At 30.0% G+C, this 144,179-nt stretch overlaps 9 protein-coding genes across 17 annotated transcripts in view; 3 read left to right on the top strand and 6 right to left on the bottom strand.

Annotated features, from left to right (window-relative positions):
- LOC113376958 (homeodomain-interacting protein kinase 2-like) overlaps positions 1-5,220 on the bottom strand; it is an 11,907-nt gene extending 6,687 nt beyond the window's left edge. For 2 of the 6 annotated variants that reach the window (XM_026617097.1, XM_026617095.1), the window contains exons 1-10: positions 4,828-5,220; positions 3,683-3,836; positions 2,694-3,048; positions 2,427-2,632; positions 1,953-2,171; positions 1,732-1,886; positions 1,518-1,666; positions 1,167-1,450; positions 693-1,001; positions 1-59 (exon numbers count right to left, since the gene is read on the bottom strand). The exon at positions 1-59 is cut by the window's left edge and continues 52 nt beyond it. In XM_026617097.1, coding sequence (XP_026472882.1) covers positions 1-59; positions 693-1,001; positions 1,167-1,450; positions 1,518-1,666; positions 1,732-1,886; positions 1,953-2,171; positions 2,427-2,632; positions 2,694-2,745 — 1,433 coding nt within the window. In that variant the 5' untranslated portion in view covers positions 2,746-3,048; positions 3,683-3,836; positions 4,828-5,220. The remainder of the gene's footprint in view (positions 60-692; positions 1,002-1,166; positions 1,451-1,517; positions 1,667-1,731; positions 1,887-1,952; positions 2,172-2,426; positions 2,633-2,693; positions 3,049-3,682; positions 3,837-4,827) is intronic. The other 4 variants (XM_026617093.1, XM_026617091.1, XM_026617094.1 and 1 more) reach the window with 3 other exon arrangements.
- Positions 5,221-35,278: 30,058 nt separating this feature from the next.
- LOC113376238 lies at positions 35,279-37,773 on the top strand. Its single transcript, XM_026616147.1, has 8 exons — positions 35,279-35,423; positions 35,573-35,811; positions 35,885-35,973; positions 36,048-36,365; positions 36,430-36,623; positions 36,692-36,938; positions 37,360-37,504; positions 37,597-37,773. Exons 1-8 carry the CDS (start codon positions 35,279-35,281, stop codon positions 37,771-37,773), a joined length of 1,554 nt encoding a protein of 517 aa, XP_026471932.1.
- A 9,913-nt stretch (positions 37,774-47,686) lies between these two features.
- On the bottom strand, positions 47,687-53,483 carry LOC113376237 (TBC1 domain family member 30-like). Its single transcript, XM_026616146.1, has 12 exons — positions 53,426-53,483; positions 52,007-52,131; positions 51,819-51,944; positions 51,627-51,746; positions 51,496-51,561; positions 51,155-51,317; positions 50,928-51,099; positions 50,676-50,862; positions 50,329-50,602; positions 49,179-50,222; positions 48,331-49,127; positions 47,687-48,028 (listed from the first exon to the last, which is right to left on the bottom strand). The coding sequence occupies exons 1-12, from the start codon at positions 53,481-53,483 to the stop codon at positions 47,687-47,689; spliced, it is 3,474 nt and encodes a 1,157-aa protein (XP_026471931.1).
- Positions 53,484-64,246: 10,763 nt separating this feature from the next.
- On the bottom strand, positions 64,247-69,979 carry LOC113376638 (uncharacterized protein CG10915). The gene is made up of 10 exons (XM_026616634.1): positions 69,836-69,979; positions 69,478-69,579; positions 68,992-69,246; positions 68,616-68,720; positions 68,362-68,541; positions 68,126-68,286; positions 67,822-68,006; positions 67,519-67,635; positions 67,346-67,449; positions 64,247-67,121 (listed from the first exon to the last, which is right to left on the bottom strand). Exons 1-10 carry the CDS (start codon positions 69,866-69,868, stop codon positions 66,825-66,827), a joined length of 1,539 nt encoding a protein of 512 aa, XP_026472419.1. The 5' UTR covers positions 69,869-69,979; the 3' UTR covers positions 64,247-66,824.
- Positions 69,980-71,050: 1,071 nt separating this feature from the next.
- Positions 71,051-95,618, bottom strand: LOC113376700 (lysine-specific demethylase 5A). Of its 2 annotated transcripts, XM_026616714.1 has the most exons (19): positions 95,239-95,618; positions 94,966-95,043; positions 78,358-78,496; positions 78,122-78,276; positions 77,862-78,053; positions 77,666-77,779; positions 77,371-77,589; positions 77,005-77,283; positions 76,648-76,896; positions 76,143-76,514; positions 75,806-76,000; positions 74,867-75,742; positions 74,168-74,789; positions 73,619-74,090; positions 72,977-73,217; positions 72,602-72,637; positions 72,277-72,436; positions 72,085-72,210; positions 71,051-71,997 (listed from the first exon to the last, which is right to left on the bottom strand). In XM_026616714.1, exons 1-19 carry the CDS (start codon positions 95,425-95,427, stop codon positions 71,243-71,245), a joined length of 5,469 nt encoding a protein of 1,822 aa, XP_026472499.1. In that variant the 5' UTR covers positions 95,428-95,618; the 3' UTR covers positions 71,051-71,242. The 2 variants fall into 2 exon arrangements, with proteins under 2 accessions (XP_026472499.1, XP_026472501.1); XM_026616716.1 differs by lacking the exon at positions 72,602-72,637 and having other exon boundaries at positions 71,228-71,997.
- Positions 95,619-95,790: 172 nt separating this feature from the next.
- Positions 95,791-97,537, top strand: LOC113377400 (ras-related protein Rab-30-like). Of its 2 annotated transcripts, XM_026617712.1 has the most exons (5): positions 95,791-96,126; positions 96,248-96,456; positions 96,529-96,712; positions 97,213-97,364; positions 97,433-97,537. In XM_026617712.1, exons 2-5 carry the CDS (start codon positions 96,286-96,288, stop codon positions 97,535-97,537), a joined length of 612 nt encoding a protein of 203 aa, XP_026473497.1. In that variant the 5' UTR covers positions 95,791-96,126; positions 96,248-96,285. The 2 variants fall into 2 exon arrangements, with proteins under 2 accessions (XP_026473497.1, XP_026473498.1); XM_026617713.1 differs by lacking the exon at positions 95,791-96,126 and having other exon boundaries at positions 96,155-96,456.
- Positions 97,538-108,277: 10,740 nt separating this feature from the next.
- Positions 108,278-109,735, bottom strand: LOC113377021 (Na(+)/H(+) exchange regulatory cofactor NHE-RF2). The gene is made up of 2 exons (XM_026617180.1): positions 109,177-109,735; positions 108,278-109,096 (listed from the first exon to the last, which is right to left on the bottom strand). The coding sequence occupies exons 1-2, from the start codon at positions 109,489-109,491 to the stop codon at positions 108,920-108,922; spliced, it is 492 nt and encodes a 163-aa protein (XP_026472965.1). The 5' UTR covers positions 109,492-109,735; the 3' UTR covers positions 108,278-108,919.
- Positions 109,736-129,078: 19,343 nt separating this feature from the next.
- LOC113377074 (epidermal growth factor receptor kinase substrate 8-like) lies at positions 129,079-139,086 on the top strand. 2 transcript variants are annotated; one of them, XM_026617254.1, is made up of 9 exons: positions 129,079-129,585; positions 130,367-130,679; positions 130,766-130,924; positions 130,997-132,100; positions 132,167-132,286; positions 132,365-132,458; positions 135,042-135,155; positions 137,160-137,491; positions 138,960-139,086. In XM_026617254.1, the coding sequence occupies exons 2-9, from the start codon at positions 130,404-130,406 to the stop codon at positions 139,038-139,040; spliced, it is 2,280 nt and encodes a 759-aa protein (XP_026473039.1). In that variant the 5' UTR covers positions 129,079-129,585; positions 130,367-130,403; the 3' UTR covers positions 139,041-139,086. The 2 variants fall into 2 exon arrangements, with proteins under 2 accessions (XP_026473039.1, XP_026473040.1); XM_026617255.1 differs by lacking the exon at positions 129,079-129,585 and adding an exon at positions 130,236-130,285.
- A 2,199-nt stretch (positions 139,087-141,285) lies between these two features.
- The window catches only part of LOC113376236 (dihydropyrimidinase-like), an 18,685-nt gene continuing 15,791 nt past the window's right edge, over positions 141,286-144,179 (bottom strand). The window contains exon 5 of the mRNA XM_026616145.1: positions 141,286-142,242. Coding sequence (XP_026471930.1) covers positions 142,163-142,242 — 80 coding nt within the window. The 3' untranslated portion in view covers positions 141,286-142,162. The remainder of the gene's footprint in view (positions 142,243-144,179) is intronic.

Below are 144,179 nucleotides of genomic sequence, written 5' to 3'. Positions count from 1 at the left end.
TCTGTACGGGAGGAACCTGCATACTGCCGACCCACAGTCCGGCTGCCATATAACTGGTACTGCAAAAAAATTCTCATAAGCATCATAATACTTGAAAAGCGTAAGAGAATTTTCTGAATTTCATAAAAGACAGGAAAACACAAGACAACAAAGACAGTGATAGGATAACTAAATAAACTACAATATAATATAAAAGGAATGAAGGAAGGAATAGATAATTGAAACTACAACATCACCTATAACATAACTGGCTCCAAAATAAAATTTTCATGCTTAAAAAGTGTAAGAATTTTCTGGATTACGAAAATTGATGGAAAACAGGAAAATACAGGAAAACAGGAACAAAAATAGGATAACTATAATAAGGCCCATGAGGAATCGAGAATGAGATATATATCCTAGAAGTGAACAGAGTAAAATATCAAACAGTGAGGATGATGAGAGGAACTTGAATAATTACAACTACAATGTCACTGACAAATACACCAAAAAAATACAGTGAATAATATTAGATTATATAACTATGAAAATATGAAAAAAAAATATTAAGAGATAAGATAAAATGAATTTTCATGTTTGAGATAGTGAAGTGAGAAAAGTTGTAAAACTCAGAGAAAGTTAAAATTAGAGGTGTATTTGTCGCATGGAATATAATCAAGATTAAGATTAATCATTAAATACAATGAACATACCAAGTTGTCATAAGATGGCCGCTCTCTAACTAATCTTTGTACTTGATTCGTAAGTTGATTATTTATAGTGAATGTAACATTGCCATTACTATTTGGAACAAAGTTAGTTACCAATGTGGTTGGTTGGGAAGCTTGGTGGTGATTGACATTAATGTTGTAATCAGGGTTTCTTCGACACACTTCCATCATCTGAACACTAGCTTTAACATTATTACAATGTGCATAGTCCACCAGATGAGCAAGATTTACAAAGGCATGATTCAATGCTTCACCAGGCGTTATGCGGCGTTCCTGAAATTTCACCAGATTCTACTTGAATGCATTATAGTCAATTGAAAATTTAGTAAATACAGCACAAAACTTGATTTATCAATATAGTTTGTTAAGTGCAAATGCAATAAGAAAACTTATCACTTTTAATTACATCACTCAATCAGCTCAAATTAAACAAAACTTTTATGTATTAAAAAATACCTGGTCCATGGTCAGCATTCTTTTAAGCAAATCAACAAATTCTCGACGGTCTGCTTTCTCAGCCAGTAATTGTCCACCCTCAAGGTCAGTAGGCACATTAACTTGTCCAATATCATCTAAACAGTTGAAAATATATTTTCGTGCTTCTTTTGATTTTATGCCAGTTTCAGCCTCATACTCTTCTGGAGTTTTTAACCTCCAGAAGGGATAAGTACTATCCATGTCCCGATAGAAAAACTTGGTTGTCTTAGAGGCATTGTTTAGCATGTGCTCAGTTGGTAATCCTACAATAAGTATGTATAAAAAGAGAAACATGGCATATTTTAATAATAACTTAATAGTAATATTTACCTTGAGTTTGACTAATATTACGGATTTGATCATATTCAGAAGAACCTGGATATAGAGGCCACCCCAAAAATAATTCGGCTACAACACATCCCAGTGACCACATATCGATAGCTTCGCAGAATGGTAAACCCAAAATTATCTCTGGAGCTCTAAAAATCATTTAAGTATTATAGAATAAACAAATTTTAAAAACAAAAAAAAAAAATTAATTTACCTATAATATCGAGATTGCAAGTATGTGTTGCACACAGCTTTACTGACATGTGATGCACTGCCGAAATCTATTACTTTCACTCTATATGGTTGCCTAACAGGATCTACTAACATGATATTTTCAGGCTTCAAATCAGCATGTATTAATCCCAATTGCTAAATCATTAAAGAAGATATTATCAACCATTTATAATCAATAAAATTAATGCACAAAAAAATTACCTTAAGCTTGAGCATAGCAGTGAGAACTTGCTGAAGAATAGGTCTTATAAACTTCAAAGGCAGAGGCGAAAATTTGTTCTGCTTTAAAAAATCATACAAGTTTTGCTCAAGCATCTCAAAAACCAAACATGTATGATTTTTATGTTGGAAACATTCAAATGCACGAACAAAATTAAACTCATCGGCATTTTCCTGACTCAGACGTGATAATATTGACACCTGAAACAATTAATTTTCATGATCAAAAGAGAAATATGAATCAATTATTACATTAACTATGCATTAAAAACATTATGCTGTTACATTGTCTTGTTAAAGGGCATTCAGAATCATCTAGGTCATTCATGCGAAACAAAAAGCAATAAACAAATTTTAAACAAACATTTGTTTATTGCTCACAACTTAAAAAAAAGCATTCATTAGCATCAGATAAACTACATCAACAAAATTGTACTAAATAATATAATAACATACTTCTATTTGGCCTTGGCGAGCGTATGATGGATGGTTCTTCAATATTTTGATTGCCACTATTTCGTTAGTGCCTTTCTTCCAGCACTTAACAACTTGCCCAAAAGTTCCTCGACCCAAAAATTCAAGTACCTCGTATTGATTAGCCATGGAGTATAAAACTTCATGCTGAACTAGTTGGTAATCACCATCAGCTCCACTTGAGGAACCTGTTCACGAATATTTTCATAAAAAACGAGATTTCAAAAATAATTGAAAATAGAAGCTTACCTTGAGGCGGAGGATTAGTCCCACCCGGAGCAAGTTTACTGTGCGATGTCATGTTGATGTATATTTATTTTTATCAATTCACTAGTATATATCCTTCTGAACTAATTTCAGACATATACGTTTTCAATGGATTTCTTAATATTTATTAACACAATTCTTACATTAATTGAACTTTTTAGCACTGAGCAAATAAAATTTGTACAATAATAAACTACTTCACAAAAAAATTGCCAATTACTGTGACTAATGACTAGATTATTATGTATGCAGTATTTTAATAAAACTAAATAAAGCAACTGGAGACAAAGAAAGAAATGTTTCAGGACTCCGTATCTGCAAGGCACATACTCAGTATCTATAAAAACAAATTAATATAAGAAAATGGCGCAGTGATTATATATTTCATACATACAGATGAATACAGTACTACTTTTTATAAGTTTTGCAACTGTGGAGTAATAATTACCCCAGAAACCATAGAGAGATCATATTAAAGATCTGATGATTTATAACCCTGCTATATGTGCATAATATATAATCTAATAATAATATTTGAAAAAATTAAAACATAGGTGTTGGGCAACACAGATAAAGTATAAAATCAACGGTAAAAAAATTACACGAAAACCAGTCGCAAACATAAAAAAAATTGAATAGATGCTGCTATAGGATATTTAAAATAAATAGGATTGAAACTAAAAAAGCAAACTAAAAAAACCTAGACACTAATGGGAATGAAAATATGTATTTGTTAATATGAGCTTGTTTACAAATAATTCTTAATAATCATTGATAATAACCAAATAAACTGTCAATTAAAGAACTGGTAGATTTTTTCTTAAAATAGTGGATAAAAATTGATTTAATTAAAAATATCAAATACATGTTCAATGAACAAAAAGCAATTTAAATAGTTAGACCAATAATTCAAAAGATTTTTAAAAAGTAATAACCATAATCATCTGATATTATTATAATCAAGCACTTACCACATTTTCATTAAATGCTCTGTCGAAACTTGATAAAAATTTTGTATGTTAATTCAGGTAGTAGTTTTTCAAAAGATAGCCCTTAATTCATTGTATATTTACACTTTCTTATGCCTTGCACTTAATTGATTACAATAAAAATTAACTACCAAATCTGTAAATAGAATTTGTAGGTGTAAACATGGCAGAAAAATATTTACTTGATAAAGTAGTTAATCAAATACATATATATATATATATATATATATAAAATTTTGTGATATGAGTGGAACTAATATTAAATGTTAAATATGAACAATACAACACTCAGATTTTTAACACACACTTTATTTGGTAATTACAGACGTTTCGAGACCATGGTATGCCTCATCTTCAGTATAATTTCAAAACAGTTACTTATATACTACACATTACTAAAACATGTGAAACATACAGAAGTATTTTAAACAAATCTTAAGTATCGAGATGAAGAGAGGGTATTATTATAATGTAAACAAATGAAGTGCACTATCAACAAGTTAATTTTTTGGAGAGAATAAGATAAATGAAAAAAAATTATAAATTATTGTTGATGTTTAAGATAAGAGTCGTCTAAAACATTTGTGTCGGTTCACAGAGTTGGTGTTTTTTGTATTTTCAAAAATTAAATATAATTTAAATAAAATATTAAAGAATGTGTAGTATAAAGTGTGTGTTAAAAATCTGAGTGTTGTGTTGTTCATATTTAACATTATATATATATATATATATATATATATATATAATTGAAATATAAAAACATCGTTGATTAGGATGAAAAGGATCGACTTACAAAAACCAGAACCAACTTGATTTTGATAGTATTCATTGAAAATAGAGATCTGGTTTTGATGTTTACATTGTGTACATACCAGGCCAGCTTTTAGACATTGAAAATGGGTTGACATATTTTATCATATGCTCAAAATTATATAGCGTAAAATATAAATTTCTCATTTCATATGAAAATGACGCGAATTACGTCGTTGTTGCGAATCAACACGTAGACTTGACGAGGTCGCCGCATACATACACAACGATAAATATAGTTACGCGCACATAATGTATATTGAATATCATATTACTTCAATAGTAATCAAAATGAGAATTTAAGATTTCAATTCTACCTTGTGCATTTAAAGGTGACGACAATACTCCTTGTGTCCTTCACTGAAGAATTTGACGGACAAGCAAGGAATGTAGTAGTCACAGCCATCTTGGTACAAAAGTGGACTACGACATTAGCTTCGCCATTAAAATTTGCATCTGTCACGACATTTTCATTATCCATGAATAAATAAAAGCTTAGAAATTTTCCATTGAACATATATATTAATTCCAAACACTGTTAAATGAATATTTGAACTCATTTAGAACAAATCCATTTGCACTCCACCAAGCACATCAAAAACACATCTCTTCACTCTCGGACGTCATTCGTTCAATTTCCGATGCTGAGAACGAATCCGAAGCGAACGAACCGACGAACGTAGGCGCTGCCAGCCGCAGCCATAGATAAGGATAGCGTGTGCGCTCTGTAGTGGTGTGCAGTAGTGTAGTCACGGTGTAGTGGTGTTGGTGTGCTGGTGTGTCGGTGTTGTGTGTACAAACAACATTGGTGTTGCCGTATGACGCCAACGCTCTGGGAAAACGGTTCGCTAACTTATTGTTTGAGTAGAAGAGTTAATAAATAACTAGCTGTAAGTGGAATTCTGTCTTAAGGCAATTAGGGCATCGTGCCTTAAGGCAAATTGCTGGAACTTCCCGTACCAAAAATTATTATTTTTTCAAAAACGAATAACATTTTTGAAAAAAATTTACTTCGAAAAAAATAGATTTTTGAGAAACTATAAATTTGACAAAAAAATACTTTTTTTAAAAAAAAAAAATTTTATTTGAAAAAAAAAATTTTTTTTGAGAAAAAAAAATTTTTTTTTAAAACAATAAAATTTTTTGAAAAAAAATGTTTTTTTCATTTTGACATATTTTGGAAATTCTGAACTTTTTTTCAAAGCAATCACACTACTTGAACTGCATAGAGACGAAATGTCAAAGCTCGCAAGTGCCGCGCCGCCGTCTAACGCATAAGCATTGGTACGGAACCCATAGAAATGTAAAAAAAAATTATACTTATTGTTAAAATCTCTATAAAATATCTGATAATTTGATGTGCATATGTCTAATGATCATTTTTAACCGCCGAATGGCATTTTTTTTTACTTTTTTCATTAGATCTCCGAAACCACTAGACCTGCCTTCATGAAAATTTGATCAAATCTACATCTTGTCAATACAAGTAAAATATTTTTTGAATTTTTCAAATCGGACGCTCCGTTCTCTTAAAAACCGAGTTACCGTTTTCGGCACTTTTTGCCCCGTATCTTCGGAACGGCTAGACCTGCCTTCGCCAAAAACTAATCAGCACGTCTCCTTATCAATACGAATCGAATGTTTTTTGAATTATTCAGATCGGTTAATCGGTGTTCCCGAAATCGTCGACGAAAATTTGTATCCGCACATACATACACACACGTACATACATACGCCAAAATGTTCAGAAACCTCTGAAACGTAAAGATATATAAAAATTTTCATTTTCGATTTTTTTGCGATTACTATAACTTGCCCTACGGGAAGTTAAACAAAATGTTGCAATGCCCTGTTTCGGAATAACATATTTTAAGACTCTACCCTTACGATTCTACCCATGTTAATAAAATTGCTGGAACTTCCGAAAATGATTTTTTTTTGAAAAACTCAACATTTTTTTTGAGAACTTTGAAAAAATTAGATACTTTTGAAAATTTTGAAATTTTTCCAAAAAATTTGACTTCTATGCAATGCCCTGTTTCGGAATAACAAATTTTAAGTCCCTATCCTTAAGATTCTACCCATTTTAATAAAATTGCTGGAACTTCCCTACCGAAAATGAATCTTTTTGAACTCAATTTTTTTTCTTTTTAAATTAGATACTTTTGAAAATTTTGAAATTTTTCAAAAAATTTGATCTCTTTGCAATGCTCTGTTTCGGAATAACAAATTTTAAGACTCTACCCTTACGATTCTACCCATTTTAATAAAATTGCTGGAACTTCCCGTACCGAAAATGTTTTTTTTTGAAAAACCTAATTTTTTGAGAACTTTGAAAAAATTAGATACTTTTGAAAATTTTGAAATTTTTCAAAAATTTTGACTTCTTTGCAATGCCCTGTTTCGGAATAACAAATTTCAAGACCCTATCCTTACGATTCTACCTATTTTAATAAAATTGCTGGAACTTCCCGTACCAAAAATGAATTTTTTTGAAAAACTTAATTTTTTTTGCAAACTTTGAAAAAATTAGATACTTTTGAAAATTTTGAAATTTTTCAAAAAATTGACTTCTTAGCAATGCCCTGTTTTGGAATAACAAATTTTTACCCTTACGCTTCTACCCATTTTAATAAAATTGCTGGAATTTCCCGTACCGAGAATGATTTTTTTTTTTTGAAAAACTTAATTTTTTTTGCAAACTTTGAAAAAATTAGATACTTTTGAAAATTTTGAAATTTTTCAAAAAATTGACTTTTTAGCAATGCCCTGTTTTGGAATAACAAATTTTTACCCTTACGCTTCTACCCATTTTAATAAAATTGCTTGAACTTCCCGTACCAAAAATGATTTTTTTTGAAAAACTCAAATTTTTTTTTGAGAACTTTGAAAAAATTAGATACTTTTGAAAATTTTGAAATTTTTCATAAAATTTGACTTCTATGCAATGCTCTGTTTCGGAATAACAAATTTTAAGACTCTACCCTTACGCTTCTACCCATTTTAATAAAATTGCTGAAATTTCCGATACCGAGAATGATTTTTTTTTTTGAAAAACTCAATTTTTTTTTGAGAACTTTGAAAAATTAGATACTTTTGAAAATTTTGAAATTTTTCAAAAAAAATTGAATTCTTTGCAATGCCCAATTTTAAGACTCTACCCTTACGGCCCAATTTAAAATAAAGGACGTTATCATTAATATTTATAAGAATCATATAAACTGAATTAAGGAGTTAAAATTATTTATTTGAAGTATATTAGTGAGTTTATACCTTTAAGCATATTCGATTTATTTTCGATATTCAAAAAACATTTTTTTTTTGGAAATTATAAAAAAATCCCAAAAGCAATCATTTCGTCAACACAAGCAGAAAGTTTTTTGAATCATTCAAATCGGATACTAAGTTCTCTCAAAAACTGCTATTTTTTGCACCCTTAGCTCGGTATCTCCGAAACGGCTGGACCTGCTTTCGCCAAAAACTAATCACCACTTTTTCCCGTCATTGCGAATCGAATGTTTTACAAATTATTCAAATCGGATGCTCCGTTCTCTCAAAAACTCGATTTCTAGTTTCTGCAGTCTTTGCTCCGTATCTCCGAAACGGCTGGACCAGCCTTTGCCAAAAACTAATCAGCAAATCTCCCTATCAATAGGGATCGAACAATTCAAATCGGTTGATCCGTGCGCCCGAAAACGTGGACAAAAAATTGTATCCATACATACATACACATTAGAGATGGGTAACTCACTCCGGAGTTATCACTCCGATACAAGTCTTCTCTCGGAGTGAATACGAGTGGAGTTGTCTCACAGGATTTGTCATATCCGACTTTCCTAAACTGGTACTAAATCTGTTAACATGTGCAGATATTTGCTTGAGATTTTTTACTAATACAAAGATTTGGGTCGAAAGAAGTGTTTTTTTTCTAGTCTCACAGGCAGTTTTAGGACTTTCCAGACATTATAATGTCTCAAAATATATGCTATTTTGTATTCTATATTCTGTATACGATAATGTTTGTTCTTTCCATCCATCTTTCAATGGTATACAATCAGCTAAAAAATATTTAGTATTATAACTTTTACACAATTATGATTTTATAATTGTGTAAAAGTAATAGTATGCTAATCAAACTACCTGATGTATAATTAATTCTCGAAAAGGAAATAAAAAAATGTGAGGTATTATTATTTTGTTAAAAATATTATACTCAAAGATTTGTTCTTATTTCATATATAAGGTTCACTGCATTTTTTTCGTATAAAAATAAACATATTAAAAGATATTGAAATGCATAAAAGTTTCAATAAATCCTTAGATATGTTAACAACACACTAGAGAACACATTTGTGTCAAGTATTATGTTTCAAAGTTGTCGGAGTTGTGGAATTATTAAGGGAATATAACTCCTATCTGAAGCGGAGTCAAATCCTAACCGATCCAGCTTTGGATATGATAAGCCCATTTCTAATACACATGCACACACATCAATTTTTTCTAAAGTATGGCAAAATGTTCAGAAACCTTCAAAACGTGAAAAAATGTAAAAATGTTCAATTTCGATTTTTGGACGATTCAAATAACTTACCCTACGGGAAGATAAAAACTGTTCGAAAGTTATTGGTTAGTAATCGTGTTGATTAGTTTTTGGTAAAGATCGGCCGGGCCGTTCCTTTGTAATTGAATGTTGATGATTTTCATGAAACTTTGTACAACGATATATTAACTTCCCGTAGGGTAAGTTATTGTAATGGGCCGAAAATCGGAATTGAAAATTTTTACATTTCTCGACGTTTTGAAGGTTTCTGAACGTTTTGGCATACCTCAGAAAAAATGGATGTGTGTGTGTGTGTGTGTGTGTGTGTTTGTATGTGTGGATACAAATTTCCAGTCACGTTTTAGGGCGCACGGATCAACCGATTTGAATGGTTCAAAAAACATTCGATTCCTATTGATTGGGAAAAGAGCTGATTAGTTTTTGGCAAAGGCAGGTCCAGCCGTTTCGGAGATACGGAGCAAAGAGTGCAGAAATAGAAATCGAATTTTTGAGCGAACGGAGTATCCGATTTGAATGATCTAAAAAACATTCAATTAGTAATGATTGGGAGAAGTGTTTATTAGTTTTTGGCAAAGGCAGGCCCAGCCGTTTCGAAGATACGGAGCTAAATATGTAAAAAAATGGCAGTTTTTGAGAGAACTAAGCGTCCGATTTAAATGATTCAAAGAACTTTCTGCTTGTCTTAACAAAATAATGATTTTGAAAAAAAAATTTGTTCCATTTTTTTTTTTTTTTTTTTTTTTTTTAGTATTTGTATATCGAAAATATTTCAGATTTTATTTTTAATTCTGACTATAGTTCTAATATACTTTAGAAATAATTTCAACTCTGCAATTCGGTTTATATAATTCTTATAAATATTACACAATGTTACAATATTTATAATAATCTATTTGAAAACATTCAGTATTCCTCGAACATTTCGTTACGGTGCGGGAAGTTCCAGCAATTTGCCTTAAGGCACGATGCCATAATTGCCTCAAGATAGAATTCCACTTACAGCTAGTTTTGTATATATCTCTATACGATGTATATGTTTATACAAATGTGTGTGTATTATTTTCTATGTGCTCTACATTTTCATCGAAACAATGGCGAAGACAGAAATATTGATGTATTCCACTTTCTTATTGTTTGATCGATGCGGTCGCCCCATCGATTGTAGCCATTCCGGCGTTACAGGTGCATTACACACTAAAATAGTACATGCAGGCAGCTTTTCCTGAACTCTACGCAGTTCAGTTCATAGGTCACGCTACACAGGACGGACGCACGCTTCGCATCACTAATGAAACTTTTTGTGAAATAATAAAACTCAAACTCAAAAGTGATAAACACAAACAAAACAAACATTGTAGTGATTTATATTAATATTTAAAATTATCCTTTCCTAGAATACACGATTGATCGCAACGAGTGACAAAATATAAACAATACCTAACTGATTTCTTATTCATCTGATTACCAAACTTTCCTTTTTCAACTACACATTCAGTTTCCTCATTATCCTTTACCACCATGGTGAGTTGATGTGCAACATGTACAGTGCAATTAGTATTTTTAAGATTTTATTAACTAGTTTCAAATGAAAGATCATTGATGTGATCAACTAGCGTGAAAACTGTAATGAATTGATAATGAAGAAATCATCGAAAATTAAAAATTTGTGCGCGAAAAAACAATGTTCCTTTTCGTAGCGATAGTGGGCGCACTTTTGCTCTGCAGTGCACGTGCTGATCCGGTCAAGCTTCGAATAAGACGAGGTAATAATAATAGATAAATAAATAAATAATTTAATATATATATATATATATATATATATAATATATATATGAGTGAGTTCTTGAGGGCGATACGGCATTCAATTTAATGCCATCATCAGTGGATATTAACGTTGGTAGGTTACATCTAAAGATGTGTACACAACACTAGAAATTAGCACTAACATTTATACATCTAACTTGTCAACACCATGAATTCATTTGTCATTTTTGATGATAGTTTTATTTGACAAAAATGTGAGTAAAGTTAAGTAATTTCTGCCACGACTTGTGTTCTTTGCACCCTCCGAGGCTTATGGCATATATTTCAACATCAAAAATAACAACTAAATCATATATATATATATATATATATATATATATATATATTAGGGTGGTCCTTAAAATGGTCATTTTCGAATTTCCTTGCTCCCAGGGGCTCAAATAGTTCCAAATAGATAAAAAACAATTCTCTGAAAGTTTTAGCTCTTAATATTAACATTTAGATAAAGCGCAATTCAATCAAAGTTTTGTATGGAAATACCATGGAAAAATTTTCAAAAATTTTAAAAATGTTTTTTAGATGTAACTTAGCAAACAAATAAATTAATAAAACTCATTCATTTGTCGCTAAGTTACACCTAAAACATGTTTTTTTAATTTTCAAATTTTTTTCCATGCTCTTTCCATACAAACTTTGATTGAATTGCGCTCTATCTAAACGTTAATATTAAGAGCTAAAACTTTCAGAGAATTGTTTTTTATCTATTTGGAACCATTTGAGCCCCTGGGAGCAAGGAAATTCGAAAATGACCATTTTAAGGACCACCCTAATATATATATATATATATATATATATATATATATATATATATGTTGGAACCACCGATGACACCAAAATATGTAGAGATCCCACCGATGGTACCAAATAAATGTTGGACTCACCGATGACACCACAATATGTAGAGATCCCACCGATAACCACACATAATTTCATTTAATTATCTCATATAATCCCAGAATTTTACCTGAAAAAGACAATGAATTGTTTTACAGGTAAGATAATAACTTTCACTGATTATTGATAGTAAGTATACTCAATTGAGACCACATGGCGCTGATGAAAGTTGACAATATAATATATTGTATATATATATTGAATATATATATATATATTATATTATATATATATATATATATATATATATATATATATATATATATATATATATATATACGTTGTCCTGTACCCGCGTTTACAATTTAAAAGTTCCAAATTTTTCAATATCCTATGCTATACTTTTTTTTTATCCTTTTTCAATATCCTATTTGATGTCCTGCATTTGTGATTCATTTATGGTCTTATTTATAGATGATTTATATTCTGATTCATTATGGTCTTATCATAAGCAGTATAAGAAATTCAGAAAAAAAGTGATATAGTATCTGCGGTAAAAAACAATATCAAACTTGATTTTACCACACAATATAATCGCTTCAATAATTTAGTCTATAATTTTCATAATCTCGTACCATATATTAGTTGCTTTTTGGCAATTATAATTTCTAAAGTACATTTTCCTTACTAATAATTCAATAAACATTATTGTTTATGTTCAAATTTTAGGTGCATTAATTTGTAAAATCTAGTTCATATGAGCACTCTTCAATCCAAGATCAACTTGCTAAATATTCCATATCCAATGCCAAACAAATGAATTTATGATCATGAAACAAAATTCTAAATCATTTTTTTAATAAGTAGAAATATTTTTTTGTATTGTTAAATAATTTAGTAAAGTAAACCAAAATGCAACATGCATAAGCTTAAAAAAATAATGTATATGCAATTTTGGACTTATAGCGTTATTTATTAAACTGAATTATATAATTTCATCTGCCAAATATATACTGTTGACTGTATCTTATATTATTTTAATTTCTGGCACATCTCAGCTGCTTTTCGGCAATAATAATGTAGACATTACATTTTTCTTGTGTATTATATTCTAATATTATCTAGGCTCATAATTTCAGCTAAATTCAAATTTCAAGTGAATTGATATTTCTAGCAGATGACAGTTCAAATATTTTCAATGTCAAACAATGATAAGTGTTTTTTTTTGTAATTTTTGCCATTTATTTCTACAATATTACTATAGTTTTATCGTTCAATAAATCTTAAAAATTTCCTTTGACAAACTCTGAAAAGAATTATCAAAATACGAATAACCGTTTATAAGTATCAAATCATACACCCGTACAGAAGAATTTTATATATTAGACATATATATATATATTCCAAAGTAATAATTGCTTATATCAAACTCTAATTATGGAATGTTAGGTTTTTATCAATTTGGAACCATTTTATTTGAGGTCATACTTATACATACTGTATGTATGTATGTATGTATGTATGTATATATGTATGTATGTATGTAACATACATATAATCTTAAGTAGGAATTTGATATTATACTGCTTGATATCGAGCTAGCCGAGGTTGGGATTGAACCCAGGATTGGTTTGTACTAGATCATGTTCTTAGGGGGCGTCTATTAATCACGTGATCAATTTGTTAAGGATTTTTAGATCTCCTCTCCCTCTTGGTGATATGTGGTGATATTTAAAACTACCCTCCTCTCTCCCACCAAACATTACGTGTATTTTTAGTTACTAGAAAAAATTGTAATTTTATTTGAAAATGTTTGAATTTTTTTAAATTTCAGGTAAAAAATAAATACACGTGATATCTTACTATACCCCTCTCTCCCCCACGTAATATTTCGTGATTTTTTTGTCTAACCCCCCCTTCCCCTAAAAACCTCATGTGATTAATGGACGCATTCTTAAGGGGCACAACTAGTGTGAAATTTTCAAAAAAACGAATTTTTAATTTTTCCATATTTCTATAGGTCATACCTTTAAAAATACCAATATCTTAAATAGTTTTTGAGTCACACCCATTTAAAGAGTATATGTAGTATATAGTATAACGATCATTTAATTTCTAAACGCGTTTTTCTCGAAACAGCATTTTCCGAATTTGCTGCAGTGATTTCTCAAAAACAAATGATCCGATCACTATCAAATTTTTTTACATGTTCTATATATAATTCTCCATAAAATGAACTATCGATTTTTTGATCGATCAAAAATCGAATTTTGGCAGTCCAAAAACGACCAAAATTTTGGATAAAATTCGACTTTTTTTTAAAAAACGTCGTCATTTTGTCAATTTTTGTTTTTTTTCTTTATCGTAGTTCATTTTACAATATTATCTAGTTTAACGAGAATTTTTTTTTAATTTCATCTCTTCATTCAGAAGGGCCTTTTTTTGTCGCGCCGTTGGAGATCGACGATAACTTAAAATATATTTAATTTTTTTCTTCAAAAATTTTACTATGTATTCTTAAAACATGTATGAATATATTCCTAAAATTTTGAAATGATTGATAAAGTAGTATACCACGACGAGTTTTATCAGTACTTCAACAATCAATTTTGTCAATTTGATCCGCAAAATTAATGCAAACTTGCTACAGTTCAGCAAAATAAATTTTAAATCTGATAATATGTATCATCAATATGTATTATTGCTATAATTTGTCACTTGTCTCTTGACTGTACTATTTATTTAAACAAATGAATAAAAACTCGTAGAGAGACGATTTGACGTGAATGGTTGCAAAATGTCAACAATTGGACATTTATTGCACAAGCAACAAGCAACAATCAACAAGCAAAAAGCAACAATGTCATGTCTACTTTGACCTTATTTTTCGCTGGAGTGTGTTTCCGGCTTGTATTTCTGTCGACTCTTTTGTTCAGCGTTTTATATACTGGGTTTGTCTAAAATAAGAATACTTTAGTATTAAATTTCATTTAACATATGTCGGCTTAGAACGATTTCACCTGGACTTTATAATATTATTTAGAATATTGTGATAGATAATAATAACTAGTGGTGTATGGCATCGTGCCTTAAGGCAAATTGCTGGAACTTCCCGTACCGTAACGAAATGTTCGAGGAATATTAAATGTTTGAAAATAAAATATTATAAATACTGTAACATTGCCTAATATTTATAAGAATTATATTAAACTGAATTGCAAAGTTAAAATTATTTATTTAAATTATATAAGTGTGCTTTAGAACTTTAGCAGGAATTAAAATTAAAATCTGAACTATTTTCGATATATAAAAAAAATTTGGAGAAAAATAATAATATTTTTCCCCCAAAAGCAATTGTTTTGCCAACACAAGCAGAAAGTTTTTTGAATAATTCAAATCGGATGCTTAGTTCTCTCAAAAACTGCAATTTTCTGTACGTAGCTCTAGTTACGTAGCTCCGTAACTTCGAAACGGCTGGACCTGCCTTTGCCAAAAACTAATCACCACTTTTCCCCATCATTACGAATTGAATGTTTTTGTATCATTCAAATCGGACACTCCGTTCTCTCAAAAACTCGATTTTTATTTTCTGCACTTTTTGCTCCGTATCTTCGTAACGACTGAACCTGCCTTTGCCAGATATTAATCAGCGCATCTCTCTATCAATAGGAATCGAATGTTTTTTGAACCACTCAAATCGGTTGATCCGTGCGCCCGAAAACGTGGAAAAAAATGCGGACATACAAAACATACACACACATCCATTTTTTCTGAAGTATGCCAAAATGTTCAGAAACCTTCAAAACGTGAAGATATGCAAAAACTTTCATTTTCAATTTTTGGCCCATTACTATAACTACCCTACGGGAAGTTAATTAAATAAAATTCTTTTATGATGTATTGCCCTGAGAGTTTTGATTCACTCATTTCAACTTTAAAATTATTATGAAGAACTTAACATACAAACGTATATCATATGTATATACGTACCTATAATACCTATATTTTTTTTAATAATTTATGTTGTCCAATGAAGAAGAGTCACATTGAGACTCGAAACGTATGGAAGTTTGTTATTATTTATTTTTAATTTAAATTAATTAAAATATATTTTTATATATCAATTAGTTGTATTTTTAATAACTAGATGGATTCCTAAGCATCTAAACATTTACCCTGGCAAAGGTGTAAACAATAAAAAATAGTTAATAAAAAGTATATTGAGTTAAAAAAAACAATTTTACCAGTGATAAATTAAATAAATAGTTATTCAAACTCTGATGGTGAATATTTCTGACGAAATACCAGTTCAAGGTTATATACAGTGTAATCTGTGTAAAAAATGTACCCATAAAATTTATATTTTGCTTTGGATGAATAATGTAGCTATTATTTCGCAAAATCCCTTCAAAATTAAAAATAAGATATTGAACTTGTTTGCCCCGCCTATGGGGAAAAAGGACCAGGTGACAAATTAAAAAAAAAACAGCAAAAAACACATTTCAAAAATGATGAATTAGCCGGAAGTTTACCTGAACATAGTCAGATAGTTGTTTGTTTGGTATGTGTTATTTGTTGTGATATAATTGATTTGGTTTTTACAATATAATTACTCAAAGTATAATTGCACTATTGTGCCCCGTCGTACCCTATACTAATGATATGTAATAAAGTTATTATTTGTATATAATTACCACTATATATAATAAAATGCTATTGTAATATAATTTTATGTATTAAAATCATCATAAAAGCATTTCAAAAGCAATGTAAGTATGTGTTATAAAAAACTCATATATGCGACCACTACTACTACTGGGTACTACTTCATTAGAATCGTTAATATATAACAATGAGTTTGCAATCAATAAATTGTTTGTAAATAAATTGTACATTTAGAATCTATATCATTGTTATTATCGCAAGTATTTTCAGAAATATTTGAAAAATTTTATATATGTATTTCAAAATCCATATTCAAATACCTTGACTTCTATGTTTGTACAATTTTTTAATTTTTAAGTATGCACCATGAAAATTAAAAAAAACATTTTTTTTATTTGCTTAATTTTAATGTTCTAGGAACTAATGTAACATAAAACAATTCATGTGTAATGTATATTATTCATAATATATTTATAAACCGTCAATTATCTCGTGCATGCGAGTCATTTAAATATCGATCGAGCCGAAAGAATAGAAAGTGTTGTATACAAGTTCATTTTTTGCCGTAATAATGTAACTACATTTACAAGTATATAGTTGTCGAAACCAAAGCGGTGTAAAATAATATTTACGCAATTTTATAGGTGTAACGGTAATATTTTGGATTTCCGGGGTTGCCGTCACCCGAAAAAACTGGCATACCTCAGAAAAAATGGATGTATGTCTGTGCGGATACAAAGAGAATATAATTTATTATTGTTTACACCCTTTAGCCGTCACCCGATTTAGTTGATCCTTTTTACCCCGCCTGAAACATGTAAGCTTTTTTAGAGGCAATATAAAAAAAACTGTTGAATCTAAAATTAACAATACATCTTACAAAAAATTTAAATAACCTATACCTAAAAATTAAATATCAGGTATAATGAACTAATTGCAAGAGCTCAAAGCCAAAAACACTTCTAAAGAAACAAATACTTTTGGTATGAATATAGATATAGTTCTGTTAATCTCCTGGTGGCGATTCGTATGAATTAAGGTGATGGTTGGTTACACATCTTTTGCCTTCTACTTTAAATAAGTATCAGTAAAAATAATATACTTTTCTTGTTTTTGAGATAGTGATCGTGGACATTTTAATTTGATTTTTGACAAAATTTGATTTTTACCCGCGGACCATTAAGACACGCCAACCCTAAATCATGAAATAAAATTACTTAATTAAATAAATAAATCTGCTGTGCTCTATTTTATTCATAGCTTTGTACTAAAAATGTCAATTTCAACCCTTTTTATTTTGATATTTTGTCAATGTTTTCAAAAAGTAGTCTTGATTGTGGACAATTTTCCTACTTGTATATTGATTATCCCGTTGAATGATAATCATCAATGTCCCTTCCACGTTTCAGTGCTTCAGTAACATGCAAACAAAATACTCTATTTTTCGTGCTTGCCAGTGCCATTTGAAATGCGATTTATTGCCTAAATTTGTCATGGAAAAGTCTATAAAGCATTATATAGGCAGATCGAAGAGGACTGTGTTAATGCCATAAGTAGACAAAATACCTCCTCAAGGTTATATACAATGAAATCTTTGTTCCCATAATATTTGTGTTTCACATTGGTTAAAGAATACAGTTATCATCCCTTTAAAATTAAAAAAATGAAGGATCTGTTTGCCCTGGCTGTTTCTTCTCACCCCGCTTATGGGGTAAAAAGGGTAAAAACGACAGATGACAAATTTTAGAAGAATAGTAAAAAAACAAATCTTTATAATTAGGAATTAACTGGCAATTTTACTGAACATAGTCCAAAGTGTTGGTATGAAACTGGTTATGTGTTGTCTTGTAGTTAATTTAGTTTTTAAAGATTTTTGGACCCCCCTTTCTCCTGATACGTGGTGATATTCAAAATCCCCCCCTCCCCTACCAAACATCACGTGTATTTTTATTTACGAGAAAAAACTGTAATGTTTTAAATGTTTGAATTAAAAAAAAAAATCAGATAAAAAATAAATACACGTGATATCTTGCTATACCCTCCCTCTCCCACGTGATATTTCGTGATTTTTGTCAAACCCCCCCTCCCTCCTCACTTGATTAATGGACGCCCCCTTAAAGTCAAGTTAGACCTTTGAAGTTCTCGATATCAAGCAGAAGTGACATCGGTTTTCCCTTGAAAATATAGAGATCAATTGGTTCCCAAATGAAAATAGCCTTTATCCAGCAATTGCAACACCCAATAACAAACCATTGGACATTGGATAGGACAACCATTGATTTGCCATCTATAAATCCACGTCATTAAGAAGTCATCACAATAGCTCATAGGCTTCGTTCTATTTTCATTCTGATTGCTTCTAATATCATAATAAAAAATGTATATAATTTATGTATTTCAACTATGAGAGCTTGGAATGAAACGATTCGAACAAAAATGAAAACAATACACCATTACATATAGTGAAAACAATATTCCAATACGCATATTAAAACATTCTCGCAATATTTTATCGCCAAGTGTAATGCAAAACCGAATCGAAATATAAGCTGAGATTTCTGAATTTTTTACTGCATGCCTTTGATTAATTACAACCATTGTTGAAATATTTTTCTCAAAAATGACTTAAATGAATAGGCTATCATCAGCTAGAGATCTTTTATAAATAACTTTTATTGCATCATTAGTGAGACATAAAAGTGGAGTGTAGGTAACAAATTCAGTCTTCAGAATAATTTGGATCTAGCAGCAAAAATTAGAATCGAGACTGTTTTATTACTAATTTAGTAAACAACAATAACAAAGAACAATTTGTTCTATTTGATAGATAAATATAAATAATAAAATATAATAATATCTGGTTCATTATGAATTCAAAATGCTAATTTGTATTTTCATTATATTTCATAATTTTTGATGACTGATATAACGCTTAGATTTCATAGCAATAACTAAAACGTAAAAAATATTATAAATTTTTGAAGTAAAACTTCTTTAGGCGCTTTTGAAGTAAACTTTCTTTAGACTAGGGTGTAAATCTGTACAATTGCAACGGAAATTGCGTTACGCCCGAACTGTACGTCACTCGCTCTCGATGAAATCATTTCAATACGGGTCGATTGTGATTAGTCGTCGTGTATGTGAATAAACATCTATCGTTGTATGCGTACCGGCATCAACGTTGTATGCGTATCGATACCAACAAGAAAATCGGCATAGATAAATGCTTTTTTTATGATCATTTTTGTCTGCCAAATGGCATTTTTTTAATTGGGTCTCCGGAACTGCTACACCTGTATTCCCAAAAATTTTATTAGTTCTTCATTTCGTCAATACAAATAAAACGTTTTTTTGAATCATTCAAATCGGACGCTCCGTTCTCTCAAAAATTGAATTACCATTATTGGCACTTTTTGCCTCGTACCTTCGGACTGGCTAGACCTGCCTTTGCAAAAAACTAATCAGCACGTCTTCATATCAAAAGAAATCCAATACTTTTTGAATCATTGAAATTGGTTGATCCGTGTTCCCGAAATCGTCGACGAAACTTTGTATCCGCACATACATACACACACGCGCGCACATACACACACATATACATCCATTTTTTGTAAGGTACGCCAAAATGTTCAGAAACTTTTCAAACGTAAAGATATATAAAAATTTTTATTTTCGATTTTTTTGTGATTACTATAACTCTATCTTCCGAACGGCTAAACCTGCCTTTGCCAAAAACTAATCAGCACGTCTCCTTATCAGTAGGAATCGCATGTTCTTTTGAATCATTTAAATCGGCTGAACCGTGTTCCCGAAATTTTTGACGAAAATTTGTATCCGCACATACATACAGACACACACGCACACACACACATACATTCATTTTTTCTAAAGGGTGCCAAAATGTTCAGAAACCTTTGAAACGTAAAAATATATAAAAAAGCTTACCCTAAGGAAAGTTAATAATTATAAATAATTAAAGTGATATATGTTTGTATATCTTTTACCCTCTATTTTCAAATATTGTTGTCAAAAAAAATCCTAATGTTACATGTTTTTAAAATATTGATGTTGAACCTTTTTATTTCCAAAACCAATAAAAATTCTCAATGTACGAATTAAAATCGACATGTACCTGAAAACAAAAATAGTTTTTTTTTAACCTATATATTAAGATTTTTCACTACTGTTGCCTAAAACACATCGATGACTTTGGGAGTCCATCAGGGCAAATCAATAAAGCGATATAAATGAACTGAAAGTCATTCAAAGATCATATAAATCAAATTAAATTTAAAACACTCCGTGCTAACGTGAACATAAGAAAGGTTACCCATTATTATTTGTATATTATTACAATATTTTCATAATAATTTTCATCCATAGTACATTTGATTGTCGATTGTGTAAGACGGTACCAATCGCCGATGTCATATTCGACAGAATCATGTGATAATTTGATAGTGTGTGCGTGCTCGACTGGTCTTATATTAGTGAAAGGAATACATTATCGATTGATGTAATTCATAAGTTACCTATTCTTTGTTCTGACATATTTATATTGAAAGTTGATAAGTACGAATACTTTATAAAATTAGAACGAACGGACGACGACCAATCGCGTGAAAACTCTTTTATGTTTGCTAAAAGAAATAGAACATTGCGATTTACACGACGAGATAGGGAACGTGGCCAGTGGAGCCCATCCCTGGCTATTAATTAGAAAATGTGTTAAGGTGGTGTCACATCATAAATGGTAAAATATTTAGATCAACGGCAGAAAAAACTAGTGCTGTATGGCATCGTGCCTTAAGGCAAATTGCTGGAAATTTTCGTACCCAAAATTATTTTTTTGTAAAAAAAAGATCAAATATGTTTTAAATTTTGAAAAAATTAGATTTTTGAAAAATTTTAAGTTTTTGAAAAAAAAAATTACTCTTTATATAAAAAAAAGTTTTGAAAAAAAAATGTTTTTTTTTTTAGTTTGAAATATTTTGGAATTTTTTAACTTTTTTTCAAAGCAATCGCACTGCTTTAGCTGCATAGAGGCGCAATATCGGAGCGCGTAAGCGCCGAGTTGCGACCTAACTGACACACTATGTTACGAAACCCATAGAAACAAAATTGATACACATTATTAAAATCTTCATAAAATATCTGATAATTTGATGTGCATATGTCTAATGATCATTTTTGGCCTCAAAATGACTTTTTTACTAGATCTCCGAAACCGCTAGACCTGCCTTCCCAAAAATTTAATCTGTTCTTCATGCTGTCAATACAAGTAAAATGGTTATTGAATTATTAAAATTGGACGCTCCGTTCCCTTAAAAACTGAGATACCGTTTTTGGCACTTTTTGCCCCGTATCTTCGAAACGGCTAGACCTGCCTATGCCAAAAACAAATCTTAATAGGAATGTTTTTTGAATAATTGAAATATTTCTCGTAGGGCAAGTTATAGTAATTGCAAAAAAATCAACAATTCAAATTTTTATATATCTTTACGTTTTAAAAGTTTCTGAACATTTTGATATACCTTAAAAAAAATTGATGTATGTGTGTGCGTGTGTGCGGATACAAATTTTCGTCGACGATTTAAGATAATGGAGTGTCGAATTTGAATGATTCAAAAAACATTTTTTGTATTTGTATTGACAAAATGAAGAATTGATTGTTTTTGAGAAAGCAGGTCCAGCGGTTTTGGAGATCCAATAAAACATCAAATTATCAAACATTTTATAGACATTTTAATAATAAGAATAAATTTTGTTTACATTTCTGTAGGTTCTACGCAGCTATTCGCAGCGCGATTGTAAAAGGCAATTTATTTTAAAAATTCTCAAAAATTCAATTGTTCAAAATTTTCAAAATATTTTAAAGTATTTTTAAAAATTGTAATTTTAGATGCGGAAAATTCCAGCAATTTGCCTGGACCATCTAGCTATATTCTCAACAGTTATAAGAATTTAACCCTTTCCACTCGCGAATTCCGGAATTTGATATGTATTTTGCTATATTGATTAATGCGTTTAATTTTCGCATTAATCAATAATATACATATTTTTATACATATAACCTAAATATTACATAATAACAATCAGAGTGGCTTTATACATGACAACCTAAACGATTGGTAAATTGGATGCAGCAATGCTTTCAAAGGCTATTTTCACGTAGAAACATTCTGCTATCTATATTTTCAAGTAAAAATCGATGTCACTACAGCTTGACATCAAGCTGTCCGAAGTGGGTATCGAACATGTAACTTCTAATTAGCCTCGGGAAAGCCCTATGACCAAATAGAAACAATAATTGAGTCAATATATTCCTGGAGATTACATTTTTTATACAAAACATTTTACACCTGTTCTAAAAGGACACCAAGTAAAATTATAAGAATAAAAAATGGCTTAAAGAATATAAAATATTCTAACCATTGTCAGAGATTTTGAAAATATATGAATTGATCAAAATCTTCCATTCTTATTTTATTTGATGCGATTTTTAATTTATTATTGTATATCCGTATGAAATTCTTTAGTTCTGTAGTTATATCTTATATATAAAAATGGAGCTCTCTTTCAAATGTCCGAATAAAACTCGAAAACGGCTGAATCGATTTGGCGAGTCTTAGTCTTGAAAAATTCGTGCCAATCCAGAGAATGTCCAAAAGGTGAGAAATTATTTCAAATCCGCGTAGAAACTTTACATTTATAATTTGAAAATTTTTGTAGAAGCGTAATTTAAATAAAACAATGGACGGTGGCAATTTCGTGAAATGTCAAACGCTTTTGACAGATGATGTTCAATTACGTTTAATAGGATGTTTTACGCGAATATTATTTATTTGTGATAAATTTGTAGTAAGTAGTTTTGTTTGTAGTTTTATTTATATACAAAAACGTTAGTAAACGGGCCCCAAGTGTTACTAGAGACTCAAAATATAAACTTTTTCCATATGTTAATATGAAAATGCATTTTGGCATATTTTTCTCAAACACGGTGCTCTGACAGATCTTATTTGTATAATTATATGCTCATTGGTATTTATAAAACATTTTCTAGGTTGTTATATTATTTTTTATTTATGTTATTTAAATTCAGAACCTAAACTTGGTATCGATCAAATGGACCTTTTGTCGAATAACATTTTTCCAGTTATAATTTTCCAGAATTTATCGCAGAATAGATAGTAATATATGATGGTCCGGGGTTAAAAAGGCCAACCACCGATTTGTCAAAAATCAGTAAAGTTAAGCATTGTTTAACAACAATATTTGAAAGTACAGGAAAAAAGATTTATAGCCAGCTACAAGCTTGATTTGAAAACGGTAATCTTTGAAATGGGGGAGATAAACGGTAATCTTTGAGAATCCATAATAAAAGTATTTTCTTCCCTTGGTAGTTTTTAAGCATTAGTTAAAAATGTAATTATTTTGTAAAATACCTTTAAAACTATAATAAGGCTTTAAATCTTTTTGCCACCTGCCCGTTTCAAGTTTGCCGGGTATATATATATATATATATATATATATATATATATATTATGTTAAATGTTAAATATGAACAATACAACACTCCGGATTTTAACACACACTTTATTCGGTTATAGAACATATAGGAGTTCTGATGCTGTTCAAAAAATAAAAAAAAATTATCCGGAATTCGGATTATCCGGACTTTCGATTATCCGGAATTCGGATTATCCGGAATTCGGATTATCCGGAATTCGGATTATCCGGAATTCGGATTATCCGGAATTCCGATTATCCGGAATTCGGATTATCCGGAATTCGGATTATCCGGAATTCGGATTATCCGGAATTCCGATTATCCGGAATTCGGATTATCCGGAATTCGGATTATCCGGAATTCGGATTATCCGGAATTCGGATTATCCGGAATTCCGATTATCCGGAATTCCGATTATCCGGAATTCCGATTATCCGGAATTCCGATTATCCGGAATTCCGATTATCCGGAATTCGGATTATCCGGAATTCCGATTATCCGGAATTCCGATTATCCGGAATTCGGATTATCCGGAATTCCGATTATCCGGAATTCCGATTATCCGGAATTCCGATTATCCGGAATTCCGATTATCCGGAATTCCGATTATCCGAAATTCCGATTATCCGGAATTCCGATTATCCGGAATTCCGATTATCCGGAATTCGGATTATCCGGAATTCGGATTATCCGGAATTCGGATTATCCGGAATTCCGATTATCCGGAATTCCGATTATCCGGAATTCGGATTATCCGGAATTCGGATTATCCGGAATTCCGATTATCCGGAATTCCGATTATCCGGAATTCGGATTATCCGGAATTCCGATTATCCGGAATTCCGATTATCCGGAATTCGGATTATCCGGAATTCCGATTATCCGGAATTCCGATTATCCGGAATTCGGATTATCCGGAATTCGGATTATCCGGAATTCGGATTATCCGGAATTCGGATTATCGGGAATTCGGATTATCCGGAATTCCGATTATCCGGAATTCGGATTATCCGGAATTCGGATTATCCGGAATTCGGATTATCCGGAATTCGGATTATCCGGAATTCGGATTATCCGGAATTCCGATTATCCGGAATTCCGATTATCCGGAATTCGGATTATCCGGAATTCGGATTATCCGGAATTCGGATTATCCGGAATTCCGATTATCCGGAATTCGGATTATCCGGAATTCGGATTATCCGGAATTCCGATTATCCGGAATTCGGATTATCCAGAATTCCGATTATCCGGAATTCCGATTATCCGGAATTTCGATTATCCGGAATTCCGATTATCCGGAATTCCGATTATCCGGAATTCCGATTATCCGGAATTCCGATTATCCGGAATTCGGATTATCCGGAATTCGGATTATCCGGAATTCGGATTATCCGGAATTCGGATTATCCGGAATTCGGATTATCCGGAATTCGGATTATCCGGAATTCGGATTATCCGGAATTCCGATTATCCGGAATTCCGATTATCCGGAATTCCGATTATCCGGAATTCCGATTATCCGGAATTCGGATTATCCGGAATTCGGATTATCCGGAATTCGGATTATCCGGAATTCGGATTATCCGGAATTCGGATTATCCGGAATTCGGATTATCCGGAATTCGGATTATCCGGAATTCGGATTATCCGGAATTCGGATTATCCGGAATTCGGATTATCCGGAATTCGGATTATCCGGAATTCGAATTATCCGGAATTCGGATTATCCGGAATTCGGATTATCCGGAATTCGGATTATCCGGAATTCGGATTATCCGGAATTCGGATTATCCGGAATTCGGATTATCCGGAATTCGGATTATCCGGAATTCGGATTATCCGGAATTCCGATTATCCGGAATTCGGATTATCCGGAATTCGGATTATCCGGAATTCGGATTATCCGGAATTCGGATTATCCGGAATTCGGGTTATCCGGAATTCCGATTATCCGGAATTCCGATTATCCGGAATTCCGATTATCCGGAATTCGGATTATCCGGAATTCCGATTATCCGGAATTCCGATTATCCGGAATTCCGATTATCCGGAATTCCGATTATCCGGAATTCGGATTATCCGGAATTCAGATTATCCGGAATTCCGATTATCCGGAATTCCGATTATCCGGAATTCCGATTATCCGGAATTCCGATTATCCGGAATTCCGATTATCCGAAATTCCGATTATCCGGAATTCCGATTATCCGAAATTCCGATTATCCGGAATTCCGATTATCCGGAATTCCGATTATCCGGAATTCGGATTATCCGGAATTCGGATTATCCGGAATTCGGATTATCCGGAATTCGGATTATCCGGAATTCGGATTATCCGGAATTCGGATTATCCGGAATTCGGATTATCCGGAATTCCGATTATCCGGAATTCCGATTATCCGGAATTCGGATTATCCGGAATTCCGATTATCCGGAATTCGGATTATCCGGAATTCGGATTATCCGGAATTCCGATTATCCGGAATTCGGATTATCCGGAATTCGGATTATCCGGAATTCGGATTATCCGGAATTCGGATTATCCGGAATTCGGATTATCCGGAATTCGGATTATCCGGAATTCGGATTATCCGGAATTCCGATTATCCGGAGGAATTCGGATTATCCGGAATTCGGATTATCCGGAGTTCCGATTATCCGGAATTCCGATTATCCGGAATTCCGATTATCCGGAATTCGGATTATCCGGAATTCGGATTATCCGGAATTCGGATTATCCGGAATTCGGATTATCCGGAATTCGGATTATCCGGAATTCGGATTATCCGGAATTCCGATTATCAGGACTTCGGATTATCCGGACTTCGGATTATCCGGACTTTCGGACTATCCGGACTTCGGATTATCCGGACTTCGGATTATCCGGACTTCGGATTATCCGGACTTCGGATTATCCGGACTTCGGATTATCCGGACTTCGGATTATCCGGACTTCGGATTATCCGGACTTCGGATTATCCGGACTTCGGATTATCCGGACTTCGGATTATCCGGACTTCGGATTATCCGGACTTCGGATTATCCGGACTTCGGATTATCCGGAACCAATGGGGTTTATTGTTTTTATAATACTTCATTGTACATGTATATAGCATTCAAACAACACATCCTTATACACTTAAAGTATTAATATTTTTGATTCTCTAGAAATTGTCTAGAATATACCTTATTTAGCAAAACAACGTTTGCCGGGTCAGCTAGTTTGTTAATATATTTTGTCTTTTTTCGTAGTGAAAGGTTCATTTCAGAAAAAAACAAATTGGCAATAGAAGTGTGGTGGAAGTAAATATTATGATAAAACTCTTTATTTGATTGTCCGTTTTATCAAATATTTAATACTAATATTTTTCGTAAAAGTGATCAATATTTTATTTTACGTTAATGCTATTTTTTGTTAATTTCTAATAGTACAAACCACATATTTAAAATGCTTTTTACCAGTTCGTAACAAAGGACGATGACATACCATTTCTTCTAATTTTTTTATACAATTGCGACTATCGAAGTCCAAATATTTTATAAATATAATATAAAACAATTTTGGTCAATAATTGTTTCAATATTCAACTTTGATTTTAAAATGTTTTCTGTTCAACTGAAATCGCAATAACAATCCGTGTATGTTGTTTTTCGTCCATAATGAGGACAATTGAAATTATTTTTGTTGATGGTAAAATATAATGATGTCAATTGAAATTGTTTTTGTTGATGCTAAAATATAGAATTTTTTAAAAAAATATATTGATAAGACATTTATTCTCATGTTTAATAAACGTTTTATGAGATTGAAAAGTAAAGGTTGTAAATGGGAGAATGTCACGATATAATTATAGAGCATTACGCTATGTTAAAGACTATTAGCTGCAATTATTTGCTAAATACATTACTTTAGTATCGCAATTTTATAATTCATATAATTTGCTACTAAATATATGTATATATCAAATAACGTTTAAGTTTCCAATCAGGTTTCTCAACAAATTTTACTCTGAACATAAAACTATTTTCCTGATAATATATTTGTAGTTTTATTTAATACATGTTTTGCACAATTTAAAAATTCCCAACCATATCATTTTTATATTAGGGAACATTATTGCGGATAAACAGATAGAAATAGCAAAATATTATTCGCTTTTCAATCTCACAAATGTTATAATTCAATTATAAATTAACTTCCCCAAAATCATCTAGAATCTGGTTCTATATCAGATACCATATATAAATTCAGCAACAAATAATTACGTAAATCAATAAATCATCTATATGGCAGATGTAACCAGAAGGAGCTTTTTCCATTTCACGGCTTCAACGATAACATATCACATTATCTATAATTCATTTCAACAATGTGGAAAATGTGTCTTTGTTATTAAGATCGATATTGTATATCGCATGTCCAATTCTATTCTATAATGAGATCAATGAGGTAGAACGAGTACAGTTCTGATGGGAAGTTTCATTTCAAAAAAGGAAATTGATCGAAACTAGATTTAATAAGATAACTTGGATTCAACTATTTTCATCGATTGTCTGATTAAACTTCAGCTCATATAATATAATTCTATTGATCTACCTCTATTTCCCCAAAGATGGTGAATCAGTCAGCGCGCTTAACCATAGACGGGTGGAAGATTTCTTCTGGACAGGATCAGGAGATGGTCCTGCTGCTCCAGAAAGAGCTGCGATTTTGGCATCAGCCTCCGGTCAAGTGCGTCCAGAAGCCGCTACATCAATCAATAATATACATATTTTTATACATATAACCTAAATATTACATAATAACAATCAGAGTGGCTTTATACATGACAACCTAAACGATTGGTAAATTGGATGCAGCAATGCTTTCAAAGGCTATTTTCACGTAGAAACATTTTGCTATCTATATTTTCAAGTAAAAATCGATGTCACTACAGCTTGACATCAAGCTGTCCGAAGTGGGTATCGAACATGTAACTTCTAATTAGCCTCGGGAAAGCCCTATGACCAAATAGAAACAATAATTGAGTCAATATATTCCTGGAGATTACATTTTTTATACAAAACATTTTACACCTGTTCTAAAAGGACACCAAGTAAAATTATAAGAATAAAAAATGGCTTAAAGAATATAAAATATTCTAACCATTGTCAGAGATTTTGAAAATATATGAATTGATCAAAATCTTCCATTCTTATTTTATTTGATGCGATTTTTAATTTATTATTGTATATCGTATGAAATTCTTTAGTTCTGTAGTTATATCTTATATATAAAAATTGAGCTCTCTTTCAAATGTCCGAATAAAACTCGAAAACGGCTGAATCGATTTGGCGAGTCTTAGTCTTGAAAAATTCGTGCCAATCCAGAGAATGTCCAAAAGGTGAGAAATTATTTCAAATCCGCGTAGAAACTTTACATTTATAATTTGAAAATTTTTGTAGAAGCGTAATTTAAATAAAACAATGGACGGTGGCAATTTCGTGAAATGTCAAACGCTTTTGACAGATGATGTTCAATTACGTTTAATAGGATGTTTTACGCGAATATTATTTATTTGTGATAAATTTGTAGTAAGTAGTTTTGTTTGTAGTTTTATTTATATACAAAAACGTTAGTAAACGGGCCCCAAGTGTTACTAGAGACTCAAAATATAAACTTTTTCGATATGTTAATATGAAAATGCATTTTTGGCATATTTTTCTCAAACACGGTGCTCTGACAGATCTTATTTGTATAATTATATGCTCATTGGTATTTATAAAACATTTTCTAGGTTGTTATATTATTTTTTATTTATGTTATTTAAATTCAGAACCTAAACTTGGTATCGATCAAATGGACCTTTTGTCGAATAACATTTTTCCAGTTATAATTTTCCAGAATTTATCGCAGAATAGATAGTAATATATGATGGTCCGGGGTTAAAAAGGCCAACCACCGATTTGTCAAAAATCAGTAAAGTTAAGCATTGTTTAACAACAATATTTGAAAGTACAGGAAAAAAGATTTATAGCCAGCTACAAGCTTGATTTGAAAACGGTAATCTTTGAAATGGGGGAGATAAACGGTAATCTTTGAGAATCCATAATAAAAGTATTTTCTTCCCTTGGTAGTTTTTAAGCATTAGTTAAAAATGTAATTATTTTGTTAAATACCTTTAAAACTATAATAAGGCTTTAAACCTTTTTGCCACCTGCCCGTTTCAAGTTTGCCGGGTATATATATATATATATATATATATATATATATATATATATTATGTTAAATGTTAAATATGAACAATACAACACTCCGGATTTTAACACACACTTTATTCGGTTATAGAACATATAGGAGTTCTGATGCTGTTCAAACAATAAAAAAAAATTATCCGGAATTCGGATTATCCGGACTTTCGATTATCCGGAATTCGGATTATCCGGAATTCGGATTATCCGGAATTCCGATCATCCGGAATTCGGATTATCCGGAATTCGGATTATCCGGAATTCGGATTATCCGGAATTCGGATTATCCGGAATTCGGATTATCCGGAATTCCGATTATCCGGAATTCGGATTATCCGGAATTCGGATTATCCGGAATTCCGATTATCCGGAATTCCGATTATCCGGAATTCGGATTATCCGAAATTCCGATTATCCGGAATTCCGATTATCCGGAATTCGGATTATCCGGAATTCCGATTATCCGGAATTCGGATTATCCGGAATTCGGATTATCCGGAATTCGGATTATCCGGAATTCGGATTATCCGGAATTCCGATTATCCGGAATTCCGATTATCCGGAATTCGGATTATCCGGAATTCCGATTATCCGGAATTCCGATTATCCGGAATTCGGATTATCCGGAATTCGGATTATCCGGAATTCGGATTATCCGGAATTCGGATTATCCGGAATTCGGATTATCCGGAATTCGGATTATCCGGAATTCGGATTATCCGGAATTCGGATTATCCGGAATTCGGATTATCCGGAATTCCGATTATCCGGAATTCCGATTATCCGGAATTCCGATTATCCGGAATTCCGATTATCCGGAATTCCGATTATCCGGAATTCCGATTATCCGGAATTCCGATTATCCGGAATTCCGATTATCCGGAATTCGGATTATCCGGAATTCGGATTATCCGGAATTCGGATTATCCGGAATTCGGATTATCCGGAATTCGGATTATCCGGAATTCGGATTATCCGGAATTCGGATTATCCGGAATTCGGATTATCCGGAATTCGGATTATCCGGAATTCGGATTATCCGGAATTCGGATTATCCGGAATTCCGATTATCCGGAATTCCGATTATCCGGAATTCCGATTATCCGGAATTCCGATTATCCGGAATTCCGATTATCCGGAATTCCGATTATCCGGAATTCGGATTATCCGGAATTCGGATTATCCGGAATTCGGATTATCCGGAATTCGGATTATCCGGAATTCCGATTATACGGAATTCGGATTATCCGGAATTCCGATTATCCGGAATTCCGATTATCCGGAATTCCGATTATCCGGAATTCCGATTATCCGGAATTCCGATTATCCGGAATTCCGATTATCCGGAATTCCGATTATCCGGAATTCCGATCATCCGGAATTCCGATTATCCGGAATTCCGATTATCCGGAATTCCGATTATCCGGAATTCCGATTATCCGGAATTCGGATTATCCGGAATTCGGATTATCCGGAATTCGGATTATCCGGAATTCGGATTATCCGGAATTCGGATTATCCGGAATTCGGATTATCCGGAATTCGGATTATCCGGAATTCGGATTATCCGGAATTCGGATTATCCGGAATTCGGATTATCCGGAATTCGGATTATCCGGAATTCGGATTATCCGGAATTCGGATTATCCGGAATTCGGATTATCCGGAATTCGGATTATCCGGAATTCGGATTATCCGGAATTCGGATTATCCGGAATTCGGATTATCCGGAATTCGGATTATCCGGAATTCAGATTATCCGGAATTCAGATTATCCGGAATTCGGATTATCCGGAATTCGGATTATCCGGAATTCGGATTATCCGGAATTCGGATTATCCGAAATTCGGATTATCCGGAATTCGGATTATCCGGACTTCGGATTATCCGGACTTCGGATTATCCGGACTTCGGATTATCAGGACTTCGGATTATCCGGACTTTCGGACTATCCGGACTTCGGATTATCCGGACTTTCGGACTATTCGGACTTCGGATTATCCGGACTTCGGATTATCCGGACTTCGGATTATCCGGACTTCGGATTATCCGGACTTCGGATTATCCGGACTTCGGATTATCCGGACTTCGGATTATCCGGACTTCGGATTATCCGGACTTCGGATTATCCGGACTTCGGATTATCCGGAACCAATGGGGTTTATTGTTTTTATAATACTTCATTGTACATGTATATAGCATTCAAACAACACATCCTTATACACTTAAAGTATTAATATTTTTGATTCTCTAGAAATTGTCTAGAATATACCTTATTTAGCAAAACAACGTTTGCCGGGTCAGCTAGTTTGTTAATATATTTTGTCTTTTTCGTAGTGAAAGGTTCATTTCAGAAAAAAACAAATTTGCAATAGAAGTGTGGTGGAAGTAAATATTATGATAAAACTCTTTATTTGATTGTCCGTTTTATCAAATATTTAATACTAATATTTTTCGTAAAAGTGATCTATATTTTATTTTACGTTAATGCTATTTTTTGTTAATTTCTAATAGTACAAACCACATATTTAAAATGCTTTTTACCAGTTCGTAACAAAGGACGATGACATACCATTTCTTCTAATTTTTTTATACAATTGCGACTATCGAAGTCCAAATATTTTATAAATATAATATAAAACAATTTTGGTCAATAATTGTTTCAATATTCAACTTTGATTTTAAAATGTTTTCTGTTCAACTGAAATCGCAATAACAATCCGTGTATGTTGTTTTTCGTCCATAATGAGGACAATTGAAATTATTTTTGTTGATGGTAAAATATAATGATGACAATTGAAATTGTTTTTGTTGATGCTAAAATATAGAATTTTTTAAAAAAATATATTGATAAGACATTATTCTCATGTTTAATAAACGTTTTATGAGATTGAAAAGTAAAGGTTGTAAATGGGAGAATGTCACGATATAATTATAGAGCATTACGCTATGTTAAAGACTATTAGCTGCAATTATTTGCTAAATACATTATTTTAGTATCGCAATTTTATAATTCATATAATTTGCTACTAAATATATGTATATATCAAATAACGTTTAAGTTTCCAATCAGGTTTCTCAACAAATTTTACTCTGAACATAAAACTATTTTCCTGATAATATATTTGTAGTTTTATTTAATACATGTTTTGCACAATTTAAAAATTCACAACCATATCATTTTTATATTAGGAAACATTATTGCGGATAAACAGATAGAAATAGCAAATATTATTCGCTTTTCAATCTCACAAATGTTATAATTCAATTATAAATTAACTTCCCCAAAATCATCTAGAATCTGGTTCTATATCAGATACCATATATAAATTCAGCAACAAATAATTACGTAAATCAATAAATCATCTATATGGCAGATGTAACCAGAAGGAGCTTTTTCCATTTCACGGCTTCAACGATAACATATCACATTATCTATAATTCATTTCAACAATGTGGAAAATGTATCTTTGTTATTAAGATCGATATTGTATATCGCATGTCCAATTCTATTCTATAATGAGATCAATGAGGTAGAACGAGTACAGTTCTGATGGGAAGTTTCATTTCAAAAAAGGAAATTGATCGAAACTAGATTTAATAAGATAACTTGGATTCAACTATTTTCATCGATTGTCTGATTAAACTTCAGCTCATATAATATAATTCTATTGATCTACCTCTATTTCCCCAAAGATGGTGAATCAGTCAGCGCGCTTAACCATAGACGGGTGGAAGATTTCTTCTGGACAGGATCAGGAGATGGTCCTGCTGCTCCAGAAAGAGCTGCGATTTTGGCATCAGCCTCCGGTCAAGTGCGTCCAGAAGCCGCTACATCAATCGCAACACCAGCAGGCACAAAAACAATTGTCAGTACCACCACGCTGCTAGCCACATTATATTTGGAACCTCCTGGAACAAATAATGCAACCATTCAGGTAAGGAAGATTCTACAGGTTAAACATACAAGGGATAAATTTAATATGAAATTTACTGCGACAGAACATACCATGCACGCTTAATTGTGGAGGAGTTGTGACACCTGCAGCAGGGACCATTCGACCTACTAAAACTCTATCAGGTTCTGAAGCGAGATATCCACCTTTAGACAGGAGGTATTGGCTGTTGACCATTTTAGCGACTAATGCAGCACCAGATGGTGATTGGGAAGCTAAACTAGCGGCACTCTACACCACAGCCTTTGCGCGGTAAATTGATTTTTAATGGACTTCTATTTGTAAATGAATATAGGCCTGTTCATACGACGCTTGTTTTGTTGCTTTTTTGATCGGCTGGCTGGCATGCTGGATAACAAGTAGATAAAATGACGGGCTATCGATCTCCATTTGTTTCCAGCAAGCGAGATTTTGATATTAGAACGTACGCTATTTTTTGAACGGATCATAGACCTATGAAAAAAGCCCGAATCATACGACATTTTTTTTCTGGAATGGCTCCATATCATGGTTGATTCTTGAGAGTGTTTGTTTTAGCTTGCTTAATTTTTGAGTGTGATATGTTTTGGCTTACTAGATTTTTGAGTGAGATTTGTTTTAGCTTGCTAGATTATCTAATATTATAAATCACATGATCAAATACTGCCTCCCAATTGGTTCGAACAAACAAATCCATCTACAAATATAGCGCACGTTCTAACTTTTCTATGACGACATGTGAGCGTCGTGTGAACAGGCTTTTATTTAATATTTATTTTGATAAAATATTAATTTGTTTCTAATTATCTGTTTTCTTCAAAGGCAACTCGAGAGACATTTAGGTTTACTAAATCGTACCAGATCACCTTCCATAAGTACTAATTCTAATAATACAATACTCAGCAACAAGCAAACAAAACGATCAACCAATGAAGTGAGTATTTAAGTAAATTCAACATTTTATCGAAATATCAATCGATAAATATAAACATTAGAATAAATTAGTAAAAATCAGGATGGAAGGTTGTCAACACTAATAATGGATTAGTTTATACCTAAGTGAAATATGTCCTGTCCATTATTTAAATAAACTATTTTTTCAGCAGCAAGTAGAATTGATCGATGATGTTGGTCTCGTATTCAAACGTGAAATTGGTCCAAATCCACAAGTCCAGGTGTATGTTCATAACGTGAGTGCTGATACCATGGCTGGTCGAACGGAACTATTATATACTGTAATGGCTGGTGGAAGACCCGTACTGGCAGAAACTGCTGCCGAAGATATGAGATTGGTTACTGATGAGGAAGCTGCTTCAGAATTAGGATACCCAATTCTAACAAAATCAGAACGTATGTAAAAACAAAATGAAGTCCCAATATTGGACTACAATTCATTACTTCATTTACCCAATTTAGTAAAATTAGGAGCAAAAATAAATATATCTAAGTATATATCTTATTATTATTACATATGAGTTCACATGTTTAAGATCTTGCAGCATATCTGCGTGGTGTGCATCATGGTTCAACCTGGGGCGAGCGATCGGTGGTACGTGTAAGTTCCAGTGAACCATGGTTAATAGCTGCAGTGGCTATTGCAACCTGCGTACTTCTTTTAATGTTAGTAGCATTGATCGTCATAGCTGCACAAAAACGAAATAGTCGTTCAAAATCATCAGGCGAACAACAGGGCAAAGACAATGAAGCTTTTGTTTCTGGCGAAGCAGGGCATTCTAAGGTATTGGGAAAAGATTTATTCAATTATTTATTAGTATTTGTTAATTTGTTTATTATATCATAAAACAATGTAGACAGAGAATATATTAGGCGAATCATCGATAGCAACTATTTCTAAAGACGTTAGGTTTTCCAAAAGGCGTTCAGTCTCAAGTGCGAGCGGGTAAGAAGAAATATAAAAATATAAAATTCTGTCATCTTCTAATATTGTTAATAACATACCGTTTATATTTTCAGAGATTCTATTGTCGATTCACCTTCCTATTTGCCAAGGCGTCGTCTGCTTAGTCATCCCCATAACCTTTATTCGCAAGTGTCACCAAAATCCAAACAGCAAAGCCGTTTCAAGTCAAAGCAAAAAACTATGGCGCAACCAAAAAAACGGCGTAATCACAATGCCGTAGCAGCAGCTGGAGGCCAAAGAAGCAGAGAGCTGGATTACGATAGATCATCCAGTGATCAAGCATCTGGTGATGCACTTGTTTTGAATAAACCATCCAGTGCTGGGAGCATAGGATCTTTTCTCTCACTACCTTCTGTGAGATCATTTCCGAGGTAATTACAGTTCGCTAACTTTTATGTTTTTGTACAACAATGTCTATTTATTTATATAATGCAGATGCGATGCTCCTGAACCTTTGACTCGCATTCTGGAACCTACCAGTGTTTATTGTTTGGACTGGGAGGGTGATAGCGGTGCTGAATCTAGAAGAGCTCCTGGATTAGTGCGCCATTTAAGTATGAGCGCAGCTGATCCAAATGTCATGGACCAAGTTGTATGGAAAACACATTGTAAACGAATTGAAACAAAAGGTATAACCACAAATGTCTTGGATACTATGAACTGTATTAATTTTGTAATTAATTCCCGCATTGGTCAGTCGAAAACAAAGGTGTGTCGACTATCCTGCCGACTTATGAAGGTGGTATGGAGCATCAAATGGATGGAGATATTCGTCAAACTCAACGTCGGTACAGGCAATTGATAGATGGTGCGATAGAATTGTGGAACGAGCCTGCAGCAGACGACAGTCATGATCGAGCACTTGCTTCTCTTACAGCCGATCATGAGCGTTCGCTGGAAAGGAACAACCTAGACACCGTACGAGGCCGATCGGCAATCGTTAAGTCAGTCCGTGTCCATCGCATGAAATATTTTGAGTTCGTTATTGCTTTTTACCTTACGATCACATAAAAAAATTAAATATCTTAACTATTTTGCAATAATTTTAAATTTTAAGATACTAACATAAGATAATCTTAGCCGCAACAAAATTGAAATACGAGCATCGAAAAAGGTACAACAGTAGAGTCACAAAAACACGTTATGACAAACTCCATTAAATCTTGTATATTGAAAACAAAAGGCATACGGTATCCTTTATTTGCTATGTTTCTCACCAACATTTTGCACTTCATGGCTTCAATGTATCACTGATTCCAATCGGATCACCTTGTTATGATTTTGACTAAATATATGGTTTTATTTAACTGTTAATTAGGGATTTTTGAATTAAGAATAAAAATATTTAAGAAATTTGTATGTCAGGTCCAACACAGATGAATCGGCGGCGCAGGTGAATGCTGCACGACCACGGAGTGCTGCTCCAAGACGCCTGCTAAAGAATGATGAACACAAACAACCGCCTTCACCATCTAAGAAAGCCTGGGGTAGCGGAGCTCCATCCCCCCTAGTAAGTAAAAATAAAAATAGATAAAAAGTAAGATATATTTCAACAGAATGATAAGTAAGATTCTAGTTTTTTTATTTTAATTTTCCAACCAGGTTCGACCATTGAGTGCTGGTCCGTTCCACCGACCTCCATCCCCGCCAAGAGTGGACGTAGCACGAGTCGTAGCACCAGATCCTGAATTCCCACAAAACAACGATGCCAATGTGGCCCCATTACTTGCAGCAATTCGTAAAGAATTGCATAAATTTACAAATACCAGTGATGCCTAAATAAATAAACAATAAACGAACATGATATTAATCCAGATTTTCTTAGATGACCGAAGCGTGTTCATGGCTAGAAATTATAATTGAAAAGGATCCAGCATTGTTTTGAGTTTTATCTTCCAAAATGACTCTTTGTCATGATACTCCAGTAAAACTTATAGAACGTTCAGAAAATTATTAATGAATGTTTGAGATACAAATTATGTTCATCAAATACGTGGAAGTCTCGTTTTATTAATACTAGTCTCAGATATTTTCTAGTCTACGATGATTATTTTGATTATATAGGGTGGTCCTTAATATAGACATTTTAGAATTTTATTGCTTCCAGGGGCTCAAATGCTTCCAAATTGATAAAAAAAATCTCTAAAAGTTTTAGCTCTTAATACTCCAAAACAGTGATGACAATTCGTGTCATCTTTTATTGAAAATTCGACGCTCTAGGTTTTTTATAATTTGTTTTGTAGAGCGTCGAATTTTGAATAAAACTCATTCATTTGTTCGCTAAGTTATATCTAAAATACATTTTTTTTAATTTTTGGAAATTTTCCCATGCTATTTCCATACAAAACTTTGATTGAATTGCGCACTATCTAAAAGACAATATTAAGATCTAAAACTTTCAGAGGATTTTTTTTAATAATTTGGAAGCATTTGAGCACCTGGGAGCAAGGAAATTCGAAAATATCCATATTAAGGACCCCAGCATCACCAAAATAAAATAAATTCACATTAAACCAAAAAGTCAGATTTTCTATCAAAATTAGATTATAATTATTATTGGATAATTTGATACAAAGAAAAAACGTGAATCGAATAAAACTTTTATCAACATGTAGATAAAATATTTATGGAAATTCTAAAATATTTTGTACAAACATAATTCAAACAAATTTTAATAATCCATATTATTCTGTTAATACCTAGAATAACAACATTTTTAATTAAGAACACTGTTAAAAATAATCGTTATTCGTGTTTATATGGAAATCAAAATTTTCAGTCATTTTAAAATTTCTCTTTAAACGATTTTTTTATTGTACTACTAAATTATATAATATATTTAAGATTTATTAATATTAAAGATTTATTACAAGTTTCCCATACGTATTGTATTATTTATTAAGATTTAGTATTACTAGATTATGTTTTATAACAATACTTATATAAACAATAAATTATGAAAAATAAAAACGTTATTCATTTCCCAAATAATATTTCAAATATTTAAACAGAAAATAGAGCAAAATAAAGATAATGATCAAGGAGAGAAATGAAATACAGTATGACCTCATATCCGTAAAAAAATTTCTCTGTAATATATTTACCATTATAAGAAGAACTTCTTGATATAAATTTAAAGAACATTTCTGCATAATAAATATGTTTATTAAAATTCAAAATCGTATTCAGCTGATTAATGTATATACAATATACAGATATATGTATATGCAATTAATACGCTATACAGAAATAATTTTCTACAAAAATATTTTGTTGCTGTACTTATATGTATATATATCTATTTAATCTATTATTATTTACAAGCAATTTTTATCATTCCACACATCAATTACTAAGCTATTCCTGAACAAAATATCACTGAAAAATAGATAGCGCACAATGGTATTCAATTCAAGATCAAGGCTGATTGAAAAGTAACGAGAAATATGCATAGTTACATAATTTTGAAATTTTTAAAAATATAGAGCACTTGAATAGTTATAGAAAAGTAGAATTTTGGATTAAAACTGAACATATTCGCCATTTAATAAACAATTTTTCTGAATTTTGAATATTTCTTCAGGGCAAAGTTATTCGAAAAATTTAAAAGATTAATAAATAATAATAGAGTCCAAAAATATTAGAAATTAAAATAAAACCTTTGAAATTCGTGGTAACAGCAGATTAGTTAACAAGTTACATAAATAAAATAATTATTAAATAATTATTACATAACGCATTCGAATCATTATGAATACTTAGAATTTAGTTCAGAAAAATTTAATGATTCAAATTAATTAAAAAAATTAATGAATGATGATTGAAGATTTTTTTAATTGGTTATGTAATTTTGCTCTAAATTATTTATTTCCATTTATTTTTTTTCATTTAACACATTACAGAATATTTAATAATAGAGTCCAAAAATATAAAAAATAAGTGGAAATAAATCACCCAGAGCAAAGTTACATGGACAATTTTGAAACTGAATAATGAAAGATAGAGTCCAAAAAATATCTAAAAATAGATGGAAATAAATAATTTAAAGCAATGTTACGTAAAAAAAACTTAAATGTTAATGTTTAATGATAGAGTCCAAAAAGTGCATAAAAATTTCAAAATATTAATAAATAATGAATAATAAAGTCCAAAAAGTACATAGAAAAAATTGAAACATTAATGATAATGAATAATAAAATCCAAAAATATCTAAAAACAAAGGAAAATAAATAATTTAGAGCAAAGATTCAAAAAGAATAAATAATAAGGTCCAAAAAGTACTTAGAAATGTTTAAAACATTAATGAATAATAAATAATAGAGTCCAAAAATATCTAAAAATGACGAAAATAAAAAACTCAGAGCGAAGTTAATAGAGAAATTAAAAATTAATGAATATTAGAAAATTGAAACATTAATGAATAATAAATAATAGATAAAATTCAAAATAATCTAAAAATTAAAAAAAAAACAGAGCAAATTTACATAAAGAAATTTAAAGTTTTAATGAACAATAAAAAATAGAGTCCAAAAAGTACATAGAAAAGTTTAAAGCAATAATGAATAATAAATAATAGAGTGCAAAAATATTCAAAAATAAATGAAAATAAATAATTCAGAACAAGTTACATAAAAAAATTTAAACTTTAATGAATAATGAAAAGTAGAGTCCAAAAAGTACAAACATTAATGAATAATAAATAATAGAAATTTAAAAATATTTAAAAATAAATGAAAATAAATAATTCAGAACAAGTTACATAAAAAAAAATTAAACTTTAATGAATAATGAAAAGTAGAGTCCAAAAAGTACAAACATTAAGGAATAATGAATAATACAGCTCAAAAATACATAAAAATATATAATTCAGAGTTACATAAAGAAATTTGAAACATTAATGAATAATGAAAAATAGAGTCCAAAAAGTATAAAGAAAAGTTTAAAACATTAATGAATAATAAACAATAGAGTTCAAAAATATCTAAAAATAAATAATTCAGAGCAAAGTTACATAGAGAAATTTAAAGAATTATGAATAATTAAAAATAGAGTCCAAAAAGTACATAAAAAAGTTTAAAACATTAATAAATAATTATCTAATTAAAAAAAATAAGAAAAAAAATTAAAACATGAATGAATAATAAATTATAGAGTTCAAAAAATAGAGTCCAAAATGTATAGACATTAATGAATAATAAAGTTCAAAAATATCTAAAAGTAATAAAAATGAATAATTCAGAGCAAAGTTACATAGAGAAATTTAAAACATTAATGAATAATAAAAAATATGGTCCAAAAAGTTGAAACATTAATAAATAATAAATAATAGGGTTCAAAAAAATATACAAATAATTCAGAGCAAAATTACATAGAAAAATTTCAAACATTAATAAATAATGAAAAATAGAATTAAAAAAATACATAGAAAAGTTTAAAAAATTAATAAATTATCTAGTTCAAAAATACGGAATTTTAATGGAAATAACAACTTATGAAAATATACACGATAATAACATATTAATTTTAAATATTGTTTTCAGAGAAAAGTTGCATAGAAAAATTTAAAACATGAATGAATAATAAATTATAGAGTCTAAAGAAATATCTAAAAATGAATCGGAGAAGAAATTTTAATACACGATTGTCGCAGAATAATTGACTAGTTTTATATGTAGCTAGAAAATGAAATATATTTTAAATACTTTAAAAATCATAATAAATCTGATAATAATGATTTTCAAAACAATTTTATTTTAATAACCGACTCTTATCGACGGCCGCGATATCGATCGTATGAAAATTTATAAAGAAACACAAAACCAAAATTTTACTTTTCTTACAGTTTTTTTTTGGAGAATTTCTTTCGAATCCATTTGTTTTAATGAACTTTGTGCAGAAAAATTATGTCTCTAAAATGAAAAAACTCCCATTTTATATGCATATTTCTCATTTTATATCAATGGATAGTCACATACAGTCCTGAGAGTGTTATAAATAATAAACAGACATTGCAAATAATTTGCGATTGTAAAAAAGTTGTACATACTTTTAGTAGCAAACTTGACATGTATTTATCAAAATATATTATATAGATAGAATTTCATTACTAATGCATGTTGCTGGACCGTATTTGTATTATGATTAATAGTTACGCTATTTAGAATTAGAAATTTAACATTTCAGGAATCGACATTTTTGTAAAGCTTCGTTTTGGAATGAAATTCAAAGGAGACATCTTAAAAGATAGTAATAGTTAAGAAATAGTTGAAAATTTTAGAATTTCGAAAATACCCAGAAACAACAAAGATATTAGATACACATACAAGAATAGAAATGTATACATCCATATATACAGATACATCATGGAAAGGTAAATAAACGTACATACAAAGTATATGCGAATGGAAAAGTGTTAAAATTAATAGTAGGCATAATTTATCTTCTATACCTGTTGATTATCGTATATTAAAAATGATCAATGCTTATTTGCTTAAATGGCAAAGTTAATTTAGAATATTTTAATACGCTATGCGTGTTAATATGATTTCACAGATTGTTGGTTTTTCACAGATCAGCAATTTAAAAATGACAGCAAGGTACAACGTCAATGGTCTAGGAATCTTCAACTCGGAATTCATGGTTTATATTCTACTTCTGTTAATTTTAAGATGATAATGAAATGTTTTATTAAAAAGAATATTTTATGATTTGAGTCAAAGATTCAATATTGACTATTCGTCGGAAACGACCTTCGTATTGTAATACTAGATTTGATTAGTAGTCTAACAGGTAGCTCCAAGAAGACATCATGGCATTTAAAAAACTTTTATATCGCGATAAATCAATGTTTCTCAATGTTTTCGAACTATAATCTATTTTGTGTAATGTAATTATAAAATAAAATATATGGTCAAATGATAAAAAATAATAATCTATTCATATTACATCTTTGGATCGAATCCTATCATTGACTTAGAATTTATGAAAAAAAATATTGTGTAGTTAATTTAAAATTAAATAAAAATTGTATTTGTTAAGTAGAAATTGAGTAAAAATTAAGAAAAATAGGAATTACAAAAATTCGAATAGCTGAATTGAATTAAAAGTAAGAAAAAAATATTAGAATTTGCTGATATAAAAAAAGAAAAAATGAAGGAAAAAATGGAATAAAGATAGAAGTTGAATAGAATTAGAAATTTGATATGAAAATGCAAGAATTGTAAAAAATAAGAAGAAGAAAAATTAAGAAGAATATAGAATAGGATATATAGATTGAAAATGATATATTAGTATAGAATATAAATAAATAAAAATGTTGTAGGTGGCTAAATGCTCAGAGTAAGCAAGGACAAATAAAATAAAAAAAAACGACGATGATAATTAAGTCATATTTTAAAAAAAGCCAAATGCGTCGAGAAAATAATAAATAAATAACATAATTATTTATTTGTACTAGTTTCGACATTAGATGTGCGTCATGGTTCAGCTAAGTTTAAATAATATAAAACATTTAATAAATACAATAACAATAAATAATATATAAAATAAATAAGAATAATAATAAATAAAAATTAAATAAGCTCAAAATTATTTGAGGGGATTTATAGCGCATTTTGTTTTTAAATAAAATATGATAGGAATAATATGAAAGTGTAAATATAAAGTTCAATATTAATGTTAATAACAACATAGTTCAAATTTTAAATCGCCTGATACATATTATTAATTTTTTGAATGTTTTTTTTCAAAGTGTAAACATATTAGTCATTTTCAAAAGCAGCCAATACGTCGATGGAAAATAATAAATAAATAATATAATTGTTTATTTGTACTAGTTTCGACACTATTTGTGCGTCATAGTTCAGCTAAATTGAAATAATTGAAAACATTGAATTAGTACAATAACAACAAATAATATATGAAACCATTAAAAATAATGATTGTAATCCAATAAAAAAATCAAAATATATAAATAAAATAATCTCAAAACAATTCTTAGAACTAAAATCCAAAAAAAAAAAAAAAGAAATAAAAGTGTAAATATAAAGTTATGCATATATATATTAGGGTGGTCCTTAATATAGACATTCGATTTTCCTTGCACCCAAGGTCTCAAATGATTCCAAGTTGATAAAAAACAATTCTCTGAAAGTTTTAGCTCTTAATATTAACGTTCAAATAGAGCGCAATTCAATCAAAGTTCTGTATGGAATTAGCATGAAAAAATTTTCAAAAATTTTGCAGAGCGTCAAGTTTTTAATAAAAAATTACACGAATAAATACATTTTAATACATTTGTCGCTAAGTTATACCTAAAAAACATTTTTTAAATTTTCTAAGTTTTTTCCATGCTATTTCCATACGAAGCTTTGATTGAATCGCGCACTATCTAAAAGTTAATATTGAGAGCTAAAACTTATAGATTTTTTTTATCAATTTGAAAGCATTAATCCCCTGGGAGCAATAAAATTCGAAAATGTCCATATTAAAGACCACCCTTATATAATACATATATGTTAATCCGTGCTAAAGACAAATTTACTAACGTAATTGCCAAAAATTAAAGATGAACTTCTAAACTAAAATTTATACTTTTCTTTTATGTTTTGTGCATTAACATGGAAACATCGTCAGTGACTTGGTTATATATTAAATAAACCAAAAAACGATTCCAATAATTATTATTAAAATATATTAAAATGCCTGCTAGAAACTACCTTTCAGATATACTCTTATAGTATATGGTTTCAAAAAAAAACACCGTTAAAACTTTCTAACAAATACCCTTTAATATATATCCCAACTTATGGCTAAAAAGCTTCGATTTGAATATATTGAAATATGAAATATAAGATATCAACAAACAAAATAAAAAGTATTGATATCGATAATGCGAAAACACAGTTGCTGGCGTAATTATTTATTTAATGGAATAATATTGGATTTCAATATTTCTTCGGAAAATAACTTAAAATAGAAAAATAACATGAAATACTGATCCATGGAATTCTATAACTGCGTATCTCATAAAAGTTTCCCACCATGGATCTGCCTCCGGGCAGACTAGCATTTATTATTATTAACTTCCCGTAGAGTAAGTTATAGTAATCGCAAAAAATCGAAAATGAAAATTTGTATATATCTTTACGTTTCAAAGGTTTCTGAATATCTTGGCATAAATTAGAAGAATTGGATGTATGTGTGTACGTGTGTGTGTATGTATATGTGTGTGTGTGGGCGGATACAAATTTTCGTCGACGATTTCGGGAACACCGATCAACCGATTTGAATAATTCAAAAAACATTCGATTTGTATTGATAAGGAGACGTGCTGATTAGTTTTTGGCAAAGGCAGGTAAACCAAACTGCGTTTTTTTTGGGCAGATAGTAAGAGTAAAATTAGTATATACACTTGAATGACTTTAAAATAATAATCAATGTTTAAAGGTACAAAATGGCTTAAATAAAACATATTAATTTTAAGCTTTTGCCATAAGTTAGGATACAATAAAATAACAACCGTACAATATTTTTAAATAAAGTACAACTCTGTTAGCCTTCATATAATTCCTACAATTCACCGCCCAGAAGCAATTATAATTTATTTCAGTCTTATAACAAATATTTTCTAATGTATCGCACATATGTTTCTAACATTTGCCAACATTATTTGAACTATATATATAGTGATACAACAACATATTGCATTAATAGATCTAACAATAAATTATTGAATCATCACGTTTTGCGAAATACTTAAACAATGTAACAACGAATTAACTGGCTAATAACAACAATGTCATGTACAAAAGTTCTATTTTGTAATCAAAAATTTATGAATTAGAATTTCTAGAAAGAGGTCTATGTGATTGTGCAGAATATGCGATATCACTAAATGTAGAAAAAAGCTTATTTATAAGGAATATCATTGATGATAAACGAACTAGAAAATATTTGGGCGCACAATAATGAAATTATTTCATAAACATGTTTAGAAACACGTTTTTGATTAAAATTCAAGTGAAAATAGTTATCAATAACGCGTTATATCAAGTTGTCAATCGCAAACTTGAACCAAGGACCTTGTTGTCACAAGGTAGGGCTCATAATCAACATTTAATATTACCTCATAAATGTTGAAAAATGGCAAATATTATAAGGTTGTTCGGAAAGTCACTTCGTTTTTTTACAACCAGAATTTAACTATATTTTTTTGAACCTAACATCACACTTAAACCCAATTATTATTATATTGAAAACTCAAATTTTAAGGCTTGTATGTGAAAATAAGTAAGGTTTGGATGGTGTCACTTTGAATACGGAAAGAATTAATCAGCATTTTCGATATATTTTACTCTTTTGCTACAGAAAAAATAAAAATACTGTTTAAGTCAAAATGAAATTAACCGATGTGTACGGAAATGACGTGTTGATAGTACGACAGTGCCGAAACTGGTTTGCTAAATTTCATTCCTGGTATTTTGATGTCCAAAAACCCGGGAAAGGCAATTGGTTGACGCAAACCGACGAATAATAATACATGATGAGTTAAAACATACCCAATGAGTTAAAATTTATCAAATTCAACAATTCATGGCTCAAAAGGTTTGGGATTTTCCTCGAAACTTAATGTATGGTTCTCATAGAAAAGAACATGTGTCGTCATACTGGCGTCCGCGATTCGCATCTGAAAAGTCTTGAAAATGATCAGGTTTTGAAGCAAAATGTTACTAGAAATGTCAAATGGGAAGTAAAGAATATAATACACGTAATTTCCCATAAAACAAAAAGAAGAACCTGTTGAAAACAGGTGCAAAGCTGATGAATTGCCAGAAAAAGGTGATGCAGTATGTTTAGTAAGATTTGAAAGGAGTTGTTCATTTTCAGCTTTTCCAGGATAACATAACGGTTAATTCGGATGACTTATGTCATCATCTGGATAAACTAAATGATATATTTCTATAGAATATGTCAGAATAAACCCACAAGCAAGGTAAAGTCCTGCATCAAGACGACGCAAGACCTCACATAAGTTTGGTCAATCGCCAAAAGCTTTTGTAGCTTGAATGGGACCCAATGACACATTCATCATATTCTCAAGACCTGGCATCATCGGATCATTATTTGTTCCGGCCGCTAAAATAATTTTTAGGCGGTAAAACCTTTACCTCAAATCAGCATGTCAAAAAGCACTTTGATCAGTTGATCTTTGTGCTCTCGGAATTATGCTAATACCAGAAATATGACAAAAAATGTTCGATCAAAACTGCCAATACATAATTTATAAAAGTAATTGTTTATTATTATAAAAAACGAAGTTGCTTACCGAACAACCCAATATTTTGCTTGAAATATAATTCCAGGTACGTGTGCTAAAGGTATATAATATAATTATTAGACTATAAACATATTTTCAAGCTGAAGGTAAATTTAATTAGATCTATATAATGAATCAGTTATGATTATTATTTTGATTAAATGACTTTGTTAGTAGAGAATAAGTATGATATGACGACTAGAGGCATGAATACGTTATATTATATGTTTGTTTTATGAATATGAACTCTAGATACTAGTTTGTAAAAATATCTGAAGCCACAAATATTTTAATTGTTAGTTGCGCACCAACCTTTGAGTTCTTTAGTGATATCACATATTTAAATTGTAGCCTAGTCGAGTAGTTCATATAAAACTACTCATTCGGGCTTTTTTCATTAGGCGATTGAATATTATAAGACTTAGATTTACTATCAGATGTAAAATTATTGTCCATACTCAATATTGAACGGAAATTTGATAAATGACTAGGACTCAATACGGAACTGTAAGGGTTCCTTATATTGTCGCGATATTCTGATGAAATCGATGTGGACGTTATAGGAGAAAGTCGACTTTGTATATCTTTCCTTAGGACAAAATCAAAATCAGGAGTCAACGTCAAACGAGATTTATCAGATTTCGAGTCAGTGCTGGCTTCTGATTTTGTTGCATTATCATCTAATACGTACTTATCTTTAGGTGAATCCTTCTCATCCTTCGGAATCGCATCGTCCCAATAACATGGAATTTATAATCAAAAGGCAACGAATCGGATACACAATCTTTTCTAAATGAAATATCACTCACAACGTCATTAATATTGGCACTATTTGTAATATTAAAAATATTTTTTTCTTCACTGTTCAACCGATATATAGGCGAAAGTTTCTCTTTGTCTATAAAATAATTCTTAAACGTCAAACGGGGTTCAGTCGTGGTAACATACTTGGAAAAATTTAAGTCGTACCTGCTATTACTTCTGGATAGACAAATTGAATTTTGACTTGCATCGCCAACCTGGTCGTCACTCAAATCCGACGGATTTCGGTTGTCACCTAATTTTATACTGTAAAAGTCTGTTAAATGAGGAAAATTCAACGCTGATGTATTTTCTATGTTGTACCTAGATATCCTGTGTAAGATTTTGGAATTCTCTTCAATAATTTGTAAGGCTCGTTCACTATGTTTTTTCCCTGTATTCTGCACAGTGTTCTCGGAACAAGTGCACGCCGATTCTTGGCAAAGAACACAGAACTGAAAATTCTGATCAGAAGTACTTTCTGTTAAGCTTCTGTTTGTCAAAAAATATGAGTGATCCACACTACTTAAAAATGTATCATTTACTAAAAATTCATCTTTTTCTGTAAGTTGATTATCAAATGTCACAGAGCTCGATGTTGAAACTTCGAGGTCTTGATTGGTTGATTCGGGTTCAGTTGCGGCGATATTTTTATCAAATTGACTTTTTTCTTTTAATCTATCTTCAGTAACACGAGATAGTAAATTTTTGTTCTCCTGGATTGTCTGCGCGATATTTTCAATAGCAGCTTCTGTGACATAATTTTTACGTTCACACAAATTCTCTTCACTTGAATTAACGTTAACTTCATTTTCGGATGTTAGTAAGTAATCAAAATTAGATGCAAATTTATCTTTTCTGCTTATGCTATCCTCACTGAGATCCCGAGATAAATTATTTTTAAGTAAATCGTCGTATAATGGACTATGTTTTGGAAATGATGGTTCGTAAGTCGGACTGGTTTTTGTTAAATATGTTCCCGATAACGATTCGCAAGCAGAATCACTTTTTAAATCTAAATTCAAAGTTAATTTTTCATCACTTAAATTACGAAGAAATGTAAAACATTTTTCGGGAGACTGCTCAATATCTAGAGTAATTCGTGTTGGTTTATTTTCAAACTCTCCGCTTAAATTTATCGTACTCAAATTATCAGAGCAGGTAAATTGTGATTCAGGTTGGTAAATAGGATTGATTTCTACTAAATTGTGTTCTTCTGTAATATTACTTTTTGCAACTATAGCTTCTGCCTTTTCACTTAGATTTTCTTCGCTAAGATCATGACGATAAAAAAATGGTTTCCTGATTAACGACGATTCATAAACTCGGCTCAAACAACTTTCTACTTCCGAAGCTTGTTCTAAATGTTCTTGACTGAGATCCCGTGGATAGTTAAAATCACTCTCTTGAATATTTTCATATATTTTACTAGAATCTAATTCTGAGGATAAATTGTGAAGACTGCTATTTATTATTTCTGTGCTTTCGTTTATATTTTCTTTACTAGGATCACGAAGAAATTCGCAGGTCGTTTTTGGAAATTCTTCACAAATGGGACTGGTTTTTATTTCTGGTAACGGATCATATTTTGGACTTGTTTTTGCATCTAAAACAGGGTTTTCATTGGCATCATCGACTGAAAGCGGTTCAGCATCAAAATCACTTAACCGATTAGGTTCATCACATAATTCCGTACTTGTACTTGAAGTACTGCTTTCTTCACTGTAAGACGAGGAAGAATCACTTTGTCCTCGCAAATCTTGAACGTAGCTATTGTAGTTCTCGGAACTCCCTGCTAACAAATCATCATCACCATACACGCTTTTGGAATTAATGTCGTTATTATTTGTATTTGTAGAGTCTGTTTTAGGAATATCCTTCCATTTAATAGAATCTCTTCTGGTCAGAGTACGTCGTTTACTGTCGGTGTCCTTCCACAACAAAGTTTCTCCTTGAGATGCTTTCATAGACAACTTGGCGACACGAGCTGGAGGAACAGGTCCGACTCCTCCGAGTCCAATGCGACGACGTCGATCGTGAGAGTTCAAAATTGCGCTTTTACCCAGCAAAAAGTGGTTTATTGGATTGGCCGGAGACGATATTGAGGGAACTAGAAAATAACAAACATAATAATTAGAATTATATAGAGAATAAATATAGTGATTCAAGTCAATTTGAATTGTATTTTTTTTTTTAAACAAGTTCAACTGACTCACCGACTGTTTGCCTGGCACACGCCGCGGTAAGTATGAGATGCGCCTGCCTTTGTCGCTCTCGTAATTTCAAGTATTGTTGTTTCAGCGCATTAATGTCCATTGTTAGACGTTCTGGGTCCATCATGAGTGACCCCAGTGAGTTCTTTCTTGCTGATTTTTGTCCTGATGTCCAGCCATATGCCGCAGTTACAGCCATTCTGTTCGGCTCGGAATCAGAATACGATTCGTCATCAGAATAGAAAAGTTTGATGCGATCTCTAGGCGAAGGCTGAACCTTATTGTAATTAATTTTCATTAGAGCGTGTATTTATATATAAATATGTTTAAACAAGTATATGTATCCTTACAGATTGAGTCCATTTCATGTTGTAATTGTATTTAGCCCGAAGCTCTTGTAAGTTTTCTATGGGACCAAATTCGACAACCTTTTTGATGAATGTGTTAGCGTCTTTAAAACCGCATTCTAACATTTCTTTGCTCAGAATCATCATGATTGAATAAAATTCATCTGCACTTTTTACACTCAATATTCGCCTGATTTTAATGTATGAATTATTAAAGTTAATATAATATTAAAAATTACTGATTGAAAAACTTACTCTGAAAAACGTTCCCAGATCATCAAAGCTGTGCGCAAAAGTATCTCATTGCCTTCCAAAAAAATTAAATCCCATATGCGCAAAACCGTTGCATGAGGTAGGCACGTGCAGAAGAGAGTCAGAAACCACTGCATCGTAAAAACGTTGGTCAAAGGCGGCTCGAACGAATAACCTATCATCAAAGAAGAAAAAAGTTACTTACGAATTCTAAAAATCAGAATTAATACTACCTTCTCCATCAGTCCCTTGCAATCGATCCAAGTGAGCAGACAATTTTGGCAATCTAGAGCTGAGCAATTCTCGAAAAACTGACATATCTGTTATCAATCCGCTTAACGTGCCACTGAAATACTTGGGAGGCATCACGCCTTCAATAAGAAAAATCATTACCTAAAATACAGAATAAATTCAAACTAACCTGAAAATTTTTAATATAAACTTAGAAATATCGAAACAAATATGAAGGTGAAATAATGCATAAAGATATAAGTGAAAATACTCATAAACAGAGTAATCAGACATAATAATTATGCAATGAAAATGAAAAAAATGTAACTATTTTCCGAACCTTCAACGAATCGACCTCTGATCTTTCCATAACTTGCAACATGAAGGCGCCTAGCATATTAAAACCCTAAAATATATATTAGTAAGCACTATTAAAATATAAATTTACTTTACTATTTATAAAACCTTTACCTGACAGTAACCAACTTTTTCGTTATAACGAGCATATCCTATTAAAACTTTTTTCAGAATAGCTTGATTGTGCGATCCGTCTGGTCCCGAAAAGAAAGAACTACCTGTTCTGTGCAAATCCTGTACAAAATAATAATATATATCATAAATTAATAATAGAAAATTTAGTAAAACTAAGAATATTGATTTTACCTTGACAATTTGGTTTCCAAGTTCTTCGTCATCCTCTCTGTTAAACGCACTAAAACATCTCTTCTCCGTTCGCGGCCAATCAACTTTATTACTCTGAAGATGTTTCTCAGCCAACGATAACCAAAGCTAAAATAATGCACAAATAATTAGTATATTAGTTAAAATATATAATTTACATCGTAATAAACCTTTTTCCTGAATTCAGGAGGGACCCCTTCCGGCATGCTTGCAACCAGGCGCATCGCGTGCAGCCACTGGTTGAAGTCCGACTCCTCGCTCGGCGGTGATGTTGCACGAATATCGGTTCGAGCGCCTGGGGAAATTATCGTTATTTATTACAAAGTAACATCCAACGCTCATTTAGCTATTTATTTATTTTTTACAATACGGTATACTCAGGGCCGAATTTAGAAATTTGGCGCCCTGGGGCACTGACAAAAATGCCGCCCCATCCCAGGATTTTTACTTAAATAGTTTTTATATAAAAAATCATTTAAAATTTATTTAAAATTCATTACGCATTACACACTATAAAGAGTGGTGCTTGGCATCGCGCCTTAAGGTAAATTTCTGGAACTTTCCGTACCGAAAATTAAAGTTAAAAAAAATAATATTTTGCAAACTTTGAAAATTTTGACTTTTTTGAAAAATTTGAGTTTTTTTATATTGTTTTTAAAGCGATCGCGCGGCTTTGGCTGCGTAGAGTCAAAATATAGAAGCGCGTAAGCGCCGCGTCGAAGTATAACGAATAAACAATGAACCCATAGAAATGTAAACAAAATTTTCACTTATTATTAAAATATCTGATAATTTAATGTACATGTGTCTAATGATCACTTTTGACCACCAAATGTTTTTTCAAATCTCGAAATTTTTTTATTGGATCACCGAAACCGCTAGAATTGCCTCCCACAAATTTAAGCAGTTCTTCATTTTGTCTATACATATAATTTTTTTTAACGATATTGGTCGTTCCGTTTCTCAAAAACTGAATGATCATTTTTGGCATTTCGCCCCGTATTTTCGAAAAAGTTGGACCTGCCTTGGTCAATAACTAATCAGCACGTCTCGTTATCAATAGGAATCGTTTTCATTTAAATAAAATTCAATTTTAATAAATAAAAGTTCATAATGTTCGAAAATATCAAAATATCAAAATATCAAAAAAGGTTTTTTAAGTTCAATTTTTGTCATTTTTTCAAACAATTTTAAAGCTCTTTATAAAATGTAATTTTCAGCACGGAAAGTTTCGGTAACTTACCTTAAGGCACAATGCCATGCGTTACTAGTTTTATTTTTTTGGCGCTATAAGCTTGGAAGTCCTTGAGATCTGAAGAGCATATTTTTCTTAAACTTTCAGCTCGTTTACAAAACTTTTTATTAGCAAAATTGCCTAAATTTGCATTGCAATCGTATTGTTTTGTTAATTATATTTCTTGAATAAAAAATGTTATTAAGAAAATGAGTTAATTATATTGTATAGAATTTTTCTTCACTATCCAAATTTTACCGTCCCCGAAAATTTGCCGCCCTGGGCAGTAGCCCCGGCTGCCCCTACTGTATATCCAGCACTGGGTATACTTATGTTTTTATAATTAAATTCTTACCATTCTTCGTGATGTGCGAACCAGCCAATGATTTAAGCGAATTAAAAATAGAACTCATGTTGCAATAAAGGCATTGCTCCTCGATGAAGCATTTAGTTTGTAATTATCATACTAGAGAATTCATAACTATCCAATATTCGTCACTGCTTTCCATTGCTTTTAATATCCTTTGCAAAACACGTGTCTCGCATCGATTTCATTAGGATACAGAGTTATAGTAGATATCCTTTGTAATTGCACTTTTGTTGTTTTACATCGTCTTCAGAGGAAAAGAAATTCTTCACATTTCTTTTGATTTTAATGTTGGAATGTATACGTAGTAACAGTTACACAAAAATTTCAAAGTAGAAAACAACGATGATCAAGCGTATGGTTAATGACTTGTTTTCAAATTCTGTTTAATATAAACAGTCTGTGGTTATAAAAAATAAACGTGGCAGCCTTACATTTTACAGGATGCTATTTGCATATGTACACAATTAAAAAAATATTCAAGTAATTTATTTAACTATGAAAAAATATGAGCTTATATTTTTACATTTTAGGTTTCATTCAAACATTGATATCACAACTCATTATTGCTGAATTGATAAGATCGCCTGTGTATTTCCTTAGAAAACAATAGTGCGCACTTGTAATTGAATTTTCACTTATGACATAAGGTACACTTTAAGACCGATATCAGTAAACAATTGTCGTTTTATTAATAACTAACAAACTGATACCCGGAGTCGAAAAACTGAACCAACAGGAATGGATATTGATAGTGAGCGTGCGTAACCTCACATTTGGCATTTTCCCCGTCGAGGATTGCTTTGCGCACTTTTGTGCTTAGCGAAGCACAGGACTTGGGTCTCCGCACGCTGTCACCGCTGCCGGAGCATGCGCCTTCTTCGCCCTTCGCTATATTAGACGTAAGTGCCTCTCAAAGCAGGTGCCGCAATTGACCAGAGGGGTTGAGATCAAGGATACATTAAACACACAATTTTGCACGGTAATAATAATAATATCTATTTGATAACAACAATTATGACAATTATTATAAAATAGAGAATAAATAAATTTAAAACTAATTAATAAAAAAAGACACGAACTTTACGTATCAAAATTTTTTGAATTTTTTAAAAACCCTAACATTTTTTTGAAACTGAAAATAATAGATTCTTGAGAAATTTGTAATTTTGGAAAAAAATATTTTTTTTTATATTTTGAATTTTTTTAGAGCTACCTTGCTGCAAAGCTGATTTTGACACAAACTAGTGGTGCATGGCATTGTGCATTAAGGCAAATTGCTGGAACTTCCCGTACCAAAAATTAAAGTTTTTAAAACGAAATTCATTTTTTAGAAACTTTGAAAAAAATGGATTTTTGAGACTTTTACAATTTTTGAAAACATATTACATTTTTGTAAAATTTTAATTTTTTATACTTTGAAAAATTTTGAAAATTCTGAACTGTTTTGAAAGCAATCGCGATACGTTAGCTGTGTAAAAACAAAATAACAAAAGCGCGTGGGCGCCGCAACGCAGTATAACAGATAAATATTGGTACGGAACCCATAGAAATGCAAACAAAATTTGTTCTTATTATTACAATATCTATAAAATATATGATAATTTGATGTGCATATGTCTAATGATCATTTTTGTCTGCGAAATGGCAATTTTTTCTTCCTTTTGTTATGGGATCTCCGAAACCGCTAGACCAGCCTTCCCAAAGATTTCTTCAGTTTTTCATTTCGTCAAGAAAAATAAAATGTTTTTTGAATCATACAAATAGGCCTCTCTGTTCTCTCAAAAATTGAATCACCATTTTTAGCACTTTTTGCCCCCCATCTTTGAAACGGCGAAACCTGTCTTCGCCAAAAACTAATCAGCACGTCTCCTTATTAATAGAAATCGAATGTTTTTTTGAATCATTGAAATTGGAAAAATTGTATTCGTATAGTGTACATACATACACATATACATCCATTTTTTCTAAGTATACCAAAATGTTCAGAAACCTCTGAAACGTGAAAATATTAAAATTTTCATTTTCGATTTTTTTGCGACTACTATAACTTACCCTATAGGAAGTTAAATATCCAAGCGCGTAAGCGCCGCGTCGCAGTCAAACTGATAAACATTGGTATAGAACCCATAGATATATAAAGAAAATTTGTACTTATTATTAAAATCTCTATAAAATATCTGATAATTTCATGCGCATATGCTAATGATAATTTTTGACAATGAAATGACATTTTTTATTGATTCTCCAAAACCGCTGGACCTGCCTACCCAAAAACTTAACTAATTTTTCATTCAATCAATACAAGTGATATGTTTTTTGAATGATTGAAATCGGATGCTCCGTTCTCTTGAAAAATTACTGGACGGCTGGACCTGCTTTTGCCAAAAACTAATTAAGAATTAACTAGTTTTTTGAATCATTCAAAGCGGTTGATACGTGCTCTCCTAATCGTCGACGAAAATTGTGTACCCACATACATACATACATACATACATCCATTTTTTTCTAAGGCATATCAAAATTTTCAGAAGCTTTTGAAACGTAAAAACACGCAAATAATTTCATCTTCGATTTTTTTACGGAAAATTAATAACAACGATAATAATAATTAATAAGAAAAACAATAATAATAATATCATTAAAAATAATAAAAATAACAATAAAAATAGTAATAATAATCATAAAAAATATAAATAATAGAAGAAATTATAAACAATAGAAATAAATGAAAAAGACAAAAATAAATAATAGAATTATAAAAAATAATGCATATGATTTAATTGCAACACATCGTAATTCCAACTGGTTTAATAGATTGATTAGGCGTAATCTAAAGCGTTTCTCATGAAGAAACCTAAATGAAAATATTTGAATTATACAAATTACACTAAATTATAAATCTAGTCACATTAATGATCCACAATATATCAGCTCCGGGAAAACTAAAATTTTCAAAAAAAAAAGTAAGTAAAGCAACTAAATTGGGTGTAACATAAAGCGTATCTCGTAACTGGACACAACTAATAATATTTGCCTAATATAAAATATAACCAATCACAGTAATTATCAATTATCAATTATCAATTATTTGCAGCACCTGGAAAACTATAAAATATTCGATTAAAGGTTGATTCCTCACTACGGTCCGCTATCTGTGGTTTCGTTTACTCAAGAAGATTGGGAAAGTCTGCCGAGCGTTACAATATCACATGACGCACATCCATATGCATATATATACGAAGGATAAAGTTTTATCAGAAAGTATTGATCATATTTACGAAAATTCAAAACAGAGTTTGGCAAGCGCCACCGTTATGCGTTAATTTACATAACACCAATAATTTTTGCTCAAATGGATTAATAAGAGACGAATATTCATGGGCATCATGGAACGACGAGCGATCTTTAAATTTCTTTGACAACACGAGCAGGCATCTCTTAACGGTGTACTAAAAATACACGAGGCTGGATTAATTCTGCTCCAAAAAATCTAAAAATTGATAAGAAAGATAAATTCGATATTGAAGACATAAATGATATAAATAATTTAGTAAAACTTTCTACTGATATTAGCAAAAAAAATATTTGCACAGCGATCATAACTTAAGGGTCCTATAAGCTGTTGTTGTGAATTGACTTGATTAACTTCGTCAATTTCTATATATGGCAATCTAAACAGTTGTCCTATATAGTCCAGTCATTATAGTAAGTTCACCTCGGAATTCGAAATACCCAGCTGTAAGTCTGTAAATACTTGTATATTCACACTAAAAAGTTGTCTCAAAACCTACATATGGTAGGGTGTACCTATCATATATAGGTTTTGAGACAACTTTCTAGTATCAATATACAAGTATTTACAAACATACAGCTGGATATCTCGAATTCCGAGATTCTTACCTAATGACTGGACTAAATGTGATGAATTTTATTATTACAATTTCCGTGATAGTGATGAATTTCTGTTGATGCAGCATTTCCGTATAAGAACTATTTTCGCTTGAAAATAAATTGTTACCAATATTTCCAAGTGAAAATCAATGTCACTACTGCTTGACATCAAGATGCCCGCAATAGTTATAGAATCTGGGGCCTCTGATCGCAATCCCATAGCTCTAACGACTAATCCATGAAAAAATCTAAAATAAATTAAATTTTTACTTATTACTTTTTTTGCAAAAATCTAAAAGCCAGCTCATAAATTAGAGCTGGTTCATGTTGACGAGGCGAGTATTGAACCTAGGACTTCTGATTAAAATTCCATAGCTCAATCCACTAATCCACGGTAGAGCCTAAAATAATTGAAAGTAAATATTTTAGTTTCAAGAATGTCAGCTCATAAATTTCATTTAAGAAAATTAGTTACCATTGTTACCGTATGTCATCCCTATAGGTAACTAGTGTGTTGTAACTAATTTTTCAAAACTATTTAAACGCAAAAGTATATTAATAATTTTAAAATAATTAACTAGTTAACTGTGGCGTTTTATGTTGTCCAAATAAAGCTCTGACGAGTATATTCGCAAAAGAGTTAACTGGTTAATTAGAAAACAGTTTCACTTAAATAAAAATGCACTAAATCAAATCCAAATGTAAAACCAAATGCACTAAACTAAAAATACGTGTTATCTCTTTCAAACTAACCTTAAATAATGTTATTGAGTAAATTTTTGTTCTTCAAATTATATTTAATTTAGTATAGAATTATTCATTATAAGGTTGTGTATTATTAATATTAGTGTTATAATAATGCTACATGCACCAAATCAATGCTACGTTTTTAGATGATATTCCAGTCATTATAGTAAATTCACCTAGGAATTCGAGATACCCAGCTGTTGTAAGTCTGTAAATACTTGTATATTGACACCCTAAAGTTGTCTCAAAACCTACATATAGTAGGGTGTCAATACCATATGTAGGCTTTGAGACAACTTTAGGGTGTCAATATACAAGTATTTACAGACATACAGCTGAGTATCTCGAATTCCGAGATTCTTACCTAATTTAAGCTTAAATGACTGTACTATGAAAAGAACTACGAATTATAAATCTAGTGTTAACGAATATAGGTTCGAAAATTAAACTGTATTCGCTAAAGAAAATCTTTATTTTGAACTGTATAATATCGGAAATATAACTAAAGTAACAGTACAAAATAAATAAATACAAAATAATCCTGTAATTTCTAACATTTATAAGAAACATACTATACAAAATAAATGCTTTTCGTTGGGTAGAATGTTAATAATCTAAAAAAAACTCTAAATCGGCACACATAACGACACTAACTTTGTACTCGGAAGAACATTAACATTTACCACTTCGTCCGAGCCTTTGTGTTAAAGATTATTTTCAAAATATCAATAATACACAGCAACAAATTCAAACTTAAAATTATATATCAGCTGTTGCGTCTTAATTTTCACATGTATATTTTACATTAAATATTTATTTCTATATACATATCTGAGAAATTATTATAATTATTGTATTACAGTTAAGCTATATTACAAATGGCAGTTTTATTGACAATTTGTCTGCCATATAAACGAATTGGTGTATAAGCACATTTGCAGTGTTTACTTTAGCCAAGAGATCTTTGTTTATTTAATTAATTAATTTTACTATGTTTTATAAATCCACAATCTCACAGAGAAGACTGAGAACTGTTGCAGATATACAAATTTATTAATTAGTTGATATAATAAAATAATACAATTACTATAACATTATGCTACCAGTTTTGTTTGAATAAATAAATGTAGTTTAGTTATTAGGTAGAAACTACTACTTCTAAAAACTATTAGCGCAAAACTAAGTACGTAATTTATTAATAATTGATTTGTGACAAACATATATAATAATACTATGCATCAGAATAAACTTAAAATATATCGGCTGAAATTACTCATGTCATTATCAATAACTGTGGTATATATATATATATATATATATATATATACGGTAAAACCCTGTTAAGACGATTTTTCCCCAATATGTTTCAAAGTGACTTGCTTATGGGGGTATTCTAGTGTAAAGACTTAGATTTTAAATCATTGTAAAACAAGAGCCAACCAATTTTTTCACTATCTTTTTTCTATAATTTACTTATAAATGTTACAAGAGTACATGAAAAAAAAAAAGATTATTAATCTAGAATAATGTCTCAATGGAATATGCTAGGATAAAGTTAAAATAAGAAAAATGACAAAATTGCAACAGTTTGACAAAAAGATTCATTTTTCTTACCATTTTCACAATTTTTTAAAAATAATAAAGATTGAAATTTGGGTATAAGTATATACCAGAGAGAAGACTATAAATAAAATTCTCTGAAAATTTCAAGTGAATCGGTTCAGTAGAACTCGAAAAATCGTGGGCATCGTATTGAAAAAGAGAGTTTTGAAAAAAACGCGTTTAAAGTTTCGCAAAAGGAAGGAAAGCGAAGAGGATTCTCATGGTCAAAAAGCTGTTTTTCCGAAAATAATTCAAATTTTAAAAAATCCTCTCGTATACATATTCTTGAATAATTGAACTTTGAAAATATGAAACAACAGAAAAAAAACGATTGTTTTTTTAATTACCACACTAAAATACCGCCTTAAAGTGTCGTATTATGCGGGAACTCGCATTGAGCATGAGCGTCTTAACGGGATTCCGATTTGTATATATATATATATATATATATATATATATACGATATATATATACATATTTTTGAATAGTCTTGAATTTGATGTTGATATAATATATTTAATTTGAGTTAGAAGGTCAAAATCAATAAAAAAAGTATGAGAGTTTTTAGAAACTTATTTAAAATCCATACGTTTCGGCTAGCATCTTAGCCTTCATTCAGTGACAATTTAAAATTTTGTATCCTAATATACCATATGAAAACATTATTAATCCATGGTATGAGTATGTGCACATTGATAAAATATATATTTTTATTGATGTAACGCCCGACTTTTTAACTCAAATTAAATATATACACATATACATATTAGATGGTAGAGTTCTGGATTTGTAAATATTTTGTAGAGCTTCGAACAAAGAATCCAAAAAGTAATAAAAAACAAAAAAAAATTAAAAACCATTTCTTTATTTATTTACTGTCGACGTTTCGGACATCTTCAGAACATCTATCAAGAAACATGATCTTGATAAGATTTAAGCAAACTTCGATGCTCTACAAAATATACACACACACACACACATATATATATATATATATATATATATATATATATATATATATATATATATATATATATATATATATATATATATTCACGTGCACGTGGATTATAAAAACCTTTGTTTGCCGATTTTAAGATTCTGGAAAAACGGTTTGTTCTAATGTTTGTAGTGTGTCATGAAATAATTTTGTAGCCGTTTTTTGTTTTTGTAATTTAAAACTAAAAGTGTTATTTGACATTGAGTCACAAATCACTGATAGACAGAAATTATTTTACTAAATCTTGCTAGATGCAGTCTAGTGGCTTTTAAAATATTGCAAGTTGATATTATCACAGGCGCGCAACGGTTTAAATAAAATAAAACATTTACATTTAAATTTATATCAGAACAGTTTTTCCTACACAACTTATAAAAACCACCTATTAATACTTTCTAACAAATGAATTTCAAGTTTGTATTTAACTATTTCATTATCAAGTCTATAAGAGTATGTGATGATTATGGAAGGCAATATAGAATTTTCAAACATGTAAAATTTCAATTTAATATTTTGCTTTTACATGCAAAAAAATTACATCTTAAAGCGATGAATTAAGCGCACCTGCATATTATTAATGTCTTTATGAATCCATGCTTACGAATAAATTATGACTAGTTGAAAATTTATTTTTTGAATTCATTTTTGAAAGCCATTTGCAGTCGACTAGCTATGAGATCGCTACCGAATATTTTTAAACAAAAAGACATGTAATAGACTGACTATTATATACACGTATATAAAATTCAATAATTTAGTCGTAAGCATTGTCGACACAATGTAACATTGTTCGATTAATTTCCGAGAAAAATAATTATAAACTAGAAAATACATAGTCGAAGAATACAAAAATAATGTAAAGTCAGGATTATTATCGATAGGTTTATATGTATATACATATATATGTATATATGTACATATATATGGATATATGTATATATGCATATATATGGATATATATGTATATACATAGATACAAATAAGATTTATATACTATTACAATAATATCCTATTTTGTGACCAGCACTTTCAATGCTAATGAGTTAGTTTTCTTTAACTTTATTTAAAGACAGTAATATACACAAAATTCCCATCGCAGTCTAAAGATCAAAAATTTCAATCTGTGTCCTTCATATAATTTATTCTAAACGTATGTAAGCGTATCTAGTATAATAAAGCGCAAATACATTATTCAAATCAATAACATCATTGATATACTGTCTGTTTTAAATATACTATTTAATATAGAGCCTATATTAAGTACACAGTCGAATAAAATAAAAATGAACAAATAGCATTTCAAAATCTGTTCAGGCGGGCGCAAACACACACACACACTCATATATATATATATATATATATATATATATATAAAGTATTTTATATATATATAAAGTATGGGTACAGCCCATCGTCGAATTAAAAAAAGATTAAAATAAAAAAATTCGTGTTACTATGCACAGCGAGCGAACAACACTCGATATAGGAGGGCAATATGTGCTCCTTTAATAATTTATTAATTATTATTAATTATATTGTTCTTTTGCACAAGCTTAGTGTTTAATAAATTTTATATATTTTTCCTGGTTAGATTACTGAATGATGACACACATTAAGTATCGAAACGTTTAATAGAATAAATATTTTTTCTATTTTAATCTATTTTGTAATTCGAAGATTGGGCTGCTGGATGTATCAACGTCGACAAAACTATCATCATATACATATATATTAAGATGGTCCTTAATATAGATATTTTCAAATTTTTTTGCTCCCAAATGCTCAAATCCTTTCAAATTGATTAAAAAAAAAATCTCAGAAATTTTTAGCTCTTAATATTAACTTGGAAATAACATAGGTAAAATTCCATTTGTTTTTTTGAATTTTATAACTTGTGAATAAAAATTTTGAGAATAACATTGTATTTGCTGATTTTGATAATAAATAAATAATTGCAACAAAAATTTGATATATTTTATAAAATAAGTATTACTTAGGAAGATGAACCAAGAAACTTTGGCTGATGTGCGGAATATGTTAGAGTTAATTTTAAGAGCTGAAACTTGCAAAGAATTTTTTTATCAATTTAGAAACATTTAAGCCCCTGGGAGCAAGGAAATTCAAAAACATCCATATAAAGGTATCACCAAAATATAATATTATATATACATATATACATATATTAAATATGCAAATATGAACACACAACACTCTCCACAAATTTTATTTAATATATCTAAATCACAAATGTGATATACCTCATGATCAGGGTAAATTCTTACAGTAAAAATATATATTTCAAAATATTCATTCGAAATTACCAACTTTCTATCACAGGACTTGACATTGTATTTAGATACTGGATACTGGATAGTGTCATGCTTTGTAGTAGAAAGTTGGTAGTTTATCAAAAATTTAAAATTAATATTTTATAATGTGTTAAGATATATGTTTTTGCTGTAAGAATTTACTGTAAGGATGAAACATAACCCGGCCTTGAAAATTTGTGCAATAAAGAGAGTATACAGTGTCCACATTCACATTTTTAATATTCGTTCCGCTCACACAAAATTATATATATATATATATAATTATATATATATATATATATATATATATATATATATATATATAAATCTACGCATATTGCTTATGTTTGTATATATTACATACGCAATAAGCCAATAAATTTATTAATTAAAAATTATAGCTCAAAAAAAAAACTGGCTATGTTATTTGTATCGTTTGTTCACCTTATATTTTAGTGTCAATTATAATAACGTAATAATACTATTTTAAAATATAGTCAAATTAATCTTCTTTCGGTTAAACTAAAGCATTAAATTGCTTAAAGCATTTTACATAGTCATTGATAAAAGTCGGTTTTTAAATTTAATAAGAACAATGTATAATGTATACATAAAAAATAATTTTATTTTAAAATAGTAGATTTAAAATATATAAAAATGTGATCTAAAACATAATACTTTTGATTAGAATTAGGTAATTATTAAAAAATAAATATTTATCTTATAGTTTATCAATAATTTCTATTTTAATAAAGATAATATTATTTATATACAAAATATGATTAAAAACTCTTTTCTCATTCGCAAATCAACTTCTGTTAGTTCAGTAAAAAGATTTACGCATTGGAGTTTTCAATGAGCTAAGTATCTCTAATATTAACTGAGTGTCCACTGGGTAAAGTAAATCTTACATTATTTCTATACACATAATTTGTAAAATTATTGTGATGTAAGACATCAAGCAATAAATCTCTTCATAATATCTTATTTCTTATCAAAGATTAAGACTAGCGTTAACTAACTACATAGAATCTGTTCTAGAATATAGTTATTAAATTAATATAAAAATTATGTTTTATTCATATCACATACATGATATATTTCAAAGATAGAAATAACATGATATATACTATCATCTATGTTTAATAATCAAATTTCAAATATCAATTAATAAATCACTCGCAAAATATTTATAGAAGTCTCATTAAAAGTAACTTAAAATTTGGTAAATAGAATAAATCTGCACATTTTCTGGGAAATAAGAATAATATTTTTGAAAGAATTTATCGCAAAAAATTTCGGTTCAAAAATAATAAACTCAACATCAAAATAGTTAACATTTTCGTTGATAGCTTCGCCTACATGCGACATTCGCTTGTCGACCTGTGTGTACGAATGTCACTTATAGACGATATACCGTGACAATGATCAGAAAATCTTAAAATATTTTGTGTAAAAAATACTTGGGGAACTTGCTGGCTTGTACAGTAGTGTCACTCCTGCGGAAAACACTACCTTAACAAAAGGGGTAACACGTTGGTGTAGTGTCGTAGATCGTATTTCGGTATTGCATAATAGAAAACTCTTTAGCAAAACGCTAATAAGAAAAATAGACTGATATACAGTAATACCCCGTCTAACGCCGCATCCTTTAGCGCTCTGTTATTTCTGAAGGGATAAATGAGGAAGATGTCGAAGAATTAATTCAAGAAGCAGCGCGGTCTTTCTAATGGTGAGCTCAAGGAATAAACTGAACATGAAGAAAACAAAAATGTTGACGGCAATGGTTCAACAGAAGAGCAAAAACAACTTTTGATTACATTTGTATAAAGGAGTTTGTCTACCATAACTGAAATAATGAATGAATTCATTGATATTTTTTTTATTGTTTCAACAGCAATCAGAACTCTTACTTTTTATATGTTCTATAAGCTGTTTTTGTTGAAGACATATAATCTAAGCTATTTTTATGAGAGGCAACCCATCGGTTCACCATTCTATGTGTGGGGTTTATATTAGCTCTTACGTCTGATAGTTTTCATATGATTGAATGATGCAACTATGTCCACAAAGAACGATTTCCACTTTAAATTATATTGTAATCTATAACCCCAAGTGGAAATTTGACATCAAAGTTGCCTGATGTCGGGCTACGGCGGTAGCGGGAATCAAACCAGCAAACACGGGACTAGTTGGTGCTAGCCCACGTTCTAACCGATATCGTCACCGCTGGCCCATTCATTGAAAATGATCCGAATTTTGACAGAAGCTCAAAAGTAAGACTTGATGTTAGAGATGCTCTATCCGTTTATGAAGAACTTTTAACAGAACAACGTGAAAAAATACAAACAACATTAGATGCATTTTTCACAAAAAAGCAAAAGACTGAAAACGCGGTAGGCTATCTAAATATGACTTTTTATTTGTTTTTTTTTTTTTCAAGAATATACGTTCTGGTCATGTTCTGGTATTCATATTTTGTTTTTGTTTTTGCAAGAAATAATAATGTGGTATTAATTTGGGCTTTAAGAAATAAAAGTTTGGTTTTATTTTTAGTAAAAAACATTCTTTTTAAATTTAATACCGAACCAATTTCCTAGCCGTCTTCCCTTAACCCCAATATTTCCATGTAAAGATAGCCTCGTTTAGCGCTGTTTCGCATTGCGCTCTACTTTGATGAAACGTATCCCCGTGTTAAACGGGGTATTCCTGTACATATATTTATTACAACATAAGATATTCTCAAAAATTTCACTGGGATCTATGCAGTTTTTAACGTAATTCACTATAAAGTGAACTCTATGAAATATACCGCTATAAAGTATGTATATCTGATACTTTAGATATCAGATATTTCCGCACTAAAAATTGCTTGTGAAAATATTAAACAAAACATGATTTATTGATAGAAAGTTAATGATTCTAGTTATCATTCCACCAGTCGTGACTTCACACGGCATACGAAGCAATGTTTATCGAGAAATATTCAGGAAAAAATTTTTTTTGTTTACTTTCGCGATATAAAAAAGCTATCTGAAGCGCACAAAATGTAATTACTAAAATTACTGAATTTCAAAAGTAATTAATAAAGAAAATCTTTCTGCCCAAGCGGATCCTATCAGTTTTTTCTGGGTCGAGCCCCTCCTCTACAACAAGCGCGACTTATTAAAATCAATAATATATTATTTCAATAATTTCTAAGATAAATTCAGAGCAAGTATTTTAAACGAGCTTGCAACAAAAGTCATAATTTTTTTTTACAATACATCAAACCAGGTACATATTTTTAGAGAAATAATTCATACAATATAAATTCATTTGAGTTATACTTTTTAAAGTCGATGATAAAATGATTAATGTCGGACAAAAACTGGTCCTAATTAGAACATAATGGTGAAAATCAAAAGTTTGTGATCATAGATAAAATATTAAGAAGCTTGTAGTCTTTGATACAGAGAATGATAACTTCTCGAAGTAAATATAGTCTAACAATGTCTCCTACTATTAGCCAATCTCAAGTCCCACTCTTTCAAATTTTCCTTCTTGAATAATTTCATAGCATGTTTTTATTTTCGCTTGACCGAAATATGGCTCAGAGTTATTATCACTCTGAAAATGTTGCTACGTATACCACATCCTACATAATCACATTTATATATATGCTCTGTATAATTTCAATATGACATTTTATACAGAGCTCCAAGAATACTATGAAGCATAATACAAAACTAATTTTCACGTCATTTTTTTAAAATGGCAACGAAATCAGATAAGTAATGCAACAGATGGTATCAACATGATACGAAGTGAAAGCTGACATGAATTATTTATGCATTTAAGTTTTGTTTGTCATAGTGACCAGCATGTGCTGAATATCTGTCAAATCATCTGATGCTGGTTCGGCACGAGGTCGTTTATCTTTAGATTTTTTAGGATCGTCGGAATTTTCGAACAGTCTAGTCACTGTGTCCCGTTTCGGGGGTACGACAGGCTTGTTGGGCGGAATTGGAGGCGGAATACCTCGTGCTGCTGTTACACCCTTTTTGGCCAAAGGCTGCGCTAATACGGGTGATTTTGAAGGCAAAGCTGTAGGGGATGCATTCGGAGGTTTTCGAATACTAATGCCACTAGCCTAGAAACGGACATGAACGATTTATTTTTAACGCTAACAATCTGATTATACGGTAACAACCAAGGAAAAAAAAGCTGAATAATCCTCCATAAAAATTTAAGGAAAAGCAATGATCTAATATTCAAATGATTAATATTAAGTTGCATGGTTGCATTATTTACTTGCAATTGATTTGTTAATATTAAGATTTGTTTCAAAGTTTATAAATAAATGTAATATCCTACCTTAGCAGCATTGAGATGACTATCACTAGAAGTACCTGGTGAAGCTAGAGTTGAATTTAAACGTAGGCCTTGGCCTGGGGAAATTGAACGTGCTATTCCGGTTGCTGTAAAAAATATAAATTTAATTTTTTTTAAATATAGTTTATGAATACATGTATTTCTTTTTTCCTTACTGGGACCACAAACAGGAACACTAGAAACTGTAGCAGTCGGCTGGACTACTTTTGCAACACTACTACCTGTAGCAGAGGGATCCTCAATACAATCTGTTTCACTAGTGGAAGTCACACCTGTACAATTGTAATCATATTATATTTTATTTCATATATGATTGGATGAAGCTACAGGAGAAGATTGATTTAACACACACCATTCAATTTTCTCAATACAATAAGTTTAACAGAATAAGCACTTCAAGCAACTTGCTAATATAATCTAATATATTATAAATGCCGATTATAATATATTTTAAATACCTGAAACACTCATGGCTCTACCAAGTTTAGAAGGTAACTGTGGAACTGAATAAGGGACACTATTTTGATGAATCCGCATAGGAATTGATCTATTACCTGTATTATTAACACCAGATTCTAATGCTTTGCGCAAACTTTCATTTTCTGCTTTAACTTGTGCTAGCTCTAACTCAATGTCACGAGCCCTATATAAATTCGTAAACAAAATGTCATTAACATTTATATTAAGTATATCTTCATGTTAAAATAGAAAAAAAAAACTTAAAATAGTGATCATAAAAAATAAATCTATATAAAAATTTACCTTTTTTCTTCTTTCAATAATTGTACTTGTAAGGCCTTTTTCTCTGTTTCAAATAAATGCTGTTGTTTTTCTAAATCTGCTTCCATACTTAAAGATTTTTTACTTTCTTCTTCAAGGCCTTCTGCCATTGAGTCTATTTTCAATTTTTCTTCAGAAAGAATCTGCAAAATTCATAACATAAAAATGAACCTATTCTTGAAAATAAAAGAAATTTCTGAGAATTATTCTCTGTTTACCTGTGCTAAATCTTCTGACCGTTTTCTTTCTTCTATATATTTCATAATAATTTTTTTTCTTTCAGCAAGTAGCAATAATACAATTTGCTTATGTCTACCACGTTCTTCTTCAAAAACGTCATGCTGCTTTTTTAAATCTTTTTCCAGCTTTTTATGTGCTTGCTTTTCAGATTCTAATTCCTATTAAATGGTAAAATTAAGATAAGCATGACATATTTCATTGATGACTTAAATTCAATTCACTTTTTAATTACTTGTTTTAAACGAGTTCTTTCCATTTCCAGACCATAAGTTATGTCATCTCCCTGTGCAGTATCATGCTCATGTTTTCTCTTTTCGTCCTCAAGTTCTTGAATTATCTAATTGTTCATGGATGAATGAAAACATGATATTGTATATTAAGAAAAGTACAAACAATTTTGGACCAAAAGACAGAAGAAAAAAAAATCAAATTAGCATATGAATAATAGAGTACATGTATAAATACTGTATGTACTATGAAGTAGATGTACGTAGTGCATTTATAAAAAAATGGTTTGAGCATAAAAAATATATGTTAAAGTTTATAACAATAAAACCTTCTGAAATTAATTTATAGGTTTAATTAAAAAACTTCATTAAGAATGTTACCTTTTTGTGTTTTTCTTCGGCATCTTTCAATATAGCTGCCATTCGCAATTGAGTTTGTCTTTGTTGCAAAACCAGATTTTCTAAAGACTCCATTTGTTGATCAACAACAGGCCTATGATCTGATTCTACTGTATGAGAATATTTTGAATTTCCTACACAAACAGTAACACTGTCACGAAATAATGCTGAATAAGGATCATTGAGTGCCAATGGTCTATAGCGTGCTTGTTGAAGAACTTGTTTTACTTTTTCTGACTGTAAACAAAAATAAAAATATTTAATTAAAACAATGTATTGAATGTAGGTAAACCACATACATAACCATAAATTTATGATGTAAAAAAAGTATGTATGTAAGTTCGAATTAAAACTTAAACATACACAACTAATAGTTTATGCCTTACTACAAAATCTAGCCATATGTTTCATTTCATCATTAAAAAAATTTATATCAGTTATCAAGATCAATAAGATATCTACAATTACCTTTAGTGCAGCAATAACAACATCTCGAGCTTGTAATTCACCTTCCAAGTAACTTAATAACTTTAACAAATCAGTTTTATTCAGTTCCATCTTCGGATTTCTCTATAAATTTATGTAAATTTGTATACAATAATTAATAACAAAAATGCTTACAGAACTTTTTTTTTTAATTCTTTATAGAAATAAAAATATCTATAAATACATATATAAATATATATATGGAAGCTCTAGAAAAGAATAGTATATACACATACATAACATAGCTCTGTATATTAGTAAGAAACTTTAAACAAAATATCAGTTTATTAAGATGTAAATAAACATGACATTCAAAGGCCAAACGTCAAACAGGAGTTACCTTTAAAGTACTGCTTATAGTTTTATCAAGCATTTCGAATTTAGTACTAGAACTTGTATTTCCTGAGGTCCTTTGATGCACAGAGGAATCATCACCAAAATTCTTTACACATTCTACAGAATTGTCAATATATTTACTATTTAAGTCAACATTCGAAGCCATCTTGAATTTTTCAACAAGAAATAGCTTACGACTTACGAATCGCAAGCGAGTGACAAATGCAACAGCTTATCGATATTTTTATGAATATATGAAAAAAAAAGACATTACTCATGAATTAAAATATAAAATAAAACATAGTAAAATATATGCGCCATACTATGCAAAATACTCAAAATTTGTAAAGTAAGACAAGTTTATTATCGATTCAAAATAAATATCGATAATAATGCTTTAACGAGTAACGGTTTTTATTTTCAAATATAAGAAAGACATACAATTATCGGTTTGTACATACAAAATCCATGTTATGAAATAAAGTGCAAAATATAATTATAAAAGTATCACAAAAAACGATCTAGTTTAATATCTTTATTACTCATAAGAATAGAGGGCTCGACCAACCATTTTATATTTATTTAAAAAATATACTTAAAAGAAATCCTGTACTTTACAACTCTGTGTTGTAATTTACTTTCCAGTCTTGTAAATGAGATTCATACTAATTGAAACATAAATTACGATACAGCATACATTTGTGACAAATATACAATTTTTTATAAATCAAAACACAAGGCTTTCTACTTATACTAATAATAAAGTATTATATTTAAAATTACAAGAATAATTAGTTTCATTATCACTCTATGTAAAATCATGCATTCACTCAACTTATAGATTTATTCAACTTATAAATTCATACTATTATTCATAATTTATGCTATATTTAAAAATCACAAATATTTAACTAGAATCATGATTAAAATTATTTCATTTTTATCATGGAAGAATATACATATAAAAAAAGAAATGTGAATAAATAATCAACATACATTTAATATTTATGTATATGCCCGCTATGTTCTAGTTGAATGTGTGTATATATGTACATTTTTGTAAAAGCAGGAATGCAAATGTCCTCCATTTTTCTTAATACTACAGTCTACAAAATAATCCAGATTTATTTATTTTTTTATAGAATAATTAAAATATTTATGATGTCATATAATACAATTTTTTTTATAAATATAATGTAATACTCTAATATACAAATATTAAATACTGATCTCATACAGTCCTTTTTAAATTAAGTAATATATTTTTGATAAAAGGAAGTAATTGAATTTTATATGTAAGAAATACATACATTCTTAGCATAATTACACAAAAATGTACATATTTTAAGCGAAAAAAAAGAAAACTTAGTTTCACAAAATAATATTTAAACTCAAAGTCAATAACATGTTCTTAAAAAACTGCTTGCTTCTCAGATTCTAATAAACCAGTACCATTAACATTCCCATTTAGTGTACTTGTGATATTAACCGAACATTCCACTTTATTTCCTAATTCTGGCAAAGCACATTCTGCAGAAATTTTCTTCTGCGGCCGTGTGTCATTATCCACTTCCTTCATAGACACATTATTGCACTCCTCTTTCAAAGTTGACTTTTCAGTTTCTTTGGAAGCTTTAGTTTTAATGTCACTTTGCTCAACATTGGATGTTATTGTACTAGAATGGATTTCTTTTTCACTATGTGTAACTGTATCTAAATTTGTTTCATCAGACAGTGCCTTATCATCACTAAGAAGCATTTTCTCTTCTGTTGAACAGTTTTTCTCAATAATATTTGATTTCACAGAATCTACATCTGTATCTGTTAAGGTAGCAGAATTATCTTTCTCCTGAATACCTCCAATTTGGATTTTATTACCTATTTGTTCCTTGGAGTCACTAACATTTTCTTGCGGTAATGTCTCATCCATTTTACTGCTTTTTGAAGCTTTTGATGGACTTGAAGGTTTTGATGAAACTTTCGAAGAAGCACTATTGCCTGGCTCATTATTTTGATTGGCATGATCAGGTACAGGTGAATTCAGTTTGCATACTTTACAATAATAATCCTCATCTGTATTAATGGAGTTCTTGTCAATGCCAACACACAACATATGGAACCACTTGTCACATCCTCCATCACACTGAACCCAATCTACTTCTGAACCTATTTTGCAAAATTGAAAGACATTGAAATTTGTTTACACAAATTTTATATTTATATGCACGCGCTATAACAACATAATATACAAACCATTTGGATGCAAACACTTGCTTTCAGCACATTCATCATCATCATCTAGTGAATTTTGTTTCTTTGGTCGTCGACCCTTTTTCCGAGGAACTCCACTGTCTGAGCGTCGCTTTCTTACAGTCACACCTACAATAAACAATAGTACTTAAATTTTTTAGATAATAAATCTATATTTTAATAGAATTAAATTACCATTGTTAGTCTTTAGCCCTAATTCCTTTCCTTTTAGTGTTCTCTTCTTCAAATCAGGTGAAAGTTTAGCAATTTTAGGCATTTTGGAATGCACAGAATGTTCATCAGATTTTCTCTTCAAAGATGCACGCTTTTTCATTAACAGCTTATTTGATTGAATCTAGAGTATAAAGTGATATTATAAAAAAGGTAATTGATTTGTAATAATAATTTCACAAAAACAGCAATAATGAAGAAAAATGTAATAATATTTCAAATAACATGCAATAATCTTATATTATAACATATTACATTACTAACATAGATTACATTCTAAATTACTAACTTGTATCAAACCGAATTGATATCGTAGCAGCTTTTCCTGAACAAATTACAATCATTAGCAGTTTATACAACTAAATTTTGTTTATTGCTAGTGTATTAGAACAAGTATAATAAATGATCTGCTTTTGTTTATTTAGAAACATAGATGTTTGAAGTCATAGCAACAGCTCAAAATTAGAGATTATTATAGAACAAAATTTTGTAGTAAAAATTAAAATTGAATTTTATTTTACAAAAACAGATTTTAATTGTAAATGGTAGCAATAAAAATTAAAAAGACTAAATTGTACACAAATTCTCTGTTATTAATACTTTTATAAAGCTACCAAATATTAGTGAAGCATTTCAATGTAGTGCCAGTTCAACAATTACTAACCTTATTACTATAACACTCCAATGAGTTTCGCATATGAGGCCTTTTTGTAGCATTTAAAATTCTCCAAATATGATGTGTTTCATCCAATGATAATTCTAACAAATCCCCTTCCATCATTAATTCTTCGAGTTGCTCTGTTGCAGTCTCGCTCAACCTAATGACTATTGAAACATCCATAATGCTGCCTGACCATGGCTTAATACTTTCTTTCTTTGGTGATGCAGAATATGTATGTTCAGAGCTAATATAAAATATAATAATTTGTATAATGCATTTCTAACAAATTCATCGCTTAATGTTTATAATATAACTACATAGCTCAATAGTTCCTCAATAAGACATTTACAATTTCTATGATCTATTATTATAAATCACAATTATCTTAGTAAGAAATTAGAATAACAAATAAAACCATAAATATATAGTTAATAATAACCTTTCAAGGACATGATAACTATTCAAGGAAGTAGATATGGATTTACGTAGCCGCTGTATTAAATGTTGAATACGATTCTTGGATTTGGCTTCATTATCTTTTTCCTGGGAACTAAAATGGATTGGAAGATGGCATATGGAAAGGAAAAAATTGGGTAAGAAATGCTGATATAAAAATAGGAATACTAACATAGTTGTATCACTTACTTTTCATCTTCAGCGTCAAAGTTATCATCTTCAGAACTGTTATTTGATTCATAGTCATCTTCTCCTTGAGAATGTTTGGATGTTTTACGCTTTCTTTTTGTTTTTTTTAAATCTATACTAATATTTTTTTTGTCAGGTGATTCACATGTTACAACCTCGTTTAATTTTTGCGACATTACACACAATTTTGATAAAGCAGAAGAAATTTCTTCTGTACCTAAGAACTGTCGTGCTCTATCTTGCCAATTCATGGCTCTTTCAGTAAGGCATTGTAAGGCTTCCCCTTCTGGCAATCTTAAAGATTGTGGTTGCAATTTTAATAAAAGTGATAAAATTGTTTCTAACCTAGGCCTCCGTGTTCTCTGACATAGCGGACATAAAAATTTGACATCTCTGTAAGGATTTGAATTGGCAGGCTTCATTATGGAATTTGTGGTTTTTTGTCCAACTTGACTCTTTGGAATACAATTTACTGCAATGCAAAGCAATTAAAATTATATAAATAAAATATATATCAATAACATGAAAATATAATGTCACACAACTCACTGTGATAAAGGCCTTTACAGAGTTCACACTGCAACATATAACCCAATTTTGGCTTTTGGCAAAGGCATAATTTGTCATCCGTAGCATTTTTAACCAAATTAGCTTTCCTTAAATTTCTCATTTCCTCAAGTTCCTTTTCTTCAGCTTCTTTATATATTGCTACTATTTCTGCTGGACTTCTGATATCCATGAAAAATGTTTTAATATTTTCTAAAGTCATTTTTTTACCTCCAAACAGTCCATTTCGAGGTGATAATGCTTCTAATAAACAGATGCGTGACTTCTTTCTTAAAAAAGCATGTGCAGTAACATCCTTCCAATCCGAACCTGCTTCGACTCTTTTTTCAAGATCTTCAACTTCTTTTAATACTACAGGTATTTTATGAGCTTTACTAAGTAGCTCTTCTAAAGTATGAAGATAAGGAAAATTGTCGCTTTGTTTCAACTTGATCAATTCTGCATTCCAATCCTTAGCTTGTTTGACTAACTCCCTTAAATCATTTTCTGAGGGCAAAATTACATCAATTTCTTCAGCATCATATAGCAAGTCTTCTAGAACTTTTAAAGGCTGCTCTTTGTTCTTTTTCTTCAACTCTTCAATTTTTGCTTCAAATTCTTCAGCCTAATAAAAAAAATATAATTAACAATAAGAAAACTTTTTTCCTATTAAAAACTTACTAAGGCATATTAAAAACTTACCGAATTTAAAGTTTCTTGTAGTAGGGCAAGTTCCTTTTCTACAACTGAGTCAGGAACTAAGGCAATACCTTCAGCTAACATGCTTTTCAGGGTATCCAAATCCATTGTACCTTTCCCAAAATCATGCAACTTATTTAACCACTTAATTTGATCTCTTCTTGCCCTCAGTGGCCTTAAATCTGTTAATTCAATTGTAAGCATGTTGCCAGCCTCAATGCAGGCTTCTAATTCCTCAATATTAACATCTTTCAATTTTAAACCTAATAAACTTTTAGCTTGCTTTACAAATATCAAGGCTTGAGATTCCAACTCTTTTAGCATGCTTGTTTCTTTTAATGTACAAGGCAAAGAATTTATTTCATCACAAAATAGTGTAAGCTCTTGAAGCGATAGTTTATATTTAACATTTGTACGGGTGCGTGTTCTCATTTTGTTCAGTTCTAAATGTTCTATTACACTAAGACAAGCATCAGCTGCTGCCAAAACCATTCTTAAATTTTCATAATATACATTAATAGGAAATTTCTTCTGTTTGGCTTCATCTAGCAATAATTTTAAATCCATATATTGTTTTTTATTTGTTTGATCTGTCTGATCTAAAGCAGTTGTTACAGTTTTAACCCAAGTTTCATATACTTTTGCTTTTTCTCCAACTTTAGTCAACATAGTTGGAAGTTCATCTAATGTATAACGATAACGTAGTGTATGTCTTTCAGGTGGGCATTTACATAAACATTCATAATGTCTTAAACAAACTAAAGTAGAACTACATTCACACGTAACTGCAGAGAGAAAGCATGTTGTTTTACAAAAATCACACTGCCTTTCATCATCAGGCAGGAATTCAAAGGCTTCTCTTTCAGCTTTAGTCACACCCTGCAATAGTTGATAAAATTAATAAATTATTTTTTAAGCAAACTCAAATTAAATCGTAATTACCCATTCTAAAAGTCCTTTTCTTAATTTCTTTTCTATCTCAACCATGTGAACCATATCTTCATGAGTGGCAACAGCAACTGTATGATCAAGCATATGAGGCACAACAGACATTTTGCATACCAATTCATCATGTGAAAACACGCAAAACCTTCTTAACTTTGAATAATGAAGAACACATTCTCGACCAATTTTTAGCTGCATAAAAAATGGGTAACAATAATTAATGAAAGGTATTGGACACAATTTGGATCGTTCACAATCCATATTGTATATCAACAGATTAAATAGTTGATTCTTGAATAATTATTTTAATTATTAATAATGTATAACATCATACCCAATCAGCAGGAGCAAAGTTTACAGCTTCAGCAAAGTTATATCCTTGATTGAAACCAGCGTGATACGCTCTTGGGAATGTTATTACAAATTCCCCTGCACATTGATCAGTTCTATATACAGGAACACCTTCATTCATAAGGATATTTGGATTCATTATCGTGACTAATTGATGAAGTAAATCAGGTTGCGATTGAAACAGTTCTGGTGCAGCTGCTTTCATTGTTGTTTCAAATGCTTCAGCTGCACCACCAGGAACACCGTACCATGTTTTAGGTTCTCCCCAATGCAGATAGTTTATAGAATAACTCCAATGATCCTCATTATGCCAACAAAATGTAGCAAAACACATTCCAACGTACATCCATGGAACCTATTTAACAACAATTTCTATTAATCTTTAACCATAAGTGTTATCAGGTAATCATTAAAAAATTATTGAAAAATTAATTTACATTTTTTTTTAGAAATTCTATCATTTTCTTATTATTATTATTAATTATTACCTTCATTCCTGAAATATCAGCATTTATGTGGCCTAACACAGATCCCTCTAGAACAGGCAAATTATTGAGGTTCCATCCACATTTTACATATTCCTCATCAGTTTGTAGCAAATTTGATGCTGTTGATGTAGGAAATCCTGAGCCATGATCCATAGTATGCAAATCAGCACCATATTCCACTGTTACATCTTCATCTATAGAAGAAACAATTCTCCAAAACTCACGCTCAACCACTTCAGTTGGCACCATCTAAAACGTAAGTAATAAGATCTACGTTTAGCCTGTACAGACTTATGTGTGTGTATATATATATATATATATATATATATATATATATATATAATAAAATACACTTACATGAACTGGCATATTAAAGTAAGTTGACTTAAATTTATCTGCCATGTCTCCAAATTGTTGTAAGGAATATTCACGCTGAGCTTGCTCAAAACCAAATGCCTCGACAGGTTTGCTAACTTCTTTTGCAACACATGCAGGGCATCTCCAATCTCCTTTTGGTATATCCAATAAAGGTGGCATTAGGCAAAATGTATGATAGCTATCATCACAGCCATCACAAAGCAACATAGATTCTTCAGCGTCACCACGAGTGCAATTATGACAAATATATTTTGCTAACTAAAAACAAATTTAAATTGTAATCATATCCATTAAATTTCAATAGTTGTACTTGCTTGCTGTGAATTACTATAATGGAAAACTTACCGGATCCGGTTCCATAACTAATTTTTTCGATCGCCGTTTTTCGTAAGCACTGTTCCTGCCTGATGCTAACGAACAAGACATTTTTGGGCCTGGTCCATAAAACTGCAATCGTTTCATTTCGCAAACATCTTCATTTTTTATATCTCCTGTAGACGTTCTTCTAATTTCTTTAGGATCGTCGTCATCAACTTCAATCTTCACTTGAATAGTGTCATCATCCTGCGAATAATATTTATATAACAATTGGATATATTAATATTTATAATTGGATAACGTAAACTTGATTAAAACATACTTTCTCATTTTTCACACAAAGCCTTTTCGATCGACGAGCATTGTTTTCGGAAACTGGTTCCACTTTAACTTTTGTAGGTGTATTGACATTTTCTTCCGTAGTGACCTTATTCAGCTATAAATTTTTAATACATTAAAGCAATAATATCAAAGGTATATTTAAATTTATTATGAGGATATTGTAATCAATTATATACCGTTGTTTTGGTAACATCATCTGGTTGTGTTTTTGGTACTGAAATATTTGAACACTGGTTTCCTCCAGCAAAACGTTTAGACCTCCTTGCATTTGTTTCACTACTAATTGAAACTTCTTGCCTTGATATAATGCCATGGGGTAAGTATGCTTTGTCCTTTTGGACGTCTTCGATAGAACGATCGTCGACTTCCTAAATATAAATAATTAATATAGAAACAAAAATTAAAATTGAAGATAAAATAAAAGTTGATATCATACTGTTTTAGTGCTTGATTTTCCAAGTTTGAATATATCAAAAGGATATAACAATCGTTCGTAATGATTTTTCAATGTAGTTCCTAAAGATGATTGATGATCCATACGCGTTGCCACCTTTGCCCACTTCCTATCCCTTGTGCAGACTTCAGAACCACCTATATTTTCAGTTTTATCAATTATTACCACAAACTTATACTTCCTAAAGCCTACCTAAAAAATCTTATAATTGTACAAACCTTCATCTTTTACTATTCGATGCAGTGAATACAAATCAAGTGCTTTCCGTTCTACCATGGGTATTTTCAACGATGATCCTTGTAATTCCCAGAATTTTGCAATTTGGTCAAGAAAATTTAATTTCACTCGAGTTTTCGCCTAATAATTGATAAATGTTATTTTGAAGTGCATAAAATGTTAGTAAAAAGTAAAACTGCTGTATTCAAATATAAATAACAAATGAGGAAGTGCTGCAAAGAGCCAATAAAATCAACAAAATGAAAGGAAACTGGATGAGACCCATTTTGCAAAAGGAGTACTGAAAGGATTGAGAGGAAGAACGTTGACTTATGCGAGAAGAGGATTCATGAAAAATACAGGGAACTGAGGAACGAAGCACAGGACCAGGAAGCGTGGATCAGGAGATGAAAGGAAAATGCGAAAATTTAGGGAAAAGGAATTATTGATTTTGTAACGCTCTTGGACCTGACTTCGGGCAGACTATCATTTACTATTATTATTTTTCAAATATTTTTATATATAAAAAAAGGAAAACTAATAAAATCCATCCCCAAACCAGACCAAAATAATTTTAATGACGTTTTAATTCTAATGCAAAATACATAATTTTTTTAATATATAGAAAAAATTATAAAATTTGTTTGTTAAAGATTGTTATAAAAATTATTATAATAAAATAAATAAATTGAAAATGAGAAGTGTAATAAATAAACCGTAACATGAAAATCAATATTTCAATGAGAACGAATAGGCACAAACAAGTCATATAAAAAAATCAATACATACATACATTCGGACAGTATGGAATTTCTAATGTTTGGCATATGATAGATTTTCGTTGTTTGCTTATTTGATTATGAAGGAATTTTCACTGCGGAAGCAATGGACGTCGATCTTGCAGAAATTACAAAAGGATGTTATTGTTATGAACAATGCGAGCGGCATTACTAAAGAAGAATGATATGGAACCAAAAACATCGCATTGCTAAAGATTTATAGTTTAATTATTTTTTTATCGAAGCAATTTATCCAATCCAATTATCGTTCTTACTATAAATATATTTATCAAAATATTATCTATCTATAAATAAAAATCTAGAATTCTAAAAGCGATACTAGCACGCATGACTTCGTACAACACAAATGTTATTTTAAATTAAATATAGAGCAAAAGAATTTCAAAATTAAAGTTACCAAAACGTGATTTACTATAATTAATACTTTTGCAATGCTTTGGGGCCGAATCATAGAATAACTAGTGGTGTATGGTATCGTGCCTTAAGGCAAATTGCTGGTACTTCCTGTACCGTAACGAAATGTTCGAGGAATATTAAATGTTTTCAAATAGATTATTATAAATACTGTAACATTGTCTAATATTTATAAGAATTATATAAACCGAAAATCAAAGTTCAAATTATTTATTTAAAGTATATAAGTATATAAGTAAGCTTTAGAACTTTAACAAAAATTAAAATTAAAATCTGAATTATTTTCGATATAAAATTTTTTTTTTTAAAAAAAAATCCAAAAGTAATTGTTTCGTCAACACAAGCAGATGTTTTTTTGAATCATTCAAATCGGATGCTTAGTTCTGTCAAAAACTGCCATTTTTTGTACATTTAGCTCCGTATCTCCGTAACGAGTGAACTGCCTATGCCAAAAACTAATCAACACATCTCCCTATCAATAGGAATCGAATGGTTTTTGAACCATACAAATCGGTTGATCCGTACGCTCGAAAACGTGAAGGAAAAAATGCGGACATACAAAACACACACACACACATCCATTTTTTCTGAGGTATGCCAAAATGTTCAGAAACCTTCAAAACGCGAAGAAATGCAAAAATTTTCATTTTCGATTTTTGGCCCATTACTATAACTACCCTACGGGAAGTTAATTATATATTATGTGTGAGGTTTGGGTGATATTTAACTTCCCGTAGGGTAAGTTATAGTAATCGCAAAAAAATCGAAAATAATTTTTTTATATATTATTATATATCTTTACGTTTCAGAGGTTTCTGAATATTTTGGCATACCTTAGAAAAAAAATGGATGTATGTGAAAAAATGGATTGACAAGATGAAGAATTGGTCAAATTTTAATAAGAGCAGGTCTTGCGGTTTCGGAGATCTAACGAAAAAAGTAAAAAAATTCCATTTGACGGTCAAAAATGATCATCAGACACATCAAATTATCAGATATTTTGTAGAGATTTTACCAATAAGTATAAATTTTGTTTACATTCCCATGGGTTCCGTACCAATGTTTATCCGTTAGACATCGACGCGGCGCTTACGCGCTTTATATTTTATCTCTATGCAGTTAAAGCAGTACGATTGCTTTGAAAAAAAAGTTCAGATCTTCCAAAATATGTCAAAATAAAGAAAACATTTTTTTTCAAAAAAAAAATTAAAAAAAATAGTTTTTTTTAAATCATTTTTTTTTAAATTTTTTTTCAAAAAAAAAGTAATTTTTTGTACAAATTATAGTTTCTCAAAAATCTTATTTTTTCGAAGTAAAATTTTTTCAAAAATGTTAATCGTTTTTAAAAAAATAATAATTTTTGGTACGGGAAGTTCCAGCAATTCGCCTTAAGGCACGATGCCTTAATTGCCAAGACAGAATTCCACTTACATCTGGTTTTTATTACAAATTTACCAGAAGACAGAACGATGGGCGACTATATTTAGGAGATACTACTCAAAATTATTTACGGAGGAACTAATTTCGCGGTCGCTATCGATCTCTCATCAGCTGATATGTTCATGCAGCAAAGGGTTAGTTTGTTAAATACAAGGAAACTAGTTGAAAGTGACATTTTGCCTTGAAACAAGTTGCATGAACTTCCCGAAATGTGTAACAATTGACGTAATCAACCAAAATTGAAATTTAGATATTTAGATAAAATTTTCAATTGTTTATTTAGAGTTACATCAAATATCGAATAGTTTTTTAACTTTTTAAATCGATTCAGCGGTTTTTGAGAAAACGTCGATGAAAGGTGTAATTTTAATTAACGTCAAAAAAACCCTGATCATTTTTTCAAACTTTGATGCATTTCTTAAATTAAACGTAATATTTAGTATGTTTCATCGGACCATGAAAATCGCAAATTTTTTTACAGTTATTTACAAGAACATGAGCCGGCCAATCTTTACCAAAAACTAATCAGTTTCATTCCCAACCAACATCTTTCGAACAGTTTTCGTTTAAAATCGATTCAGGATTGTGGGCTAAAACGTGGCGAATAACGTTTCACTTTTCTGTTACAAAGAAGCGGCTCAGCCGATTGTAACAAATATCTAACCAACGCGAGTGCTCATCAAGTTTCATCAAATGATTTTACAATTTTTGAAATCGAGTCAACCGTTTTTGAGGAAACGTCGATGAATGGTCTAATTTTGACAAACGCAAAAAAAACGCTGCTATTTTTTGGAATTTCTAAAATTAAATGACTTGCCGTAGTGACGTATTTTTTTAATATGCTCTATAAGACCCTGATATCTATCTTCAAAAAAAAAATCATGAAAATCGTTGAAATTTTTTTTTCAACAGTTAATTACAAGAACGGCCCGGTCAATCATCTTTAGCAAAAACTGATCAGTTTCATTCCCAACCAACATCTTTCGAACAGTTTTCGAATTTTTAAAATCGATTCAGAATTGTGGGCTAAAACGTGGTCAATTTTTTTTTCACTTTTTTGGTAACTGCAATCGGTTCGGCCGATCGTCGTGCAGAATTGAGAAACATCAGTCCTTATATAGATACATCGAATAGCTATTAAATTCTTGAAAAAGGTTCAGCTGTTTTTTGAGAAAAGGTCGGCGTGAGGTCAAAAAAATTGGCTTACATGCACACACACACATATTATATCCAAATTTGGTCTCTTTCGATTCAGAATGGCTTGAAACGTCGAAAAAACATAAAATTAGCGATACGAATTTTTTTATGAAAACATATTTCTCCTCCGGGAAGTTAATAATATGACTTTGTAAATTTTCTGCTGTGCTGAACATAATTAAAAATATCATGATTTTCGAAAAAAAAAATCTTTTTTATTTACGATCTGTCTAAATTACGAAGAAATTTAGTAATAGTTTGGATATCTTAGCGTCGTGGTTTCCAACCTGTGGGACGAAAGGCTGTTGCAATGGGGGCGTAAAGCTGTTTGTCAAATACTATTTTCGAAAATAAACCAAAAAGTTAGTTTAACCACTTTATCCCTTAACTTAAATTGACGAGCAGAGCCCGCGTGCGATTGCTAGGCCAAAAGTGAATATTACGGGCATAGCCCGCGTACGATATTCGGGCCAGAAGCAAATATTACGCATTTCGGGCATGGCCCGGTATGGTAAACGCAAGTATTACAAAATATTTATTCATACGAAACTATAAAACACATTTTAAGTTATAGTAATCGCAAAAAAATCGAAAATGAAAGTTTTTATATATCTTTACGTTTCAGAGGTTTCTGAATATTTTGGCATACCTTAGAAAAAATGGATGTATGTATGTGTGTATGTGTCATCGGATACAAAATTTCGTCGACGATTTCGGGAACACGGATGAAGCGATTTGAATAATTCAAAAAACATTCGATTCGTATTGATAAGGTGACGTGCTAATTAGTTTTTGGCGAAGGCAGGTCTAGTCGTTCGAAGATATGGGGCAAAAAGTGTTAAAAACGGTAACTCAGCTTTTAAGAGAACGGAGCGTTCGATTTGAATAATTCAAAAAACATTTTACTTGTATTAACAAGATGAAGAACTGATCAAACTTTCATGAAGGCATTTCTAGCGGTTTCGGAGATCTAGTGAAAAAAGTAAAAAAAATGCCATCTGGTGGTTAAAAACGATCATTAGACATATGCACATCAAATTGTCAGATATTTTATAGAAATTTTAACAATAAGTATAAATTTTGTTTACATTCCTATGGATTCCGTACCAATGGTTATCCGTTAGATGGCGGCGCGGCGCTTACGCGCTTCGATATTTCGTCTCTATGCAGTTAAAGCAGTACGATTGCTTTGAAAAAAAGTTCAGAATTTCCAAAATATTTCAAAATACACTTTTCTTCAAAAAGTCTTTTTTACAAAAAAAAAGGAAATTTTTGTCAAAAATTTATAGTTTCTCAAAAATCTAATTTTTCAGAGTAAATTTTTTTTGAAAAATGTTAATCTTTTAAAAAAAAATATTTTTGGTACGGGAAGTTCCAGCAATTTGCCTTAAGGCACGATGCCATGCGCCCCACTAGTTAACTTCCCGTAGGGCAAGTTATAGTAATCGCAAAAAAATCGAAAATGAAAATTTTTGCATTTCTCGAGGTTTCAAAGGTTTCTGAATATTTTGGCATACCTTAGAAAAAATGGATGTATGTGTGTGTGTGTGTGTGCGTGTGTGTATGTAGGGTTTTCAAAACCGTATTAAAATCTGAATACCGGTATTCGATATTTGAAATTTGTAATACCGGGATCCCGGTATTATCAATGAAAATTTTACTAGTCATATTTTTAGTTACTGCAGTTGTTTGATTGACATATTAACATTATTATTATTTTAAAATGAGTACATATTAATTATTTTATCACATAGATAATAAGAGTAGATAGATACAAGAAAAAACTTGCAAGTAAACGAGTATATATTAACTTCTATGTTACACTTTACATATAATAGGCTGGCTCGTATGGAATTATGTATTTAATAACTTATATTTTGTTTATTAAAATATGTTTCTAAAAATTATAAACAATCAATTGCTTAATCTTCAAGCGAGGGCCGAATTTTAGTACAAATATAACACGCCGAAAAAGCCTTTCCTCATGCTACACTTGTCGGCGCAATTGTCATAAAGAAATAATACGAGTACATAATTAGTCGATATGAATCAGTACTTAGTATAGTGTATTTAGTTTATAAACAAATCATAAATAGATATCAACACTTCACAAAGGCTTATAGAAAATTATTGTATTTACTGATTGCCTAATAAATAAATAAAATTATTCTATATGAACGATTTCTAAGAATGTGCAACGAGACCAATATTATCATTGATTATCAAACTATTTGTCACTCAATGATTTGACTTGTAAATTTTTATAAGTTATAAAAAATAATGAATACGATAATACGAATGATTGAAAGGAAGATATACAATATAGAGTATTATAACGTGTCGACTGTATATTTTGTTTAAAATATCATTGATAACGAATTGGATATGAGGACAATGCACGTGGACGACTAATACTTTGTATAAATGGGTTCCATTCATTAGATTGTATATAATATATAAACAATCGCTTATCTTGCCAGCATCGGCAAGATGTGTCATACTGGACTGAGCCGAGTCGGCAATACACAAATAAAGTATAAAACTCGTGTATGAGTATTGTGTAAGTTAAATTTTTAACAAAATTTTCGTAATCCCGAAACACCGGTATTTTTAGTATCAATACCGGTATTGAATACCGGTATTGAATACCGGACAAAAATCGCGCACTTTTGCCCCTATCTTCGAAACGGCTCAACACGTCTTCGCCAAAAACTAATCAGCACATCTGCTAATCAATACGAATCGAATGTTTTCAAATCGGTTGACCCTGTTCCCGAAATCGTCGACGAAAATTTGTATCACGCACACGCATGCACACATATATCCATTATTTCTAAGGTATGCTAAAATATTCAGAAACCTTTGAAACGTAAATATATATAAAATTTTTTCGATTTTTTTGCGATTACTATAACTCACCCTACGGGAAGTAGGGGTAAAATTCTGTTTAAACAAATTTTTGATATTAATGAATTATGTGACCTTCAAATCACAGCGGCCTCTTATATTCGCAATCCTTCGTATGAAAATGTTATTTCAGGTTGAAAGCCTAGCAAAGGTCATAAATGTTGATATTAGTTGTTTTGACAATGCTATAGAATTAAGATTTATGAGTCATATCACGAAAAAAAAAACAAATATTTGGTGAAATATCGAATAATATGTAATGAGATCCAAAAGTTACGCGGACCTATACAGAGTTAATGTGTCATTATTATGGTGCGTCCCCATTGAACGAACGCGCAAGGCGAATCCTGTTCGCAACGTGCGCGTGGTTTGCCTTTGTTTGCAATAGAGATGGGTAACTCACTCCGGAGTTATCACTCCGATACAACTCCTCCCTCGGAGTGAATCCGAGTGGAGTTGTCTCACAGGATTTGTCATATCCGACTTCCCTAAACTTGTACTAAATCTGTTAACATGTGCAGATAGTTGCTTGAGATTTTTTACTAATATAAAGATTTCGGTCGAAAAAAGTGGTCTTTTTCTCGTCTCACAGCCAGTTTTAGGACTTTCCAGGTATATAATATCTCAAAATAATGCTATTTTGTATTCTATATTCTGTATACGATAATTTTTGTCCGTAAATGAGCTCTTTCAATGGTATATAAACAGCTAAAAAATATTGAGTATTATATTATAACTTTTACACAATTATGATTTTATAATTGTGTAAAAGTAATGGTATGCTAATCAAACTACCTGTTGTATAATTAATTCTCGAAAAGGAAATAATAAAAGAATACGAGAAATTATTATTTTGTGAAAAATATAATACACAAAAATTTCATGCATAAGGTTCACTGCATTATTTTCATATAAAAATAAACATATTCAAAGAATTCTAAACTTTCTCTTCAAAAATAATAACAAAATTCATTTTGATTCCCAAGTTTTTTTTGTCAATTTGAGATTTGTATGCATATTGAAATATTTATAATAAAATGAACAAAAATGTTCGAACTATTTGTGAACTCTATCCTTATCTATGTGTGAACTATTTCCAAAGTCTTAATAAATCCTCAGATATATTAACAACAAACTAGAGAAAACACTTGTGTTAAGTATTTTGTTTCAAAATTGTCGGAGTTGTTAAGTGGATATAACTCCTCTCTGAAGCGGAGTTAAAGCCTAACCGATCCGGATTCGGATATGATAAGCCCATCTCTAGTTTGCAATAATTTTGTCTGCGCACTTTGCGAACAAATTCGCCGTACGGATTCGTGCAATTGAGACAGGCCATTATATGTATAATCAGAACATTTAAATATTTTCAAATCATTCATTCAATTATTCAATTATACCATACAACAATGTACCCCTGAAAGTCTGTTTATCCTTCAGATTATAATGGAAATCTACTACTATCTAATTGAGAGCTTGATACCTGAGATCAATAAATAAGGAGTTAATTAAAATTTCATATTGATAAAATATCGATTCTATTGCATAATTCTAGCAAGGGAGTAAATTAAACAGCGGCAATACAGTTATATGCGCTTGGTGGTAGTACACCCCTTAACTCGAGCAGAAAAAATGGTGTTAACTCATTAATAAATAAATTATATTTTGCTGTTTAAATCGAAATTTTGTTAAATGTAAAACTAATATATTAAAAAATATATTTAGCTATTTAGAGAATAATTGAATCAATTGAAAACTGGATTTTCTGAAAATTTTAAGGCTTTCGAAGTGCGAGTATGTGCGTTATGCACATACATTTGCTACTTCAAATTCAAATAAAAAATTAAAAAAAAATCATTTTCATATTAAATAAAAATAATATAATTAAAAATATTCTAACTGTACAGAAAATAATTATGCTCTGTCATAATTTGAATATAAAGCTTTCCGAATATTTTAAGTCTTTCTGACTAGCGTGTTTATTTCAGATAGTTTACAAGAAAGTTTGGATACGTACATTTACTTCAATTTTTCATGATGCAAAGAAATTAACCAAATTGAATAATTGAATAATTATTTTCATACAGTAGAGTAGTGTAATAGTTAAGAAAGTGGGCTATCACAAATTAGACTCGGGTTGAATATCAACCTCGGGCAACTCAATATCAAGCAGTAAGATCATAATTCTCAAATATAATCTCAGGTGAAAATCGCCTTTCGCCAACATTGCTGCAGAACGTACACGACAACACTATATTAGTTATACATATATAATATAATTAATTTTAGGCATAAAAAAGAGTAGTTAACCGCTGGGTTGCCATCTCGAGAAAAATACTAGGTTAGATTGCAAGATATCAAGCACAGCTAATGAATATGTAGTTCTGATCGCTGTTAAAAAAAATCAAACACAAAAAATCAGAGACATCAAAACTTACTTCTAATAATCTATTCGACCTAGTAAAAAATCCCTACAAATTCTTAAAGTATTGAAGTTTTGAGATATTTGGCAATTTATATACAATTTTTAATTTCCCGTGGGTTCAGTTATAATAATCACAAACAATCGAAAATAAACTTATTTATATATCTTTTTGTTTCACAGGTTTTTAAACATTTTGTCATACTTTAGAAAAAAAGATTCTGTTGTGTGTGTGTGATAAATTTTCGTCGACGATTTCGAGAACACGGATCAACCGATTTGAATAATTCAAAAAAAAAACATTCGATTCATATTGATGTGGAGACGTGCTGATAAGTTTTTGGCAAAGGTAGGTCCAGCCGCTTTAAAGATACGGGGAAAAAAGTGCCAAAAATGTTAATTCAGTTTTTGAACAGAGCGTTCGATTTGAATTATTCAAAAAAAATTTTATTTGTAGTGACAAAACAAAGAACTGATCAAAATTTTGGAAAGACAGGTCAAGCAGTTTCCGAGATCAAATGATAAAAATAAAAAATAATGCAATTTGTTGGTCTTTAGATATATGCGCATCAAATTATCAGATATTTTATAGAGATTTTAATAATAAGAATAAATTTTGTTTATATTTCTATGGTTTCCGTACCAACATTTATCCACTGCGACGCGGCGCTTGCGATATTTCATCTCTGAAACAGCTACGCAGCGCGATTGCTATAAAAAAAAATTAGAAATTAAAACAAAAATCAAATTTTTGAAAAAAGTATTTAAAAAAAAAACTTTTTAAAAAGGCAGGTTCAGCGGTTTCCGAGACCCAATGATAAAAGTAAAAAATAATGCCATTTAGCGGTCATTAGATATATGCGCATTAAATTATCAGATTTATAGAGACTTTAATAAAAAGAACAAATTTTGTTTATATTTCTATGGTTTCCGTACCAACATTTATCCACTGCGACGCGGCGCTTGCGATATTTCGTCTCTAAAACAGCTACGCAGCGCGATTGCTATAAAAAAAATTAGAAATTAAAAAAAAAAAACAAATTTTTTGAAAATGTATTTTACAAAAATATCAAAATACTGCAAAATCTGATTTTAAAGTTTTTTTTTAATTTTAGTTTCCAGTACGGAAAGTTCCAGCAATTTGCCTCAAAGCACTATGCCATGCACCACTAGTTTGCAAATATCATTTATATTATCGCAAAAGAGAAGAATTATTTACTTCTAACGGAGAACAAAAATACTTGTATACTACACTGCAATCTTGCGTAAGCAATATTTTCTCCATAGAGAGATGGGTGCTTTCACTGATACGAATATGTTCTAGGAACAAGTCGTACATATGATCTCATTCATTGCTGATACAGAGCACATATAAAAATGAACAGTTAGACAAAAAAAAAATATATTTTTAAATTCATTAAAACAATCTTTAATATAATTGTATAACTAGCGGTGCATGACATCGTCCTTAAGGCAAATTGCTGGAAATTCTCGCACCGAAAATTGAAATTTTTAAAAAATCTTTAAAATTTTTTGAAAACTGAAAAAAGTATTGAAAATTTTGAAATTTTTGAAAAAAAAAAATTTTTTAGAATTTTTTTTTTCATATTTTGAATTATTTTTTTTTCATATATTGAAAGTTTTTGTAAGAAATTTCCGAAATCTTCGATGAAAATTTCTATACACACATACATACATTTTTTCTAAGGTATGCTAAAATGTTCAGAAACCTTTGAAACGTAAATAATATATATGCAAAAGCTTTTCAATTTTTTTGCGATTACTATAACTTACCCTACTGGACTTAATGTTATTTAATAATTAACGTAAAGTTAATTAAATAACAAACTTGAAGTTAATTATTTAATTAATGTTAAGGGGGTTGTCTGTTTTACCTTGCGTTTTTACAAAAAATGCAAGGTATTTGTTTTTGTTTCTCTCGAAATGTATTTATCATAGAGACATGCGGTTTTTTTAAAATAAAAATTACAAAATCATAGAATATTACAAAATTCTCTTCTTCTTTTTTTCGCCGTCATTTTTTAACCAGGGGGCGCCAAAGTCGGCCTTGCAAAATCGATCTTCTTTGCGGTGCCACAGATAAATCCGTTGCGCATCGCCCGAAACAAAAAAAAAGAGACTACGTTGAAGAAGTTCGAATCCAGTCCCCCTACCAAAATGAAAGAAAAAAAGCAAGAAGGAAAAAATGGCAGCTATTTAAAAAAAAGTGTTAAATAAGGCCTTTTTTGGGGCGAGAAGCTTCGCAGATTTTTTTGCGTAATGTTATCAAGTTGTTTGAGGTAGGGGTACTAGGTATTGCAGTGGTAAACAAATTAACAAAAAATGCAAGTCGATTCGACTTGTAGTTTTTTTTTTTAATTTGTGGCACCGCATTGAAAAAAGTCAATTTAAGAAAAACGTATTTAAAGTTTTTAATATAATGTACTAAATAACACCATTTAATTTAATGTACTAAATACACCATGGTGTTCAAAGATGCTGACACATTAAAAAGGTCACGTGCAGTATTATAATGAAAAAGAGAGCAGCTGGCATACAATAGCGGAGCGATGAAAAAACGGTTTCAGAGGATCATACATATAGATATAGATATATATATATATATATATATATATATATATATATATATATGTATCTATAACTTCGTGAAAAAAATATATATATTGAGATGATTTTTTTTAAATAATTCTAAAGTTTTTAGCTTTCATAATATCAAAAAATCTCAAAATCAAAAAAAAACCCAAACAACCCCTTAAGGAAGTTAATTATATGTATATATAGCAATGTATTTGTGAGCAAATTGCTGAAAATTCCCGCACCGAAAATTGAGATTTTTGAAATTTTCATAAAAAAAAATTACCTTTTTGAAAAATATATTTTTTTCATATTTTAAATTTTTTTGAATTTTTCATCGAATTCGTCGATGAAAATTTCTATTCGCACACACACATACATCCATTTTTAATTAGGTATGCCAAAATGTTCAGAAACCGTTGAAACGTGAAGATATTCAAAAATTTTCATATTCAATTTTTTGCGATTACTCGAGGGAAGTTAAATATTTATGGATATATAGCAATGTATTTGTGTATATATATCAATGTTTTTTTTTTGTTCTAACAATAAGTTTTGTAGTCGATGCGTCAAAATAAAATGAAATTTTGATCAGATGTGCTCATCATTCAGCAAACCGGGAGAAAATTAAAAGTAAACAAACTAATTCAATTATTTATTTAGAAAAATTGTAACACTAATTGCAGAAACAACAAATAGGTACATTAAAAGAAAAACATTGTTAAACTATATAAAACTACTTGAAATCATTTTTTGAAAATTGCGGCTATGTTAACACGTGTCTTCATACATACATACACACACGCATACACGCGTATATATACATATATAAATATACATACTATATTATCTTGGGAACATGTACACACTGCAATCTTTTTCGCGCTGCATTAATCAAATATCTGATCATATTTCTCAAACATCGTATACAAATGACATGACAATAGTTGATCATATTTAATTAAAGTGATTTATTTACTTGTACACTGAATTTGAGATTAACATTATTGAGTATCAATAATATTATTCAATAAATATTGCTAAAAAAAGTGCAGTTCATATTTCCAAGATAATATTCTTTTCACCCATACTTATAGCAAATACATAATGTATTTTGCACATATACATATACATACATGCACACAAATATATTCATATGTAAATATACGTAAAAATTTCTAGAAGCTCAGGGTTTGAGAACAGTTTTTTAATGGCATTTAATAAACGAATATTTTTTGTTACTATACGTTTTGAAATATTACTACCATAAAGATTCACTAAATGTCAGAGGAATTAATATATGAAAATAGATGCTATTAGCAATTAACTGAAAATTCATTATTTTATATATTTTCAGTATAGTCAAACTGTGAATATATGCTTGTTTTACTCATTAGGAACATCATTATTATTAGATATCAAATATTGCATTAGGTTTACCAATTTTTATAACTTAATATGTTAAAAAGTTTCCAACTTCTGAAATAAATTCTAAAGCGCCCAGTCACCATTTCTAATCGATTTTTTGTGCTTTAATAAAATATCACTAGGGTGCTTCAGTAAGTATGACTATTGTATAACGTTTATCATTTTTAGACATGGATTTTTCTAAAGTTTGACATTTTAACTACCCCTAGGGTAAGTTATAGTAATGGGCAAAAAATCGAAAATGAACATTTTTGCATTTCCTCACGTTTTGAAGGTTTCTGAACATTTTGGCATACCTCAGAAAAAATGGATGTGTGTGTGTATGTATGTATGAATACAATTTTTCGTCCACGTTTTCGGGCGCATGGATCAACCGATTTGAATAGTTCAAAAAACATTCGATGTGCTGATTAGTTACGTTACGGAGATACGGAACAAAGAGTGCGAAAAATAGAAATCAAGGTTTTGAGAGAACGGAGTATCCGATTTGATTGATTCAAAAAACATTCAATTTGTAATGATTGGGAGAAGTCGTGTTTAGTTTTTGGCAAAGGCAGGTGCAGCGGTTTTGAAGATACCAAACTAATTGTGCAAAACATGGCAGTTTTTGGGAGAACTAAGTATCCGATTTGAATAAATCAAAAAACTTTCTGCTTGTGTTGACAAAACAATTGCTTTTGGAAAAAAAAATATTTCAATTTTTTTCCCCCAGAGGAATTTTTATTTGTATATCGAAGATAATTCGGATTTTAATTTTAGCTAAAGTTCTTAATCTCACTTATATACTTTAAATAAATAATTTTAACATAGAATTCAGTTTATATAATTCTTGCAAATATTAGGCCATGTTAAATAATTTATAATAATCGATTTGAAAACATTTAATATTCTTCGAACATTTCGTTATGGTACGGGAAGTTCCAGCAATTTGCATTAAGTCATAATGCCATACACCACTAGTTAACTTCCCGTAGGGTAAAAGTTATAGCAATGGGCCAAAAATCGAAACTGAAATTTTTTGAGTATCCTCACGTTTCAGGTTTTCTGAACATTTTGGCATACCTTAGAAAAAATTGATAGAACTAAGCATCCGATTTGAATGATTTAAAAAACTTTTTATTCGTATTGACGAAACGATTGCTTGAAAGGGAAAGATTTTTATTTTTAATTTCCAAAGAATTTTTTTTGAATATCGAAAATAATTCGGATTTTAATTCTAATTACAGCTAAAGTACTAAACATCACTTATATATTTTGAATAAATAATTTTAACTTTGCAATTCAGTTTATATAATTCTTACAATTTTAATTTTTAAAATAAGTTTATTAACTTATCTTACAAACATATATAAACGTTGTCGTCCAATTCCCAAGCTTAAAAGCGCGATTATTTTGACTATAAAATACGAATAATGATAATTACGGTATTTATAATAATATATTTGGAAACATTTGATATTCTTCGAATATTCTATTACAGAACGGGAAGTTCCAGCACGATGCCATGCACCACTAGTTTTAATTCAATTTAATCTGAAATCTGATCTGTTAAATAAAACAATGAGCAAAAGGGATAACATTATAATTTAATTATAAGTTATAATAGAAAAATAATATAAAAAGTACTAAATTGATAAATAAATAAAAGTTGCTTCAGTTTCACGAAGTTTTTGCACGTATTTTTTCAGGCGACTCCGTTGCATTATTTGGCTTTTCGTTGCATGAGCAAATGGAGGTGTACGGCAAAAACAATTGAATGACGAATCTGAACAAAAGATACATGAGTTGGTTTCTCTTAAAAAATTATCTAAACGACTAATATCTATCATACTAATAACTAATATCTATTATATAATTGTTTTATAGTTTATGTGCATTATAAACATACAGGTATATCGCAGTATAAACATACAAAAGGTCAACGAAGTACAAGAACTATTATTGCTTAACTAGAAATGGGGCGTGATACAAGATACTAGACTCTATGTAAGATAGAAGATTTATAAAAATCGGTGCAACTGAGATCGTTCAATAAAAAAAGGTAAATCGTAAACGATAATGATTTTGTTATTAACTTAACCCTTTCCACTCGCTAATTGCAGGATTAATAACTATTTTTCCGCCGACGGCATTCGAGTAGAAAGGTTTAAAATATTACAAACAACCCTTATCAGAACATATCTGCTTCCAGAATTCCCGGTAAGATCGGCCTTTTGACATTTACGATTAACACTAATTATTCTGCACTTTCATAAGAAAAAGATAAATTATCGCAGTTATTTTAAATAATTCCTTGTTTTAGATTATAAAAAAGTAATATTACATATAGAAGCCATTTCCAGCACTGTGTTACTAAGTAGAACAATACGTTCACGCGAAATAGAGCTGTTTAATATATTATGATATGTTAAAGTAATTAACAGAATATTCAGTTTCACTTAAGTTTTAGATGTAATTGTATAATTCCCATTATATAGATATATGAACTAAATTTTTTTATTGATTTCGCTTTCGTGAAAGCCTTTTATATTGATTACGTTCGACATTTCTTATGGGCTGTCAAAAGTCATGTAAATATTATAATTTTTATGTCGCTTTAGCTTCTGATTTGCAATAAACGAAGCTGAGAAAAATTGTAAACATTAAATATTAAATTTAAAACTAAAAAAAAATGCTAGCGCTTTGGATAATATATTTTTTTATAATTCATAAAGGAAAAATATTTTATTACAAAATAGAATTGCTCTTATCAGATATTTTGTTTCAGTACGCAAAGTGCTACCAAATTATAAAAAAAATACACACATTTTTATCACCGGGCCGTACAGATTAAATTTTAGTACAATTTTTTTATTCACATGCATACCTCTAATGACGTTGGTCGCATATGGCCGATGCTATTCAATTGTTTCAGCTATTCTGAATTTTCTAATTGTTACCTATAATTTGACAATTTGATAATTTATAATCGAGTGTAGCAAACAAAATTATACAAAAACACGATAAAAAAAATTGCAAGTAGTGTAAAAAATGTTTCTGTGCTATTTTATTTTTGTTGAGTGATAAATATTACTAAATTATACACACGAAATTTCTCGAATTATTAAAACCTTAAACTTTTGGGTTATTAAAAAAAAAAAACTAGTCGCGTAAAACACGAACGAAACCTTATCTATTGAAGAATTAGAGAAGCAATTGTATGGGAACGCGTCGAAACTTTGGTCTGGCATAGAAATGTATATGCATAATCCATAAATTCTAGAAACTTGGTACATGCATATAAAATGTTATAATCTTTCAAATATTTATTTAAATAAATGGATTTCGATGTTTACATATTTGGGATAATTAAATGATAATCTGCCAGTTTACCCTGAGCTGTGAAGAGCATGCAAAATTTAAAAAATTACCTCTAATTCATTTAATCTTTGTATCCTTGGAGTAAATCGCAATTTGTCAACATCTACGGCAAAGGGTGGTTGCCAAGCCTTAAATAAAACATTTTTATCGTGTATTACAAATTACGTGCGGAGGCATTATAGATAAATGGCGACATTTCATCATTTAAAAAAAATATTCTTAAAACTAAATGCATCGAACAAAACAAATTTGAAAATATCACCAATGTGTTAGGTAAAAAATAGTTTTAAAGCGAGTTTTAAAATTTAAAAAAATAATCTTACAGCTGGGGGCTTGATTTTACATATCCCAGTTTTTTCGGCGATCGGGCGAATTTTGTTGATATACGCGAGTGGATTTAAAAACTCTTCTTCTGTAGGCTCAAACACTGGTGCTTCAGGGGGAACTTTGAAATGAAATTCTTGTTTAGTATTGCACATTATTTCAACACCATTGATATTTTCTTTTTCCATTATGGACACTAATTTTTTAGAAATTGTATAATACAAAGCACGATAACAAAGCACTTTCTGCTAAAATTTATATAGAACACTATCTGGTGAGCCACTCAGGTTGATTTTTTTGTCTATGCAAACGGTAGAATTGTATAAATTCATATTTGTTATTTTCACTGATACTATTAATGCGTGTATACGCAGGAAAATGCGGTCTTGAGAATGAAATGAGATTATTTAACTTTGTTTGACACCGTTCCCACTGGTGCTCCTGTCGGCCGCTAGAGGCGCTGCCGATGTATTGTTTATCTTTCTAACGTCGACATTTTAGCGAAAATTAACATTAAAATTAATTTTGCAACACGTACGCTACTAATGGACGAGTACAGTATTAATTAATATATCAAACTAATTACAATCACTCATTATGCAAATGAATAGAGAGCGCTAGTTGTCCCTCCAGGTGACAAAGAAAAATACCTCTATGCAAACTGCTGTCAAATCATTATGTGTAATGTGGTCGTAATGTCATTGTTTAAATTTCGCAATTATTAAATATCGTGCCATATTTAACAAAATTCTGTAATTAGATCAACGTTAAATGACCTTCTTAAGTCCGTGGTTTTATTTTAAACGACTTTGATTCAAAGTAATTATGTTTTACGAAAAACAGTGATATTTTATTATAGGTAGAACACCTGATACGTACCTATCCAGGTACGTATACAAAAAATATTTTTATTTACTTTGTTCGACATATTTTTTATTGCAAACCGATTTTTACTTTGTCACTTTATTTTTTACTCATTGTGGTCCATCATTACACTGAAAACAATAGGAGAAACATAAATTTGGTGAAATAATTTTGGCCATGTTATGGAGGACTACAAGTTTCTGTTCAAAGTAGTGTTAGTAGGAAACGCAGGTGTTGGCAAAACATGCCTTGTCAGAAGATTTACCCAAGGGCTCTTCCCTCCGGGACAAGGAGCCACAATAGGTGTTGACTTCATGATAAAGAGTGTGGAAATAGAAAATGAAAAAATTAAGGTAATTTAGTTGTTGATAATTATTTCATGCGTACTCACATAAATCTTATACACTTATATTCTTCCTCCATAGCTCCAAATATGGGATACAGCTGGACAAGAAAGATTCCGCTCCATAACACAAAGCTACTATCGCTCAGCACATGCACTTATTTTAGTGTACGATATATCTTGTCAACCTACATTTGATTGTTTACCTGACTGGTTGCGTGAAATTCAAGAATATGCTAGTACCAAAGTCCTTAAAGTTCTAGTTGGTAGGTTAGAGAATCCACTTATTCATTACAAATGAAGTCCTAACATTTTAAAATTTTGACTGCTTGTATCTTGCCAATTTTGATTGATGATCTATGAAATACATTAGTTAAAATTTGTTAGTTATAATATACAGAATAAAGTAAAGGCTAGTTGCATAGATATATATACATATAAATATATATATATATATATATATATATATATATATATATATATTGTAGAGTTTCGAACAAAGAATCCAAAAGGTAATAAAAAACATATTTGTTTTATTGTTTAAACAAATGTTTTTTTATTACTTTTTGGATTCCTTGTTCAAAGCTCTGCAAAATTTAAAAATCCAAGGATCTACCATCTAATATATATATATATATATATATATATATATATATATATATATTATCAGATTTATTCAATTTTTACCCTTTGCCCAAAAAGTCTTTAAATTCAATCTCCAAGATATCTATAAAGAACTTTATTACTCAAATATTTTATTTCACAGGCAATAAAATAGACCGTGAAGATCGTGAAATTCCAACCCATGTTGGGGAGGATTTTGCACATCAACATAAAATGTACTTCTTGGAGACTTCTGCAAAGGAAGCAGATAATGTAGAACGCTTGTTTCTTGAAATAGCTGCCGAACTAATGGAGGTAATATTTCTTATAGTGAAACTCCTTAAATTATAATCAACTAATTTTATGAATTATCCAACATGTAGCAAGCTAGAAGTAAAGAACTGCCTAGATATGACAGCGGAGATGCATCTATCAACGGCCAGACGACTACAATTGGGCAAAATAGCTGTTGTAGTAGAATGACCTAGTGTGGATGAAATGTATTTATTATTGTTAATATAGCATATAATATAAAAGTATTATATAATATAAATTATTATGATATATTTGATGAGTTTTTATTACTTTGATTGTGATCTGTAAATAATTTTATTTTTGTGTACATTTACACATCTTAAGTATTTATAATTAGTTTGTAATTTTTGTTCTAAACATTATTATTTTATTCATATGTTACACTATAAAAATATGAAAAAAAATAATATAAATTTCATTTTAATTTTTTGCAAATACTATGTTGTCAATATTTAATAAGTTATTGTTATTAAAATTATGTATAAACTTTTATCTAATTATTTATTTATATCACCCATCTTTTTTACTATTTCTCTTTTATCCATGACATCGTAGTGTATTAAATATGATATAAATAAAATCATTTTTAATGCAGATGTTTTTCTTCACTATTTAAAAAAATATCTTTCTAATGCTCTACGAGTTTTTCGCAAACTAATAAAACTAAGCTACAATCAATCAATCAATCAAACTCCTTACATAAATTAAATGTAAATTCACATCAATATTCTTTCAATGTAATATTTATCTATATGCATCATGCGTTCTTGATCTGTTTTTTTTTACAGATTTTTAAAAAATTGGCTTTATTTACTCTCAAAAATTTGCAATACTGCTACAATGAATGTAAACCTACTCTAATGATTGTAATTTCATTCCAATGAATGGAAAAATTCCTGAATGAGTGTAAATTTACTACTTAGAATGAGTCTACTACAATGATTGTAAACCTACTAGGTGAGTGCTAATCTACTCCATTGATTGATTGTGAATTTACTCTAATGATTGTAAATTACTCCAGTAATCTACTATGTTAAGTGTAAATTTACTACAATGAGTTTATCTCTATGGAAATGCGTAGAAATCTACGTGAGTGAACTTGATGCCATTTAATTATTATTTCTTCTAATTAACTATTGTAGATATAATACATGAATGAGTGTAAATCAGTGGGGGTTACTACCGCCGTATCTGCACATTCAATTTTACGAGACCCTGATCACCTGAGCAGCCTCCAACGTATGCAAAAATTGATAAAAAAATATTTTTTCTATTTCAAAATTTAAAGAATTTTTCCCTGCGTAAATCGTGCGTTTACAACGAACAACTAAAGGTCATCATGAATGATTTAATAAATCAGTTTGCCGAGAAAAACGCAAAAAGAATACGCATATTTAATTTGAATTGGCGGTAAAAATTTTGAAAAAAGTTGCAGATAGATAATAATGACAAATAAATATTTCCTTTAATTTTATAACTTTTTTTCTTATGTATGATAAATCTTTACTCTTTCTAAGGACCCTCAAACAAAGTTTTGAACACAGATACCAGCTAAGAACCTTACTCTCTGAAATCATGATAATCTTAAAAGTTATTAAAATGATTTGCCTATTTTTAACTGAAAATAATAATGGTAAACTTTAAATACGACTCTCTTGGGCCGCATGACAGAAAAATGTTATGGCAAGGCCATGTTATGCTCCAACTTATGCATACTGAATACTGTCAAAATGTCATGTATTTGCAGTGCATTCAGGCGTTTTACACATAAATTGCAACGTCACTCGTATTTTATGAAGCTTAGTGAGAAAGACCCTGTTATCTAAGATCGTTTTTTGACATTTGTGCGGTTTCTAGGTTAGATTTTCTATCTGACAACCTGAGAAAAACGCCTGACTGCACAGCAACCACATGGCTTTTGTCAATATATAATATGGCAAGTTCTTGATAACATAGCCATGCCATAATTAATCTGTTATGCAGAATCGGTCCATCTATTTGCCGAAAATTTTGAGACCAACTAAGGAACGAACTAGATAGGGCAACACGGTATGTTTTGTACGGTTACAGATTCCTAAAAAGTAAAACAAATAACAGGATAATTAGCTGATGTTATTAATTAAATATGCAAGAGCTACTACATAATTATAAATTATTATTATTTTATGCAATTAACTCTATATAATATAGAGATGCTCTGATGTATTATTCGCGTGGCAAAGTAATGGATTTTCAGTGTGACCATGAATATGTTGTAGGTATTATAACAACATTACAGGTAAATAACAATAGATTTAAAATGTCCTCGGTTCTTTGCCGTATATTGCAATCAAGCGACTGTCTATCAAATTGTATGACTTGTTATATAATTCAAGTCATTCGAACTTAGCGATTGAATTAATTCAGAACTGAAAAATATGCGAATGGCGTAGACAAATCTAATGGAGAAAATTGCCATATGATTTTGATTCACATGTTCCGATCGACTACTGCATAAACCTCATAAAAACCTCATTGAAGTTGTAGTTTAGGCATTACTTTTTAAATTATGCTTGGTATTGCACATGTCAAAAAATATTGTGACGACATTGGATATTATCGCCTGAAGAGTTACCAAACGCAGGTTACGCGTAATACAGATTCTTGGGGTCCGAGGAGTGAAAGCAGCCCTCCTTAGAAGTCAACTTTAGTGTAGATGTGCCACATAAGAAGGCAGGTCTAGCTAAAGATCAGATCAAGTATTGTAAGCTACATCTATTCTCCCCATATACCACAATAGCGTATAATAGAAATTATAAAAATTAGATAAGGAGCATGGCAGTCATTTTCCACAAATGCTTATAAATGAATTCTAATTATAGATTTAATTACCAAGTAAATCCTGGTTTTCATACGTATATAATGCTACTAGCCCCCACAGGTAGTTACACACAATTCTAGAGGGCGAGTAAAGGGTGCTACGATAATTCCTCTGTACTGGGGCAGAGCGATGCTAAAATATACTTTATAGTATGACTTCCTAAACTATGGGTTGCGACCCCGTTTGGGTGTGTCATCAAGCCAAAAAAAACAACAGAAAAAATTAATTATGTAAAATTTATTGAACAGTGAAATTGTGTAAAAGAAACATATACTAATATATTAATAAACGAGGAATTAAAAAACCGGGGATTTTTTCTATAAATTTGGTTTAGGTATGTCTGAGATGAAAGCTCTTAGAACTTCTAATCTTCCTGAAAACCGTCCTACTACAACTCTTGTCCAAATAGTTTCGTCCAAACCATTTTCAGTTCCTGATTTGGTGCGTTACTTCGAAATTCGTCTTCAGAACTGGAAGAATGTCGCACGTAACGTCTCATACGTTTGTTTGTGATATCTATCTTTTTACTATCGTACTTGATCCATCAGGATTGTCTCTATCACGAAATTTCCCCATCACTACAGTCGATAATAGCACTGCCTTATGAATTTCATTTGTTTATCTAGAAATTCACCGTACTAACATATATTTCAAATCCTAGATCCAAACATTTCAAAGATCCGCTAATGGCATTTTCCAACCTAGCTAAAACTAGTTGGTATTGGTAATTTGCTTTGAGGCAAGTTACATGAACTTCCCGATTAGTGTAAATAATCGACTTAATCAATAAAAAATAAATTAATTTATTTCGAGTGGATTTATTACACATAATTGAAAACGAACGAATACGTTAACTCGGAGAATTTTCTAAAAGCAAATTTTCACAAATCAATAATTTTTATAATTGAACCACTTTCCGTAGAACTTTAATGGTTTAGTATGTTCATTAAGACCAAGTACTCTATCGTTATACCAAATAAATCGTCTAATTTTAATTTTAAAAAACGTCAAAAAAACACTCATTTTCTCAATCTTTGATAAATGTTTAAAATTAAACTTCTTTTTGTAAGCCCGTAATATTTCAGTAAGTTCTTTAAGACCATGATATATCGCCAAAAAAGTTCCATAAAAATCGGCTTTTTTCAACAGTTAATTACAAGAAAACGGCTCGGTAGATTTTCACCTAAAACTAATCAGTATCACTACCAACTAATATCTTTCGAAAAGTTTTTGATTTTTTAAAATCGATTCGGTAGTATGAGCTTAAATGTGGACGAAATATTTAACACTTTTTTACAAATTGCAAAGAAACGGCTCAGCCGATCGTCGCACAAAACTGAGAAACGATAATCCTCATCGAGATACATCGAATGGCCTTTGAATCTTTGAAATTGGTCCAGCCGTTTTTGAGAGAACGTCGATTTATGGCAAAAAATCTGTTCGCACACATACACAAACATACTTTTTTAAAATTCGGTCTCATTCGCTTCAGAATGGCTTGAAACGTCAAGAAAACATAAAATTAGCGAATCTGATTTTTTACGAAAACATAAACTTCGGGAAGTTAAAAAAGTCTTTAAATTCTTTTTTTGAAGACCGACAATCGTTATAAAAATAAGTCGAAACCATGAAAGTTTTTCCGGTTATAGTCTTCTTTTCACTCCAGAATATATTTTTGAAAATTTCTATACCCACGTGAATATTACTTACTTGTATCAGTGTACAAGAAGAATAAATAATCACACTTGAAAATCACTTTGAATAAAATTTTATTCATATGTTGAACAAAGCTCGAAACAACTGTTTTGTTAGTAAAAATGTAGTAATAATTCCGCGATCTGCATTTTTAAAATGTAATAAAGAATAAAGATAAATAATATGCATTGTCGTCAATAAGAGAGTAGGCGATAAACGCATTCGATCTATGTCTATTGTTATTTTGGTTCTTTCATCAAACATTTCTCTATAGAAACTTGCAACAATCATTTTGACTGGTACTGGTATTATAAATATATAGTAGCACAATTTATCTTTGTTACTAATATATATAAAAGAAAATTAAATTCATAAAATGAATTCTGTACTTATAGATAAACAAGTCGTAACTTTATTTCACAAAAAATGTGAAACACGTGTGTATATATGATTTCACGTCTAATTTATAAGATTCTTCCATTGAGAAACTGTTGCAGTTTTTGAGAAATCATCAGATTTATATTAGTATACAAAACATGAAATATGTGTGATCATATAAGATAAATCAGAGATCAAACACTCGTATAGAAATTGCACGGTTCTTGTTGAACTATGTATGCGCAGCTCATTTAATTTTTTATGCAAATTTAATTGACATGATTAAATTGCATCCGATATTGCTTTGAAGGTTGTCGTAGAAAAACGTCGGGTATTTTTATACATACATTAATTATATTTATACACACGTAAACAAACACACAAACACATGTATATATATATATATATATATATATATATATATATATATATATATAATACATATGTCTCTGTGTGTATATGTAGATGATTTTTTTCAAGTGGTGAAAGGTATATAGGTAAACTCTAAAATGATTTTTGAGCAGGCAACCATTCGAATAATATAAAGAAAATTAAATTTGATGACTAAAAATGTGTTTTATAGAATTCTATACGTTTCGAGCAACAATTTGATTCTTCTTCAATACACGGACACAATAACCACATCGAATGAACAAAATACTTCAACCGCACTAACATAATCAGTGCAAAAAATTAAAAAGTATTTAATTTAATTTTTTTTTTCATTTTAATAATAATATACGAATACTTAAAAAAAATTGCACAACAATTGATATACTAATAACGCGTAGAGTTTATTTCGTGCTAAATGATTTGGTATATCGGATTTTCTCGAATATGCATATAAAATGGCAATATTATTTTTAAATAATATTGTTAAATTTAATAAATAACATTGTTAAATTAAATAAGACTATGATTAGATGATCTATGATTATAAGATTCTTTTGCTTATAAATTGAAAATAAAAAAAAACTTTTAATTTTAACTTTATTTTCTTTGTTACTTCATTCTTTTATTTTTTTGATTTCTTATTATGTATTATTATTATTTCTGATATTATAGAGTATATTATTCATCTAACCGTTTTAATTAATTATTAAGCAAAATGGTTTGCAATCTCTGATATATGATTTATTCTAATAGCTGGTAAATTCTTCGCACAATTCTCTATGCAAAAGTTGAAAGTGAGGAATGCTTTGCATATTTTATTTACAAATCTCTGTCTGTAACCAGATTGATTTATTATAATCGATTTAGGATTGTGAGCTAAAATGTGGACGAAAAGTTTTACACTCTCTTGAAAATTACAAAGATTAACGAGATACATCGAATGGCTTTTAAATTTTTGAAATCGGTTCAGACGTTTTTGAGCAAACGTCGATAAAAGGTATAGTTTTAGCAAACGCCAAAAAAGCGACTAATTTTCTCAAACTTTGACGAATTTTTGAAATAAACAACTTGTCGTAAGGTCATAATATTTTAGCATGATCTAGAAGACCATGATATCTATCTCCAAAAAAAAATTAATGAAAATCGTTGAAAAAAAAATTTCAACCGTTAATTACAAGAAATTGTGCCAGCGAATGTTTACCAAAAACTAATCAGCACGATTCAGAATTGCGGGCTAACACGTAGACAAATTTTTTCTCACTTTTCTGCGATTTACAAAGAAACGGTTCGGCCGATCATTGCGCAAAACTAACAAACGATGGTCCTCATCGAGACATCTAACGATTTTTAATTTTTTGAAATCGGTCTAGTTTCGGTCGATTTATGGTAAAAAATTTGTTCACACACATACTTTTTCCAAATTTGGTTTCATTCTATTCAGAATGGCTCGAAACGTCGAGAAAATATAAATTTAGCGAGTCCAAATTTTTGATGAAAAATTCCTTCGGGAAGTTAATAAGTTTTTTTTGAGAAAACATGAGGCTTTTAGTTCAGAAAAATAAAATCATAATTTAGAATAGCTATCTAGATAAATTTAAACTATGTACTATAAATATTTTCGAAGTCCATTATAATTTCAGTGAAGTAATAAAAATTATTAATGTTTTTACTACTACACTACTACACTATTGCAAATAATGCAATAATTTATGTTCAAACACACATGGAAGCGAGCATAATAAAAATATTAATATTTATTTGCAATATGCAGGTAGCATAGAATAATATTGCATAAAAGAGCACATGACACAAATAATATCGCGATTATTTGCACGCATCCTGATAACTCGTAAAGTGAACCGCGATGACATGTCCTCAGGGCCGCCGTCGTACGTATTACGAAATTATATAAGTAAAAGATTCATATAAAATAAACAATTACGAAAACTAGGAAGAGAAATTATTCTTTATGCTAATCGTCATCATATGATTTCTGATATGATATAATATGTTATATTTATGCATAACTTATAGCATACAATTGCGCAACTGATTGTGAGCTTTAAAAATATCTTTACTTTTGTCAATACTTAAAGAATTCGTTGAAATATTTTTTATCGTTTCTAAAGAATTTATTAATTCTCACGTTTACACCTTACCTAGTTTGCAACGTAGAGCAATTTCAAACGACTTGTGATCCTATTTCACGTTTCATGTTCGGATGTCGAAATTAAATACAGTTTGTAAGATTTTACCATGGAAAATCCGCCTTGCTAATTTTATATTTTCTCGACATAATCATTCTGAATAGTTTGACCCCAAAATTGGTAAAAGTATGTGTGCGTATATGAGAGCCAATTTTTGACCTCTAATCGACGTTTTTTTTTAAAAAAATGCAATTTCTTTGAAATTTTTTCAATTTTTTTTTGATATAATTTATTTTTTATTTTTTATTTTATTTATTTATATATTATTTTCATATCTCAGTCAGGCAGGGGTGTCTGGTATGAGAAATTATGAAAACAAATTTCATAAGTTGTGATTACTTTTTCGAGATGATCAGTAGAGCCATCATTTCAGAATTTGCAGAAAAGTGCTAACAAAATATCAAAAAGTTTTCTCAAAAAAATTCTCTACCAATTTTGAAAATTTAACAATCGTTCGATAAATATCAGCAAGAATTCTTGCTGATTAGTTTCTGGTTAAGATCGGCCGAGCCATTTTTTTAGAATTTGCAGAAAAGTGCTGACGAAATATAAAAAGATTTCTCAAAAAAAATTCTCAACCAATTTTGAAAATCTAAAAATCGTTCCATAAATATCAGCAAGAAATCTGGTTAATATCGGCCGGAAAGTTTCTTTGAAAAAGTTTTTTATTAGTTGATTTTGACAAAACTTTGTATGATGATAGAGTTCACACAGTTCAATTGTAAATTAACACATTAAAATATTAGAGACCTTTAAAAAGTGGCTGAATTATGAAAATTCATGGAAGTTTGAAAAAACAGTGGCGCTTTTTGGCGTTAGTCAAAAATTTGTGCTGGTTAGTTTTTGGGAAATTTGTTTTTTCGTAATTGATTATTTACAAATTGTTTTTGGCGATTTAAAGTATTGTATAACGATAGAATTCCTGGTCTCATACTAAAATATTAGAGTCCTACAAGTAGTTTAATTATAAAAATTAAATTAAGTTCAGATTAATCGGCCGTTTTTTAGAAAATACTCTTTTAGACAATACTTTAGATTGTGCAAATTGAAAAGTTACAATAGTTTCTAATATTAGAATTATGCTCTACAGCAATTCGGTATAATTATAAATCAATACATTTATTTGATTACTTCAATTATTTACACGACGTGTCGGACGCTCATGCAACTTATGCCACTTATGCCTAGTTTCTTACATATAAAATATTTTCATGAAAATAATTGTTGTGGTGCACTTCCACTTTCTTCTATCTCAATTCGCAAAAATGTTGAAAACTGTACAACCTTTGATCCCGTAGAGTAATATTTTTGATAATTAGATCAATGCGAACATTTTAGATTTTGTTTAAGTTAAACCACCAGAAAGAAATTCTTGCTTTTAGTTGTACGAAAATTAATATATATATATATATATATATATATATAGTTAAGCCTTGGAATTAAAAAAAAAGTAAAAAAAAAAATTATTACGGAATTATATACGTTCCATCTTCGGGATATCTGTCAAGAAACATGATCCTGTGTTGATATAAACAAACCAAAAACAATACACTCAAGAAAAAATAAAAATAGTGGATTGTTATAAAAATAATCAAAATATGAAAAACATGAAATTATATTTTATATAATAAAAATTAAACTAATAATAAATGAATATAACGAAATATTAAAATGATAGCTAGATTTTTTTTTAAAAAAGGGGATTAACAATAAAGTGTTAGTGTATAATCAAATTAGTGTAACAAGTAGTTAGTGTAACAAATTCTGTTTTTTTCTTAATTCCCCTTTTTCTAAAAAAAAATCTAGCTATTATTTTAATATTTATTTCTATATTTATTACACAATTTCCTGTCTTTCACAATTAAATTAATTTTATAAAAATCCACTATTTTTATTTGTATTTTTTTTAAGTATATAGTTTTTGATGTGTATTATTATATCTAATCATCATTCTTGAAAGATGTCCTGTAAATAGAACGTACTAAGTTCCGAAACAACGATAATAAATAAAAATCTTGTTATAAAACTTTTTGGTTTTTAATTAGCATTGGATTCACAAAAAATGTGAAATTTAATATGAAATAAGAAGAAATAGTTGACGATTTGATAAAATTTAGATGCACAAAAGAAATATCGGCTTAGTTTTGATAGTAAAAAGACTAAAATATTAGAATTTTACCACGATCAATATACCAATAAATCAAAAATTTGAGTTGAAATTACCATTTATGAATTATCATTGTATTTTTCCCTGCTTGCAATAAGTTACATATTACCAATAATATATTATAAATAATGTTTGAGCTAAAAAGCGAATGAGTATTAATATTTATTTTTATTGTTTATCTCAAGTTTGACATGCCAAAAAATATTTTTCGTTAATGATGTGCGCCTGCTTGTCATAAAATAAATATTTGTAATTAATTACAATGCACTGTCATAAATAACACACTGAACAAATATTCTAAAGCTGTTTTTAATCAGAAAGTCGTCTACGAATTATAACCCGACAGCATTTTAACTGTATTCATTTAAATAAACAATACTATAAATTTATTTAAGATGAAACCATACATATTTTTTTTAAAACAGGTTACACTACTTTTATATTTCTTCGAATTAATCCATAACACAACTAGATAATATTGTTGAATTATACTAGTTAAGAAGTTCCGAAAATCTACTCTATCTACAATATTTATTTATCTCAGAAAATGCATTTGTGATATCTCGAATAGACCAAATAATATTATATTTGTGGTTTTTGTGATATTTTTGCCACATAATATTATCTAGTGATAGTTACGTTTAATGCATTATAGTTCAAATAATTGTTTTGTTATCTTGAAATGAAGAGAGGCATTTATGTAATGAATTCATAAAATTTACTTTTCAATAAAAAAAACACGGTAAATAATACACAACAGAATTGTTACCTAAATCAAAATTTAGGAATACTGAATTAAAATTTAAAATCTATTGCAAGAAATATATCATTTAAAACAACAGATCTGTCTAAGGCATGCAAAAGAAAAAAACTGTGTATGATCAATATAACTTTATATTTACATAATAAACATTAATTACACAGTTGGCCATTTTTAAATAATGGCACGAATATTAGTATATTATATAAGTACTATCAATGTTGTTCATTTACATTTCATCGTGTTCGACAAAAATAACATTCATAATTAGTTTTTACATATTGCGAATTTATAATTAATAAAATTGCATCGAATAGAACATAATAAGTAATAAATTTAAAATATACATACAAAAAATAACTATAAAATAAGAACATAAACAACAATTTAAAGAATCTTAATAAAATAATTTTAAATATAATTTACAAAAATAAAGTTCTTGTTAAAATCAAAACTGAATTTGCATTAACATTACTCATTTGACTTTGTTCGTCCTTTCGTACATTTTTTCACTCACAGAATCAACAAGGCACTTCTTTCATACAATCACAACATTAATATATTTTACATTTGGTTGGTATCGTTTGGATATTTTATTATCCACTATTCTTTAAAGAAATTACTAATTGTCATAAATATTCTACGACCTATGTGCTTTTTTTTAACTTTTTGCAATACGCTGTGGTGCGATATTTTTTTAGTAACAACACATAAAAACGTACCAAACTTTAAAAAAATAGCGAGCACGTGCTATTCTGTAATATGGTATTATCTAGTAGATATAAGTACACAGTGTTTTCGATGTACAAGTATGCAAATAATCCATGCAAGCAACTTGCACAAGCCGTATGTAAATTTCAATGTGTACAACCCAAAACTGATAAGCCGAGTAAACGGTACGACTACTCATTAAACGTTTTAGAAATACTGAATCAAACGAGCAGGCTTGAAGACGCTCTCAGACAAACCTGTTTTTTGGGTAACAAAATCGTAAGTAAAAAAACCAAGAGCGTGATCGTTATCCAATCAAGTGTATAGACACAAGATTCACGCTTGCATCATCCAATTTCGTAATAATTATTGAGTAGATTAGATTTACAATTTTTGAACAATATCATATTTCTTCTTGAGATCCAGAGATTCCTTTTTCGGATCATACTTCTTCTTAGCGAGCAATTTCGCACGCAATTCGGCGGCGGTCATTCCTAAATTCAGTTGCGGTGTAGCCTTATCATTTTTTTCAGTATCTTCTTGTTTTGTTGTTTTTTCGTTGTTATTGAGTTGTGTCGCATTCTGGGGACTAGACATGTTATTGGAGGAATTCTTCTGGGTTTGGCTGTCATTGGTCTTATCCGTGTGTCGATGGTGACGGTATCCTCCCCTTCGCCCGGCGTGATCACCAGTAGCCGCGTTTCGTTCGGGACGCTTTTGATGCGCTGCACCACTTGCTTGTGCGTCTCATTGGCAATGCTCGCGCCGTTCACCTCCAAGATGCGATCTCCCTGCTTCAGTCCCGCTTTCTCTGCGGGCGACCCCTCATCCACTTTGCCTATGAATTGTCCTATCTTGCCCTTTTCGGCGTGCAGGTTGAATCCGTAACCGTCGAAAGTTTCGGATTTGATGACATGGCAGAGCCTCGCTTTTTCGTGTCCTGAAACTTGCGACATGATGTCACCACGACAATTGGTATCGTTATCACTGTTTGTTGCACAACGAGATGTTGTCTCGAGAGCGTGTGTTATTGACGACGTTCGCTGTCGACAACTTTTATTCACATGACACAAGGCTGACACGACGGACACAAACTCGCGCGCGTACTGCTTGCAAACTCGTGGACTGCAAGGTACAGACTGCACGAGCAAAGGCACACGACAGGTGTGCTAGGTCGGCTCTAGCGAACACGAAGGCCACGCCGCCGCCACACTCTCGCACTACTACGGGCGAGGAACGACGAACGTTGGACGGCGAGGCCCGATAAGCGCAGGGTTGCGCAAACGGGCCACTGCATCTTCGCAATCATGCGGCATCATCATCCCGAAATCCACTCATCGGAATTATCAGATGCGCTGATCAATAATTAACTTCCCGTAGGAGAAGTTATAGTAATCGCAAAAAAATCGAAAATGAAAATTTTTGCATTTCTCGACGTTTCAAAGGTTTCTGAATATTTTGACATACCTTAGAAAAAATGGATGTATGTGTGTGTGTGTGTGTGTGTATGTATGTATGTATGTATGTATGTGTGTGTATGTATGTGCGGATACAAATTTTTGTCGACGATTTCGGGAACACCGATCAACCGATTTGAATAATTCAAAGAACATTCGATTCGTATTGATAAGGAGACGTGCTGATTAGTTTTTGGCGAAGGCAGGTCTAGCCGTTCCGCAAATACGGGGCAAAAAGTGCCGAAAACGGTAACTCAGTTTTTAAGAGAACGGAGCGTCCGATTTTAATAATTTAAAAAACATTTTGCTTGTATTGACAAGGTGAAAAACCGATCAAATTTTCATAAAGGCAGGTCTAGCGGTTTCGGAGATCTAATAAAAAAAAGTAAAAAAAAAAATGCCATTTGGCGGTCAAAAATGATCATTAGACATATGCACATCAAATTATCAGATATTTTATAGAGATTTTAACAATAAGTATAAATTTGGTTTACATTCATATGGGTTACGTACCAATGTTTACGCGTTAGACGGCGACGCGGCGCTTACGCGTTTTGATATTTCGTCTTTATGCAGTTAAAGCAGTACGATTGCTTTGAAAAAAAGTTTAGATCTTCCAAAATATGTCAAAATAAAGAAAACATTTTTTTTTCAAAAATAAAAAAATTAAAAAAAAAATTTTTTTTTCAAAAATTTTTTTTCAAAAAAAAAGTAATTTAAGTCCAATTTATAGTTTCTCAAAAATCTTATTTTTTAGAAGTAAATTTTTTTCAAAAATGTTGAAAAAATAATAATTTTTGGTACGGGAAGTTCCAGCAATTTGCCTCAAAGCACGATGCCTTAATTGCCTTAAGACAGAATTCCACTTACAGCTAGTTTACATATTTAATCAATTCACGCCACATAACACCTTCATTATAAAAATTAGATAATGTTAGTGATCAAAATAAATATTAAATTTTAAATAAGGTAACCAGTCCTGGATTTACACCTTGTATCCCGGGTTTTTCTAAAAGCTATATTTGTCTCGGGTTTTCAAAAAGTATAGGTCAATAATGAATCTTCGCAATTACTTGATAAACTGCCCATCAAATATCTGAAAGTGATAACGAATGAAAAAATTTCCGAATGCAAAATTCCAAAGGGGGGTAAAAATAGCCTCCCACATTAATGATTTCGATCGTTTCTAATTTTATGAAAATTGAAACGAACTAGTGCTAAATTTTATGACAACAATTTTATACAAGGCTTAAAAGCGAAAAAAACATACAATAGATCCAAAAATATAAGATTATAGAATAATGAAGTCTCGTTCAGTAATTCTGATTCAAAAAAATCTCCTTACAAAACTCCTTAAAAAATTGAAAATTGATTTTTTAAAATAACAAATACTGTTTTTGTTATTTTAAATTATAATTATTATTTAGAAACACCATCCCGTTCCAAATTAGCATAACTGTGTAAAAATTGCAGTCCCGTTTTTGACTTAAAAAAAATGTGGTCACCTTATTTTAACACAAACGAAGAAAAAATGTCCTCATTTCGTAACTAATAATTTCTGTGTTTCGCCCTGGTTCATATAATAATTATTAATTATTATATATTATATTTATTATTATTCATTTATTCTTATATTCTATTTGAACAGCAATCGGAACGACGTATTTTATAAGCTGTTTTTCTGACGTACATCTTAAACTAAATATATTGTCTTAAGAGGGCAACCCAGTGGTGAACCACTCTTATTTTCGTGTTAATTGTATATACATAGATATGTAAATCTAATAGTTTTGCGTATATATTTATTTAAATGCAGATATGCCCACGATTTTCACTTGAGATTATATTTGTGGTCTATAACCTCAAGTGGAAATTTTACATCATGCTGCCTGATGTCTAGCTTGGCCGAGTCGGAAATCGAACCACCAAACCCGGGACTAATAATTGGCGCTAGCCCACGCCCGAACTTCAATTTATTAAAACAACAAACGTGCACAATCACAATGATATTTAATATTATATTATTTATGTATATCAAGTTGCAGCAGCGTGCTATGGAATTCTAACCATATAATAATTATATAATGCAGATAAAAAACAATACGCATCAACAAGCGAATTAAAATTACAAATATAATATTAAACGATCAATAATTTGAAATTCCATTTTAAGATAAATACGCTAAAAACCCTTTCAAATTAGTAACGCAATAATCATACTATTATCAAATATATTAGCACATTATATCCGGATTTTTTGCTTATCATATATATATTCAACAAGTACGTTCACACGTTATATATATATATATATATATATATATATATATATATGCATATATATATATATATATATATATATATATATATATTATAAAATGCAAAACAATTTTGGTCGTTAATTTAAACTTTGAATACGCAATTGAAAATCCATGTTTTGCTAATCGCGATAATTTCTTCGGATAACAACGAAATATTGAAAATAATAACTTATCGTAACACATAAATTAAATATTATTACAAAAATAGTTTTGATTGATTTATCGATTGTTTTGTGAAATTATGACTCACATTTTTAAAAGCTTCTGTGCTTTTAAAAATGTTCGGCGCATATAAAATATATTTAGAAGTAATAAGATTAACCCTAGAATGGTATCTGCACGCAAACAAGAATGAATGGTGAGGTCTATTCTTATAGAAATTTTGAAAAAATTAAAGGACCATTTGTTATTAAACCAGAGTATATTTTCTGAAATAACCTTTTATGGTATCAAAAAGTATACAATGTCAAAAGACAAAAAAAAATCACTTGTTAAGCACAAAACCGTTCTAGGGTTAAATATTATTTTTTATGATTTTGCCAGTGGCAATGTTTTCAGTTGAGCATTATTTGACACCATAGAAAATTTCTAATCTACTTACAACACGCTTTGTCCGCAATGTCAGGTGACTTCGTTCAATAAAAGAGATATATTGTATTCGAGCACTCACATTTTTATACGTGTTGAGTAATCGTTAAAAATACAAAGTAAATAGATTTATGAATTCTTGATCGGTCTTCCAAACAATAACTATTCTTTTGACGAAAACAAGCGTATTAATTCTTGAATATTAAATAGGTAATAGTCTTCTTGCGCATTGTTCGGGGATGGATTGCGGTGAATGTGTTGCCACATGAGTTGGAATCATCATTTTGATTAGTGATGAATAAAATACATACTGGTTAAAATAAGCATAATTGATGATTAATAAATGTTAAATAAATAACACGATTACTAAAGCGAAAGTTGTAATATCAAACATTAAGCTCTTCGATATCCGTTTCGAGCAACCTGATGTCAAGCACTAGTGACATCGGTTTTTATTTGGAAATAAAGATAGCAATATGTTTTCAAGTCAAAATAGCCCTGTCAAAATCTGGCATTGCTACATCAATAAATAGTCACCATATTACAGAAATTTAAATAATGAAATTTATCACACAGAAATAAGACAACTGTTTGGTTTGCCCTCTGTAAAACCGACTTAGTATTAAGTCAAATCAGCACAACAGCTTATATGACTCTTAAGTTTTGATTGCTGTTCAAACAATAAAAAAACATTAATCTATATACGGTACTTGGACTTGCTGAAATATAATCTGGATAAAGCCTTCTAAAAATATTTATAAAAACCCTTAGACGCTAACTATGATATTTGGTAACTTGTCTTTCATCGATGTATCAAACGTGTTGACTTTAGCAGTAGTGACATCAGTTTTTACTTGAAAATATAGAAAATATGTTTCCATGTAAAAATATCTCTTCCACGGTATTGGTGCATCAAATTAAAAATCATCAGTATTAGATAAAATCTGATATTATAAATATATCGAATAAAAATGGGAAAAACGCTGGGTTGCCTTCTAAAAAGCTATTTATTTTTAGTTAAGAAATTTCATCACAAAAGATTCTACGACTTCAAGTTCTGATTGTTTTTCGATTACAACAAAAAGAAAAAGAGCTAGTGGTGCATGGCATCAGGCCTTAAGGTAAATTGCTGAAATTTCCCGTACCAATAATTAAAATTTTGAAAAAAGATTCAATTTTATTTTAAGTTTTTAAACTTAGAATCGATTTTTGAGATGTTTAAAATTTTTGAAAATAATTGACTTTTGAAAAATTTGATTTTATTTATACTTTGAAATATTTTGGAAATTTTGAAAATTTTTTCAAAGCAATCGGGATACGTTAGCTTCGTAGAAACAAAATATCGAAGCGCGTAGGCGCCGCATCGCAGTATGACGGATAAACATTGGTACAGAACCCATAAAAAATGAACAAAATCTGTTATTAAAATATCTATAAAATATGTGATGATTTGATATGCATATGTCTAATGATAGTTTTTGTCCGCCAAATGGCATTTTTTTCACTTTTTTTATTGGATCTCCGAAACCGCTAGACCTGCCTTTCCAGTTTTTCATTTCGTCAATACAAATGAAATGTTTTTTGAATCATACAAATCGGACGCTCCGTTCTCTCTATATAAAAAATCTACTACCATTTTTGGCACTTTTTGCCCCGTATCTTCGAAACGGCTCGACCTGCCTTTACCAAAACTAATCAACACGTCTCCTTATCAATACAAATCAAATGCTTTTTTAATTATTCAAATCGAATTACTCGTGTTGCCAAAATCGCCGACGAAAATTTGTATCCACACATACGCGCACACACACATACACACAAACATACGCACACACACATACACATACATCCATTTTTTCTAGGGTATGCCAAAATGTTCAGAAACCTTTGAAACGTAAAGATATATAAATATTTTCATTTTCGATTTTTTTGCGATTACTATAACTTACCCTACGGGAAGTTAAAAAGTAAAAAAAAAATATATATAGACTTTTGTTAATTTTGTTAAGTTTTGATAATTTTTGGAATATTGCTATAAATTACTGGATTTGCCTAAATTAATCTCTAGAGTAATTTTGTTTCCAATTATCTAAACACTTCAGATACCACTGAAAACTTTGAAGTTCAGCGAAAAAAAAACAAAATGTGCCAAAACTGCGTATTTTTGAAAAAAAAAAGAACAAAAACAAATATTTTCGCAAAAATTCTACATAGGATTCTTCATCCAGGATTCGTATAAATTAATAAAAAAAAATGTTACAAATTAACAAACAAAATTCTGAGATAACTATTTTTGCAAGTATTTTTTAAACTGGGTCTCACAAATAAATCAATGAGAATATGGATCAGATAATTATTTCACTAGACGATGCTAACTTGTTTGTGAATATAACCTCAGGTGCCTGAACAATAATTATTAACTATGAATATAAAATAATTATTTAGTAATTACAGACATAGTAAATTATGCAAGCAAAATTCATTATTTGTATGACTCATGATATATATTTTTCTTAAAATAATATGGAAAAATAATTTAGAAATTCTCCTTAAAATCATCTAATTAGAGGAAATCTACTTATCAAAGATCTATTTGACGCGCATTATTAATGTGAGAAGGTTGGCTAATTAAAATATAATGTATGATGCTGGAATAATAAATAGAATCACATTCCCAAAAGACAAAAATAGTTAAGTGCGAATTTTACCGGTACTTGGGATAAATTAAAAATTGTAAGTATAATTATTTTCAGTTAATAATTTTGAAAAATAAATTTATAATAATTTCAAAAATTACAATGTTTCATCACAAAAACTAAACAGAAATTCCAATTCATTGGATGAATGATGAAGCAAAATAAAATGGAATTCAGCTGTAAAATGATCTAAAAATTTGTCGCTCTATAAATCGGTGATAGATTCTGGTTACAAAACAGTTTCAATAGTAACAATAAAACAATAAAACAATGATAAATATACGACAATAAATAAAAAAAAACACCGTGTTTAGTTTAACTTCATTCATCAGAACCTGAATAAACGATGATGCATGACGGAAAGTATTTCTTAATTTTACTATCATATAATGCAAATCAGGGATAGAAAACGTGTTATGTCTGTAATATCTTTATTACCAGGTTGAATATCTCAAAATTCGAATGCTCATGTTGTATCAACAGATATACAAACATTTTAATCGGAGATAAGATTAATGAAACGCTAAAAATTCACTTGATATCACATGTTTGAAAGAGTAAGGTCATGTCATATATACCAGGGATGTGTAACATTTCATTATCGATTTAGATCTTAGATCTTAGCCAATTGTATATACAACATCAATGTTGGAATAATTTGTGACATCAATGACTAAAATAACCCTTTATTTTGCTGATTTATTCAACAGAATCCTACTACTTTTTCGAAATTATATATCTTAAAAGTCAATGTAGTGTCAATGTAGATTTTGAATGTAGTAATCATAGGACAAACAACAGTTATATAACTTTATTACTTATGATATTTTATTTTAGCTGAATTAGTTTGTAAAATCTAGTTCATATGGTATTGTTCAATCTAAGATCATAATGAAACAAATGAATTTTTGAGACATGAAACAAAATTCTAAATCATTTTTTCAATAGGTAGAAATATTCTTTTGTATTTAAATAATTTAATAATGTAAAGCAAAATACAATATGCACCAGTTTAAAAAAATAATGTATATGCAATTTTAAACGTATTGTGTTACTTATTTAACTAAATTATATAATTTCATTTGCCACACATACATTGTTCTCGGTTTTCGGCAATAATATTAAAAATATTACATTTTTCTTATTCATAATCATGAATATGGATATTATATACTAATATTGTTTAGGCTCGCTTAAACTAAATTCAAATTTCAAGTAAATCGACATTTTTGGCAGATGACAGTTCTCATGTGTCAAAATGTTTTCCATGTCACATAATAATATGTTGTTTTTTGTAATTTGTTCCATTTATTTCTACAATATTACTATATATATATATAATATATATATATATATATATATATATATCAATTAAAATGCCATTTCTCGAAGTTCTAAATTATGATGTTTTCCTGTACCCGGGACCGCAGCTTGTTTACAAATGCGGCAAATATTCGAAATAAGCAATGAAACGCATTGAAATCACTCAGAGTAACACTTAAACTGTTCCTCCACATTAGATTTTTTTGACGAAAGACATTTTAGAAATGATCAAATACTTCATTAAGTAATAATTAATGAGCAATTGCTCAGGTATGCTTTTCAATGCACAGTGTATATATAATGATATTGTACTAGATTATAATACAATCCACATTGTACAAATGTGGATTTAGATTTGTACGTATATAGACATTACATACAAATATATACATATATTCATATAAATATATAGCAAGGATTCACAAACTTGTGAAAAAAGATAAAAGATTTGTGTATGTGTGTGTGCGGATACAAATTTTCGTCGACAATTTTGCAAACACACCTCAACCGATTTGAATAAAAAAACATTCGATTCCTACTGATAAGGAGACGTGCTGATTTATTTTTGGCAAAGGCTGGTCTAGTCCTTTCGGAGATACGAAGCAAAAAGTGCTAAAAGTGGTATTTTAGTTTTTGAGATAACGGAGCGTCTGATTTAAATAATTCAAAAAACATTTTACTTGTATGAACAACTGGTGAAATTTTTGCAGGTCTAGCGTCTCTGGAGATCCAATAATAAAAGTAAAAAATAATGCCATTTGGCGGTCAAAAATGATCAATAGACATCGTATTATCAGATATTTTATAAAAATTATAATATTAAGTACAAATTTTGTGTACATTAATATGGGTTCCGTACCAATGTTTACATGCTAAACGACTACGCGGCGCTTACGCGCTTTGATATTTCGACTCCAAATCAGCTATGCAGCTATTTAAAAAAATGTCCAAAATTTTCAAAAAAAAAATCAAACTATGAAAAAATCTTTTAAATGTAGTTTAAATTCTTGAAATCGGTCGTTTTTGAGAAAACGTCGACAAAAGGTCACATTCGTACACACACATACTTTTTTTAAAATTTGGTTTTATTCGATCCAGAATGACTTGACACGTCAAGAAAACATGAAATTATCAAATCTGATTTTATCGCAAAAACAAAGTTATCCTTCAGGAAGTTAATTTATTTTAATTGAAATACTTAATAAAATTGAAAAGTTCCAAGGTTATTAAAATGCACTGTCAAAAACGTGCGGTAATAATGTTAATAAAAAATTGGTGCAAAAATGTATCTCAACCTGATGTTAATTATTTCAAAGCAACTCGTGTTTCAAACATTGAGAACCTCTGGCTTATACGATTCTATACGTGATGCACAATTGTGGGATTATCCTCAAACGATTGCGTAATTGTTGAGATAAAGTGTATTGTTTCGGCTTTAACTGTACATATTATTATATTACGAAAATGTGAAAGCACACATCAAGTTACATACTTGGCAGCCTACATGCCTTTAGTCATAGATTCAAGACATTGAGAAACCTCTGGCTTATACGATTCTATACGTGATGCACAATTGTGGGATTATCCTCAAACGATTGCGTAATTGTTGAGATAAAGTGTATTGTTCGGCTTTAACTGACATATATATTATATTACGAAAATGTGAAAGCACACATCAAGTTACATACTTGGCAGCCTACATGCCTTTAGTCATAGATTCAATGAGACTTGTATGAAAATTATAGAAATAATGGGCCAAATGCGAATTAAATACAAATCACATGCATTCATTACTAATCACTCCAGAGAGGTGGTAGAGAATACTTCTTGCATTGTGATTTATTTAGTTTTAGTAATTGTACAATACACTTTTGATAATCCTTTAAGTTTATTTGTATTTTTTCTAACAGCAATTAGATATAAAAGTTCTAATTAACTTCTCGTAGGGTAAGTTATAGTAATCGCAAAAAATATGCACGTTAGACTGCAATACGGCGATTACGCGCTTCGATTTTTTTCCCTCTAAAACAGTCTCGCATGATTGCTTTGAAAAAAAGTTCAAAATTTTCAGAAAAATTCAAAGTGCTATGCTATATGGGTCTTCACAAGGCAACTCAGTGGTGTCAACATATATATTATATTAGAAGACAACAGTTGTAGTTCTTTTTTTCTAATAGTGATGATATATTTGAACTTATTCCCACGAACGCTATTCCACTTATGTAACATATTTTTCTAACATTTTTCATCAACAGGAAATTCATATCACTATTCTGCTCGATATCGGGTTTTCTAAAACCCGGATTTGAAACGGGACTCTGTGATAAATTTATAAATATTTGTAGAACTGCGTTTCTACTAAAAGCATATAACAGGCATACTCGATTAAAATATCATAACTCTATCGTGATCGATTAAATTAACCCTTTTCACTCGCGAATTTCGAGATCTCCGGCGGCATCCGAGTGAAAGGGTTAAAAAAATAACAAGTCCTTGAAAACTTACATGCAAAATTTATAAATAAATTAAAATCTAAGATCTACATGAGATTTAAGTTAGAGAGAACAGTATCAAAATCATAAAATAATCTTTTTTTTAATAACTACAAATTGTTTTTTTATATTTTATTTTTCATGATTCCAAAATTATGGTAAATATTTGGGATTGATCAATATCGCTTGTTTTAGTAAAAAATTTATAACAATGATACAGACATTGTTATTTGAAAACAGCACAAGTTAATAATTATATTAAAAAATCAAAAATTATTTGTTTCTTGCTTTTGCTTTTGAAATATAATTTTATGATCGTGAAAAAAAAATTTTTAATAAATTTTTAAAATTATAAAGTATAAAATTTCAGCACAATTTTCAAAAATAAATATAAAGAATTTCTTTCATTTTATATAATACATTCCGCGTACAAATCACAAGGTTTGTGGTTGCATCGCTAATCAATATCTTCCAAGATCAACTTTTATTAAGCAAAGTTAAGCCATTCGAGGAAGACGGGCGTATATACTAAATATCTCAAGATTTAACAATTTGAAATATGCACAAAATTATTTGCAACGTGGTTGATGATTTTTTGCATTAAATGAAAAATATTGTACTTCAGTTGAATTTAAAAAAAAATGCAGTTTTTATATGTTCTGCCTGCAGCCAATGGTAACGGTAGTTCCATTTGGATCTTTTGATTATGAATATTTTTCTCAAAAATACGGAAAAGCAGATAATTTCCAAAAGAAAATTACCACTGATACTTTACTTTGTACTACTTCTTTTTATTGACATTCATTTACTGACAATTAATAGCTCTTACTCATGTTATTAAATTATATTCTATGATTTTGTAATTTTAACTACTATCTACAATACGTGTTTGATATTCAAATAAAATGTTTTTCGAATCGCTATGCAAGGTTAAAATATTTATATATAACATTAGGTTGTTCGCATAGTAATTTCGTTTATCAAGTTTTAAACAAGTTGAAAAATATTCACCAGTGGTCAAACTATCCTTATCACCAATTTAATTAATAATTAATATTAACATTTTGAATTGAGGATCGAAATTTTTACTTTGCGTTTCAAATTTGTTAAAAAATATTTGCTCGAATTAAGATTTTTTGTCCCGGATTCATTTTTTTTATTTCGGATTTGACGGAGTTTTTGTTACAATTCTTATTTTCAATAGTCACTTCAAATATATTTCAACTAAACCTGTAATAATTGTAATCTTTCATTTTCACATTAACAAAAATGAGCAGAGTTTGTTTCTGGCCTTACTAGCACAGAGAGAAAGAATATTTTTCATTAAAGTATAACTTTTGGACATGTAACAGATTAGACATGGTTTAGTTTAGATACTAGTAAAAAAAGATGTTAATTATAAAGAAAACTGTACAAAATACTTTACAATGTTAATTAAAAGAAAATTGTAACACGATTCTTAAAATGGAAGAAAAACTTATTGAAAAAGCTCCATGCTTTAGAAAAATTTAAAACAGTTAAAACAGTTACCCTTATTAACTTCCCGTAGGGTAAGCTATAGCAATCGCAAAAAAATCGAAAATGAAAATGTTTATATATCTTCGCGTTTCAAAAGTTTCTGAACATTTTGGCATATCTTAGAGAAAATTGATGTATGAATGCGCGCGCGCGTGTGTGTGACTGTGTGTGTGTGCGGATACAAATTTTTCGTCGACGACTTCGAGAACATGTATCAACCGATTTGAATAATTCAAAAAACATTTTATTTGTATTGACAAAATTTAAAGTTTAAATTTTTGCGAAGGCAGGTCTAGCGGTTTTAGAGATCCAGTAGTAAAAGTAAAAAAAAATCCATTAGGCGGTGAAAAATGATCATTAGACATATGGAAATCAAATTATAAGATATATCATACAGATTTTAATAATAAGCATGAACTTTATTTACATTTATATGGGTTCCGTACCAATATTTATCCGTTAGACTGCGATGTGGCGCTTAAGCGCTTCGATATTTCTTCTCTAAAATAGCCACGCAGCACAATTGCTTTGAAAAAAAGTTTATAATTTTCAGAAAAATTCATTGTATAAAAAATTTCGAAATATAAAAAAAATCCAAATTCTCAGAAATCTCATTTTCAAATATTTCAAAAAATTTTAAAGGTTTTTTAAAAATACTAATTTTTGGTACAAAAAGTTTCAGCAATTGGCCTTAAGGCGCAATGCCATGCACCACTAATTATTTTTATTATTTTAACTGATTTTTATTATTTTATTAAAACATTAATAAAAAAGCATAATTAAATTATTGAACTTAAATACTTAATCTCGCTGATACAAAAGTATGGTCTTTTCATTAATAGCCACCTTCAAATTTTACCTATTTTGTAGCAAAATATGACAAAATTGCAGCTTTTCAATTCTTGCTTTTAAAAAACATACATCAAATACTACTGCGTAAAATCAAGAATTTTTTCACAGACAATTCTGCAATATTTTTTCTCAAAAAATTTAACTGAGTGCAAAAAATCAAAATAAATCATCTATAGAGGAAGAAGAAATTGTATTTCGGACGATATAATTGAATAAAATAATATGAATTTATATTCTAACAATAAGTCTAAAATTATGATGCCTAAGTCTAAAATTATGTTCATCGTGAACAAACGAGCAAAAAATCGAAATATTAAAGGGCTTGTGTGATAGGAATGACTAATCAATTCTGCATTCAGCAATCAATTATTAATAGAATGTAACGTCATATTTAATCGAGCTATGGGTTTATTAATTCTTTGCAATGACATCTTACAAAAGATATTTAATATTTTATAGTACTTTCAATTATACTACTAAGAAATACTCTATGCATTAAAAACGGATAACACAATCTTCTGTTACTAATACACAATTTATGTTTTAAAGTGTAAATTTTATTTTTAGATTTTAACTTAAAAAATGAGTAGTGTATTAGTAACAACTAATAATGATTAGTTCTATGCATAATTGACTTCTAAGAAACAATATAATTTGCCGATAACATACATGACGAATTACCCTGGTTTATAATTAAGCATTGTTCTATTTACAATATTTTAGTTACAGACAACTAATTGCTGGTTTTACAGTTTTCCACAGTTTTCCATTATTTCGACGTCTAAAATTGATGTGCATTTTAGCATATATGCATGCATTTTTTAGTTTGTTATGTTAATTGTCAAATACATATAATAATATGTTATCATTATTATATTCTACAGATATGATATCTGTTATTAACCTTAAAATATCAAAAATATTTGTAGGACTTAAAATATATATACTCTTAATTTATAGCTATACATTTGTTTAATTATTAAATTTAACAAATGTGTAGCTAAAAATGAATAATTAATAAATTTTATAACAAAGACGATGAAAATTATTCAAATATTGTATATAAATAATTAAAAGTAGATTAAATGATGGCTATATCAATTAATAATTGTCAGCATCTTTTCCAATTTGTGAAAATTTAAACCTTTTATTCTTCAAGTGGGTATAAAAAGAATAAGCTTGATAAGATAAATGCATCAATTTTAATTAAATATTGAATTAATTGAAAACATTTTTATATAACCTAAATACTGAAGATTTAATAACGCTGGATTATAAATATCTAATTGAATTTAAAAATAATAATATTTTGTGATTATACTTCCCGTAAGGTAAGATATAGTAATTGCAAAAAATCGAAAATGAATTTTTTTATTTAATTTTCATTTAAAGAAAAACGGCGCCTGAACATTTTGGCATACTTGAGAAAAATGGGTGTATGTATGTGTGTGTGTGTGTGTGTGTGAGCGCGGATACAAATTTTCCTTGACGATTTCCAGAACACGGATCAACTGAATAATTCATAAACATTCGATTCGTATTGTTAAGGAGACGTGCTGATTAGTTTTTGGCTGAGGTATATTCAGCCGTTAAAAGTCAAAAATGATAATTCAGTTTTTGAAATAATGGAGCGTCCGATTTGAATGATTTAAAAACATATTTGTAATGATGAAGAACAGTTTAAATTTTTGAAAATGCAAATCTAGCGGTTTTAGATATCCAATAATAAAAGTAAAGAAAAACTCCATTTGGGGGTCAAAAATAATTATTAGACAGTTGCGCATCGAATTATCAAATATTTTATAGAGATTTACAAATTTAATAATAAGTACAAATGTTTATATTTCTATGGGTTCGGTCCAATTTTCATCGTCTCTACGCAATCGAAGCAGCGCGATTGCTTCGAAATCAGTTCAAAATTTTTGAAATATCAAAATATAAATAAATTCAAAATTTTCAAAAAAGACAATTTTTCTCAAAAATTTCAAAATTCTCAGAAATATAATTTTTTCAAAGTTTTCAAAATATTTTAAAAAGTTTAAATATTCAGTACGGGAAGTTCCGGCAATTTGCTTTAAGGAACGGCAATGCCATGCAACACTAGTTATTTTTTTTGCAATTGTGAACCAATGATTTTGTATATATTAGAGATGGTACAGTATCCATTAATGAGCCAACACATTTATAGCCACAGTGAAATATTACAAGAACAAAATTTATCTAATTGAAAATACGGACAAACTGTGTCATTTTGCCTTGTAATTAACAATCGTATTTATTCGCCTGGTCCTTGACAATTTTGGTCAGTATGCTATAGAGAATTTTTCTATGTTATTAACTATAAATAACATTTTCTTAAATGGCCAGTATAACGAGTTCACGTGATAATTTGATAACAAACAGCACGCAATGTAATGATCGAGGAGGATACTATTTGTATTGACGCACGCGATTTTAATATCGGGAGCTTCTGAATTAGATAAAATGCAAATTTAATTATGTATATATGCAAAATTTCACATACATATAAGAACACATACACACACACACATATATATTATATATATATATATTTATATATACACACATACATGTATTGAAACAGATTTAATATATAGAGTAGAGCAGCTGGACTTAAAGCTACGAGGGTAAAATCGGTCCATCACTGATATCATAAAAACAAGTGATGTTAAAAAAAATTATAACAAAATATTTGAAAGTAGAGGGAAAAATATGTGTAATGAGTATTAGGAGATAAATGTAAAAAATAAAAAATCTTCAACAAAAGTATTTTTATTCGTTGTTAGTTCTTTTGGTTGTGAGCACTGTTGTTTTAGTTTACGAGACATTAATATAATTTTAAGTTAGATTAAACAGTTTTTTTTATATAACCTCTATAAATGCTTACACGTGGGTGGGGTAAAAAGGACCAACTGAACCCTATTAAAACAATAGAAAATAATAAATGAAAAATTAAATTAAATTAATTTTTTACAAAAGATAAATTAAATAAATAACCATTTCAACTCTGCTGATGAATATTTCTGACAAAATCAGAACAAGATTATAAACAGTTTTGTCTCTATAAAAAATGTACCCGTGATATTTATATTTTGCATTGGTTGAATAATGTAGCTATTATTTCGTAAAATCTTTTTAGAAGTAAAAAATAACAGGTTCTTCTTACCCCGCATATGGGGACAAAAGACTAGGTGACAAATTTTTGAAAAACAGCAAAAAATACACATTTCTGCAATAATGGGAGTTTCTCCCAGTTTCTACCTGGGAATTTTTCTGAACGTAGTTCGATAGTTGTTTGTTTGACATGTGTTATTTGTTGTGATATAATTGGTTTGGTTTTCACAATATAATCGCTCAAAGTCAAATTGGACCTTTGTGCCTCGCCCTAAATTATAGTAGTAAATTTGATAAATAAAAAAAATAAAATGTTTCGACACTTGTTACGAGTCATCAAATCATGCCAGAAACAGCAATACACAAAATTCAACATTTTTTGACAAATTAATGAATAATTGATCAAATTCCATATAATAAAATGTTTTTTTTTTGTATTTTGTTCTTCCTAGTATGACTTGCTAAATGTTGGCAGAATTGAAAAAAATTGTGTCATAATGATTCAGAAGTATCAGAAGAAATAGTTTTTTTTATGAAATATTATTTAAATAATCATTGATTAAATAAATATACTGAAATAAAAATTGCACATCCCTAATGTAGGTAATCTGATAACTCTTATCCAGTAGATATAAAAAATTAAGTGATATTGTAACAACATATTACAACATTCATAATTTACGTGATAATAATACGAATTGAAAAAAATTGTGTCATAATGATTCAGAAGTATCAGAAGAAATAGTTTTTTTTATGAAATATTATTTAAATAATCATTGATTAAATAAATATACTGAAATAAAAATTGCACATCCCTAATGTAGGTAATCTGATAACTCTTATCCAGTAGATATAAAAAAATTAAGTGATATTGTAACAACATATTACAACATTCATAATTTACGTGATAATAATACTGATTGGCTGTTATCAGATACTTGGTTATCATCACTAATAACAATAGCAATTTGATACACTATATATATATATTTATATATATATTAATATATATATATATATTATATATATAATTTCAAGAATTTTCTTTCCAATTTCAAGAATTGTTTAAAATTAGCCAAAATTCACCCAATCCAATTCCAATGTTGATTATTCCAATGTTGATTATTTAAACTCTATTTAAAGTTGATTAATTTACATTGAAATTTAATCATCATATTTCAATATATCGAAACATAATTTGTAAATATTGTGGAATTTCATAAGAAAAAAATAATTAAATATAAAATTAAATATCTAATTATTGAATTGATGGTTTGTCAGAAGATCAAATAAAAGCTGATGTTTTCACACTCACCAAAATTATATATTTGGATTAATGATGAAACGTTTCAACTCGCGAATTGTAAAAATAATATGTATTTTGCCGCCAGAGCATTTTACATTTATATAATTTTATTAATTTTAAAGATAATTCCAATAACTCTAAGCTATCAATAGTTGATTTATAAGATTTAAAAGTTGAAGAGCCATAAGCTGTTAAATAGGTTGGCCAAGAACAGTTGGCTAATTTTGAATGTAAATTCGAAAAATGATTTTAATTCTGCTCATAGCTATTAATAAAATATTTAGGAAACAATTCTATTAACCCATTAATAAAATATTTAAGAAACAGTGATTCTATTTTTTGCCATGTTTGCTGCTGATCTACATTAATTGGAAGAGTCAATATTTGGTGTCTTCCTAATTGTTATCACAACAGTGTCGTGCCGTGATACAGTTTCAAATTCTTGAAAACAATATTCAGAAATAAATAAATATTGTAATATGAGACAGACTTGTTTAAACGGCTGTAACATAAGGCCCTATACTTAAAGCGACAAATAATGTTTATTTACATGATATACAACTCATGTTTGTTTTTTAAATTCAGTGGTAATTTAAAGTACTCAGCGATAATCATTACTAATTATATCGGCTTACTTGACAAGGCTCAAATTACACTACTCAAGAGGGTTTTACAAAAATAATAACTAAAATAACTTGGAAATATGTTGATATGACATTTAATTAGAAAACTTCAAAGTTGTAAAGAATTTCAATTTATTGAGTTATTACTTAATGAAAAGATAAATCAATTACAACATCACTTATAATTTTTATGATGCGACATTTTCCTATCAAACGCTGTTATCAAGTGCTTTATTGAATTGAATTGAATATTATCAGTACTACATTTTGCTTAAAAATTGAGTTATTAAATTCATACATAATTTTTAAGGTCGTTCACTACTTTTATCACAATATACTAATAGTAAGTATATTACCATCCTATACTATTTTTAATAGATCTTATTGCGTACTTTAATCATACAAATCTTAAAAATTGCTTGAATTACTAGGTGTCTACTTTTATAAATTATCTTTACGAAATCGACAAAGGGAAAATAACTAATAGTGCATGGCATAGTGCATTAAGACAAATTGCTAGAACCTACCGTACCGTAATTGAAAATTTTTAAAAGCTTTTTACAATATTGAAAAAATTGCTTCTGCAAAAAATGTGTAATTTTGAAAAAAAACGAATCATAAATCTTGGTACGGAACCCAAATAATTGGAAACAAAATTTGTACTTACTATTAAAAACTCTGTAATTATCTGATAATTTTATGTGCATATGCCTAATGAACATTTTTGACCGCTAAATGATTTTTTTTAACTTTTTTCAACAAAAATTTCATCAATTCTTCATTTCGTCAATATAGGTAAAATATTTTTTGAATCATTCCAATCAGACGCCCAGATTTTCGGCACTTTAGTCCTGTATCTTCAAAACGGCTGGACTTGCCTTTTCCAAAAACTAATCAACACATCTACTTGTCAATACAAATCAAATGTTTTTTAAACCATTGAAATCAGTTGATCAGTGCTCCCGAAAACGTCGACGAAAAATGCTCAGTGGTAAAATATATATTTTTTACCATCACAAATGGCAAAACACACAAATAAACATGAATAACTTTTAATAAGTAAGTAACTTTTAAACTCAAATAAAATATATCGTCATCAAATTCAAGTCTGCTCAAGAAAGAATATATATATATATATATATATATATATATATATATATATATACATTAGGGTGGTCCTTAAAATGGCCATTTTCAAATTTCCTTGCTCCCAGGGGCTCAAATGGTTCCAAATTGATAAAAAACAATTTTCTGAAAGTTTTAGCTCATAATATTAACGTTTAGATAGAGCGCAATTCAATCAAAGTTTGTATGGAAAGAGCATGGAAAAAAATTTGAAAATTAAAAAAAAATGTTTTAGGTATAACTTAGCGACAAATGAATAAGTTTTATTCATTCATTTGTTCGCTAAATTAGATCTAAAAAACATTTTTTAAATTTTTGAAAATTTTTCCATGTCATTTCCATACAAAACTTTGATTGAATTGCGCTCTATCTAAATGTTAATATTAAGAGCTAAAACTTTTAGAGAATTGTTTTTTTTATCTATTTGGAACCATTTGAGCCCCTGGAGCAAGGAAATTCGAAAATGACCATTTTAAGGACCACCCTAATATACATACACATAAACCATTTTTTTGTAATATAAGGTATGCCAAAATGTTCAGAAACCTTTGTAACGTATATACAAAAATTTTTTGTTTCATTTTCGATTTTTATTGAGATTACAATAGCTTATAACCTACATGAAGTTAATAAATATATAAATATTAAATAATGTTAAATATGATTTATCTATAGTCTATACGAAACCGAAATTGGTGAAATTATCAATATATAAATAATAAAGAATTTCAAATTGTGTTCCAGTATTTTAATAAACTATTGTGTAAAATAAGTTTATTTGCATTTGGATATAATTATTTGTTAATTATATTTATCAAATATTATTTTTAAAACAGTTTTGTTGAAAAAATATGCTCTTTTTAATATAATATGCTCCCATCTATCTATCTATGATTGAAAATCCATTAATCTACCGAATTGTGTCTTCTGATTATTCAGAAAACTACCAGCGCACAGCTGGAACACAGCGGACTATTTGCACGTGCCGTTATAGTGACAAAAATGCGAAATATGTAGTTTCGCTTGAAATAAGTTTGACAACTTTCATTTTCGTTAAGAACGCGGCATGCCGTATGTGCGGAATTTGGGGAGCGATGGATCTTTTTGACCCCTGGAATGCAGCAGCCGCGGCTTCGTTCGGATCTGAAGGCGACAACGTTGTTAGTTGCATTGTGGTAGAGTGTCTTGCAGCCTTCACCTGTGCGCGCATTGATTGCCGCCGCTCGCAAGGGGGCCACAGGTGCGCGGAGAGCACTCGCGGACCGGCTCTTGGACACAGTCGATGCTCGCGGTAGTGTTTTCGCTGTTGGCGAGTCTCCACTACGACAGCACACGTATATAATAGAGTTTATGACACATCGTTTGGTTGGCAACGTGTAATATAACATCGAGCCCGTGTGCAGCGCAACAGGAGTTAGTGCCGCACACAGGTTTCGTCCGAAGGCAAGTGAACGTCGCCGTTCGGGTTTCGCGTTTCTAGTGATTCCACTAACAAAACAAACAGTGATTTTCTAAAATTATCGTATAGTGAAATATTTCTTAAGGAAAACACTGGCGCAGGATTAGCCATCGTGCCCGATTTCGGGTGGAGCATGTGACAAAGTCAATCAACAGGTGAAAATATGTATAGATGTTGATTTATGTCAGCGCGCGTATGTGTGTGTGTGTGTTTTCACGTATCCGTGCGTGAACCTTAAACGTCGTGGCTTGTATGTACTGCTGAAGAAGGTTGGTACGTGAAAGTAGTGGCTCGCATTCCAATTTCTGACGACATTCCAATAGAATTCATTGGTGCCGCATCGGACTAATAATAATTTTCAGTGCATGTCAATAACTTAGTGAGTATTGAGTGATAATTGATTATTGAATACTACACTTTATTCAAAATAAGCCTTATAGTTAAATACAATAATCTCATACACAAAATGTAGTAGTTCGGTGAATGCGAAGATCGCAATAACAGTTGTCTTTAGGAATGCGGTAGTTATTATAAGTATATATCTACAACTGGTTGTGTAAATGAACGAAACGTTTGGAATTATAATCGCTATACTTATAATTAAAGCCGCGCTCGATCTGATTTCATATGTCAAGAATTTTTACTGATTACCGTAAACAATTGTCATAAAAGATATGACAGTATATTATTTTATAATATGAGGCACCGCTAAATTATATGTACTATTATCGAATATATCGATTAATAAAATAGTGATAAGAGATGATACCGATTGCGAACGAAGTCCGATAGACGCATTTCTATAGGCACGTATGTTCTATAAGGCGTGGCAGTGTTTACCATATCAAGTTGTATGTAGGTGCTAATGTGTGACTAATAATTCAATTGCGAAGGAATGCACTTTAATAAACAATTCAATTATTACTGTGTCAACAGGATAGTGTGAGCGATTGATAGTGTTGAAGCGAACGCCATGGCGTACCATACGTCAGGGGGTTACTCCGGCGACGAACGGGATTCCCGCGATGGGGATGACAGGCCAGGAGGCAGCGTGGACCTGAGCAACAAACCGACTTATTTAATGGAACATTTGGCTACTTTTACTGTTACGAAAGATACAGGTATTGTTTACCCAGCTGATGGCATGAGACGTTTACTGCAACTCGAGAAAACCAATGGCATCTGGTCTCAAAAGATGCAGTTGTGTCTGGATAGGTCCTGGGTTCTTATAATGGATTATGAAACTGGGGTAAAAAAAATATTCAGCATTAATTAAATAATTATTAATTTTATATTTAATAATAATTAATTATATAATCTATGATCTTTCTGTAGTCTGTAATGGAAAGATTTCCGGCATCTTTAATTCAAGAACCAACAGCTTTTACAAGTTTAGATCCGATGGAAATGTATAATAATATATTAGTTTTCATAGTAGGCGGATCCGATAACGGCCAGTCGCCAAATATGCGCTCGGAGATGCACATATTTCAGGTTGAGTATTATGAATATATTTAAAATTGAATAAAAATAGAAACAATTTAATTGAACACATATTTATTACAGTGTCAAAGCATTTCGGCACAAGATCTAGTAGAAGATTTAAAATTACTTCAAATGGGTAAGGTTGTAACACACCACCGTTCTAATATGGCCCCATCTTCTGCGAAAAATGTAACCGATTCACGGACGAGAGAGCAAGGTTCGGCCTATGGAGCTTATCGTGATCCGGATTCTGACCTGTCAGGACTGCAAGATGAAACGAGTTCTACTTCAAGCGAAAAGTACGAGCGAGATGTTACTATACTCAATCATTGTTTCGATGATATTGAAAAGTTCATAGCTCGTCTGCAGCATGCAGCCGCTGCTTCTCGTGAGCTTGAGCGCAGACGACGCAACCGAAAGAGTCGCAAACGAGACATCGGTGACGGAATGTTGACCATGCGCACTAAGCCACCCCCGGAAATAGAATTTGTTGATATTTTTCAAAAGTTCAAACTGTCTTTCAATCTGCTAGCAAAACTCAAAGCGCACATTCACGATCCTAATGCTCCTGAATTAGTTCATTTCTTGTTCACTCCGCTAGCGCTGATCGTGGATGCTTCACATGACACTTACTATGATCATGATTTACCAGCTAAAGTTGTCACGCCTTTATTGAGCCGAGAAGCGGTAAATTTGCTAATTAACTGCGTAAGCAGCAAAGAGACTGAACTCTGGCACTCACTGGGTGACGCTTGGTTAATACCAAGAGATCATTGGAAAGGCCCGGTAGCACCATATCATCCTGTCTTTATGGACGGCTGGTCACCGGATTGCCCGGTATTAGATGAACACGACACTCCTGACAAAAGGCATGATCCACATTTTGCGGGAAGTAACTACGACTATGATACTTCACCAGCTGCTCAAGAAGCGTCAAAATATAGTGATGAAGAACGCGATCGAATTAAGCCCGTCGGTAATGAACACTTTAGCACTCTCAGTGATATATCAGTAGATTCAATTGAAAGAAATGGTCAGCAGCGATCGATGTCTGGAGTGGACAAGACGCAAGAGTTGTGGGCAGATGATTTACAAGCTCGCGGGGCCAAAGTTGTTCAAGTTACATACCCGCGTACCGCAAACAATGATAAGGAATTGACAGTTGTACGGGGAGAATTTTTAGAGGTATAACTAATTTTATGCCCTTTATTGTAGATATATTGCAAAAAATTACATTATATGTCTTTGCAGATTTTAGATGATAGTAGAAAGTGGTGGAAAGCTCGCAATATTCGCGGTCAAGTAGCTCACGTTCCGCATACCATAGTCACACCTCATGCTTGTGGATGCGATGATAGTTTTCAGAGACAAGTGAGTTGTCTTATGTCATGTACATTTTCCGTTAAATTAAACTATACATATTAATTATATTTTTTTCCGAAATATCAGGACTCTGGCAGATCATCTATAGGCGCCAGTGAGGGCCCGTCAGGACCCGTGCAGAGTCCATCGTCAGTTGACTGGATTCGCAACCAGCATCAGGGTAAGAAAGGCGAATTTAGATACTTCTAATACAAGCTGTGTACTGTGTACCGCATTCATCTGTATATTGTATATTTCGATGTGTTTTGTCCAAAGAAATCGCTGTATCTTCACGCAAGACAAGAAGAAATGTGTAGGCTAATTTTGTAAGTGTGAGAACGGGCATAGCTTTTTGTGATTGTCTTATGGTATGAAATATTGTCAAATTATTTGCAGATTTTAAAACATTTAGAATCAACTTAACTCATAAAGCATTCATCAATTGAAATTTTTATAGTAATGTAATCATAATTTATTATTAACAGAATGATTTTAAAAAAAAGTGAAAACTTAAAAATATGCTTTAATTAAATCCCAGTGCTCGAGTACTATAATTCAGATATTATATTTTTTGGAATATGGTTGCTTAATCGTAGCATGTGCAAAATTATTAAATTCTATGTTTATGAAATAGCAGCGTTACATTTTTTTGATATGATTCAATTGAATACGCCATTTTAAAACGTAAATATAGATATGTGAGTTGACATCTTATGCAATTGATTGTTTCAAACAATTGATTAAAAAAAAAACTTTCTAACAAATTATTGTTAAATCGGGAGATCTTAAGATGTCCTCTGCCAAAGATATTATAATATGTTGTTAATTTTTCATATCAGCGCAATAATTTTTTATCATAAACATCAGATAATTAATTTAAATATAAATAAAACGACAATTACAGTTATATAAATTATAGATATTATTTATTGAGAATCTATTTACTCATATGTCAGTTTTTGAATTTCATTGTTATATGTTTATAGTGTATTGTCAGATTTAACAGATGATTATTTATATTGTTATTCTAATGAGTCATATGAATTATGACCTAGTAATTTATAGCTAATAATATTATATTCCCAAAATATTCTTAATTTTAGTGCGGCTTCTGGTCGCGCTTTCAAGTTGTTATGATATAATTAATGCTAACAAACAAAGCATACGTTTTATCTTCTCTATCACTATTAAAATATTTTTTTACTTATTATTTTAATTGATCATAAAAAATTACCTTGTAAGGCTTAAACGGCAATTTAATTAAAATAGATTTAACACTAACGTAGATAATTAATAATAAATCAACAACATTTGACTGAAATATAATTGTTTACGTAAAGTGAATAATAGTATAGATGACTAGTCTTGTTAATTGCCCTCTAAATTGCTTAAGAAAGGCAAGGTGCTTGGGAAAACTCAAATGAACGCATTGGAAAACTATTCGACAGCGAAATTAGGACTGTACTAAATTTTCTGATTGCTTGTCTTAGTTAATAGAACATTTCGAAATTGTTTGAAACTCAAACTTACAAGATATTTTTGAACGATTTCCAAATGTTTTATTATATTTAATAGACAAAAACTTTCATTATCTTTACCATGTATTTGTTGCTAAAATATGTTAAGAAATGTCATTTATATATGTTCCTTATTTATGGCTTATCATAATTATTTGTTTGGTGTGTTATTGAACAGATGCAAGGTTATGATGAAGTAGTTCGTCCAAAATATACATTGAATATTTTATAAAAAATGAAAAAATACTCGTTATAGTAACATTTTATTAATGCATAAATCCCATTAATGGAGATGTATTTTTTGTATGTAAATAATATAGCATGAACGTAATTATTATGTATTTTGTTTTTATTCGTAATGTAACAAATTATCACGACAGCCAGATCTTAACAATTTGAAATCTAATATATGAAAAAGAAACATCTGCAATATGAATAAATTGTTAACCATAATATACAAAAAGCTATGAATATAATTATTTATTGGACCAATGAAACGCAATATGATACGAAGTAAATAGAACGCGACAAAACATTTTATATCTATTAGGCATCAAAATTTTGTCTGAGGAGATGAAAACTGAAAATAATTTGGATAAAATAATTCTGGATATTTAGTTTCCTTAATGCTTAAAAACTTTTATGTATAATATTCAAACTAGAATCATTAGTATGCAAGCAAAGATTTACAAATTACAAATTTAATCAATGTTAGTCATACCTGATCATATATGGTTTACATTATCTATATGTTGGCGTATATTTTTTGCAATTATAATAACCATCTTATATACTTGTTAATATCAATACTTTGTAATCATAACTATGTCTTATAATCGGTATTTTTTTTTAAAAACTTTTGCTTCATTTTTATCGCACAAAATATTTAAAAATAATAATTATATGTAACGCAACATTTATTGTGCTGTTAATGCTTTGCTGAGAAGATTATTTCATAATAAAAAAAAACTTCTATATTATTCGTTGCTAGTGGTTAAAAAGAAAAAAATGATGCTACAGCTAAATGATTCATTTACAAAAAAAGCTTTATAAGTATCATCTATTATCAAATCGTCCTACAGAATGTGAAAGCTATTTGCACATTCTCAAAATAGGTGTGGGTCCATTGAAGCAAGTTGAACGTGCGCAATTATTTGAAAACAATCGTTGTGCAAAGGTATGTTGCTTTTGATGGGGAGACGAAAAATTAAAATTAATGAAATAGATTAAAATAAATACAAATTTAGTAAATGGGAACGAGCAAAAAATTGATCCTCCACCACCTCCGCCGTTGCCAGTAGGAGAATTGCGCTCCAGACAAGAATCACCGGAACCGGTACCAATGACACCAAATATCATCAGTAAGTAGAACTTGAAATTAGTAAATAGAAAGTAACAAAGTAAGTGTTATATTTAACATCTTCAAAAAATTAGAATTAAATTTGGAATAAGAAGTTGACATCGGATAGTTGTGGTCATTAACAGAAATAGATAAAGATAGCAAAAAATTAATTCCAAAATTTACCAAATGCTTTGTCGTTTTGGGACAATAAATTTAAAACCACGATAGATTCTCTAATAATTGGTCATGTGAGAAATACTATACAAAATTAAAACTATTAGTTGTCGAAAGCTAACCCCTGGTTACCCTATTCTATAGGGCTACTGGTTAGACCTATAGAATTTGATTCATAAGTTCCAGATTTTATACCCGCCTAGGTCAAACTAATGCCAAACAGTAGTGACATCGGTTTTCACTTGGAAATATAGATGGCAATATGAGTCCAAGTGAAAACAGTCTTGACACAATATTGTTGCACCAATTTATATCATCATTTTAATATAAAAATTATATCATTATTACTAAGGTGACCATATTTTTTAACATCAAAATCGGGACGGTAATTTTTAGTTATGCTTATCTGGGACGAGGGGGGGGGATATGATTTTGAAATAACAAATACAATGAAAATCTAAATGAATCTTTTTTTTACTCAGAAATACTGACTTTTAAATAAGACCTTTATTATTCTTTTATTATATTATATATTATTTATGGATCTACATGTATATGATCTTTCGCTTCTAATCTGTGTATGAAATTATATTCATAATTTTCCTCTAAATTTTTCTATACTTTTTGAAAATCCGAGACAATCCGGGACAAATATTGTTTTTAGAAAAACCCGGGACACAAGGTGGAAATCCGGAACTGTCCCGGTCAAACCGGGACGTATGGTCACCTTATTATTACAGAAATTGTAACAATAAATTGATCACATAGAAATAGCAACTATTTGGGCTGCCATCTATAACGCCACGTCATTAAAAAATTTAACCATATTTTTTATGTCAAAACCTGGACGGTCCGTTTTGTTATGCAAATTCGGGAAGGGGGATTAATTTATTTAAAAGATCAGTATTTTTAAATAAATCTTTTTTTTAAATCAAAATTACTGACTTTCAGTAAAAACTGTATTATTCGATTATGTTATATAATATCTAGGCTACATTAACCCGCCTTTGAAATTTGAATTCGATAACGTATTATTTAATATGAGCATATTCCTTCTATATATAATTTTCAGATATTTCATGGGTAATTGTAATTTTATTATCAAGTAATTGCAAAGATTCAATTTCAACCTATACTTTTCGACAAAAGTTCCAAATCCGGAACAATTATTGCTCTTACAAAATCCCTGGATACAAGGTTGAAAACCGGGACGAATGGTGACCTTAGTAGTATTTACATATCAAAATTCGAAATCAATATTAAAACTAATTTTTTTTTTACAATTTACATATAATCAAAATTTAACGCAATTAATTATTCCGAATCGTGAAACAATGTAGCAATACTACATGCATTGAACTTATCATTCGTAGATTCTTGAATTGTTCATAAAATTTAAAAATATTATGCAAAAATATTAGAATTTAAAATTACGAAATTAGAACTATCATTAGGTGTTCTTACATATTATAGTATGTTATGATAATGCAATTAATATTCAGAATGAAGAAACAAATTGGCATTAGTAAATGTATTTAAGTTGTTCTGCATACTAGGCGTAATTGGAGTTCACACATTTCTAGTTACTAATGACGTAGTAAACGCTTAGACATTGTGATTTATAAAAGAAAAAGAAGAAATAAACTTTCAAAAATTAGAAATCCAATAATTTATTAAATATGCAAACAAGGCGTAATAAACTTCCGACACTGAATTGGCACTTTTTCTGTTCTAATCTTTATTCATTCTCAACAATTCATCGAGTGATGTTTTTGAAAATAATGTATACGAAATTTTAAATTAAATTGAAATTTAAGAATAGATTTTTAGTTTTTTTTTCTATAATCAGATCCAAAAAAAGTTGGAGGCGGTTTAGATGCCGACGAAGATGTACAAAACGTCCAGGACGAGCTGAAATTTGTACTGACGTTGTTCCGCGAGAAACGGAAATTCAACATCACAAAAACACCAGATATCTATATCGAACAAACATCTACCCCTGATGAAGTCCAAGAATGGCTAAAAGCTAAAGGATTTTCCGACCAGATTCGCCGTAAAATGAAAGGACTTAACGGCGAAGATTTGTTCTTGTTGCCGAAAGACAAACTGGAAGAATTCTGCGGGGAAGAAGAAGGCAAGAGATTGGCGTCACAAATTACTGTTCAAAGAAGTGTCAATAAGGTAAAATTTAAGAAGAGTAATGTTATTATAATTAAATCAATATCAATTGCAAGAAACTTCTCAAAAACTATATCTTCTCAGAAATATCATCTCATCTACCTTATGCATAAACCAGTTAACTGTAATTGATGAGCATATTCGACAAGTAGAAATGGCAAAATTTCACGTATTAACGAGTATAATCGTCATGCCTATATTAATCAGTGGTCATTAAACTTCCTTTGTTGAAAAAAAAAAACAAAACATTCTCAAATTTCAAAATGTTTACAATATTTCGAAGCTATGTCGGAATGAAACAATCAAATAAAAATATAAACACTTTGAAATGCTTTTACCCGCCATGGAATGCATTGATATAAAACATTGCCAATTCCCATAAGAAAATATTTCTGTGCGATGATAAAGTTTTTTGAATGTTGACAAAAAAAAAAAAACATGATGCATAAGTCGACATATAAAAGCCATTTGCATAGTCCATGAATATCATTAAGGATTTGATTTCTTACTTTTGTATATTATTTTATATTGTATAATATTTAATTGAATGCATAAAACTGCGTTTAATACGCAGTTTTACCTAAATGAGCGTGCCACAGTTAACTGGTTAAAAACATTACCGTCTTTTATAATATTCTTATAGAGATTCTATGATATTATAAATAAATGCATGCATTGCCCAAAAAACAATTCAATAGGTTCTCCAGCTAGTTAAGGAGGGAGCCTGCTTTAGAGGCTTAAAAAAATATATTTTTGATAAACAAATATTTAATTAAAACGAAACTTTCAGGCTTTATTGTTATATATTTCAAAATTTTTCTAAATTTTTTCATTAAAATATATGCCATAATATGCCGGGTACATACAGATCAACATACAGGCATTGTGCCGATGCACCACCGCGAGCAGGAAAAGATGCAGGTTACAATTTCCATCCAAAACAAAAAAAAAAAAAAAAAAACAAACCAAATGCATATTTTCAGTAGTATAGATTCTAGTTGAACCTACAAAATCTAAAAAAAGTTAAAAATTCAATAAATTCTAACAACTTGGAAAAAAAATTCACTTACAATAAAAGTTAAATGAAAAGTGGGGGTTAATGATACGATTATACCTTTTTTGAAGGTTTTTTAGATTCAACTAGAAAGAAATTTAATCCTGATTACAATCAATTTAGACTCGTTTCGATAGGACGTTAAAGTTTTCTGAGAAATCGAAAAAATGAGAAACCTAGAAATAGCGCGTAGAAGTTTCAGTCCTGCTCGTATACCTGCTCGACACTTGTCACTGTTTCTTCTGTAACTCCAAAAATAATTTGAATTTGTTTCTGAAATTTTAGGGATATTCTTGGATTTAGAAAGACATTTTTGCCAAACAATCGAAATAAAGCTTCTAAAGCAGGCTCCATTCTTAAACCAACATTAACTTATATATTTTCATATTAACTTATATATTCTCGTATTTTTTTCAGTTCAAAACAGCACGATCCTCTGAACTACAAAGAATCCTAGCTCTGGCACGCCAGAAAGCTGAAGAAGACGAAGAAGTTTAGTCAAAAAACTAAAAATTTAATTGAATAGATTAAATAATGTTAATTCTATAAAACATCAAAAGAAAGAATTATAAAAATGCTGCTAATATTCTACGTTACAAACATTCAACTTAAAATCTGTATGTAACTTTTAGGAGTGTAAATTTTTGGAACTGTGCAAATACCAAAAATACCATTTTAATAATATTGAAATTTGTTTGTGAATGAAAGTTCACAACTATGTTTGCACTGTTCCTATTGAAAAACAGTATAATAAAATTAATGGGTTCATTGGGATATAGTGATTATCAACTTTTAACAATGACAATTATAGCTTTATATCCATAGTATTATATAACTTTAAAATAAAAGCCTACAATGCTCATAATTCAAACGCAATGATAATTTGGTATTCAATTTATTTGATTAATAAATAATGACAAATAACTTATTAATGTATTTTGTTTTCTCTTAAAAATGTGTCGCAATGAAATGTCGTCATTTCGATGCATTTGCATTTGCGATACATTACATTGTATTTATATAGTTACGATAATTTAACGATAACGTATGAATGTTAAACACGTGCAGAGAAAGTTTTCATACACACGATCTTTCATATTATGACATAGCTTGCACTATGTAAAACTTACGCATGATTTTCACAAATTAAAGATAATTAATTCAAAATAAATATATAGAAACTGACTATTTTCAATATTCCATACTGTGAAACTATATGCTATTACTTATATTATAACTTTTCTGCAGCAATTTCAAAAAGCACATAATATTACACCACATTGAATTAGTCGAATTAATCGATACAAACCTATAACTAAAATATAAAAAATTGCGATAAAATATTTCAAATATTTTTTCAGTCCCTGAAATATTTACCTGAAGTATTTTAATTACTCATTAATACATTTCAAATTTATTTCCGCTAATTTAAAAACATTAAACTTTAGAACTTACGAGAAAAGTTTATTTACTAATAATTATGCAAATATACGTAATAATTATGTACGTAAATATTATATTTTGTATCCAAAATAAAACTAGGATATAATAATAATTTTGATCGTCAATTGGTCAAAATAAAACCAGGATACAAATAAAAAATTCTATCGTCAATTAGTCGATATATAAGGAAAAAAACAAAAAATATTAAACGTCAATTAGTTAATTAGAAAAAAAGCAAATATTGTTAATCGTCAATTAGTAAAAATAAAAAAAAAAAATTGTTCGACAATTAGTCAAAAAGGAGAAAACAAAAAATAATGTTGATCGTCAATTAATCAAAATGAAAGGAGAAAACAAAAAATGATGTTAATCGTCAATTAAAAAATAATTTTGATCATCAATAAGTCAAAAAAATAACAAGGATGCAAAAAATAATTTTTATCGTCAAATATTGAACTTTAAATAAAAATATGATTATCTTTCCATTTTTGAAAATCCATGCATGCGACGCTTAAAATTTGAAAATAATCACCAAAATTATTTTTTGGCGTGATGGTGTATGTATGAAAGCTTGTTTAACAAATTTTGTACATTACACATAAATACAATAATACAATATTAATAATAATCCCCAAACACATAGTCACGTTGATCAAATATATTATTTAAATAAATGCATTGCGCTATTCAGGCGAATGGCACATCTGCATTTAAATGAAAAACGTGTTAAATATTTGTTATAAAAATTTATCTAATGTGACCTTTGATTCCCACGTGTATATAATCACGTACATCACGAATTGTTTCAAGAGCATAGAAAAAACGTACAATAAGCTAGTAGAAATCTATTAAATGGTAGTCGTTAAAATTATATTAAATAGTATTAAATATTAATTTTTTTTTTTTTCATACTCTACAATCGCTGGTAGAACCACGGTTATGATCAAATCTGATCTTATGATAATATTAACTGCGAAGCCAATATTATCCTTTAATTTGGATCACAACCATGGAACTAAAAAACGATCATATCGTATGAAAGTAGTTTGAAAGTTTCTTCCATGATTCGATGGTATGATCATAAATAATGATTTTAGTGTGGTGTGCAAATGTTTTCGATTTTTTTCTGATTGATCATTTTGGCGGTGGTATTTTTGTTATGCTTACTTAAGACTAGGTGCATTTTGGTTCGTAGTTTTACGAGCGATTATACTCTTTGTTTAATTCATTAGTACGATGCTCAAGTGAAAAATGATATATATATATATATATATATATATATATATGTATATGAATATAAAGTATGATATAATCTAATAAATAAATATATGAACTGTACTAAGCAACAATAAATCTTATATATCAAAACAAAATAACAAGGGCGCGCAGTAGGGTCGATGACAAATATTTTTGAAAATAATAAATAAATTAAATACTATATCGTAATATCTTTCCAACACAAATCAATATTTTTCAAAAATATCTCAAGATTAATATATATCAATCAAGAATACTGTCAAAATAATGTTATCTGCGTGTGCACAGAAAGCTAAAACTGATTCTAAATCAGCAAATATAAAAACAATATACCCAAAACTCTGAAAATAACAAACAACTTCATGACTAGTTTTGTAAACTGTTACAACAATATATCATCTTTGGATAAAATCATAAAGCTTTATAGGTTGTAAAGATTTGAACTCAATTTTTGGCATCTACTTTTTACAATGTGTACCTGAGAATTTTATTCCCGCCGCGACATCACACCGACCCTTTGTTTGTGTCTCAGTGATACATAAAATGCAATTAACGAAGTGATTCTGATACGCGCAACAGTAACAAAAAAAAACTATGTTAAATTATTAACTTGATTTTCATAAAATGAAGTTTCTTAGTTTTATAATAAACATCGTTTTAAAATTCATCTGTAATACCTCTATTAAAAGTCGGATCTTCAAAATGCCAAAACATAATTTTCTTCTTTACCTCTGTTACGCGTAATGGAATGCCAAATTCCGAAACACATTGATTTTAAATTCGTTTCTTCCTTAATTATGAGTTTTCTATCGAATTGCAAATAAGTAATATGTGTGATGTTGTCCTATTCGTGTTTGTGAGTGTATATGTAGTGTGATGTTGTAAGTATATATTATAACTAATTGCACTCTGTTCTGGTTTTACCAGAAACCGGAAGACTTTCCACCAGGCGGGTTCTTGACGCGAATACAAGAGCGTCTGTCACCACCATCCAACTCTTCTGCAATTATTCAATGAGATTTTTTTAAATAAAAATAATACTCTCCATGCGATAAACACAATGGTAACGGAATGGGAATTGTGATTTGTAAGCAAAGTGAGTACAAACTGTCCACTTCGTAAAAAACTTTCAACATGCGCCATGTAACCACTAATAAATCAATTACTTCATTGAGTCTATCAATCAACCATGAAAAATTATTGCACACAGAAAAGCTAATACGGTAATAAGCACTAAGAGTCCAGTCATTATAGTAAGTTCACTTCGGAATTCGAGATACCCAGCTGTAATAGTAAGTCTGTAAATACTTGTATATTGATACCCTAAAGTTGTTTCAAAACCTACATATGGTATTAACACCCTACCATATGTAGGTTTTAAGACAACTTTAGGGTTTCAATATACAAGTATATACAGACTTACAGTTGAGTAAGTCTGTAAGAATCTCGAATTCAGAGATTCTTAGCTAATTTAAGCTTAAATGACTGAACTACTAAATATTCCACAACCACACAACTAAATGATAAATGAAAAAATGACGTAACTTACAGAGAGATTTACATTGTTTAGTATTCCTTTCGCAAAAAATTAATACAATCACACACACTTTTTGCTATAAATAGATATGCAAATTAATGAAAAAATCATCGATTAATCAAAGCCAAAATTCAAAATTCGAAATTAATCAAAGCCAATCGCCAAAAATTTCAACGCACAACTAAAAAATATTGAACCGAAATATTTTTTATAAAATCAGTGTCACAAAAAATTACAAATATTCGACTATAAAAATATTTAACAAAAATACATTTTATGGAGTTAGCGTCACAAAAAATATTCAACGCAAATAATTTTTATGAAATTAGTGCCATCAAAAATTACAACTACCAACTATAAAAATAATCAACCCAAATGCAATTTTATGAAATTAGTGTCACCGAAAATTATAACGTCTAACTATAAAAATATTCACCTAATTTTTTTATTAAATTGATTTCATCGAAAATTACAACTACAAACTATAAAAATATGCGATTCAAGTACATTTTATGAACTTAGATTCACCCAAATAATTTTTATGAAATTAGTGCCACCAAAAATTACAACGACCAACTATGAAAATATTCAACCCAAATGCTATTTTAAGGAATTAGGTCACCAAAAATTACAACGTGTAAATAACTTTTATGAAATTGATATCGCCGAAAATTAAAACGTCTAACTATAAAAATATTTACCTATTTTTTTATAACATTGATATCATCGAAAATTACAACGGCAATTATAAAAATATTGAACCCCATTATTTTGTATGGAATTAATGCCACCAAACGTTACAACGACCAACTATAAAAATATTCAACCCAAATGCAATTTTATGAAATTAGTGTCACCGAAAATTACAACGCCCAACAAAAAAATATTTAACACAAATAATTTTGTTGATATTAGTGTCACCAAAAAGTACAACTTTCAAACAAAAATATTCAACCCAAATAATTTTTATGAAATAAGTGCCACCGAAAATAATTAACCAACAAAAAAATATTCAGGGACATGTAATTCCATTGAAATTGCTGTCACCGAAAATTATAACGCCCAACTAAAAAATATTCATCTCAAATACATTTTATGAAATTAGTGTCAGAATATTATAACGCTCAACTAAAAAATATCATTTTATGAAATTAGTGTCACCGAATATTATCATTAGACATCGTCTAACTACAAAAATATTTATCCAAATAATTTTTATATAATTGATGTCGTCGAAAATTACAACGAAAACTAAACAATATTCCACCAAAATAATTTTCATGAAGTTAGTGTCACTAAAAATTAAAATGTCCAAATATAAAAACATTCTATCCAAATAATTTTGATGAGATTAGTATTACCAAAAATAACGACAAACGATAATAACATTCCACCTTATT

The sequence above is a fragment of the Ctenocephalides felis genome, unplaced genomic scaffold, assembly GCF_003426905.1.
Source record: "Ctenocephalides felis isolate EL2017-DRISC unplaced genomic scaffold, ASM342690v1 CF-g0.4_SCAFFOLD_01886, whole genome shotgun sequence".
Lineage (NCBI taxonomy): Eukaryota > Metazoa > Arthropoda > Insecta > Siphonaptera > Pulicidae > Ctenocephalides > Ctenocephalides felis.
Note: the sequence above shows the minus strand (reverse complement) of the source record. Positions and strands in the feature narration are given on the sequence as shown.

What these genes read in the sequence shown, in the direction of transcription:
- LOC113376238 (XM_026616147.1), top strand. Translation starts at nt 35,279, where the DNA reads ATGGCTGGTCGAACGGAACTATTATATACTGTAATGGCTGGTGGAAGA. An exon ending in TCTGTGAGATCATTTCCGAG is followed by an intron (nt 36,366 to 36,429) that starts GTAATTACAGTT and finishes TATATAATGCAG; the next exon opens with ATGCGATGCTCCTGAACCTT. An exon ending in TAAACGAATTGAAACAAAAG is followed by an intron (nt 36,624 to 36,691) that starts GTATAACCACAA and finishes CGCATTGGTCAG; the next exon opens with TCGAAAACAAAGGTGTGTCG.
- LOC113376237 (XM_026616146.1), bottom strand. Translation starts at nt 53,483, where the DNA reads ATGAGTTCTATTTTTAATTCGCTTAAATCATTGGCTGGTTCGCACATC. An exon ending in TTGGAAACCAAATTGTCAAG is followed by an intron (nt 51,747 to 51,818) that starts GTAAAATCAATA and finishes TATTTTGTACAG; the next exon opens with GATTTGCACAGAACAGGTAG. An exon ending in ACATGAAATGGACTCAATCT is followed by an intron (nt 50,603 to 50,675) that starts GTAAGGATACAT and finishes AATTACAATAAG; the next exon opens with GTTCAGCCTTCGCCTAGAGA.
- LOC113376638 (XM_026616634.1), bottom strand. Translation starts at nt 69,868, where the DNA reads ATGCTTGATAAAACTATAAGCAGTACTTTAAAG. An exon ending in CTATAAGCAGTACTTTAAAG is followed by an intron (nt 69,580 to 69,835) that starts GTAACTCCTGTT and finishes ATAAATTTATAG; the next exon opens with AGAAATCCGAAGATGGAACT. An exon ending in TAGAGCCATGAGTGTTTCAG is followed by an intron (nt 67,636 to 67,821) that starts GTATTTAAAATA and finishes ACAATTGTACAG; the next exon opens with GTGTGACTTCCACTAGTGAA.
- LOC113376700 (XM_026616714.1), bottom strand. Translation starts at nt 95,427, where the DNA reads ATGGAAAAAGAAAATATCAATGGTGTTGAAATAATGTGCAATACTAAA. An exon ending in TCGAATAGTAAAAGATGAAG is followed by an intron (nt 78,277 to 78,357) that starts GTTTGTACAATT and finishes CTGAAAATATAG; the next exon opens with GTGGTTCTGAAGTCTGCACA. An exon ending in TTTGTGTGAAAAATGAGAAA is followed by an intron (nt 77,590 to 77,665) that starts GTATGTTTTAAT and finishes TATTATTCGCAG; the next exon opens with GATGATGACACTATTCAAGT.
- LOC113377400 (XM_026617712.1), top strand. Translation starts at nt 96,286, where the DNA reads ATGGAGGACTACAAGTTTCTGTTCAAAGTAGTGTTAGTAGGAAACGCA. An exon ending in TAGAAAATGAAAAAATTAAG is followed by an intron (nt 96,457 to 96,528) that starts GTAATTTAGTTG and finishes CTTCCTCCATAG; the next exon opens with CTCCAAATATGGGATACAGC. An exon ending in AGTCCTTAAAGTTCTAGTTG is followed by an intron (nt 96,713 to 97,212) that starts GTAGGTTAGAGA and finishes TTTATTTCACAG; the next exon opens with GCAATAAAATAGACCGTGAA.
- LOC113377021 (XM_026617180.1), bottom strand. Translation starts at nt 109,491, where the DNA reads ATGTCGCAAGTTTCAGGACACGAAAAAGCGAGGCTCTGCCATGTCATC. An exon ending in CCGTCACCATCGACACACGG is followed by an intron (nt 109,097 to 109,176) that starts ATAAGACCAATG and finishes CAACTCAATAAC; the next exon opens with AACGAAAAAACAACAAAACA.
- LOC113377074 (XM_026617254.1), top strand. Translation starts at nt 130,404, where the DNA reads ATGGCGTACCATACGTCAGGGGGTTACTCCGGCGACGAACGGGATTCC. An exon ending in TAATGGATTATGAAACTGGG is followed by an intron (nt 130,680 to 130,765) that starts GTAAAAAAAATA and finishes ATCTTTCTGTAG; the next exon opens with TCTGTAATGGAAAGATTTCC. An exon ending in AATGACACCAAATATCATCA is followed by an intron (nt 135,156 to 137,159) that starts GTAAGTAGAACT and finishes TTCTATAATCAG; the next exon opens with ATCCAAAAAAAGTTGGAGGC.